This window comes from Diceros bicornis, chromosome 8, assembly GCF_020826845.1.
Source record: "Diceros bicornis minor isolate mBicDic1 chromosome 8, mDicBic1.mat.cur, whole genome shotgun sequence".
Lineage (NCBI taxonomy): Eukaryota > Metazoa > Chordata > Mammalia > Perissodactyla > Rhinocerotidae > Diceros > Diceros bicornis.
The window spans coordinates 54941437-55085615 of NC_080747.1; the positions used below are offsets into that span (position 1 = coordinate 54941437).

At 35.5% G+C, this 144179-nt stretch overlaps 1 protein-coding gene and 1 pseudogene across 6 annotated transcripts; both read right to left on the reverse strand.

Annotated features, from left to right (window-relative positions):
- Positions 1-10386: 10386 nt before the first annotated feature.
- Positions 10387-25074, reverse strand: LOC131409656 (UDP-glucuronosyltransferase 2B31-like). 6 transcript variants are annotated; one of them, XM_058547200.1, is made up of 7 exons: positions 24799-25074; positions 24351-24444; positions 22587-22735; positions 16842-16973; positions 14769-14856; positions 13959-14178; positions 10387-10666 (listed from the first exon to the last, which is right to left on the reverse strand). In XM_058547200.1, exons 1-7 carry the CDS (start codon positions 25072-25074, stop codon positions 10387-10389), a joined length of 1239 nt encoding a protein of 412 aa, XP_058403183.1. The 6 variants fall into 6 exon arrangements, with proteins under 6 accessions (XP_058403183.1, XP_058403182.1, XP_058403179.1 ...); XM_058547199.1 differs by lacking the exon at positions 24351-24444 and having other exon boundaries at positions 24603-25074; XM_058547196.1 differs by having other exon boundaries at positions 24351-25074.
- A 13316-nt stretch (positions 25075-38390) lies between these two features.
- On the reverse strand, positions 38391-101312 carry LOC131409657 (UDP-glucuronosyltransferase 2B31-like; annotated as a pseudogene).
- Between the last annotated feature and the right edge of the window lie 42867 nt (positions 101313-144179).

Here is a 144179-nt window from a genome sequence, read left to right on the forward strand (position 1 = left end):
CCTTTATTTTATTTATTTATTTTTTTTTGGTGAGGAAGATTAGCCCTGAGCTAACATCTGTTGACAATCCTCTTTTTTGCTGAGGAGGATTGGCCCTGGGCTAACATCCATGCCCATCTTCCTTTACTTTACATGTGGGAAGCCTGCCACAGCATGGCTTGATAAGGGGTGTGTAAGTCCACACCCGGAATCTGAACCTGCAAACACCGGGCTGCCGAGGTGGAGTGCATGAACTTAACCACTACGCCACCAGGCCAATCCCAATCCTCCATTTATTTTCATATTGGACTTTTTCTCTTTTTGTTTGTGATTTGTAAGATTTCTCATCATACAATGGATACCAGTCCTTTTCCTGTTATATGTTTGCAGGATAGATTTGAGGAAAATCTAGTTAAGCCTATATGCATGATTTAACAATGTTGTTTACTATTGCACTTTACTTTTTATTAATTTATTTATTATGGCACATTATTTTATTAATTTATTTTGTATTAATATTATTTATTATGGCACTTTTTTTTAAATGTGTCCATTATCAAGAGTAGTTTTATGAGAAAATCTGTGATAAATTCATCCTATAATTCCCTCAGCATTAAAGTTCTAACTTGTTTTTTAAGTAAATTCATGCCATAGACTAGAGAGAATTTGTTGTGAGACTTGATAATGGTCTCCTGACCAAGAAAGACAGATATATTTTTTTCAACCTGGACCGTTTTGGTCATATCGTGAATCCCTGATTTGTAGGATTCAAGAAGGCCTTGAGATCCTTGTGGTTTGATTTACATATTTTCAAAAATTTACAGAATTTTTTTGTACTCTTTGCATGATTATTGATTGTGGTTAGTCATAATGTGCCTAAGTTTAAAAGAAAATGGTGAGTGAATTCTTTTTTTATTATGCCAAAGGATTTAAAGTTTGCATGTTAGGTCAATAGGAGAGATAAAACATCAGGCTTCTGAGGAAAGAGAGATGAATGAAACATGCTGACCTAGTATGGTTGTATAGAATAAGAATCATTATTTCAAACCACTTTCAACAAACACATTGAGCTACTCACCATATCTGTAAGTAACCGAGGGATGCTGTGCCTTGTTTTGAAATAAATGGACATATGTATGTATACACACATTTGGAGAGACTGAAAATTCAATAAGTCCCTTTAGATAAAAGATTATATGTTGTCACAACCTACAATTGGGATCTTACAACCAGTATCAAAAGCTAAAATAAGAGTGAAAGCAACCAGGTGAATCTTTTTAAAGGGCTGTGAGGTAAAGGGAATATGCTAATGAAAAAAAACTCTTTCTTGAGTAGCTCAGTTTTATAATAAGAAGCAGGTAGCAGTTGTTATATTTCTAAATCCTTGTACATTTCACTGGGAAATGAGTTAAACTATATGAAGTAAAACATCTTGCAATGTCTTTAGGTAAGGAATGATGCTGAAGCTAGCTACACAGTAAAGCCAATCAGCATTAGTGGTCTCCCAAAAGGAAATGGAAGGGTGAATAATTTTGTACAATCCTAACTATTGAATAGTTTCTTTAGCAAAAGATAAAACTACAGAATTCCGCACCAACATGAAGTTAAAATATTCTGAGTATGTGCACAATAATACTTATATTATAAATAAAATACTTAATATTCTTGGGTCCTTGTGCAATGTTTGAAACACAATTAAGCTTGATATTTTTTTGGTATAACTTTGAATTAGAATACTGAATTTCCGGGCTGGTCTGGTGGCACAAGCAGTTAAGTCCGCGTGCTCCTCTGTGGTGACCTGTGGTTCACCGGTTCGGATCCCAGGTGCGCACCAGCACACCGCTTGTCAAGCCATGCAGCGGCGGCGTCTCATATAAAGTAGAGGAAGATGGGCATGGATGTTAGCCCAGGGCCAGTCTTCCTCCGCAAAAAAAAAAGAAGATAAAAAAAAGAGGAGGATTGGCAGATGTTCGCTCAGGGCCGATCTTCCTAACCCCAAAAAAAAAAAAAAAAATAGAATACTGAATTTCAATATATACTCATAAGGTCTTATTTAATTTTATTTTTTCCTAATTCTTTTTCTGTTTGGATGACATTTAGAACTCTTAATCAGGGAGTAAATTACTTGATAACAAATTTTGATCTGAGAAACTAAATTGTGAAGGGTTGTTTTGTCATGAGAGGAAGGGACCCTTACATCATATCTTCTTCTTCCTGAAATAAAATGGAGGAGTCTTATTTATCAGGCATTCCAGCTTCAGGCCTCAAATACAACTTTCCCTTTTTCCCTTCTTTCCGGTTTTAGCGAACTTCTGGCAACTAAACAGAGTACATTTTGTGATGACAAATATAGCACCTGCCACACAGGCCAGCAGGAACCCAATCACATCCAGAGTTGTACTGGAACCAGCTGAGGTCATGGGAGGCCAGCCGCACATGTTTGGCTCCTTTGTGGCTCATGACAAACTCGATCCAGAAGACTGCTCGATCTAGAAGCTTCATTGGCTGATCATGGTGAATTCTTGATAATTTCATAGCACTCCCTTAGTATCTAAAGGAGAAACACAAAGATACCAAAACTGAAAGTAATTTAATTTACCTATGCACATCATTTCAATGAAAGGCTTTGAAAAGTGCCACAATATGTTTTAAAATAAATGTCCTAGAATTAATAGTATATTTTTATTTGGATCTTAAAAAATGGTTTGGCTTTTTAGATTGAAATTTTCTGAATGACAAATATTTTAAAAAGTGAAGATGGAAGTTAAGTTGGAATAGTTTAATCTTTTCTAATAAGGAAAATGTTATGGTCCACTGTAAGAGCTATACGTGTGACGGTGGAAATGCACTTTTAGAATAATCTTCATGAAGTATTTAAAGAGTAATTATGTCATAATGAGTTAAATGCCTCCTCAGCAGTCCCTGTGCATTCACTCTTCTCTTCTACCCTCTGCTCTTTATTTTCCTTCCTGTAGCCAGAATCATTTTTGAAACGTACATCAATTTACGACACTCTCCTGCTCAAACATTCCATCTGGGTTCTCATCCCACTTAGAATAAATTCCATGTCTGTTCTTTTCCCTAAAGGACCGTACATGTTCATATCCCCGGCAACTTCTTCTAATACTTTTTATCAAGCACACACTGTTGTAAGCACATTTGCCTTCTAGCTGATCTTTGAAGTTGCCTAAATTGTTCCCACCTTATCACCTTTGTACTTCGTCTCCTCTGTCCTATTCCTGGAGCACTCTTCCCTCAACACTCCAAGGCTTGCTTCCACCTCCTGTCAGTGAGATAGTCACATCTCAGAGAGGCTTTTTCTGGACATGCTGTTGTAGCATTCCCTCCACTTCTTCTATTTTTTTTTGGTATTTTTTCTTTTTTTTATTATGTGATTCCTAGAATTTCTAAATAGAATATATTTTATAAAATACTCTTTTAAGTGTGACATACATAAGAAAAAATGCACATGTCATAAGTGATCAGCTCAAAATTTCAAAATAAGCTACAAAATTGTTGTCAAATGCACATACCAATGTCTCCACTACCCAGATATTGATATAGGAATCCACAAGCTACATAAAAGCATCCCATTTTCCTGGACCCTTTCACTACTCCCTTTCCCAAATTAACTACTATCTTGACTTTAAATATCATAGTTTAGTTTTTCTTGTTTACTAATTGGAATCATAGCATGTACTAGTTTGTTTTTATCTTTTCTGCAGCCATTTTTGGTAAATTACTTTCCTGTATTGTATTTTATCGTATGATGATATCACAGATCATCTCTTCAATGATTGATCAATGGACATTTGAATTGTTAATAACTTCTTGGCCATTACTACTACTGCTGTTATAAACATTCTTGTATATGTCTTTTGGTTTACATATTTATGCATTTCTCTTGCGTATGTACCTAGACATGTATTTGATGGGAGGAAATTCTATTTATGATTATGATTTATTTGTTGAGCCAATTATTTAGAAAAGTATTGCTGAATTTTCAAAATTTAGAGGTTCTTCCGTTAGCTTTTTTTGGATGATTTCTAACATAATTCTAGTCTGGCCAGAGAATATACTCCATATGATATGGAAATGTTCAATTATTGCATTTTGGTTTATGCCATAGAGTATATAGTCAATTTCATTAATAATTCTATATGCTCTTGAAAAATGTGTTTTCCTCATTGTCATATAAATAAAAGAGGTCACATTAAAAACATGTTTCTTAAATCTTTTTTTGTACCTATTCATTATTTTGTCATCTTTTTCTAGATTATTGAGAAAGTTCTTTAAAATTGTCCTATTATGACTATTGATTTGTAAATTTTGGTGTTTTCTTTTTATCTACTTTTACTTTCTTTATTTGGAGGATTTATTTGTAGATGTCACCAGTTAATAATTTGTATGGTTTTGAAAGATTAACCTATTTGTCATTATGAAGTATTTATCTTTATTTTTAGTAGTGTTTCTGGTCTACTGTGTCTGATATTAGTACAGGTACAGCATCTTTCCATGGTTACTGTTGAAATAGATCTTTGTCTTCCTTTGTACTTAGAGTCTTCTTGTAAACTTCTATGTAAGCATATATTGTAAACAACATATATAGTTAGTTTTTGAAATCTAGTCTACCTTTTTTAAACGATTTAGTCTGTTAGATTTACTAAAGTATAGACATCTTTACTTTCGCATCTACTACCTTATCCTGTATTTTCTTTTCTACTTCTGAACTTCCTTTCTTTCTTTTTCATTTCTTTCTTGCCTCTTTTAAAAGTATTTTTTAATTCAATTTTACTGCTGTTTTCTTCTTGATAATACATTTTTAAAGTATTCTTATGTGATTTCCTCCTAATGTAATAATGATGCTCTTAGTAGTCATAAACATTAGATGGATGTTCACATGTTAGGCACTATTAATTCCACATTATTTTCCTTTGGAATACGAAAATATTTAATTTTTAAATATTTATTTTACCAAAATTAAAAAATTGTCTGCTCGAAAGGGCACCAATCAGAGAGTGAGAAATCAAGTACCCAGAATGGGAGATATTAACCAAAATGGCAATATTAACCAAACCCATTAATTATTTTACTTTTGTTCCACCTTGACAGTTTAAGGGAATAATGTCGCAATTTATCAAAATATTTTTTACAGTCTTATCAACTTGGGGAGGGGCCCATATGGGGACCCTCCTTCAAAGGTAGATATGGGAGTGTCTATAATATCATTAACTTGGCAAACTTTTGGTTATGGTGGTAGCCTTTTCTTTTAGGTACCTCATTTTTAATTTTCACTAGCTTTTGAGAACCAAAACTTTCATTGAAGCTCTTTTGGAATTTTAAAGCCTTTGTTTTAAAGGCGTTTCTTAAATTGTTACCAGTATATTGAGTTCTTGCTGTGCCCCAGGATAGAAATCAAGAGAGTCGACAAATGGGAACAAAAAACTAAGAGTTTATTAGCTTGTGCACAGGAGAGACACAAAGGAGCCAGTGCAGAAAGGAAAGGGGCAGGTGACTGGCTCTTTAGGTAATAGCATTGTGGGGCTTTTATTAGGCAAAGGTTGGAGAGGAGTGCCTCGTCATGGCGTGTAAAGGTGGGATTTTTGTTGTTCTTGTGCTGTTGTTCGACACGCCACCACATGTGTTGCATGTATCATTAGCGTGCTAGGTCCCCACCCCTGAGTATGATTTTTAGTATGGTAATGGGGCTGAATGCGGCTGTCACCTTCAGACAACTCCTGGGTGCTAGGGCACATATGTAAGCCTAGAAAGTCCCAAAACTGCAGAATGTGGATCTGGGTGATCTCTATCTGATTCTGCCTGCATGAGGATTGGTTAGGGGCCTTATCTTGTAAGGCCAGGGGCCTTGCAGGTGACCCTGTCTCATTAGGCTAGTTCCTGTCTCAAAATGATCTTATCTAATTTGAATGTTCCTCATAATGGTCATTATTATTCTAGATTGTTATTCCCCTGAGGCTGGCAGCAGTTTGGTAGGAACTTAGCTACAAATGGAGTTCATTCTCCATTTCTGCCCAGCCATATCTAGCTGCAAATGGAGTGTGACCACACTTCTGTGTGACTGTATTTGGGATTCTCATCCTGATGCTTACAAAGCCAAGCTCTCACAACATAAACCAATCTTAGTAAGATTTTGCTGTCTTTGTAAATATTTCTAGCTTCTGGGGGCATAATTTTTAGGCAGGTGTGCTGGAAGGTGGTGTGCTTAACTGTTTAGAAATTCACGATCTCATTCAATTTGTTTTTTCTTAAATCTGTGCTTCTCAAGTCTAGTGTGCAGAAAGCCAAGTTTGGGGAGTTCAAAAGAGCCCCAAAATAGCCACTGTAATTTTAAATCATTCTTAGTAATTTTATTCCGTTGAGGTAGAAATTTACGAGAGAAGGGACCATAATTTTTGAGCATAAAACCAGCTGGAGTTCCCAAAGGAGGAATTTCTCAGGGATGTTTTAGAAATTAACTGTCTCATATTAAAGAAATTGTTCAACAAAGATAATAATAGAGGAACCCCTACCAAAGAGAGTCCTTTTAATTTAGTTAGAGTATTCACCAGATAAATAGGGAAACCCTTCCAGACAGCAATAGTTATGAGCTGGGAAGCTGTCTGAAATAGGGAAATGCTTCTGAATGGCAAATGCCATGAACTGGCTTTGAGACAATTATCTTCTGCTGGGCAATTGTCCCCAAATCCCAAAGCAAGGCAATGGCTTTAACCAAAAGGAAGGAAGTCGATGTCTGAGAGGACTCATTGTTGGAAGAGGCGGTGGTCCATGTAAGTGGTAAGCACAAGAGGCTCATGTAGGTACTGTTCCCAGTTTCAGGGGATGCTTGTCCCCAAAGGTGTGATCGCTTCAGTTCCTGCTTCTGACCCCATATGTCAACCTTAAAAAACAGAAACAGGGAGGCCGGACCCATGGCTTAGCAGTTAAGTGCACACGTTCTGCTACTGGTGGTCCCGGTTCGGATCCCGGTGCCCACCGATGCACCGGCTTGTGCAGCCATGCTGAGGCCGCGTCCCACATACAGCAACTAGCAGGATGTGCAACTATGACATACAACTATCTACTGGGGCTTTGGGGAGAAAAAGGGAACAAAAGAAGGAGGATTGGCAATAGATGTAAGCTCAGGGCCGGTCTTTCTCAATAAAAAGAGGAGGATTGGCAAGGATGTTAGCTCAGGGCTGATTGATCTTCATCACAAAAAAAAAAAAAAAAAAAAAAAAACAGAAATAGGTTTAAGAGATGAAGTGTTGAGACAGAAGAATTGCAATTTGAGGCGCACAGATTCAGGTAGAAACCCGAACAGCATCCCAATTACAGAATGAAAGCAAATGGTTTTTATGACAAATGGAAGTGGATAATTACATGAGTTGAAAGAGGAAGGAAAAAAAAATTCTCCTGGTTTTAAAAACCTAAGCTACTCTTGGTTATACATTCATTGATTATTGGTTCTATCTTCAGAAAGTCCACAATCATCAGTCTTTCTGATTCGAATGTTCTTTTTCCTGCTGACTTCTCAAACAGTTGCTTGTAAAACAATTGCTGTATTGGCCCAGTCCAAGCTTTAAGGAACAAGAAGAGCATAGCAGTTGCCCTGGAATGGCTGCTCTAGCTCTATTTTAAAATGGCTCCACTTATGTCAATTTTACCATTGTGGTTTCGAGTACCTTTCCTAGGTATCTAAGAATATTAGGCACCTTTACAAATGCTTGTTGACCACTTATATATCTTCCCGGGAGAAAAGTCTATTCAGAACATTTGTTGATTTAAAAAATTGGGTTGGGTTGTCTTATTATTGAATTGTAAGATATTTTTTTCATATAGCCTGTATATAAATACTCTAAGAGATATATGATTTGCAAATATATTATCGAATTGTGTGGGTTGTCTTTTCACTTTCTTGACAGTGTCGTTTATAGAACAAAAGTTTTAAATTTAATGAAGTTCAATTTCTCTATTATTAATTTGCTTGTGTTCTTGGTGTCACAGTTAAGAAACCATCGCCAAATCCAAGATCTCAAAGTTTTACCCCTATAGATTTTCCCTTAAGAGTCTTATAGTTGCAGTTTTACATTTACGATTAGTTTGTAAGTTCATACAAGGCAGTCAGCTGGAATTTTGATAGAGATCTATTGATTTGTAGTGAATTGCCATTACAACAATATTAAGTGTTTCAATCTATGAATATTGGATGTCTTTCCTTTTATTTAGAAAGTTTTAAGTGTCTTTCCAAAATGATCCGTAGTTTTGACTACAGATCAGGATTATTTTTGCACTTTTCTTGTTAAATTTATTCCTAAGTATTTTATGCTTTTGAAGGTATTGTAGCAGAATTGTTTTCTTAAATTCATTTTAGATTATTCGTTGCAATCGTGTACTGTATATTTTCTAGTGAATTCCCAAAGATTTCCTCTATATAAGACCATGTCATCAGCCAATAGAGAGAGTTTCAGGCCTTCCTTTTCATTGTGGATTTCTTTATTTTATGTCTTTGCGTAATTGTTTGGACTTGAAGCTCCAATAAAATGTTGAATAGAAGTGATGAAAATGGATCTCCTCATCTCATTCCTCATCTTAGAAAGAAAGAACTTGGTCTTTCACCATTAAGTATGATGTTGTTGTGCATTTTATGTAGACTCCTTTTATTCATTTGAGGAAGTTTCCCCCTATTCCTAGTTTACTGGATATCTTTATCAGGAAAGGTATTGGATTTTGCCCAATGATTTTTCCGTGTTTATTGAGATTGAAACTGAGTTTGAAGGAGTTAAAATTTCCTGCATTAGGATGAAACTGTGCCTGTACCCACAAAGTTAATGTGGGAAACAAAGTAACCAAAGTGTCTGAGCTTGCCTTGCAGAACAGCAGGAGGACCGCTCATAAGAGAGTAACTTGCTGGCAGCCCTCTGCCCCAGTAAGCATCATGCAGGAGTTTTAAGAAGTTAAAATGACCGATTGTAAGCTTCACATGTCATAGACTAAAGGTCCACCGCATGGAACACATAGAACGCCCCCAAGTTGCACATGCAGCCCATGAAAAAAATATGCAAGATAGTTGCTCCTGTGCAGAGGACTCGTAGAACTTAAGACCCCAAGGCCACATGCTCCCATCCCCATCTTATCCCTACAATACGCTTTGGAAAACATGCCTAGAACTGCATGTAGGCAAGCTAATCTGTAACTGGTAGAAAGAATAACCTGTTAGCAGAAAATTTATGTCCTCCGCCCAAACTTCCTTTCGTCCCAGATAAGGAAGTAACTGAGGTTTTCTCAGATTCCTCAAGAATGTTGCATTCGGCAGATCCACTGCAGAGAGGTGCCCGATGTTCTTCAGTCATCCATCACTTGACATTTCTGAGCCCCCTTCCAACCCAGTCCTGTTTGCCTTATATAAGTCACTTCCAAATCAGTTCCCACTAAAATGGGCTTTTTAGGATGATAGTCCACCATATTCCCACATGCTAGCTTATCGTTTATTAAAGTTCTTTCTCTGCCACCACCTGCTTGGCCTTCTATCGTCTGGTGAGCAGATCCAGCCCTTGCTTGGTATCAAGACGAGAATTCAGGTTTTGTTATTCATTCTCTTGGTATGGGGTATTATAATAATTGATTTTTCAGCTACTAAAGTGACTTGCCTTCCTAGGGTAAATTCCAGTTTTTCTTGGTTTATAATCCCTTGTGTATATTCCTGGATTCAGTTTGCTAGCATTTTGTGGAGGTAAAGAGAATAAGCTAGTAAAACCAAAGTCTTTCTTAAATAGCTCAATTGTATAATAGGAAGTAGGTAGCAGTTGTTATATTTCTAAATTGGTATACATTCCACTTGCGAAGGAGTTAAATTGGATGTAGGCAAAATCTTGCCATGTCTCTAGGTAAGGAGTGATGCTGAGGCTGGATGCACATAAAAGCCAAGCAGCACTAGTGGTCTCCCAAAAGGAAATGGAAGGGTGAGTCACTTTACACAATTCTAACTGTTGAACAGTTTCTTCAGCAAAAGATAAAACTACAAAATCTGCACCAACCTGCGGTTAAATTATTTCCACCAAAATTTATATTGTGACTAGATTACTTAATGTTCTTGTGTCCATGCACAATGTTTGAAACACAGATAAGTTCAATATTTTTTTTTTGGTATAACTTTTTTATTAGAATAATAAATTTCAATATACCCTTATACTTTTATTTTTATTTTATTTTTCCCCTTTTTCTCTTTGGCATTATATATTTCTAACTCATAAACAGGTATAAATCACTTGAAAACAAATTTTGATCTGAGAAGCTAATTATGAAAGATTGTTTTGTCACAAGAGGACAAAACCTCATATCTTCTTCTTGCTGGAATTAACTAGAGGAGTCTCAGCTATGAGGCATAACAGCTTCCGGCTTCCGATACAACTACTCCCTCTTTTCCTTCTTTGCTGTTTTAGCAAACATCTGGAAACACAACACACAAGATTTTGTGATGACAAATATAGCAGTTGCCACACAGGCCAGCAGGAACCCAAGCACATCCAAAGAGTGGTACTGGAACCAAGTGAGGTCATGGGAGGCTGGCCGAAGGTGTTTGGCTCCTTTGTGGCGCATGACAAACTCGATCCAGAAGACTGCTCGATCTAGAGGCTTCACTGGTTGATCATGTTGAATTCTTGATAATTTCATAGCATTCTCTTTATATCTAAAGGAGAAACGCAAAGATAGCAACATTGAAAGGAAGTTAATTTGCCTATGCATATCAATCCCATGAAAGTCTTTTGAAGTGTCATACATATGTTTCAAAATAAGTACCATAGAAGTGCAGAAGAAGTACATTTTTAATTGAGTTTTCATAAATAGTTTGGTTTTTACACTGGAATTTTCTGATGGCAAATATTTTAAAAGTGAAGATGAAGATAAGGTGAGAAAGTTAAATCTTTTCTAGCAGGGGACATGATAGGAGCCATTTGAAGGACTATCAGCCAGAGGATGAATGCAATTTTAAGATGATCTCCTTGAAGTTTTTAAAGAGGAATTCTGTCATCTTGTGTAAAATGTATCCTAACCAGTCCCTGTGCTTCTCTCCTTCTCTTCATAACTCTACTGTCTATTTTCCATACAGTAACCAGAATGATTTTTTTCAAACACATGTCGGATTATGACAGTTTGCTGCTTAAAATTTCCGTCTGGCATCTCATCCCATGCAGAATAAATTCTAAATCATCACTTTGGCCTCCGGACCTACATGCAGAGACCCCTGGCAACCTCCTCTCCAAGCATTTTGTCCCCAGCACACTCTGTTGTAGGCACATTGGCCTCGTAGCTGTTTGTTGAAGCTGCCAAATGTGGCCCCACCTCAGCACCTTTGCACTTCCCATCCCCTCTGTCCCTGTCCTGGAGCGCCATTACCTGTGACACCCCAAGGCTTCATTCTAACCCCTGATGGAGGCTTTGGCTTCAGAGTCACTTCGCAGAGAGGCATTTCCTGACCATACTAGTAGTACTCTTAGGAATTGATTCTATATTTTTATTTTTTTTTCTATTTGATTTCTAGATTTTTAAATACAATACATTTTTTAAAAACTATTTTTTATTTAAGTATAAATATATAAGAAAAATGCACATATCCTAAATGAACAGCTCAAAATCATTCAGGTAGAAAATTGTCATGAAGTGAATATACCAATGTATCTGCTACCTGCATATTGATATAGGATCCCACAAGCTACTAGAAGCTCTCCATTTCCCTGGACCTTTTAGCCACTAATCTCTTCTACAAATTAACTGCTATCATTACTTTTAACATCATAGATTAGTTTTTCTGGTTCATATATTGGAATCATATACTAATACTCATTAATTTTTCCCCTTTCTGTAGCAATTGTTGGTGAACTCCGTTGCTGTAGAGTATGCAATGTAAGAGAATACCACAGATTATCTCTTCATAATGATCAATGGGCATGTGGATTGTTATTAATATTTTGGTCTTTGATACTAATGCTAATGTAAATATTCTTCTAAATGTCTTTTTGTTTACATATTTATACATTTCTCTTGCATAATACCTAGAAGAGAATTCCTGAGAAGACAGTGCATGTATGATTATGATTTCTTTGTTGACTGAATTATTTAGAGATGTATTGCTTAATTTTCCAAATTTAGAGCGTTTTTTTAAATTTTTTTTTGATAATTTCTCACTTAATTCTTGTCTGGTCAGATAATATGCTCATTATAATTTGAAAATTTTCAAATACTAAGTCTTAGTTTTACCCCAGCAAGCATGGTCAATTTCATTCGCTATTCTAGATGCTGTTGAAAAATGTGTTTTCGTCATCATTATACATATATTATGTGTATATATATATATATATATATATACAAATCTTTCATGTACTTATTTATTTTGTCATATTTTTCTGTATTATAGAAAAAGGTCTTTAAAAACATCCTATTATGACCATAGATTTGAGTGTTTCATTTTCTCTCTTTTTCTACTTTTACTTTGTTTATTTAGAGAATTTATTAGTAGGTGTTACAAATTAATAATTTGTATTGTTGTAAAAGACTAACTTATTTATCATTATAAATTATTTATCTTTTATTTTACTAATGTTTCTGGTCTACTGTGTCTGATATTAGTACAGCTACATACATCTTTCTAGGGTTACGGTTGAAATACATATTTTCCTACATATGTATTTACAATCTTCTTATACTCTTCCATTTAAGGGTATCTTATAAATAGCATAGATAGTTTTTAAATCCATTCTGACAGTCTTTGTCTTTAAATGAGTTAGTCTGTTTAGATACTGTAAGTATTGACATCTTTATGTATATTCACACGAAATCATATACAGCAATATTCATAATAGCTAAACATGGAACAATCAAAATATCTATGAACTTATAAATGACTAAATAAAATGTGCTATGTCTTTATCACAGAATAATATTTAGCAATAGAAAAAAAGCCACAACAAGAAGAAAGTCAAAACATCATCCTGTGTGAAAGAAGCCAGTTGCCAAAGACCATATATTGTATGATTCCGTGTATAAAAAATGTCCAGAAGGGCTAATCTATAGAGACAGAAAGTTGATTAATAGTTGCTTGGCCAGGGTGGACCCAGTGGCTTAGCGGTTAAGTGCGTGTGCTCTACTACTGACAGCCTGGGCCCGGATCCCAGGCATGCGCTGACACACCGCTTGTCCAGCATGCTGAGGCGGCATCCCACATACAGCAACTAGTAGGCATACAACTATCTACTGGGGCTTTGGGGAGAAAAAAGGAAAAAAAAAAGGAGGAGGATTGGCCATAGACGTTAGCTCAGGGCCGGTCTTCCTCAGCAAAAAGAGGAGAATTGGCATGGATGTTAGATCAGGGCTGATCTTCCTCCCACACACACACAAAAAAATAGTTGCTTAGCCCGGGATGAATGGGAAGTGACTTCTAAGGCATGTTAGCTTTCTTTTGGTGGTGATAAAAATGTCCTAAATTTATATTATTTTGATCATTTCATAGCTCTGTAAATATACTACAAATATTTGAATTTATAACTTTAAAGTAAATAAATTTTATCTCATTATAAATCTGCTAAAATAATGAGAATAAAATAAATTTTTCACGTAGAAAGATTTATAGATTCAGAGATGTTAGGTACTGACTTGCAAGAATTTATATTTTTCCTAGTTCATCATTATTTTCTGCTCTGGTTCTATTATACTTTTAAAAATGTGTCCTTCTTACAATTATCTATGAAACTTTATATTATTTGAGGAGAAAATTGTTGCACCAGTTGGTTACCCATTAAATCTATGAGGTTAAAATACAGCTTTGAAAAAAAATGTCTGGGTGAAAATAAAAGTGTATTTAAGAATGGTTAAATCATGTCAGTAATTTCATAATTAGCCTCATAAAAATGGAATTAACTCATATTTGCCACTGGCAAAAGAACCTATCTGTAAATAGCATCTACTAAAAAAATTGTGATACTCACGATGGGTCATTAATGACGGTCTTCATTGCATTGGTCAAATCTGTACTTGACATTGTGTGGAAGTCCAGTCTAACAGCTGCTCCCTTGATCTTCATGCGAGCAATATTATCAGGTTGATCCGAAAACAAAGGAATGCCCACCATAGGGATCCCGTGGTAGATGGCTTCATAGACGCCATTGGCTCCACCGTGAGTTATGAAGGCTTTGGTTTTCAGATGACCTAGGATTGGGTGAATTTCAGCAACTTATTAAGTATAAGTCTTAGAATAAAATGAGAGTAAGGCAATATAAGACACTGAAAGAGGCATTGCATTCTAGATAACAGATTACTATACACATGAGACTACATTGAAATGTCTTTCAGAACTCAAAGGAATAAGCACCTAAATCTGCTCTAGATGTAAGTGAAGGCTACATAGAAGATTGATGCATGATGTGAGACTTGAAAAATAAATAAAAGATTGCCATGTGGACAATACTGAAAGACATCATGCTAGATTATAAATGAATGTGTAGGAAAAACAGGGGGAGGGCATACGTTAGAATATATTCTCTTAATGACATAGTGAAGTCACTGAATCTGCCAGTAGCGTTTCAAGGCAGCAGGAAGTTGAGGGTGGTGGTGCAGGAATCAGAGGAAGGAAAAGTTACACTTATCCTTTCCCCCAGGACTGGGAAACAAATATAAGAAAGTTAACTTTTATTTTTCAGATTTCCAATAATAAACGTTCAATAAATTTGTCTCTTCATGAAATATTATCATCCGGTTGGAGTTTCTCTCATTTCAGTGTTTGTTTTCCAGAGTCTTACCAAGAAGGTCATTCTGTGGGATCCACTTATAGAGCCGAGTATTTGGCCCTAAGGTTTCTGGCTTCTTGCCATCAAATCTCCATATCACCTGTTAAAATAAAGAAAATACCTCTTCCCTGAGTCAAACTTAAGATATAGCATGTTAGAATCTAAATAGACTAAGAGGCATCTAGTTAAACCCATTCAGTATGACAGATGAGGAAATGAGGACAAGAGATGCTAAGTAACGAGAACTACTGAAACACTGATGTAATATGAATACTCATATTTCATGTACTTATTTTATATTCAATCAAGTGTGGATGCAATCATGATGTTTCACACTTGGATTAGACAAATGGCATTTTCAGTGACCAATCCAGGTGTGTAAAATATTTTTAGGTAGTCATTATAATTCTAGTGCAAAAAAAATTGCAAATTACTAATGATATAGTAATTTATTTAGCTATTTATTATACTAGCTCTCAGCTTCCAAATTTAACATTAGCCTGCTTATTTCTCTTTGAGTGTTGGGAGAAGCAGCTTCCTTATATGAGCTTGTTCCATAGGTTATTTTATTAGAGTTTTACATCTTTTGATTTACAGAAAGGGAAATGTATGCAATCAGCTATTTGTGAGAACAAAATAATTCTAATTATAAATAATTTATAATTAATTATAAATAATTTCTGCTTGGTATGTTTAGCTTTTGGTAAATTACTAATTATTAATCATTACTTCCATGAAAAGTTTCATGTAGAAATTTTTTTACATGAATCCACAGTGTTATCACTATTGCTAGGTTTGACAATCCTTTAAATGTTGAAAAGAAGAGCCTCTGGGTATTTCATAAATAACAGCAAAGCTGTCAAAAAAAATTGAATATCATGATGATGCTAAATTTTATTCAACTGACTGTTAACCCTTTAGGGATGCACTCAAACATTGACACCATTAATTAATATGGTTTCTTATAGCCAAGCCGTTTCCAAGTCCAGTACAAAAATTAGGTACAGGTTTTGGAATTCCCAGGCAATCCTCATAAGCTAGACTCTAATTTACCAGAGTTAACATCTAATTTCAATGTGAGTCTTAAGGTAACTGTAGTTCTCAGCAAAGTAGCATAAATAATAAGCAGAAAGCTATATAAGTTAGGAGACTAAAAACTAGTCCAAAAATACCCGGAGACTCCAGGTATATTCCATATATTGGAAATAATTTACTACCATATTTTATGGAGAAGGGGCATCTGAAACTTTCCCATGCTAGCCTTGCTTCTAGTTGACTACTTTTCATATTCTCTTCTCCATCTTCAATCAGGAGGAGTTATTTTTCAGATGGATTATAAGCAGAGTCTTTGCAGGGCCACATTTTATAAAACACCTTAAGGGCTGACCCACCTCCACCCTTTCATTCATGTTTTCCTGTTTCAGACTTTAGCAGGGCCTAGACCACAAGAGCAGTTCTTTCTTTCTTTTTTGAGGGTAGGTATTTCTCTCTCTCTAAATCACAGTGGCTGGATAGGTACGTGGATGCAGCTTGGTGAGCCTTGGCCATCCTTTCTCTCTATAGCACCCTGAAAAGCACATTGAACAGACCTATTCTGAAATTGAGGGGAAGTAAAAGAGGCCTGGATTACCTGGAAAGCCTAAACTGCAGGATGCCTTTCAGACTGTTATCTTTTCTTGCTTAATATTATTGTTAAAATTTAACTCCTTTCTGAGAACATTGGTAGCATGTACAGTGCTCTCAGGAATCATGTAAGGGAAAGGAGCAAATGACAGAGCAGAATCTGATGATATCCGTATGTGCCCGCAATATCATTATAATACCAAACTTCATGCTATACCTCTTAAACATGTTTATTTCTGATCTCAATGTTAATGCCAAAGTTATTGTCAATCAAAAACACCCTCTGCACTGTTGGCAACTGCCATATAATATATACTTTGATTTTTATACCGTATCTGAGATAAATTGGACCTATCATAATACAGTGTAGTTTATGTTTCATGAACGAAATTTCTAATCAGACCCTTTTCAAAATTTGAAAGATGCATTAAATAGTGGCCACCATAAAATACTTCATCTAACCTTTTGTGGAATCTGGGCAAGGGCTGATGCAATCACATTGGCTCTTTCTTCTGTCATATTATTGACAATTGACCCCAGAGTAAACACCACAATACCGTTTTCTCCAGAGCTCTGGGCAAACTCCTCCATTTCCTGTGAAGAAATAATTTGTTCCATCACAAAAGAACAGCAGCATAGCAAATACTATTGTGGGGATTGCTACAAATAACTCAGGAGAGAAAAATCATCTATTATCAGGAATTACTAGACTAGTGCCTGTTTATTTTTAATTGTGGTAAAATATACATAACATAAAATTTATCATCTTAACCATTCCTAAGTGTACAATTCAGTAGTATATACATTCTCATTGTTCTACAACCAATCTCCAGAACTTTTCATCTTGCAAATTGAAACTATACCCATTATACAATAATTCCCTGACAACTGCCATTCTACTTTCCCTTTCTATGAATTTGACCAGTGTAGATAAGTTACTCAAGTGAATCATACAGTATTGTTTGTTTCATGAGTGGCCCACTTCACTTAGCATACCATCTTTAAGTTTTAGCCATGCTGTAGCGTGTTTTAGAATTTCCTTCCGTTTTAAGGCTGAGTAATATTTCATTGTGTGTAAATACCACATTTTTTTCAAATTAATTCATCTGGCAATTGACACTTGGATTGCTTCCACATTTGGCTCTTGTGAATAGTGCTGTTATGAAGACGAATATGCATATATGTCATCAGGATCCTAATGTCAATTGTTTTGATTAATACCCAGAAGTGGAATTGCTGGACCTTCTGGTACTTCTATTTTTAATTTTTTGAGGAACTTCCGTTCTGTTTTCCTCAGTGGCTGTTTATAATAGATCTAATCCCTCATTTCCTTTGGAATGATACAATTGATATGAGATTGATTTCCTTTATTTTGTATATTTGTGCAGACGTGCTTGTGTGTGTCTGTGTGCATGAGCAAGAAGCGAAATAGAAACAACGACTGGGTTAATGAAGAAATCAAAGAAGAAATAAAAAAATACCTGGAGACAAATGAAAATGAAAATACGACATGGCAGAATTTATGGGATACAGCAAAAGCGGTTCTAAGAGGGAAGTTTATAGCGATACAGGCCTATCTCAACTAACAAGAAAAATCTCAAATAAACAATCTAACAATGCACCTAAAGGAACTGGAAAAAGAAGAACAAACAAAGCCCAAAATCAGTAGAAGAAGGGAAATAATAAAAATCACGGTAGAAATAAATGAAATAGAGACCAAAAGAACAATAGAAAAAATTAATAAAACCAAGAGCTGTTTCTTTGAACAGATCTACAAAATTGACACGTCTTTAGCTAGACTCACCAAGAAAAAAAGAGAGAAGGCACAAATAAGTAAAATCAGAAATGAAAGAGGAGAGGTTACAACAGACACCTCAGAAATACAAAAGATTATAAGAGAATACTATGAAAAGCTATATGCCAACCAATTCGACAATCTGGAAGAAATGGATAAATTCTTAGAATCATACAACCTTTCAAAACTGGATCAAGAAGAAGTAGAGAATTTGAATAGACCAATCACCAGTAAGGAGATCGAAACAGTAATCACAAACCTCCCCAAAAATAAAAGTCCAGGACTAGACGGCTTCCCTGCTGAATTCCACCAAACATTCAAAGAAGACTTAATACCTAACCTTCTCAAACTCTTCCAAAAAATTGAGGAGGGGGGGAAGCTCCCTAACTCATTCTACGAAGCCGACATTACCCTGATACCAAAACCAGACAAGGACAACACAAAAAAAAAAGAAAATTACAGGCCATTATCACTGATGAACATCGATGGAAAAATCCTCAACAAAATACTAGCAAATCGCATACACAATACGTTAAAAAGATTATACATGATCAAGTGGGATTTATTCCAGGTATGCAGGAATGGTTTAACATTCACAAATCAATCAACGTGATACACCACACTAATAAAATGAAGAATAAAAATCACATGATCATCTCAATAGATGCAGAGAAAGCATTTGACAAGATACAACATCCATTTATGATAAAAACTCTGAATAAAATGGGTATAGAAGGAAAGTACCTCAACATAATTAAGGCCATATATGAGAAACCCACAGCTGATATCATCCTCAATGTTGAAAACTGAAAGCTATCCCTCTAAGAACAGGAACCAGACAAGGATGCCCACTGTCACCACTCCTATTTAACATAGTATTGGAAGTCCTAGCCAGAGCAATCAGGCAAGAGAAAGAAATAAAAGGGATCCAAATTGGAAAGGAAGAAGTGAAACTGTCACTATTTGCAGATGACATGATTTTATATATAGAAAACCCTACAGAATCCACCAGAAAACTTTTAGAAGTAATAAACGAATATGGTAAAGTTGCAGGATACAAAATCAACATACAAAAATCAGTTGCATTTCTGTACACTAACAACGAAGTAACAGAAATAGAAATTAAGAATACCATCCTATTTATAATTGCAACAAAAAGAATAAAATACCTAGGAATAAACTTAACCAAAGCGGTGAAAGATCTGTACACTGAAAACTATAAAACATTTCTGAAAGAAATTGACGAAGACACAAAGAAATGGAAAGATATTCCGCGCTCCTGGATTGGAAGAATTAACATAGTTAAGATGTCCATACTTCCTAAAGCCATCTATAGATTCAATGCAATCCCTATCAAGTTCCAACAACATTTTTCACAGAAATAGAACAAAGAATCCTAAAATTTATATGGAACAACAAAAGACCCCGAATAGCTAAAGGAATCCTGAGAAAAAAGAACAAAGCTGGAGGTATCACACTCCCTGATTTCAAAATACACTACAAAGGTATAGTAACCAAACAGCATGGTACTGGCACAAAAACAGAACCACAGATCAATGGAATAGAATTGAAAGCCCAGAAATAAACCCACACATTTATGGATAGCTAATCTTTGACAAAGGAGCCAAGAACATACAATGGGGAAAAGAAAGTCTCTTCAACAAATGGTGTTGGGAAAACTGGATAGCCATCTGCAAAAAAATGAAAGTAGACCCTTACCTTACACCATGCACAAAAATTAACTCCAAATGGATTAAAGACTTGAATGTAAGACCTGAAAATATGAAACTTCTAGAAGAAAACATAGGCAGTACGCTCTTCGACATCAGTCTTAGCAACATATTTTCAAGCACCATGTCTGTCCGGGCAAGAGAAACAATAGAAAAAATAAACAAATGGGACTACATCAAACTAAAAAGCTTCTGCACAGCAAAGGAAACCATCAACCAAACGAAAAGACAACCTAACAATTGGGAGAAGATATTTGCAAACCATACATCTGATAAGGGCTTCATCTCCAAAATATATGAAGAACTCATGCATCTCAACAACCAAAAAACTAACAACCCAATTAAAAAATGGGCAAAAGACCTGAACAGACATTTCTCCAAAAATATACAGATGGCCAACAGACACATGAAAAGATGTTCAAAATCACTAACTATCAGGGAAATGCAAATCAAAACAACAATGAGATATCACCTCACGCCCGTCAGAATGGCTATAATTAACAAGACAGGAAACAACATGTGTTGGAGAGGATGTGGAGAGAAGGGAACTCTCATACACTGCTGGTGGGATTGCAAACTGGTGCAGCCACTATGGAAAACAGTATGGAGATTCCTCAAAAAATCAAGGATAGAACTACCATATGATCCAGCTATTTCACTGCTGGGTATTTATCCAAAGAACTTGAAAACACCAATTTGTAAAGGTACATGCACCCCTGTGTTCATTGCAGCGTTATTCACAATAGCCAAGACTTGGAAGCAACCTAAGTGCCCGTCAAGGGACGAATGGTTAAAGAAGATGTGGTATATATACACAATGGAATACTACTCAGCCATAAGAAACGATGAAATCCAGCCATTTGTGACAACATGGATGGATATTGAGGGTATAATGCAAAGTGAAATAAGTCAGAGGGAGAAGGTCAAATACCATATGATTTCCTTCATTAAGTAGTAGATAATAACAACAATAAACAAACACATAGGGACAGAGATTGGATTGGTGGTTACCAGAGGGGAAGGGAGGAGGGAGGAGGGTGAAAGAGATAATTCGGTAATGTGTGTGGTGATGGGTTGTAATTAGTATTTTGGTGGTGATCATGATGTAATCTACGCAGATATAGAAGTAAAATGATGTACACCTGAAATTTTTACAATGTTATAAACCAATGTTACTCCAATAAACAAAAAATTAAAAAAAAAAAAGAAGCGAAATAGAGCCAGTACATAGTAGTGCAGAGGAAATACTCTTAGAAAGTATTATACCTAGACTCTGAATTTACACTGTTATTAATTACTAATGTAGATTCTTAGAAGGAGACCACAGAGCAGAATCTTGACTCACCTTTGATTCTTTATCATTGTAACTCTACTAATTCACTTGTGTTTTTTCCGTTCAAATTTTCTGGAGAATTATTTTAGTTTACTCATTAGTATTTTATTTCTCTGGTTATGAGTACTAAGAAATAGTTTGTTATGATTGGGATGACTTTACATCTTTTTTCTCTCAGCTCTATAATAATTTATAATAATTTTCCATATGTCCCAAGCTCCCTGCCAAATCACTCTTTAAATGCTGGAGAATTGTTGTCATTCCTGAGTCTGGTATTACTGTTTGCAGTTTCCATGAAATAGCCCTAAGATTCCTATCTATAATCCAGAAATATACATATATATTATTTGTTGGAGTGACCATATTTCTGGTTGTTTTACGTATGATAACTTTTGCCCTGAATCTTATTATAAAATGGATGTCCTAGCAGAATGTGCTATGTGTAACTGGCTGTGAAGAGTCGTCATCATCACCTGACTGAGTTCCCCAGGGAGCAGCTGCCCCACGCTGGGAGTGGTAGAGCAGGACTTTCTACAGCAGAGATCTGGTCACCTTCATGCCTGGAATTGTTTCAGAATTATTCTGACTTGTTGTCCCATATTCTTGCCAATTTAAAATCAATTTATTACATTCTGTACTGGAATATTTCCTTATTGCTCAGTGTAGACTCTTATCAAAGAAAAAAAAAAAAAGAAAAACAAAATAACAGAGCCAAAAGTTTCCTGGATATCTCCTTGAAACTCCCTACACATCCTTTGTGTTTTCAGGCCTTCTGTTTTAATTTCATTATTTGTTCTTTTCTCTGTGGAAAATAATGATGTAACTCTCTCAATATAAAGAGTATACTTTCTGATCCTAATCCTTGTTGTTCAATGATCCTCGCTGGATGCTCTCTAGTCTTGTGGTACTTCCTTATTATTATACTTTTCACACAGTTTTAATTGCATGCTTATGTTCCATCTTTCTAAGTAGAATGTTAGGTGTTGGGGGTGTTATATTGTGTCTACACCGCCTCTCTGTGTATCCAGCACTTATCTGTGGACTATGCTAGTCACTTTAAGAATATTCTTTAAATGAGTGACTGATAATTTCTTATGTGTTGAATAATGAGGTGTTTATTTAACTGACCCTATTCCCAAAGTCTTCCAAGTATAATGCTTTGTTCTGTAATGACAATGAAATTCAAATTCTTTTAGTGCTACTGGAATACATGAGTTTCTAATTGGCAGGTCACTTTACTCAGCTTCCCATATCACTCTCACTGTAATAAAACATTCTAAATGAAGAACACAGAATCATTTCTATTGGAAATGCAAAGTAAACAAGCCAAACAAACAGGAACAGGTCACCTTAGGCAGGGGTTTGGCAGGTTTGCAGTGATAGCCTCCAATATATTTGAAATGTGGTAACAATGGGCGAGGAAATTCAAAATCCCAATAGTTTCGAATGAGCCACATTTCAGCTTTCCTCATTAACTCAGATAATGTAGTGGGTCTTCCTGAAGGGAAAAAAGCAAAGAAACGTAGAGGAAATGAGAGTATTGTAAAGTGAAAATACCAGGTAATTTTCTGAAGGGAGCTTGGAATGACATTACCAAAGCTGTTTAAAAGTATCTGTGGTTTCATGATACAAATATGTGTGTGTATATATAATATACATTTTATATATGTTATTTATATATAAATGAGAAAGTGTAAGAGACTTGCATCTCTAACATCACATCAGTGCATTCACAATCATAAACAATTTTTAAAACTAAGCCACTAAAGAATTAAATATGCATTTGTTTACTCTGTAAAGCTGCAACAGTAATTGATGCAAATGTAAACGATTTTAACTGCTCAATAAATCAACTCTACCATATCCATGGAAACACCTCTCCCTATAGTACTCAGTCAAGTTTCTACAATTTAGCAAGCTATTCCTTTGATCCTATATTTTCCAGGTAAACTGTAAGTTTTTGGAAAGTATGGCTACTCTTGCATTTGTTTCATCTTAGGAGCATAATAATATTTGCATATTGAATAAATGATGTTGCAAAAACAGCTAGAAATTATTAATAAATATTGGAAATAGATGTGCTCACCCTTAAATTTGGCTCGTTTTATCTTTAATAGAGAGACATTGTTTTTAAAAAATGTAGACTAGTAACTTGTATGTCGACCTCTTGACAATATTTTGGGGCTTTAAAACAGATGATTTGTAAGTCCCTTGTGAAGGAAAACGTGATCATTAGAAACTCAAATTATAGTTTCATGTGTCTGAGAGAGAGCTATTATATCTTTCATTTGTGAAGGAATCTTTCAGGTCATATGGCAAAATCGTTGATTTTTTAAAAGAATCTAAACCAAACAAGGAGAAGCAATTTCCTCAAGGCTCCCTAAACTGTTGTATTGGAAATATGTAACTCATCAATCTATGTGTCTTCTTTGATCAAGATATTTAGTGAAATCCCTAATGACTTTTATTGAAAACGGAAAAAAATGATACTAAAATTGATGTGTAGGCTGAATAGGCAGAGCACAGAGGATTTTTAGGGTAGTGAAACTACGCTGTATCATATTGTAATGGTGGACATATGACAACATAACTCTGTTCAAATTCATAGAATGTACAACACCGAGAGAACCTTAATATAAAATATGGACTTTGGATGATAATGGTGTGTCAATATAGTTTCATCAATTGTAACAAATATAGTTCTCTGGTGGTGGATGTTGATAATAAGGGAAACAAGGTGAGTGGGGTCAGGGTGTATATGGAAAATCTCTACTCAATATTGTTGTGAACCTAAAACTCCTCTATGCAAGAAAGCCTATTACAAACAGACAAATAAACAAGAGTGGATATGCGGTTACTCAACGAACTCTTAGTTCTTTAGTTTTTAGTCTATGATTTCCTGGAGTGTCCTGTACTATGATGGGGCCCAGGGTTCTAACTGACCCTATAGTTTAAGCGTTTCCATAATATTTGTGAGTTTGAGAGATCATTTTGTATTTTTATCTAAACGTTTTACTTATGAAAGACAAATCCCTCTGACTTGACACAAACTCACCTTCCAAGGCGCTAGAAAAGTTAGGATTTCAAGCTACCCACTAAAAAACATGACTTACCTAGTACTTCAGTGTAAAACTGATCCCACCTCTTCTCATTAAATATTTGGAACCAAAAGTCACAATAAAGCACATATATCATATTTTTTACCCTCTCCATGAATGTCATTTGATCACTTAATTCTGACATAACAACAGGTACATAGGATGGAGGGAACGGGAGTCCTCCACTGTACTTTTCAATGTTATGGCCTGGAGTGAAGCGGAGACTGTACACTAAAGGTGTTTTCAGTATCTCAGCCAGGAGCTCACCACAGGGTCCAATGGGGTCTGAGAGAATGAGATCAAACCTTGATTCCTGTAGTTTTGTTATAAGTTTCTTGTTCAAAACTGCATCTTTACAGAGCTTTTGAATATAATCAGAATATTCCCAGAAGAGTTCTTGCACTACCGGAAAATATGTCCACACTATATGTTTTGGCGTATGATATATCCATTTGTCGATCACTTTTCGGATCAAAACCTCAAAATCATGTTTTGATAAAGACGTAGGATAAATCTCAAATTTAATAGCAGATGGTTTGTAGGGATCAACAAGAATGGAAGCTGAAGATGTCAGAACACTCACTTCATGACCTCTCTGGACAAGTTCTTCCAGGATTGTCTTCATACTGATCCAATGGCTATATTCTGTGGGCCACACCAGCACCTTTCCGCTACTTCCAGGGCTAAAGTAACAACCCAGCTGTAGCAGCAGCAGGACTGAAATCCATTTCCTAGACATCTCGGTGAATGCTCTGCTTCTTTTCAAATTGCTGATCCTTTCTACTGCTGCTTATGCTTATACTCAAGGAGAAATCATCAGGAAGTTAAAATATAACTGCCACACCTCAAAGTAAATATATTATATGACCAGTCAGAGCATTTTGTTAGCAAGTGGAATAAACAAAAAGTAGATGACCACATTTATGTACAAATGTGTTTAATGTCTGTTTCAAGATTAATAGTGCTATCATCTCGTAAGAGGTGAAGCCATTGTATGTGTAAGTCATCTGTTATTTGGAAGAGTGTCAAGAACAGTGACAAGTTAGAGGCAACTGTGTCTGCAGTCTTCATGAACTTTAAAGTGTACAATTCAATAGTTCATAGCATAGTCACAGAATTGTGCAACCACCACAACAATCAGTTTAAGAGAATTGTCATCACCTATGAAGAAACTTTACCCTTTAGACGGAACTCCCTGATCTCTGCCTCCCCAAGCCCCATCCAACCATTAATCTAGTTTCTGTCTTTAGATTTGCCTAGTGTGAGCATTTTCTGGAAATGGAATCATGCAATATATGATCTTCTGTGACTGGCTTCTTTCATTTAGCATAATGTTTTAAATGTTCATCCGTATTGTAACATGTCCGGGCCTCATTCCGTTTCGCTGGCAAATAATATTTAATAGTACGGATATACCATATTTTGTTTATTCATTCATCACTTGATTGACATTTTTTTGCATTTTTTGACTATTATGAATAATGTTGTTTATTAACATTCATGTAAAAGGTTTGAGTCGACATGTTTTTCTTTCTCTTGTATATGTACCTAGAAGTAGAATTGCTAGATCATATAGTAACTGATGTTTCACCTTTTAGGATATTTCCAAAGTGACTGAACCATTTTTTATTCCCACTAGCAACATATAGTGGTTCCAAAATCTCTATATCCTTTCCAACACTTTGTTGTTCTTTGTCTCTGTAATTATAGGTATGCTAGTAGGAGTGAAGTTATAATCTCATTATGGTTTGAGTTATCTTTCTTTGACACAAATAATGTTCAACACCTGTGCATATGCTTGTTCAACATTTATATATCTTCTTTGGAGAAATATCTATTTAGAGCCTTTCTTAATTTTTTAATCGAAGTATTCACCTTCATATTATTCAATTATAAGAGCTTTTAAAAGTATATTTTTGATATAAATCCCTTATGAGATATATGATTCCTATTCTTCAATAACGCTGGTTGTTTTCTTTCTTGATGGTGTCCTTTATAGAACAAAAGTTTTAACTATGAAGAAGTCCAGTTTCTCTCTTTTTCATTTGGTTGCTGTGATCTTGATGTTGTATCTAAGAAACCATTGCCAAATCCAATATCACAGTTTTACTTACGGTTTTCTTTAAAAGTATTATAATTCAATTGTTAAATTTAGGTTTTTTGATCCATTTTGAAGACTGTTCCCATATGGTTTGAGATCGGCAGTCCAACTTCATTCTGTTACACTTGGATAATCAGTTTCTCCAGAAGCATTTATTTAAGAATGTTCATTTCTCTGTCAAAAATCAATAGACCAGCAATGTGTGCATATATTTCTGGATTTTAATATCTATTTTACTGATTTATATGCTTATCTGCATGCCTGTATCACACTCTCTTGATTACTGTAGTTTGTAGTTGGCTTTGAAATCAGTTAGTATAATTCCTCCAATTTTGTTCTTTTTTTCAGGATTGCTTGACTGTTTTTAGCTCGCTTGAGTATCTATGTAAATTTTAGGATTAGTTTGTCAATTCATGCAAAGAATTCAGCTGGGATTATGAGGGAGATTGTGTTGAATCTGTGTATCAATTCATGGAGAATTTCCATTACAACTATATTAAGCGTTTTAATCCTAGAATATGAGATGTCTTTCCTTTTATTTAGGTCTTTTTAAATACATTTCCACAATGCTTTGTAGTTTCCACAGTATAAGTTTTGCGATTTTCCTGTTAAATTTGTTCCTGAACATTTTGTTCTTTTGGTGCTATTGTACAGCCATGCACTGCATATCAACATTTCAGCCAACAACAGACTGCATATACAATGGTGATCCCGTAAGGTTAACATCATACAGCCTTAGTATGTAGTAGCCTATACCATCCTGGTTTGTGCAAGTGTTCTCCATGATGTTTGTACAATGATGAAAATGCCCAACAACACACTTCTCAGAATGTATCCCTGTTATTAAGTGACATATGATTGTGGTGGGATTGTTTTCTTACTTTAATTTTGGATTGTTTATTGCAATTTTATATTGTGTATTTTCTAGTGAATTCCCAAATATTTTCTCTACATATAATCATTTAATATGCCAACAGAGATATTTTATGTCTTCCTTTCCAATGTGGATTTCTTTATTTTATGTTCTTGCCAAATGTCTCGGCTTGAACCTCCAAAAAAATATTGAACACAAGTTATGAGAATGGACCTCCTCATCTTGTTCCTTATCTTAGGAAAAAAAAAATTGGTTTCACCATTAAGTATGACATCAGCTGTGTGTTTTTTGTAGGTACTTTTTATCCATTTGAGGACGTTTCCCAGTATTCTTAGTTTATTGAGTATTTTTGTACCGAAGTGTATTGGATTTTGTCAAATGATTTTTCTGCATTTACTGAAATGATGATGCAGTTTTTGACCCTCATTTTATTGATAATGGTGTATTATATTAATGATTTTTTAGTTGTTAGACCAGCTTTGCATACCTGGGATAAATTCAAGTTTTTCTTGGTGTATAATCCCTTTTACATATTCCTGATTTTGATTTGCTATCATATTGCTGAGGACTTTTGTGTCTACATTCATTGGCGATAGTGGTCCGTAATTTTCTTTTCTTGTGATGTCTTTGTGTGTTTTAATATCATAGCCTTATTGAATACCTTGGCAAGTGTTGCCTCCTTTTCTATTTTTTTGGAGAATATTTTTCAAGAATTGATATCCAGTCTGGTCAAATTCATCAGTGAAGCCATCTTGCCTTGAGATTTTCTTTTCAGGATTTTTTTGATTACTGACTCCATCTCTCTCTTTTTTTTTTTTTTTGTAGTCATAATCAGATTTGCTCTTTCTGTTTTAGTTTATTTAATCATTTATCTTGTGTACATCTAACAGTACTGGAGTTTTTCTTTTTTTTCTTTGCAGTAACGTTGGTTTATAACACATAAATTTCAGGTGTACATCATTATACTTCTATTTCTACATAGATTACATCATGTTCACCACCCAAATATTAATTACAATCCATCACCACACACATGTACCTAGTCATTTTTTATTAATTGATATAGAATATCATATTAGTTCAGGTTTACATGACAGTGATTTGATATTTGTATTTATTATTAAATGATCACCATGATAAGTCTATTTAGCATCTTTTATCATACAAAGTTAATACAATGTTATTGACTATATTCCTTATACTGCTCATTATATCCCTATGACTTATTTTATAACTAGAAGTCTGTACCTCTTATTCCACTTCGCCTTTTTCACCTTCCCCAAACCCTCCTCCCTTTTGGCAGCCAACAACTTGTTTTCTGTCTCTATGAGCCTGTTTCTGGTTTTTTGTTGTTGTTGTTCATTTCTTTTGTTGTTTAGATGCCAAAAATTAGTGAAGTCATATAGTAATTGTCTTTCTTTTTCTGACTTTTTTCATTCAGAACAATACACTTTTCCATTGATGTTGTTGCAAATGGCAAGATTTTGCTCTTTTTTATGGCTGAATAATATTCGTTGTTTATATATATCACATCTTTATCCATTCATCTATTGATGGACACTTTGGTAGCTTCCATATTTTGCCTATTGTAAATAAGGTTGCAATGAACTTACAGGTACATATATATTCGAAGGCAAGTTAATGTTTTCATTTCTTTGGGATAAATACCCAGAAGTGGAATTTCTGGATCATATGTAGTTCTAATTTTAATTTTTTGAGGAGCCTTCATATAATTTTCTGTAGTGTCTGCACTAATTTACATTCCCACCAACAATAGACGAGGGTTACCTTTTCTCCACATCCTCACTCACATTTGTTATTTCTTGTCTTGTTAGTTATACCCATTCTGACAGGTGTGAAGTGATATATCATTATAGTTTTGATTTGCATTTCCCTAGTAATTAGTGACATTGAACATCTTTTCAGGTGCCTTTTGGCCATCTGTATATCTTTGGAAAAATGTGTATTCATGTCCTTGGCCTATTTTTTGATTGAGTTGTTCATTTTTTGTGGTTGAGTTGTATAACTTTATATATTTTGGAAATTAACTCTTTATTGGATATATGATTTGCAAATAATGTCTCCCAGTTGGTGGGATGTCTTTTCAATTTGTTGATGGTTTCCTTTGCTGTGCAGAAGGTTTTTAGTCTGATCTAGTCCCATTTCTTTATTTTTTCTTTTGCTGCCTTGGCCTGAGGAAACGTGGTATTTGAAAAGATACCACTAAGACCAATGTTGAAGACTGTACTGTCTATGTTTTCTTCTAGAATTTTTATGGTTTTATGTCTTACATTCAAGTTTTTAGTTATTTTAGAGTTAATTTTTTGTGTATGATGTAAGATTATGGTCTACTTTCTCTTTTTTTGCATGCGGCCATCCCATTTTCCCGACACCGTTTATTGAAGAGACTTTCTTTTCTCCATTGCATGCTCTTTGCTCTTGTTGAAGATTAGCCATCCATAGAGGTGTGGTGTTATTTCTGGATTTTCAATTCTGTGCCATTGATCTGTGTGTCTGATTATGTCCCAGTACCATACTGTTTTGCTTACTTTAGTTTCGTATGGAGTGTGATATCTCCAGCTTTTTTCCCCCCAGGATTGCTCTGTCTATTTGAGATTTTTGTTGTTCAACACGAATTTTGTGTTTCTTTGTTCTATTTCCATGAGTAATCTCATTAGGATTCTGATTGGGATTGCATTAATCTGTAGACTGCTTTTGGTATAACGGACATTTTAACTATGTTTAATCTTCCAATCCATGAGCATGGAATACCTTTCCATTTCTTTATGTCTTTGATTTCTTTCAACAACGGCTTATAATTTTCAGTGTATGTGTCTTTCACTTCCTTGGTTAAATTTATTCCTAGGTATTTTATTTTCTTTGTTGGGATTGTAAATGGAATTGTATTCTTTATTTCTTTTTATGCTAGTTCACTTTGTTAGTGTATAGAAATGCAACGGATTTTTGTACGTTGATTTTCTACTTGACACTCTCCTCTATTTGTTCCTTTTTTCTAATAGTTTTTTGGTGGATTCTTTAGGGTTTTCTATATATAGAATCATATCTTTTGCAAATAGTGACAGTTTTCCTTCTTCCTTTCCAATTTTGATAAATTTTATTTTTCTTTCTTGCCTAATTACTCAGGCTAAAAATTCCAGTACTATATTGAATAAGAGTCACAAGAGTGGGTATCCTTGTCTTGTTCTTGTTCTCAGAAGAACAGTCTTCAGTTTTTCACCATTGAGTATAACTTTCATATGGGTTTGTCTTATAAGACCTTTATTATGTTGAAGTATTTTATTTCTAGATCCATTTTATTGGGAATTTTTCTTTATCATAAACGGATATTGGATCTTGTCAAATGCTTTCTCTCCATCTATTGAGGTGATTATATGATATTTATTATTCATTTCATTAACATTGTGTACCACATTGATTGATTTGTGAATTTGAACCATCTCTGCATCCCTGGAATAAATCCCGCTTGATTGAGGTGTATGATCCTTTTAATGTATTGTCGTATTCAATTTTCTAATATTGTGTTTAAGATTTTTGCATCTATGTTCATCAGTGATACTGGTCTGTAATTTTCCTTTTTTGTGTTGTTTTAGTCTGGTTTTGGTATCATGGTAATGTTGGCCATGTAAAATGAGTTGGGAAGGGTCCCACCCTCTCCCATCCTCTTCAATTTCTTGGAAGAGTTTGAGAAGTATAGGTATTAAATCTTCTTTCAATCTTTGGTAGCATTCACCAGAGAAGCCATCTGGTCCTGGCCTTTTATTTCTTGGAAGATTTTTGTTACCATTTCAATCTCTTTACTTGTGATTGGTCTATTCAGATTCTCTATTTCTTTTTGATTCAGTTTTGGAAGGTTGTTTGATTCTAAGAATTTACCCTTTTCTTCTGGGTTATCCTGTTTGGTGTTACGTAGCTTTTCATAGTATTCTCTTGTAATCCTTTGTATTTCTTTGGTATCTGCTGTAAATTTCTCTTCTTACACTTCTGATTTTATTTGTTTGAATCTTCTCTCTCTTTTTCTTAGTGTGTCTGGCTAAGTGTTTGTCAATTCTGTTTATAATTTCAAAGAACCAGCTCTTAGTTTCATTGATCCTTTCTATAGTTATTTAGTCTCTATTTCATTTACTTCTACTCTTTTATTATTTTCTTCCTTCTACTAACTTTGGGCTTTGTTCTTCTTTTTCTAGTTCCTTTAAGTATAATGTAATATTGTTTATTCCAAAATTTTCGTGTTTATTAAGATAGTCTTGGATTGCTATAAACTTCTCTATTAGTACAGCGTTTGCTGCATCCCATAACTTTTGATATGTTGTGTTTTCATTTTCATTTGTCTCCAGGTAATTTTTGATCTCTCCTTTGATTTCTTCATTGATTCAATGGTTGTTTAGTATCATTTGTTTAGTCTCCACATATTTGTGATTTTTCCAGCTTGCTTTCTTGTAGTTAATTTCTAGTTTCATACCACTGTGGTCAGAAAAGATGCATGATATGATTCCAATCTTCTTACACTTATTGAGGCTTGTTTGATTTCCCAAAATATGGCCTATCTCCAAGAATGTTCTATGTGAACCTGAGAAAGATGTGTATTCTGCTGCTTTTTGATGGAATGTTCTGTATATATCTATTAAGTCCATGTGGTCTGATATTTCATTTAAGGCCACTGTTTCCTTGTTGACTTCCTGTCTGGATGATCTATCCATTGACGTAAGTAGGGTGTTAAAATCCCCTACTATTATTGTGTTGCTATCAATTTCTCCCTTTTTGTTTGTTAATATTTGCTTTAAATATTTCGGTACTCCTATGTGGGTTCATAAACATTTACGAATGTTACATTTCTTCTTGGATTGGCCCCTAATTATTATGTAATGTCTTTCTTTGTCCTTTATTACAGTCATTGTTTTAAAGTGTATTTTTTCTGATATGTGTATTGCCACTCCAGCTTTCTTTTCATTTTCATTTGCACAGAATATCATTTTCCATCTCTTCACTTTCCTTCTATATGTGTCTTTAGATCAAGGTGAGTTCTTAGATGCAGCATGTAGAAGGTTCTTGTTTTTCTATCCATTCTACCACCCCATGTGTTTGGATTGGATTATTTATTCCATTTACATTTAAGGTAATTTTTCATAAGTGTTTACTGATTCCCATTTATTAGTTTATTTCCACTTGTCTTTGTGGTACTCTGTCCCTTTCTTTTTGACTTGGTCTTCTCTTGTGGTTTGATGCATTTTTTGATTGTTATGTTTGTGTTTCTTTCTATTCATTTATTTATTTTTTGGGGATGGATTGTGGGTTTCTGGTTGTGATTACCATGAAGTTCCTGTATATGAACCTGTATATAAAGCAGTATATTTTCTGATGGTAATTGCTTAAGTTTGAATGCATTCTAAACTCACTACATTTTTATTCTCCCACATTTTAAGTTTTTGAGATTGTATTTTACATCTTTTTATATTGGGTATCCCTCAATTACTTTTTCTAATTATAGGTAATTTTACTAGTTTTGCTTTTTAATGTTCATAATATCATTTTAAGTTCCTGATCCATTGTCTTTACTAAATACTTGCCTTTACCATCAAGATTTTTTTCTCTCATATATTTTCTTATTTCTAGTTATGGCCTTCCTTAAAGAAGACCTTGTAACATTTATTGTAAGACTGGCTTAGTGGTAATGATCTCCTTTAGTTTTTCCTATCTGGGAACTCTTTATCTCCCCTTCAATTTTGAATAATAACATCGCTGGGTCAAGTATTCTTGGTTGTAAGTTTTTTCCTTTCACCACTTTAATTAAATACTGCCAGTCTTTTGACTGAAAAATCAACTTATACTCTAATGGTGGTTCCCTTGTATGTGAATTCTTCTTTTTCTCTTGCCGCCTTTGAGATTTTCTCTTTAACTGTTGCCATTTTAATTATCGTATGTTTTTAGTGTGGCTCTCCATGAGTTCATCTTATTTGGGACTCTCTGTGCTTCCCGGACTTTGATGTCTGTTTCCTTCCACAGGTTCAGTAAGTTTTCAGCCATTAATTCTTCAAATAAATTTTCTTTCTCTTTCTCTCTCTCTTCTCTTTTTGGGACACCTATAAGGCAAATATTAGTATGCTGGATGTTGTGTCAGAGATTCCTTAAGCTATCTCCATTTATTTGTGTGTGGGGAAGATTAGCCCTGAGATAATATCTGTGCCCATCTTCCTCTACTTTACATGGGATGCTGCTACAGCATGGCTCGACAAGCAGTGCATTGGTGCGCACCCAGGATCCAAACCTGTGAACCCCGGGCTGCTGCAGCAGGGCACGCGCACCCAACCACTTGCACCACCAGGACAGCCCCTTAAGCTATCCCCCTTCTTAAATTTTTTTTTCTTTCTGCTGTCTTCTAGGGTGATTTCCACTATTTTTTCTTTCAGATTGCTGATCCATTATTCTGTATCATCTAACCTGGTGTTGATTCCTCCTGGTGTATTTTTCATTTTAGTTATTTTACTCTTCAGCTCTGATTTCTTCTCTCTTGTGCTTTCTAACTCTTTATTGAAGTTCTCAGTGTGCTCCTTAAATATTCTCCTGAGTTTGGTGACAATATATATGACCATTGCTTTCAACTCTTTATCAGGTAAATATCTTATTTCCATCTCTTCAGGATTTTTTGCAGGGTTTTATTTTGTTCTTTTTTTGGAACATATTTCTTTGTCCCTTCATTTTGTTTGAGTTTCTAAAATTGTTTCTATATATTAAGTGCAAGAGCTACCTCTCCTAGTGTTGAAGGAGTGGCCCTGTGTTGGAGTGTCCTCTACGTAGACTCTATTTGCCTGATGGCTTTGACAAGCAGGCTGGAGCTGGCAAGGTCATAGGCCAGGGAATTCCTGAAGCATGCTGAGTCTAGGCTACCTTGACATGCCAGCTGGAGCTGAGGTGGGTACATGCTGGAAGAGTCTTGGAGCACTGCTCCTGAGCCATCTTGGCAGACTGGCTGGGGTACCATTGGGCATACATCAGGTGTTTCCTGGGGAGAGCCATGCCTGGTCTCCTCTGTGGGATGCCTGGAACTGGATAGGGCATAGTCTGGGGTGTTAGAGGCACCCTGCACCAGTGCTGCACCTGGGGATGGCTTAAGCTGGGGTGAGCATGGGCTGGGTGGTTTGCAGGGTTCATCATACTGGGGCCACCATTGGGGAACAGCTGAATCAGAGCATGTGTGTGCTGGGTGGTTCTCAGAGCTTCCCTGCCCAAGGCCAACCATGCAGAATGGCTGGAGCCAGAGTGGTTGCTGACTTAGTGAGTCCCAGGGCTTGCCTTGCTGGGGCTGCCCTTATGGGTTGGCTGCAGCTGGTGTGGACAAAGGACCCAAGGCCTTGGGGCAGCCTTAACAAGCTGGTAAGAGCATCTGGATGCTGTTCTCTCCTGTGCCCTCCAATGGAGCAGAGTGCAAAAAATTGTGCTTGTCAGCACCTCTCACCCTGGAGAGAGTTCCAGCAGCTCGCTGCCTGTATTGAAGATGTGCTGGGGCTAATATATTGGATTTTCTTCCCATGTAATCTAGGTGCTTTCTAAAACTGTTTTCTTTTTTTTTTCTTTTTTTACTGTTCCCCAGGGCAGGCAAGCCTGTGCAGCCCTTTTGTGATATCCTTCCCTGTTGCTAGTTGCCGCATCAGAGGTGGAGTTCCCAATGATATTTCTCCATCTCTCTTATCCTTCTCTGTCTATCCTCTGTTTCCTGTGCAGCAGCTATTCAATCAGACCTCATTTCTTTCAGGAGGAATTGCTCTATATGTGTGTGTGAATTCAGTGTGTCTGTGGGAGGAAATGAGTTCAGGGTTTCCCGAACTGCTATCTTAGACCACTCCTGTAGTCATATCTTAAATCACCACAAATACAATCTTTTGATGTATACCAGCCTAGGTCATTAAGCTACTACAAAATTCGTTAAATAATGACAGTAAAAACAAGAAAATCAATAAGCATTGTGGTAGATTTTTACAAATATTGAAATTCTTAATGAACATTGTAATATATTTATTTCTAAATACTTTGAACATAAAATAGGTGTCCTAAAAAGGGCTTCATTTTATTAAAAATAGATAGCACATCAGATTTCTGGACAATTCAAGTATTTTGAATGATACTTATCAATTGATAATGTAATACTAATATCTTGGAACTTGTTATCTTGAAGCAATATAATTTTTTAAGTAATCAATTTTTTAAGCTACATAATTAATACTTGAAAACATTATTGTGAAATGTCTACAATGAAGACATATAAAGAATAGCATTTAAATCCTCATCATTGCAAATTCTGTGTTCTTCCAACTGATTTCCTATGTGTATACAAATTTACACATATTTTATTTCCAAAGAAGCGTATCATGATTATTTTTTTTAACCTGAAACTTGTTTTTTATTTAGCCATGTGAGATGGAGAGCATTCGACAATAATGCTTGAATCTATTGTTCTCTGTAATTGCAATATACCATATAACTTTCATAGGAGGTGAATATGTTCATTGATGGATAGCTATTACAGTGCTTGAGGGAACATCCTGAACATAATGTGTGGATGTACAAGTATTTTTGCAGACAGTTTCCTAGATGTAGAATCACAGGGTGAAATAGTATGTTTAAATTTTATTTAAAAGCTTTATTCCACATTATAATCCCTGAAAAATAATTTTTCCTGATTCTTATGTTTGATAAATATTCTCTGGGAAAATAATTTATTGATTTAATTTATATCTCCTGAAGTATCAGAGCTTTTGCTGTCTTATATGTTATAGGCCATTTTTACTTTAGTTAATTGCCTGTTCAACCCTCCATTTATTCTCATATTGGACTATTTGTCTTTTTGTTAGTGACTTGCAAGATTTCTCATCATACAATGGATACCAATCCTTTTCCTGTTTTATGTGTTATAGGATATGTTTGAGGAAAAACTAATTAAGCCTATATGCATGATGTAACAATAGTATTTACTATGACATTTTATTTTTTAATTTATTTATTATGGCACTTTATTATTTTATTAATTAATTTTGTGTTAATATTTTTATTATGGTATTTTATTCTTTTAAATGTGTCAATTAATAGAGAGTTGTATGGGAAAAGACGATAAATTTATCCTATAATTTCCTCAGCATCAACGTTTTAACTTGTTTTTAAAATAAATTCATGCCATAGACTGAAGAATGTTTTTTATGAGACTTTCATTATGGTCTGTTGACCAATAAATACATATATATTTTCTCAACCTGGACCACGTTGACCATAAAGTGATTCCCTGATGTGTAGGATTCAGGGAAGCCTTCAGAGTCCCTGTGGTTTGAATTACATATTCTCCACAGTTTACATAATTTTTGTATTGTTTGCATTGTTACTGATTATGGTTGGTCAAATGTGCCTAGGTTTAAAAGAAAATGGTGATTGTATTTTTATTTTCTGATGCCAAAGTATTTCATGTTTCTATCTTAGGTTAAAGGGACGGATGAGAAACAGGCTTCTTTGTATTTCCTATTTTTCTTTCAATTATTTTATTGAGGTTAATTATTTTATTAATGTTTTATAAAATTATATAATTTCAGTTGTACATTATTGTTTATCAATTTCATTATAGACTGCATTGTGATCACCAACAATAGTCTAATTTTTGTCTGTCACCCTACGTGTGTGCCCCTTTACCCCTTCTACCAATGCCCCAACTTCTATCCCCTCTGGTAACCACTAATCTGTTCTCTTTATCCATGTGTTTTTTTATCTTCCACATATGAGTGAAATCATGTGGTGTTTGTCTATCTCTGTATGAGTTATTTCCCATAGTGTCATACCCTCAAGGTCCATCCATCTTGCTGCAAATGAGATCATTTTGTCATTTTTATGACTGAGTAATATCCCATTGTATATATATACTACATCTTCTTTATCCATTCAGCAGTTTATGAGCCCTTGGTTTGCTTCCATGTCTTGGCTATTGTGAATAATGCTTCAATGAACAGAGGGGTGCATAAATATCTTTGCATTGCTGATTTCAAGTTCTTGGATAAATACCCCGTAGGCTTCTGAGGAAAGAGAGAAGGAATGAGACATGCTGATCTAGTATGGTTATATAGAATAAGAATCATTATTTCAAACTGCCTTCAACAAACACATTGGATTCCTCCCCATATCTGTAAGTAGCTAAGTGACGCTGGGCCTTGTTTTGAAATAAGTGGATATATGTAGGTACAGACGTTTAGAGAGAATAAAAACTCAATAATTCCTATAAAGTACAGGTTTTATATTATCTAATCTATAATTGGGACCTTACGTCCATTATCAAAGGCTAAAGGGAGAATGAAAGCAAACAGGTGAATCTCTTTAAAGGGTCTGAGGTAAAGAGAATACACTAGTGAAATCAAAGTCTTTCTTAAATAGCTCAATTTTATAATAGGAAGCATGTAGTAGTTGTTATATGTCTAAATTCACATACATTCTACTGAGAAATGAGTTAGACTGGATGAAGGCAAAAATTTTTCCCTGTCTTTAGGTAAGGAGTGATGCTGAGGCTGGATGCACAGTAGAAGCCAGACAGCAGTAGTGGTCTCCCAAAAGGAAATGGAACAGTGAATCATTTTACACAATTCTAACTACTGAATAGTTTTTTTAGAAAATGATAAAACTACAAAATTCTGCACCAACACGAAGTTAAATTATTCTGATTATTTACACAATAATACTCATATTGTCAGTAGACTACTTAACGTTCTTGTGTCCATGCACAATGTTTGAAACACAGTGAAGATAAATATTTTTTGATATTAACTTTGAGTTAGAATAATAAATTTCAATAAATACTCATAAAGAATTATTTTTCATTTTATTTTTTCCCAAGTTTTTTTCTCTTTGTATGATATATTTCTAACTCTTAAACAGGGAGTAAATTCCCTGATAACAAATTTTAGCATCTGAGATGCTAAATTGTGAAAGGTTGTTTTGTCACAAGAGGAAGGGACCCTTTCATCATATATTCTTCTTTCTGGAATAGACTAGAGGAATCTTATCTAGGAGGCTTTCCAGCTTCAGCCCTCAGATGCAACTACTCTCTTTTTTCCTTCCTTCATGTTTTAGCAAACTTCCAGCAACATAACAGACAACATTTTGTGATGAAAAATATAGCAATTGCTACAGAGGCCAACAGAAATACAAGCAGATCCAAAGAGTGGTACTGGAACCAGGTGAGTTCATGGGAGGCCGACCACAGGTGTTTGGCTCCTTTGTGGTGCATGACCAACTCCAGAAGACTGCTCGATCTAGAGGCTTCATCGGCTGATCATAGGGAATTCTTGATAATTTCATATCATTCTATTTGTAGCCAAAGGAGAAACACAAAGATACCATCACTGAAAGTACATTAATTTACCTAAGCATATCATTCCCATGAAAGGCTTTTGAAAGTGTCATACATATGTTTTAAAATAAACATCATAGAATTGCAGAAGTAATAGTGTATTTTTATTTGGGTCTTCATAAATGATTTGGTTTTTAAATTGAAATTTTCTGAAGGACAAATATTTTTTAAAATGAAGGTCAAACTTAGTTGGGATAGTTTAATCTTTCTAGCAAAGGAAATGATATGGGCCATTGTAAGAGTTATAAGTGAGATGGGGGAAATGCACTTTTAGAATGAGTCTCATGAAGTATTTAAAGACGAATTGTTTCATTGTTGGTGAAATGCCTCCTCACCAGACCCTGTGCATTCACTCTTCTCTTCTACCCTCTGCTATTTATTTTCCTTCCTGTAGCCAGAATCATTTTTGAAACAGACATCAGATTATGACACTCTTCTGCTCAAAATTTGCATCTTGCTTCTCATCCCATTTAGAATAAATTCCAAGTCTGTTCTTTGACCTGAAGGACCCTACATGGTGATATCTCTGGCAACTTCTTCTATTACTTTGTACCATGCATACTCTGTTGTAGGCACGTTGACCTTATAGCTCATTCTGGAAGTTGCCTAAATTGTTCTCCCCTCATCACCTTTGTATTTGAGTCCCCTCTGTCCCTTTCCTGGAACACTCTTCCCTCAACACCCCAAGACTTGCCTCCTCCTCCTGATAGCAGAGATAGTCGCATATCAGAGAGGGTTTTCCTGGCCATGCTATTATAGCAACCCTAAGCATTTCTTTGATTTTTTTGGTGTATTTTTTTCTTTTTTTACTATTCGATTCCTAGAATTTATAAGAAGGATATGTTCTGTAAAACATTTCTTTTAAGTAAGTATGAGATACATAAGAAAAATGCGCATGTCCTAAGCGATCAGCTCAAAATGTCAAAAATAGCTAGAAAATTGTTGTGAAATGAATATACCAATGTCCCCACTATCCAAATATTGATATAGAGTTCTACAAGCTACATAGAAGCACCCCATTTTCCTGGACCCTTTCACTACTCTCTTTCCCGAATTAACTACTATCTTAACTTTAAATACCATAGTTTTGTTTTTCTTGTTTACTAATTGGAATCATAGTATGTACTCATTTTTTTTGTCTATTATCTAGAAGTTTTTGGTTAGTTACTTTACTATATTGTATTTCATTGTATGATAATACCACAAATTTTCTCTTCATTTATTGATTGATAAATATTTGGATTATTAATAATTTATTGGCCATCACTACTAATGCTGTTATAATTGTTCTTGTATTTGCCTTTTGTTGTATGCGTTTCTGCATTTCTGTTGCATATATATACCTATTAGTGGATTTGATGAGAAGAAGGTGCATGTCTGATTATGATTTATTTATTGACTCTGAATTATTTAGAAATGTGTTGTTTAATTTTCAAAATTTAGAGATTTTTTTAGTTATCTTTTGTTGATTTCTAACTTAATTCTAGTCTGGCCAGTTAATATGCTCCATACGACATTTTGAAAATTTTCTAGTACGGCACTTTTGTTTATGACATAGCATACATGCTCAATTCTATTAACAATTCTATATGCTCTTGAAAAATGTGTTTTCCTCATTGTCATATAAATAAAGTAGATTACATTTTAAAAATATGTTCCTGAAATCACTTTGTTCCTATTCATTATTTTGTCATCTTTTTCTATATTTTTGAGAAAGATCTTTAAAAATGTCCTATTGTGATTATATACTTGTATATTTTGGTTTTTATATTTGTCTACTTTTACTTTGTTTATTTGGAGGATTTAATTGTAGATGTTAACAATTACTAATTTGTATTCTTTTGAAAGATTAACCTATTTGTTGTTATGAAGCATTTATTTTTAGTGGCACTTCTCGTCTAATGTGTCTGATATTAGTATTGGTACAGCATCTTTCCATGGTTACAGTTTAAATCGTAACCTTTTTCTTCCTTTGTACTTACAATCTTCTTGTACACTTCTGTGTAAGCATGTCTTGTAAACAGTACATACATAGTTTTATTTATGTTTAAATGATTTAGTCTGTTTAGCTTTATCTACAGTATGGACATCTTTGCATTTGCATCTACTACCTTTTCCTGTATTTTCTTTTCTATTTGTCAACCTGCTTTGTTTCCTTTTCTTTTCTTCCTTGTCTCCTTTAAAAGTATTTTTTAATTCAATTATGCTACTGTTTTCTTCTTGATAATACACTTTTAAAGTATTCTTAGGTGATAGCCTCCTAATATAATAATAATGCTGTTAGTAGTAATAAATGCTGAATTGATGTTCACGTCCCAGGCACTTACAAATTCCACATTATTTTCCTTTGGAATATGAAAAATTTAATTATTAATGATTTATTTTTATCAAAATTAAAAAGTTTTCTACTTGAATGGACAAAAGCCAGAGAATGAAAAATCAACCATCCAGAATGAGAGAAAATATATTCAAGTCAAATATCTAAGATACCTGTATCCATAGTATATAAAGAATTCTTACAATCCAATAATAAGAAGACAAATAACCCCATTAAAAAATAGAAGTGAAAAGGATTGAAATAGATAAAGGATTGAAATAGATATTTCTCTAAGTAAGATAGATGATTGGAGAACAAGCGTAAGAAAAGATACTCAACATCTTTGGCTATGATGGAAATACTAATCAAGTCCACAACGAGAGACCACTTAACACCCACTAGGATCACTATAATCAAAACGGCTGATGATAACAAGTGTTTGCAATGATATGGAAACTGGGAACCCTCATATACTGCTGATGGGAGTGTAATATGGTCCAGTCTCTTTGTACAACAGTTTGGCAGTTCATCATAAAGTTACCATATGACCCAGAATCCACTTGTAGATAGCTTCCCAAAACAAATTAAAGCATATGTTCACACAAAAACATAATAGCAATATTAATAATAGCTAAATATGGAAACAACTAAAATATCCATCAACTCATAAATGGATAAATAATATATGCTATCTTCGTATCATAGAATATTATTCAGCAATACAAAGCTACAATAGGGATGAAATTCAAAAACATTATGCTATACAAAAGAAGCCAGTTGCAAATGACCACATATTATATGATTTCATTTATGTGAAATGTCCAGAAGAACTAACCTCTAGAGTTCATAAATTTGATTAGATATTCCTCGGGAAGTGGGGAATGAAAAGTGACTTTGAGGGCATGTCAGATTTCTTTTTACAGTAATGAATCTGTCTGAAATTTATATCTTGTTGATGATTTCATAGATCTTTAAACATACTACGTATATTTGAGTTTTATACTTTAAACAAGTCAATTTTCTAGCATGTAAATTATACTTAGTTATAAAATATATTAAAATAATGGCAAAAATCAATTTTGAGCAGAAGATATTTGTAGTTTAGAAGTATTAGGCACTGAATCAATATATTTTATAATGTTTCTTCTAGTTCATCACTCCTTCCTTTTATGGGTTCTATCATATTTTTAAAAATGTGTCCTTTTTACAAATACCTATAGAACTGTACCTTTTAGACGTAAAAATTGTTGCACTAATTGGTTACCCATTAAATGAAGAGGGTTAAAATGTACTTTGATATAAATGTGTGGTTAAAAATAAAAGTAGATTTAAGAATGGTTAATTCTTGCTAGTAATTTCAAAATTAGCTTCTTAAAAATGTGATGAAACTCATACTCACTGTTCATAAGAGTACATATCTATATAAACTTTCTATTGAAAAAATTATGATACTCACAAAGGGTCATTAATGACCGTCTTCAATACATTGAAGAAACTATTACTTGACCTGTGGAAGTCCAAGCTAACAGCTGCTCCCTTGGTCTTCATGTGAACAATGTTGTCAGGTTGATCCACAAACAAAGGAATTCCCACCACAGAGATCCCATGGTAGATGGCCTCATACATGCTGTTGGTCCTACCGTGAGTTATAAAGGCTTTGGCTTTTGGATGATCTAGGATTGAGTGAATTTCAGCAAATTATTAATTATAAGTCTTAGAATAAGCTGACAGTAGGTCAATATAAGGCACCGCAAGCGACGGTGTATTTAGATAACAGATTAATACACACTTGAAACTGATTTAAAATGTCTTTCAGATCTCAAAGGAAGAAGCAGCTCAGTCAGCTGGAGAGGCAAGTGAAAGCTACAGAGAAGATTGTTGTGTTTCTTTTGACTTGAAAAATGAATACAAGTTTCCAGGTGGACAAATTGAAAGAAATGATTCTGGATTAAAAAAAAGAGTATGTGCAAACAAAAAAATATGGGGTGAGCATGAGAGAATATCTTCTGTTAAAGAAGTAGAGAAGTAGCTGAGTCTAATAAGTAGTGTGTCGAGGCAGCAAGAAGCATGATGGTGATGGTGCAGGAATCAGTGGAAGGAAAGGCTCCACGTTACATGAAATGTATTATTACTTCATGAAAATGATTGTGGATTCTTCTCCTATAGAAAATGGAGAATCACTGGTAATAAAAGCAGAGCTGTTACTTATCAGTGGCACATAGTATACGCTCACAGTCGGGGAAAGGAACTGTGTAAAAGGAGAATTACGTGACAACGTGACAATCCAGAAAGGTATTGAAAAATGCTCTGTGAGAGTTAAGTATGTGAAATAAAGATACTTTGACTCTGGCTATAAGGCATGTGACTGTGTATAATAAACTCCAAGTGTTATATCTTACCCTTTTCCTCTAAGACTAGGAAATAAATATAAGAAAGTTAAGTTTTATTTTTGTTATTTTCAATAATAAATGTTCAATAAATTTCTTTCCTGGTGAACTATTATCACTCTGGTTGACTTCACCTCTCATTTCAGTACTTGTTTTCCAAAGTTACCATGAAGGTCATTCTGGAGGATCTACTCATAAAGCCGAATATTTGGCCCTAAAGTATCTGGTTTCTTGCCATCAAATCCCCATATAAACTGTTAGGAAATACCTTATTCCAAGAGTTGAACTTCATAATTATAGCATGTTAGAATCTAAATAGATTGAGACATCTAGTTAAACCTTCTCCATATGACAGATGAGGAAATGAAGTAAAGAGATGTTAGATAACGAGAACCAATGAAACACTGATGTAATAGGAATACTCATATTTCATGTACTTATTTTTATATTGAATCAGGTATGAATGCAATTATGTTCTTTGACACTTAGGAGTAAGACTGTAAGCTACTCAATGACCAATTTAAGAATACAAAAATCTTTAAGTAGTCATTTTAATTCTAATGTAAAAAACAGTAAGAAATTACTGATTATCTGTACGTTTATGTTGTTTTAGCTATGTATTATTCTAGCTCTCATCTTCCAGATTTAATATTAACCCATATATTTCTTTTCCAGTGAAATGGGAAGCAGTTTAGATACATCCTCGTGTTTCCTAAGTTATTTTACTACATTTACATCTTTTGAGTTAAGAATCAATGCAATCAGCTATTTGTGCAAATTAAATAATTCTGATCTTTAACAATTTGTTAATAATAATAAATAATTTCTGTTTAACAAGTATGCTTAGCTTCTTTTTTTTTTTTTTTTTTGTGAGGAACATCAGCCCTGTGCTAACGTCTGCCAATCCTCCTCCTTTTTTGCTGAGGAAGACTGGCCCTGGGCTAACATCTGTGCCCATCTTCCTCCACTTTATATGGGACGCCGCCACAGCATGGCTTGCCAAGCGGTGCGTCGGTGCGAGGCCGGGATCCAAACCGGCAAACCCCAGGCTGCCGCAGCAGAGCATGTGCACTTAATCGCTTGCTCCACTCGGCCGGCCCCTGCTTAGCTTCTTTTAAATTACTAATTATCAATCTCTCCTTCCAAGAAAAACTTCAAGTGGCAACTTTTTACAGGAATCCAGTATTATCACTATTGCTTAGTTTGAAAATTCTTTAAAAGTAGAAAAGAAGAGCCCATTGGCACTTCATAAATAGTAGTATAGCCATCTGAAAAGACTGAATATCATGATGATGCTAAATTTTATTTATCAGACTGTTAACACTTCAATGATGTGATACAATGCATTGACAGCATTGATTAATATGGTTTCTTATAGCCAAGCCATTTTCAAGTGTAGTACCAAAATTAAGTACAGATTTTGGAATTCCCAAGCAATCCTCATAAGCAAGAATTTAATTTACAAGTGGTTAACATCTATTTGCTATGTGAATGTTAAAGTAACTTCAGATTCTCAGCAAACTAGTATAGGTGATAAGGAGAAAGCTATATCAGTTAGGAAAGTAGAAAGTAGTTCAGAAATATCCAGAAATTCCAAGTACGTTTTATGTATTAGAAATAATTTACTGCCATATTTTGTGGGAAAGGGGCATCTGAAAAATTTTTATTCCAGGCTTGCTTCTGGTTGAATCCTTTTTATATTTCCTTCTCCTTCTTCAATCCAGAGGAGTTATAATCTGATAGATTAGAGCAGAGTGGTTGTAAGGACACATTTTATAAAGCACAGCGTCATCTTAAGGGCTGGACCCACCTCCATCTTTTGTTTTATGTTTTCCTGCTTCAGACCTTGGAAGGGCCCCATTCACAAGTGCAGTTTTTTCTCCTTTTTCATGCCTATTTTTTTTTCTCTAAATCATCGTGGCTGGATTGGTACTTGGATGCAATTTGGTGAGCCCTGGCCATCCTTTTTCCAAATAGCACCCTGAAGAGCACATTGACTAGGCCTATTCCAAAATTGAGGGGAAGTAAAAGAGGCCTGGATTACCTAGCAAGCCTAAACCACAAGATGCCTTTGAGACTTTTATCAACTCTTGCTGAATGTTAATATTAAAATTTAACTGGAGAGTGACATCAGCCTCATGGCGGAGTGAGCTTTCCCGTGAACTCTTCCCCCGACATGATACAACAAAAGGAACAGTCACATACCAACAACGGAATCCCAGACAGTGAAAAGCTAGAGCGGAAAGATCCACACTGCCTCACATCTGAGAGCAGAAAGTGCTGGGCCCCCGGAGGAAGTGTGGAGAGGTAAGGAGACCTCCTCTCCCTCCCCATCAGATCAGCGATCTTGGTCCGCTCGGCTCCCAGAGAGGGGGGAGGGGCGGCCCTCAACGGGGAATCCATAGCTCTTCCGACTCTCTCAGCCAGTGGGAAACTCCCGCACAGAGAACTCAGAAGAGCCACAGGGCTACCATCAACATCTGAGCACCCCAGAGAGCGGATAAAGAGTGGCAAACGAGAAGCCTCCCACGTCAGGGACCCAGAGGGCAAAAGAGAGAGCTCCCCCCTCCCCGTAAACCGGACCCTGCAGGTCAACCGACCAGACCAGACCTAGCGATCTGCGGCAGACCAACCAAGAGATCCCCGACAGAACAGACCAAGTGATGCGCGGCAGACCTGATCAAAGGACCGGACCCGTGGATTGCAGTGGGAAAAAAAAAAAATAAAAAAACAAAACTGTGGATCGCTGCAGAAAAACGGGGGCAGAGCGTAGGGGGCTTAGACTACACAGCCCTTTACCATCAGACAGCGGCGGCAGGTGGAAATTGCAACCAGAGATTTCCAGGATGAGGAAAAACAAAACCAACACAGGAACCACAATGTAAAAATATATGAAATCACCAGACCAGAAACAAAATGACAAGCACCCAGAAATCAACCCCGAAGACACAGAAATCCATAATCTAAATGACAGAAATTTCAAATTAGCTATCATAAAAACACTCAGCGAAATACGAGACAACACAGACAAACAATTCAATGAGATTAGGAGTTTCGTCACAAAAGAGATTGAAATCATAAAGAAAAACCAATCAGTGCCGATGGAGATGAAGAACACAATGGAGGAGATAAAGGAGAATCTGGAATCTTTAAAGAACAGAGCTGACAATATGGAGGAAAGAATTAGCACTTTAGAGGATAGGAATACAGATATACTCCAGATGGAAGAGGAGAGAGAACTAAGACTAAAAAGAAATGAAGAAAGACTCCAAGAAATATCTGACTCTATTACAAAATGTAACATAAGAATTATAGGTATTCCTGAGGGAGAAGAGAGGGAAAGAGGAACAGAGAGCCTATTCAAGGAAATAATAGCTGAGAATTTCCCAAATCTGGGGAAGGAGCAGGAAATACCAGTAAGTGAAGCCAACAGGACACCTAAATATATTAACAGACAGAGGCCTCCACCACGACACCTAGTGGTAAGGCTAGCCAGGGTCAATGACAAAGAAACAATATTAAGGGCAGCTAGACAAAAACAAAAAATAATGTACAAAGGAACTCCCATCAGGCTCTCAGTGGATTTCTCAACAGAAACTTTATAGGCTAGAAGAGACTGGAACGATATATTCAAAATACTGAAAGACAAAAACTTTCAGCCAAGAATACTCTATCCAGCAAAAATATCCTTCAAATATGATGGAGAAATAGTAACTCTCCCAGATAAACAAAAGCTAAGGGAGTTCATGGCCACGAGACCCCCACTACAAGAAATACTCAAGAAGGCCCTCAGGCCTGAAAAAAAGAAGAGAAAGGGAACACAAAGCTTGGAGCAAGGAGAAAAGTAGGTAGGCAAACTGAGAAAAATAGTAGATCTTTACCGGAATAGGTTAGCAACCATTTAAATACTAAATTCAAAGATTAAAGGAAGAAACTCACCAAAAATAAATTTAACCTCATCACTGTAAACACACAGCCACAACACAAGATAGAATAAGGTATAAAAAGAACATCTTAGAAGGGGAAGAGGGAAGTGATTGAATTGACTTAGTATAAGGAAATAGGAGGCCATCAGATAATGGACTATCTCATACACAATATTTTTTGCCCAAACCTCAAGGTAACCACTAAACAAATAATCAAAACAAAACCACATATGATAAACAAAGAGAAAACTAGAAGAGTCATAAGACAGAACAACCAAACTGAATTGGCAGTCCGAAACAAATGGGACAAGAAACAAAGGAAATGCAAAATAACCAGAAAATAAGTGACAAAACAGCAACATTAAGCCCTCATATATCAATAATTACCCTAAATGTAAATAGATTGAACTCTCCAAAAAGATACAGAGTGGCAGGATGGATTAAAAAGCAAGACCCAACAATATGCTGCCTCCAGGAAACACATCTCAGCTCTAAAGACAAGCACAGGCTCAGAGTGAAAGGATGGAAGAAAATACTCCGAGCTAATGGCAAACAAAAAAAAGCAGGTGTTGCCATACTCATATCAGACAAAGTAGACTTCAAGATAAAACACATTAAGAAAGACAAAGAAGGGAAATATATAATGATAAAAGGGACACTCCATCAAGAAGACATATCACTTATAAATATATATGCACCCAACATAGGAGCACCAATGCACATAAAGCAACTATTAACAAACCTAAAAGGAGACATCAACAACAGCACAATAATAGTAGGGGATCTTAACACCCCACTTACAACAATGGATAGATCATCCAGACAAAAAGTCAATGAAGAAATAGTAGACTTAAATGAAAAACTGGACGAGATGGACCTAGTAGACATATACAGAGCACTCCATCCAAAAACAGCTGACTACACATTCTTCTCAAGTGCGCATGGAACATTCTCTAGGATAGACCATATGTTGGGAAACAAAGCAAGCCTCAATAAATTTAAGAAGATTGAAATCATAACAAGCATCTTTTCAGACCATAAGGCTATGAAACTGGAAATGAACCAGGAAAAAAAAACTGGGAAAGTGACAAAAATGTGGAGATTAAACAACATGCTACTGAACAAACAATGGATCATTGATGAAATTAAAGGAGAAATCAAAAACTATCTGGAAACAAACGAAAATGATAACATGCCATATCAAACCATATGGGATGCAGCAAAAGCAGTCCTGAGAGGGAAACTCATAGCAATACAAGCCCACCTTAACAAACAAGAAAAAGCCCTAATAGGCAACCTTAAATTACACCTAACAGAACTAGAAAAAGAAGAACAAACAAAGCCCAAAGCCAGCAGAAGGAGAGAAATAATAAAAATCAGAGCAGAAATAAATGATATTGAGACCGAAAAAACAGTAGAAAGGATTAATGAAACAAAGAGTTGGTTCTTCGAGAAGATAAACAAAATCGACAAACCCTTAGCCAGGCTTACTAAGAAAAAAAGAGAAAAGGCTCAAGTAAATAAAATTAGAAATGAAAGAGGAGAAATTACAATGGATACCATGGAAATACAGAGGATTATAAGAGAATACTATGAGAAATTATATGCCAACAAATTGGACAATCTAGAAGAAATGGATAAATTCTTAGACTTATACAACCTCCCAAAATTGAACCAAGAAGAAATGGAGAATCTGAATAGACCAATAACAAGTAAAGAGATTGAAATAGTAATCAAAAACCTCCCAAAAAATAAAAGTCCAGGACCAGATGGCTTCTCCAGTGAATTTTACCAAACATTCAAAGAAGATTTAATACCCATCCTCCTCAAACTATTCCAAAAAATGGAGGAAGATGGAACAATTCCTAAATCATTCTACAAGGCCAACATCACCCTGATACCAAAACCAGACAAAGACAATACAAAGAAAGAAAATTACAGGCCAATATCGCTGATGAACATTGATGCAAAAATCCTCAACAAAATATTGGCAAACCGAATACAACAATACATTAAAAAGATCATACACCATGATCAAGTGGGATTTATACCAGGGACACAGGGATGGTTCAACATCTGCAAATCAATCAACATGATACATCACATCAACAAAACAAAGAATAAAAACCACATGATCATCTCAATAGACGCAGAAAAGGCATTTGACAAGATACAACATCCATTTATGATAAAAACTTTCAATAAAATGGGAATAGAAGGAAAGTACCTCAACATAATAAAGGCCATATATGACAAACCCACAGCCAACATCATACTCAATGGGGAAAGACTGAAAGCCATTCCTCTGAGAAGAGGAACGAGGCAGGGCTGCCCACTCTCACCAGTCCTGTTCAACATAGTACTGGAGGTTTTGACCAGAGCAATTAGGCAAGAAAAAAGAATAAAAGGCATCGAAATAGGTAACGAAGAAGTGAAACTCTCACTATTTGCAGATGACATGCTTGTATATATAGAAAACCCTAAAGAATCTGTTGGAAAACTATTAGAAACAATCAACAACTACAGCAAAGTTGCAGGGTACAAAATCAATCTACAAAAATCAGTTGCATTTCTCTATGCTAACAATGAACTAACAGAAAGAGAGCTCAAAAAGATAATACCATTTACAACTGCATCAAAAAGAATAAAATACCTAGGAATAAATCTTACCAAGGAGGTGAAGGACCTATACAATGAGAACTACAAGACATTATTGAAAGAAATCCATGATGACATAAAGAAATGGAAAGATATCCCATGCACATGGATTGGAAGAATAATCATAGTTAAAATGTCTATATTACCTAAAGCAATCTACAGATTCAATGTAATCCCAATCAGAATCCCAATGACATTCTTCACAGAAATAGAAAAAAGAATACTAAAATTTATAGGGGGCAACAAAAGACCCCGAATAACTAAAGAAATCCTAAGAAAATAACAAAGCAGGAGGCATTGCAATCCCTGACTTCAAAACATACTACAAAGCAATAGTAATCAAAACAGCATGGTACTGGTACAAAAACAGACACACAGATCAATGGAACAGAATTGAAAGCCCAGAAATAAAACCATACATATATGGACAGCTAATTTTTGACAAAGGCGCTAAGAACATGCAATGGAGAAAGGAAAGTCTCTTCAATAAATGGTGCTGGGAAAACTGAACAGCCACATGCAAAAGAATGAAAGTGGACCATGTGCTATCGCCATTCCCAAAAATTAACTCAAAATGGATCAAAGACCTGAAGGTGAGACCTGAAACTATAAAACTCATAGAAGAAAATATAGGCAACACACTATTTGACTTTAGTTTTAAAGGAATCTTTTCGGATGACATTATACCCAGACTAGGGAAACTAAAGAAAAAATAAACAAGTGGGACTTTATCAGATTAAAGAGCTTTTATAAGACAAATGAAACCAGAATCAAGATGAACAGACAACCAACCAGCTGGGAGAGAATATTTGCAAAACATACATCTGACAAGGGGTTGATCTCCATAATATATAAAGAACTCACACAACTGAAGAACAAAAAAACAAACAACCCGATCAAAAAATGGGCAGAGGAAATGAACAGACACTTCTCCAAGGAAGATATACAGATGGCCAATAGGCACATGAAAAGATACTCAACATCATTAATCCTCAGGGAAATGCAAATCAAAACAACACTAAGATACCACCTCACACCCGTTAGAATGGCTATAATCTCCAAGACAAAAAACAACAAATGTTGGCGAGGATGTGGAGAAACAGGAACTCTCATACACAGCTGGTGGGAATGCAAATTGGTGCAGCCTCTATGGAAAACGGTATGGAGATTCCTCAAAGAATTAAAAATAGAGATACCCTATGATCCAGCCATCCCACTACTGGGAATCTATCCAACGAACCTGAAATCAACAATCCAAAGAGGCTTATGCAGCCCTATGTTCATTGCAGCATTATTCACCATAGCCAAGAAGTGGAATCAACCTAAGTGTCCCTCGACTGACTATTGGATTAAGAAAATGTGGTATATATATACAATGGAATACTACTCAGCCATAAAAAAAGACAAAATCATCCTATTTGCAACAACATGGATGGGCCTGGAGCATATTATGTTAAGTGAAATAAGCCAGAAAGAGAAAGACAAACACTGTATGATCTCACTCATATGTGGAATATAAACCAACACATGGACAGGGAAAACTGGACTGTTGTTACCAGGGGCAGTGGGGGTGGGGGTGGGCACAAGGGGTGAAGGGAGTCATATATATGGTGATGGACAAAGAAAAATGTACAACCCAAAATTCCACAATGTTAGAAATCATTAAAACATCAATAAAAAAAAAAGTTAAAAAAAAAATTTTAACTGCTTTCTGAGTACATCTGTGGTGTGTGTAGTGCCCTCTGGAATCATGCAAGGAAAAGGGGGAAATGACAGTGTAGAATTTAGTGATATCTGTACCTGCCTGCAATATCACTATAATACCAGTAATTCACACTACACCTCTTAAATATTTCTTTCAGATCACAAATTTAATGCCAAAGTTATTGTCAGTCAAAGACACTTTTGTGCTACTTTAGCACCTACCATACATATCTGGGTTTTTAAATTAGTATTTGAGATAAGTGGGATCTGTCGTGATACAGTGAAGTTAACGTTTCATGAAGGAAATTTCTGTAGTCATAGTCTATTCCAATTTTAACAGACTCATTAAATAGTTGCCCACTATAAGGTACTTTATCTTCCCTTTTGTGAAATCTGGCCAAGGGCTGATGCGATTATATTGGCCCTTTCTTCTGTCAAGTTTCTGACCACTGACCCCAGAGTAAACACCACAATGCCATTTTCTCCAGTGCTCTGGGCAAACTCTTCCATTTCCTGTGGAGATAGAATTTGCTCCATCACGAAAGACCAACAGCATAGCAAACACTATGTAAAGGATTAACTACAAACAACTAAAGAGATAATTTTGTGTTATCAGGAATTATTAGAGTAGTGCCCATTTTTTTAATTGTGGTCAAATCCACATAGCATTAACTTACCACCTTAACAAATCCTACGTGTAGAGTTGGTAGTGTTAAGTATTCACTTTGTCCTGTAACCAGTCTCCAGAAAATTTTCATCTTGGAAAACTAGGACCATTTCCATTATACAAGAAATCCCTGTTTCCCTCTTAACCAGTCCTGCCAACCATCATTCTACTTTCTGTTTCTATGAATTTGACTAGCTTAGGTACCTCATATAACTAGAATCATACAGCATTTGGCTTTTCATGAGTGGCCCAATTCACTTAGCATAACACCTTTAAGGTTCAGCTATATTGTAGCTTGTGTTGGAATTTCCTTCAGTTTTAAGGCTAGTATTCCTGGGGTATAAATACCACATTTTGTTTATTGATTCATTTGTCAATGGACACTTGGGTTGCTTCCACCTTTGGGCTCATGTGAATAGTGTTGGTATGAAGACGGGTGTGCAAATATGTCATCTGGATTCTAATATCAATTCTTTTGGATATATACTTAAAAGTGTAATTGCTGGAGCAAATGGTAATTCAATTTTAGTTTTGTGAGGAACCTCCATTTCTTTTATATTTGTAGCAGTTTATATCAGACCTAATCCCTCATTTCCTTTGCCAGTATATGATTGATATGAGTTTACTTTCCTTTTTTATATATATTTGTGCAAATATATGTGTGTGTCTCTGTGTGTGTTTGTGTGAATAAAGAAGAAATGAGACAGAACCAGTACACAGTTTTGACCAGGCAATGCTCTTAGACGATGTTATATCCATACTCTTTATTTATAATATTATGAATTATAGGCATACCTCGGAAGTATTGTAGGATCAGTTTCACTCCACTGCAATAAAGTGAATATTGCAATAAAGGGAGTCATGCAATTTTTTAGTTTCCTAGAGCATAGAAAAGTTATGTTTACACTCTAGGCTATTAAGTGTGCAATAGCATCATGTCTAAAAAACAATGTGCATTCCTTAATTAAAAAATTCTTTATTGCTAATAAATGCTAACAATCCTGTGACCCTCAGCAAGTCATAATATTTTTGCTGGTGGTGGGCCTTGCCTCACTGTTGATGGCTGCTGATCAAGGTGGTGGTTGATATAGGTTGGGGTGGCTGTGGGAATTTCTTAAAATAAGACAACAGTGAAATTTGCTGCATCGATTGAGTCTTCCTTTCATGAATGATTTCTCTGTAGCATGGGATGCTGTTTGAAAGCCTTTTCCCCACAGTAGAACTTCTTTCAAAATTGGCATCATTCCTCTCAAACTCTGCCGCTGCTTTATCAACTAAGTTTACGTTATACTCTAAACCCTTTGCTGTCATTTCAACGTACTTCACAGCATTTCCTCAAGAGTAGATTCCATCTCAAGAACCCACTCACTTTGGTCATCCATAAGAAGCAACTCCTTATCCATTAAAGTTTTTTCATGAGATTGCAGCAACTCAGCCACATTTTCAGGCTCCACTTCAAATTCTAGTTCTCGTGCTATTTCCACCACATCTGCAGTTACTTTCTCCACTGAAGTCCTGAACCCCTCAGAGTCAGCCATGAAGGTTGGAATCAACTTCTTCCAAGCTCTTGTTAACGTTTATATTTTGAGCTCTTCCCATGAATCACAAATGTTCTTAATGGCATCTAGAATGATGAATCTTTTCCAGAAGGTTTTCAAGTTACTTTGCCCAGATCCATCATTGGAATCACTATCTACGGCAGCTATAGCCTTATGAAATCTATTTCTTGAATAATAAGACTTGAAAGTCTAAATAACTCCTTAATCCATGGGCTACAGAATGGATGTTGTGTTAGCAGGCATGAAAACAACATTAACCTTGTGGTACATGTCCATTAGAAGTTTTGGGTGATCAGGTGCATTGCCAGTGAGCAGTAATGTTTTGAAAGGAACCTTTCTTCTGAGCAGTAGGTCTCAACAGTGGGCTTAAAATATTCAGTAAACCGTGTTGTAAACAGACGTGCTGTTAAGCAGGCTTTGTTGTTCCTTTTATATAACACAGGCAGGGTAACTTTAGCATAATTCATAAGGGCTCTAGGATTTTCAAAACGGTAAATGAGCATTGGCATCAACTCAATGACCCCAGATGCATTATGCTCTAACAGGAAAGTCAGCCTGTCCTTTGAAGCTTTGAAGCCAAGCATTGACTTCTCCTCTCTACTTATGATAGTCCTAGATGGCATCTTTTTCCAATATAAGGCTGTTTCATCTATATTGAAAATCTGCTCTTTAGTGCAGCCACCTTCATGACCATCTTAGCTAGACCTTCTGGATAATTTGCTGGAGCTTCTACATCAGCACTTGCTCCTTCACCTTGCACTTTTATGTTATGGAGATGGCTTCTTTCTTTAAACTCTAGGAACCAACCTCTGCTGGCTTCAAACTTTTCTTCTGCAGCCTCCTCACCTCTCTCAGCCTTCAGAGAACTGATGAGAGTCAGGGCCTTGCTCTGGATTAGGTTTTGGAATGTTGTGGCTCTTTGGTTTCCTATCCAGACCACTAAACCTTTCTCCATATCAGCTTTAAGTCTGTTATACGTTCTTTCTTTTCTTTTTCTAGGTAAGATTCACCCTGAAATAACATCTGTTGCCAATCTTTTCTTTTTGCTTGAGGAATATTTGTCCTGAGCTAACATCTGTGCCAATCTTCCTCTCTTTTGTTTGTGGGCCATGGCCACAGCATGGCTGTCAATGAGTGGTGTGTGTCCATGCCTGGGAGCTGAACCCAGGCCGCCAAAGCAGAATGTGCCGAACTTAACCACCAGGCTATGGGTCCCGCCCCTTGTTACACTTTCATATCATTCATGTGTTCACTGGAGTAGCATTTTCTTTTTGAGGAAGATAAGCCTTGAGCTAACATCTGTTGCCAATCCTCCTCATTTTTTGCTGATGAAGACTGTCCCTGTGGTAACGTCCGTGCTCGTCTTCCTCTACTTTCTATGGGACTCCATCACAGCATGGCTTTGATAAGCAGTGCTCAGCTCTGCAACTGTGATCCCAAACTATGAAATGTACTCCGCCGAAATGGAGCGCATGCACTTAAAGACTATGCCACTGGGCGAGCCCGTGGAGTAACATTTTTAATTTCATTCAAGAACTTTTCCTTTGAATTTACAACTTGTACAGTGGTGAATGACAACTGGCCATTGGTGGTGGACGTTATGCAGTCTATACAGAGTCAAAATATAATGACGTACACCGGAAATTTCTCTATTATAAAGCAACGTTACCTCAATTTTAAAAAATGCAATGTCTGTGATGCACAATGAAGGGATTGAAATAAAACGAGGTAGGCCTACACTAATATATATTCTTGGAAGGAGGCTACACAGCAGAATCTTAAGCCTCCTTTGATCCTTTATTTTTCTAGTTCTACTAAAACATTTGCATTTATTCCAGGCAGATTTTTACAGAAATATTTTAGTTTAGTCATTAGTATTATGTGTCTCTGCCTATGAGCACTAAGAAAAAGTTTGTTATGATTAGGATGACTTTATTTCTTTTCTCTAATTTCTATAATAATTTATACATCATATTAACTCTTGTTAGAATTCCCCAAGCTCTCTCTCTAAATCACTCTTTAAAGGCTGAAGGTTAAGTGTCACTGTCATTTATGATTCTATTAATACTATTTGGAATTTCCATGAAATGGCCCTAAAGTCTTTATTTTTAATCCAGAAATATACCTGTCTAGTTACTTATTTGAGTGACCATATTTCTGGCTTATTTATGTTTGACACCTTTTGCCCTGAAATCATAGCATAAAATTTATGTCCCAGTAGAATCTGCTATGTGTAACTGGCTGTGAGGGGCCCTCATCATCACCTCATAGAGTCCCCCAGGGAGCAGCTGCCCCACAGTGGGAAAGGTACAGCAGAGCTTTCTGCAGCAGAGGTCTGGTCACCCTCTTGAGGAGCTCAGGTCAAACTGTATAAAGTTTCTGGTGAATCTGTGTTTGCATAGAATTGTAACAGAATTATTCTGACTTATAGTCCCAGATCTTTGCCAATTTAAAAATATATATCTATTACTTTCTATACTAGAATAATTCCTCCTTGCTCAATGTATCCTCTCACAAAGAAAAAAGGAAAAAAATGTAGAGGAGGCAAAAATTTTCTGGATATCTCACAAAAATTGCATGTCCAATTTTTTTTTTTTGGTCGTCCTATTTTAAAGTCATTTGTTTATCCTAAATTCATTCATTTGTTCTTTTCTGTCTACAAAATATTGACTTACTCTCAACATAAAAGGTATAACTTCTCTTCCTAATCATTGTTGTAAAGGTTCTTTTCAAGCTGTTTTTTACAGAATAAACAAAAGAGGAATACATTTCCAAATTTGACCTTGAAGACTCTACCTTTTCCAGAGAATTGTTCATAAAGATAATTCTATCCTGATGACATTAGTTTCTTATGAAGGTCACTGTACTTCCCCATAAAGAACATTATGCATCTTGATAATCTGTAGGAGTTCAGTAACCTGTAGGAACATTTATAGTTACCTGTGTGAATGTTTTGTCTCATTAGATCTCTGCCAATAGCCTTCTTCAACCATGCTGTGGAGGATGGTTCCCTATAGTACCGTAGTAATACAACCTCACTTTATAGCTTTATCACTGAGTTGGACTGGTCATCTCCATTCTGTGACATCCTTATAAAAATAACACACGCTCATTGAAAGAATATTTGGAAAAGTATGCAAAGGAATCAAAAAAGAATTAAGATTCAACTCTACTCTCCATGCAAGTACATCATTGGTGTGAATTTTTATGCATTTTTCACATCTTGATTATTCTTCTGTGTATAGTTTCATACGAGTATATTGTGAAGTCAAAGGCTACAAGCATTTTTGAGTATCTTGTTGCAATTTGTCAAGTGTCTTATTTCTTCAAAGGAAAGTATAGAAACTATCTCCCATCCTAATAATTAGCAGAAAGCAAGTAGTTTGGGGAACAATTTACTTTCTATAATAAAGAATAAGGACCAGTTTCATAATCATTGACTTGGATTCAAGTCTTGTTTCTGAAACTTAATAACAACAGCTGCCATTACTAATTATTATGATTTTACTGCTATTCATCCTTCTCCTTGTCCTCTTTTTCCTCCTCCTCTTTTTTCGCCCCTACTGACATTGCCACTCTCCCTTAATGTGAAGGAGGACATCTTTCAAGAATGGGTTTAGACTGAATAGAACTTTCACTTATCTTACCTCAAGGTTTACCACTGTGAAACTTTTCATATGAGCCTAAATAATTTTTAATCAAAAGAGATATTGTGTTAACCCTTGAATAAGGTCTAAGTTTTATGGTGTTGCCAATCAAATGGTAGACAAAAAAGGATCTCTTAATAGATCGTTGAATAGTTCATTATTGGATCTTTGCTTTCTGTTTATGTCTTGAAGTTATGATATCAATTTAAAATGTATAGACTCTTTGTTTCTCTCATAAGGAGTATCATCTTATATACTAACAGAATTATTTTGTCATTTTAAAGTACGGGGAGTTTTTTCAGACCCATGTGGTATAAATTATTTGATCTTTATTAATTACGCAGAATTTATGGTCCTTTATATATATACAGTGTACATTTTCTCTCTGATCTTTTAGACAGGCATCTACGATGTCGAGAACCACGTTCCCCGAGGAATCTTGACTGAGATTTCATGTAGGCTTGGTGTGTGGCAGAACACATTTGCTCTAATAAGCAAACTCCTCTTATGCTTTAGCTATCAAACCCTGGATCTCAAATGAGGAATTGTTTAAATGCTGTAGTGAAGGCAAGTGAACGTTGGGTTTGGCTGCCAATATTGTTGGGGCACATATTCATATTGTTGAGGAATGGTCTTCCTTTAATGCTGAAATACTGGTGAAGAGATTCTACCCTCACAAAAAATTGTAGCATTTCCATTTGCTTGTCTGATTGCCAAATTATGCATTTACTTTTAAGTACTATACAGGATAACTTTGCTTGAAAATACAATCTTGATCTATTGGAAGCTAGTTTTTATTAAATGAGAAATAACATCAAAATAAGCTGAAACATAGTAGTTATGAATACATAATAGTAACAATGATAACATAATAATAGTAACATAACAACAGTAACATAATAGTAACAAAAATAACACTGACGACAATACTCAACGTTACTTCTTTATCACTGACTACGTGCCAGAAACATTTTAAGCATTTTGTCTGCATTAAGCAGTGTTTTCCATTGAAGAGGAGGTTATTATTATAAATATAATTTCTGCTTAGTAAGTACATTCAACTTCTTTAGGTTACTAATTATTAGGCACTACATCCAGGAATATTATTTCTGTTTCTATGTTTGGAAATTCATTAAACGCAGAAAAGAAGAGCCTGTTGGCCCTTCATAAATAATAATATAGCTGTTAAATGTTATTCAACTGACTTCATAAATAATAATATAGCTGTTAAGTGTTATTAACACTTTAATGATGCACTGCAAAGTATTGACAGTATTGATTAATATGGGACCTAAGAATTTTTCCATGCCCTTGAGCAAAATAGATTCTGATTTTGGAAATCCCCAGCAATCCTCATAAACTAGATTATAATATACAAGTGTTTAATCTCTACTTGCCATGTGAATGTTAAAGTAACTTCATTTTCAGCAAAAATTAGCATAGATGATAAGCAGGAACTACATAAGTTAGGAAACTACAAAGTAGGTCACAAATACCCAGAGATTCCAGGTATCTTCTATATATTAGAAATAATTTACTACCATATTTTATGGAGAAAGGGCATCTGAAACTTTCCCCTGCTAGGCTTGTTTCTAGTTGACTCCTTTTTATATTCCCTTCTCCTGTCTCAATCACGTGCAGACATTGTTCTAATGGGTTAGAGGCAGAGTACTTTGGGGGCCACATTTTATAAAGCAGGGGATCACTTTAAGGGGTGGACCCATATCCCCACTGTCTCATTTATCTTCTTCTTTCAATTTCATAGGGCTCAGTCCACCAGGGCACCCTAGTTTTTTTTTCTCTAAATCATTGTGGCTCGCATGGGTACCTGGATGGAGCTTGGAGAGCCTTGACCAACTGTTCTCTGAATAGCTTCCAGAAAAGCACACTGAATAGGCCTATTCCAAAATTTAGGGGAAGTAAAAGAGTCTGGGATTACCTGACAAGCCTCAATTTGCACGACGCCTTTCAGACTGTTATCAATTCCTGCTTAACATTACTGTTAAAATTTAACTCCTTTCTGATAACATCTGTAGCATGTACATTGCCCTCTGGAATCCTGCAAAGAATAGGAGCAAGCAACAGGCAGAATTTGGTGATTTTGGTATCTACCCACCATACCATTATAATACCAAAATGTACATTGCAACTCTGAAATATGTTTCATTCTGATCACAATGTTAATGCCAAAGTTATTATCCATCCAAAGTACAGTCTGTATTACTTTAGCACCTGCCATATATATTTTGGCTTTTAAACTGATATCTGAGATAAATTTGAGCTATCATAATTGGTTACCTTTCATGAAGGACATTTCTGTATCACACCATGTGCAAAGTTTAACAGACTCATTAAGTAGTTGTCCACTATACAGTACTTTATCTTACATTTTGTAGAATCTGGGCAGGGACTGATGCAATCACATTAGTCCTTTCTCCTGTCGTGTTACTGACCACTGACCCCAGAATGAACACCACAGTATCAGTTTCTCCAGAACTCTTGGCAAACTCTTCTATTTCCTGTGAAGAGAAATTTAGCTACATGGATAAAGAGCATTAGCATGGCAAACACTACTGAAAAGATTGCTATAAATAAAGAGAGAGATCAAATACTATCAGGAATTATTAGAGTAGTGATTTTTTTGATTGTACTAAAGTACCCATAACATAAAATTTAACACCTTAAACATTCTTTTTTATTTATTTATTTTTTAATAAGTCTTTTATATTTTAATGTTAAAACTTCAGGACAGTTTCAGGAGTGGTGGTAAGAACACAAATAATGCTAGAATCAGTTGCACACAGGCTTCAAGATCTTGGTGATATAGTACCATCATTATTTACAAAAAGCATTTAATTGAATTAAATAATATGACAGCAGCAAAGAGGTATTAAATGGAATGTGTTTTGCTTCCTTTTAGGGATGTCTTTGTCTTAACTGGGGATACAGGATGGTGAATCTCACTATGGTTCAGTCTACAGAATGAACACACACACAAAAATCCAGTGGATTTTTTTGAGGAACCAATATTAATGAAATGATAAATCAAATGAGTTCTTTATTATTAAGTGTACAATTTAGTGGTATGTATATTCACATTGTTGTGCAATCTCCAAACTTTCTCATCTTGCAAAACTGGAACTATACTCATTATAAAATAATTCCTCAGTCCCTGGCAATCATTATTCTACTTTCCATTTCTATGAATTTGACCAGTCTGGATACTTGTCATATAAGTGGAATCATACAAAATTTGTCTCTTTGTGAGTGGCCCATTTCACTTAGCATAATGCCCTTAAGGTTTAGCCACGTTGTAGCATGTATCAGAATTTCCTTCAATGTTAAGACTGAGTAGTATTACATTGTGTGGAAATACCACATTTTGTTTATTGATTCATCCATCGATGGACATTTAGATTGCTTCCACTTTTTGTCTCTCATGAATAATGCTGCTATGAATGTGGGTTTGCAAATATCTCATTGAGATCCTAATTTTAATTCTTTCAGATATATACCAAGAATTGGAAAGTCTGTTCCATATGGTAAACTATTTTTAAATTTTTGAGAAATCTCCATTCTGTTTTCAGTAGTGGCTTTTTAAAAATAGACGTACTCCTTCAGGTCCTTTAAAATTCATGTAATATGAGATTGATTTCCTTTATTATGTATTTTTCCAAATGTGTATATGTGTGTTTGTGTTGTGTGTGTATAAGCGAGAAATGAAATAGAACTAGTACATGGTAGTGAGGAAGATATATTATTGGACAATATTAGACAAGACTCTTCATTTATAATGTTATCAATTACCAATATAGACTTTGAAATGAGGCCACATAGCAGCTCTTAACTCACCTTTAAGTCTTTATCATTATAGTTCTACTAAAGCACTTGTGTTTATTACTGACAGGATTTTTGAGAATTATTTTAGTTTAGTCATTAGTATTTTGTTTCCCTGTTTATGAGCTCTAAGAATTATGATATGGGGGAGCCGGCCCCATGGTTTAGCAGTAAAGTGTGCGCTCTCCGCTACTGGCGGCCAGGGTTCGGATCCCAGGCGCGCACCGACACACCGCTTGTCTGGCCATGCTGAGGCCACGTCCCACATACAGCAACTAGAAGGATGTGCAACTATGACATACAACTATCTACTGGGGTTTTGGGGAGAAAAAGGGAAAAAAAAAAGGAGGAGGACTGGCAATAGATGTTAGCTTAGGGCCGGTCTTCCTCAGCAAAGACAGGAGGATTGGCATGGATGTTAGCTCAGGGTTGATCTTCCTCAAAAAAAAACAAACAAAAAAAAAGAATTATGATATGGGACTTAGTATCTCTTTTTTTCAGTTCTATAATCTGTGCCTTAAACTTTGTCAGAATTTCCCAAACATTCCCCCAAAATCTTAATGACTGGAGGTTAAGAAGTCCTGATATTCAGGAGTCTGATATCCCGGTTTGGAATTTCCATGAATGGTCCTAAGATGCCTATTTATAATCCAGAATTACATATGTGTAGTTACATATTTGAGTGACCGTATTTCTGGGCTTGTTTACATATAACATCATTTACCCTGAAACCATGTTGTAAAATTGGTGTTCCTTTAGAATGTGCTGTGTATAACTAGCTGTGAGGGACCCTCATTATCACCTTACTGAGTCTCCCAAGGTGTGCATCATTCATAGTGGGAGAGGTCCACAAGGTCTGTCTCCAGTAAACATCAGATTAGCTTCTTGAGTAGCTCACCTCCAACTATCTAAGTCTCCTGTTCAAGTCAGGTTTGCCTGGAACTGTTGAAGCCAAATTTTAATCTGTGGGTCATGATCCTTGTCAATTTTTATAATTTTGTTACTTTCTATAGTGGAGTAATTCCTCATTGTTCAACGTACTCTCGCGAAAAAAGTGAAATGTAGAGGAGCCATAAATTTTCTGGATATCTTGTTAAAACTGCTTACTCATAGTTTGTGTTCATTCCTTTTTATTTTAAGTTCATTTATTCTTTTCTCTTTTGAAAATAATGACCAAGCCTTTCTGGAATAAAAATATACTTTCCAATTCCAATAATTGCCAATAATTGTCATAAAGATTCTTTTGAAGCTGTTTTGTTACAGAAAAAAGAAAAGAGGATAAAAATTTCCAAACTTTGTCCATGCAGACTATATAATGTCTAGGGAGATCTTCAAAATTATGATTTTACCCTGATGACATTAATTTCAATATGAAGGTCACTGTACTTTCCTATGAATCACATGGTGCATCCAGGTTATCTGGGGATTCCAGTGACCTGCAGCAACACTTAAACTTATCTGTGTTCAATGTTTTGTCTCACTAGCTCACTGCCATTAGCTTTCTTCATTCATAAGTTGAAGATGCTTCCATATGGTACTATACTAATACAACCTCTCTTTGCAGATTAATCACTGATGTGGACTGGTGGTTCTCATTCTGTGACACCTTTATAAAAATAATATATGCTAATTGTAAGCACATTTTGAAAACTATGAAAATGACTTAAAAGGAAATATGTTACCCATATTCTCCATCCAGCACTATCCTCAGCGTAAAATGAGAAGGTTTTCATTCTAGTGTTTATTCTGTTCATATAACTAAATATCCATATATGACATACACTTAGAAAATAGTAATCCTAATATATATTTCTTTTTCATCCTATTAGAAAATTTTCATATATTTATTATATGTACAAATTATTTAACAATTCCTTAATTTTGGATATTTAGTATATATCCAACATTTACTTTTATGAATAACTACCATAAATATTGCTTTTCACATCTTGTTTATTTTTCTGTATATAGTTTTATATGAATATACAAACTGTGCCTGACTTACAATGACTGAACTTACAATTTTTTGACTTTAAATGGTACAAAAGCAATATACATTCAGTAGACATGTACTTCGAATTTTAAACTTTGATCTTTTCTTGGGATAGTGATATGTGATACAATAATCTCTTGTGATGCTGGACAGTGGCAGTGAGCTGCTGCTCCCAGTAAGCTACATGACTACAACGGTAAACAACTGATACACTTACAACCATTCCATACCCGTATACCATTCTGTTTTTCACTTTCAGTACATTATTCAATAAATTACATGAGATATTCAACACTTTATTAAAATAGGCTTTGTATTAGATGATTTTGCCTAACTGTAGCATAATGTTAGTGTTTTGAGCACATTTAAGCTAGGCTAGGCTAAGCCATAGTGTTCGATAGGTCAGGTGTATTAAATGTATTTTGACTTACAGTATTTTCAACTTAGAATGGATTTATCAGGATGTAACCCCATCATAAGTCAAAGAAGATCTGTACTATGAAGTCAAAGGCTCTAATTAGCTATAAGAATCATGATGCAATTTGCCAAAGGTCTTTTTTCTTAAAAAGAAAGTACAGATATTTTGTGAGAATCTAATAATTAATGGAAAGCAAGTAGTTTGAGGGAAAATTTCCTATATATAATAAAGAATAAAGACAGGTTTCACAATCATTGACTTCTATCCATCTTGTTTTGCAAATTAATAACAATAGTTACTATTATTAATTATTATGATTACAGTGCTATCCATCTTTCTCCTTGTTCTCCTTCTCCTCCTCTTTTCTCCAACTCCTACTGACATTTCATTTTCCCTTTATGTGAGGAGTGAAATCACTAAAAACTAGGATTAGATTGACTCCAGTTCAAGATGGTGACATAAGAGCCTCCTAAACTCACCTCCTCCCATGAACACACCAAATCTACAGCTACACACAGAGAACTCCCCTTGAGAGAATTCCAGAAACTAGCAGAGTGACTCCTGCACGTTGAGTGAATGAAAAAATACCCACATCCTTCACTTCAAAACCGATAGGAAAGGCAGAGAAAAAATGTCATATACCTTATTCTTGGCATAGTGACAGACAATTGAGAGGGAACTCTCAACTCCTAGACAGCCAAGGATTTGGAACCAAATCAAGTGCTCCATCTTTTAAGATTCTCACTTGAGAGACCAGCCCCCCAAACATGTATCTCTGAAAGCCAATGGGGCTTGAATCCTTGAGACCCACAGAACCTTAAGATACAAAGAAACAACTTTTCAAAGGGCTCATGAGGACTATCTGTTGCTATCCACCTAGGGCTTAGCTCAGAGGGAGCAGACAGAAATGGCCATCACCCAGTCTTTCCCTGAATGAGGTCTATTCGCATACTGTAAAAGCTGCTGTCTAAGGGTCAAGTTTCTTTCTTTCTTTTTTTTTACTTAAGTAACATTTGTTTATAACATTACATAAATTTCAGGTGTACATCATTATATTTCAATTTCTGTGTAGATTACATAATATTCACCACCCAAAGACTAATTAACATCCATCACTCTCTAGGGGCTGACTCTGATCCTTCCTGGAGTCCATGGGAGCCAGCAGAGACCATCAACACCTTCTCACTTAAGCCCACCTCTAATCACAAATATATCCCTGGAAGGAGCTTGTACACATACCTGGCAGCCCACTTTTGTGGCTACTGTCCAAGGGATAAGTATCTAGATTGACTGGCTTTGATAGCCAATGAGTCTTGTATTCATGAGTCCCATAGGACTGTATCAAGCAAAGAAACAGCTATTATTGGTGCAGGAGCACCCCTCTCAAGACTACAATAGTGCCGATGGAGCAGGCAAAAAACCCATCTCCCAGTATGTCTGTGGAAAAGCCCTACAACCTACTTTCCTAAGTGTTGCCTGAGGGTCAAACGTCTAATCAGCCTACATCTAGGTGCTAACTGCAATCATCCCCTTTGAAATAATGACAGATCTTGGCACACCCTCAGTTACTGGGAGCCACTAAGTACAAAGAAGTTGGCTTGGACAATCACAAAGGTTTGATACACAACCAAGAGCTCTGGCTAGGATTATTGATAAAGTTCATCTCCCACATGAGACCACTCTGTCAAGACTGGGAGAGGTGGCTGTTTTATGTAATGTGTTGGAACTGACACAGAGAGTCAAGGAAAATGAAGAAACAAAGAAATATGATCTGAACAAAAGGGCAATGCAAAACTCCAGAAACATACCATAATGAAGTGGAGATAAGTGACTTACCTAATAAAGAGTTCATAATAACAGCGGTCATAAAGATGCTAACCGAGGTCAGAAAAACAAGTTATGAACAATGTGAGAGTTTCACAGGGTCAGAAAATATGAGAGTGTTTCCAACAGAAACCACAGAGCTGAAGAAAATAGGTACGTTGAAATTTTCAATAGAAGGATTCAAAATCAGACTAGATCAAGCAGACAAGGATGAGTGAACTCAAAACAGGGCAGTGAAACTTGTCCAGTCAGAGAAACAAAAGAAAAAAATGATAAAGAGTGAAAACAGCTTAAGGGACATATAGAATATCATCACTTGCAACAACATATGCATTGTAGGGTTCCTAGAAGGAGAAGAGAGACAAAAGGGGCATAAAGATTATTCAAAGAAAGAATGACTGAAAACTTTGCTAATCTGAGAAAAGAAACAGTTATCCATTTTCAGGCAGTGCAGAGTTCCAAAAAGGAGGACTCCAAAGAGACCCACACCAAGACACTTTACAATTAAACTGCCAAAAGTTGAAGACAAGGAGAGGATCTGAAAAGCAGCAAGAGAAAAAAAAAAAAAAAAAAAAAAAAAGCTTGTTACATACAAAGGAATAACCATAAGAATATCAGCATGTTTTTAGCAGCTACTTTGCAGGACAAAAAGGAGTAGCATGATATATTCAAAGAACTGAAAGAAAAAATTGCCAATCCAGAATATTCAGTGCAGCAAAGTTGTCCTTCATCATTGAAAGAGAGATAAAGAGATTTCCAGAGAAGCAAAAGCTGAAGGAGTTCATCACCGTTAGCACTAGCCTCATAAGAAATGTTACAGAAGCTCTTCAAGCTAATATGAAAGAATGCTAAGTAATAACTGGAAAACATCTGAAAGTAAAAATCTCACTGGTAAAGGTAAATATATAGTTAAATTAGGACTACCTAAAGTAATGGTGCTGGATAAATCACTTATAACTTTATTATGAAAGTTAAAAGACAAAAGTATTGAAAATAACAATAATTGCAATAAATCATTATTGGATACAAGGGTAAAGGAATGTAAATTGTGGCAAGGAAAACATAAAATGTGTGTGGAGGAGAGTGAAAATGTGGAGCTTTCATATGCCTTCAGAGTTAAGTTATAGGTTTAAAATAGACTATTTCAATATACAAAAATCAGTTGCATATTTATACACCCACAATGAACTATCAGAAAAAATAAGTGAGACTATCTCAAACTAAAAGCTTCTGTACAGCAAGGGAAACCATCAAAAAAAATTTGAAGGCAAGTTATGGAATGGGAAACGATATTTGGAAATCATTTATCTGAAAATGGGTTAACATCCAAAATATATAAAGTACTCACACGACTCAGTTGCAAAAAAAACCCAAGAAATCTGATTTAAAAAATGAGCTGAAGATCTAAATAGACATTTTCCAAAGAAGACATAAAAGTGGCCAAGAGGTACATGAAAAGGGGCTCAATATCACTAATCATCAGGGAAATGAAAATAAAAACCACAATGAGACATCACCTCACAAATGTTAGAATGCCTGTCATCAAAAAGAGAAGAGATAAGTTTGGTGAGCGTGTTGAGAAAAAGGAACATGTGCACTCTTGGTAGGAATGTAAATTGATAGAGCCACTATGGAAAAGAGTATGGAGTTTCCTCAAAAAGTTAAAAGTATAAGGACTATATGACCCATAAATCCAAGGTTTGGGTATACATCCAGAGGAAATGCAAACAGGATGTTGAAGAGACATCTGTACAATTGTGTCACTTAATGATGGTGATATGTTCTGATAAATGCATCATTTAAGCAACTTCGTCACTGTGAGAACATCATAGAGTGAATTGACACAAACCTAGATAATATAGCCTACTACACAACTAAGCTGTATGATATAGTGTATTGCTTCTAGGCTACAAACCTGTACAGCATGTTACTGTACTGAATACGGTAGTCAATTGTAACACAATGAAAGTATTTGTGTATGTAAACATACCTAAACATGGAAAAGGTAGAGTAAAAATGTGGTGTAAAAGACAAGAAAATGATACACAACTGTATAGGGAACTTAACATGAATGGAGCCTGCAGGACTGGAAGTTGCTCTGGGTGAGTCAGTGAGCGAGTGATGAGTGAGTGTGAAGGCCTAGGACATTACTGTACACTACTTTAGACTTAATAAAAATGGTATAGTTAGGTTACACTGAATTTATAAAAATCTATTTTTCTTTCTTCAATAGTAAATTAACCTTAGCTAACTGTAAGTTTTTTACTTCATAAACTTTTTTATTTTTTAAACTTTTTGACTCTTTTGTAATAACTCTTAGCTTAAAATAGAAGCACGTTGTAGAGCTGTGCAAAAATATTTTCTTTCTTTATGTCTTTATCAGCTTTTATCTGTTATTATTATTATTATTTTTTACTTTCTAAATGTTTTTGTTAAAAACTAAGACATAAACACTTATGTTAGCCTAGGCCTACACAGGGTCAGGATCATCAGTATCACTGTCTTCCACCTCCACATTTCTCCCACTGGAAGTTCTTCAGGGGCAATAATGCATATGGTGCTGTCATCTCCTCTGATAACAATGTCTTCTTCTGGGAAGCTCCTGATGGACCTGCCTGAGGCTCTTCTTGAGGACGTGTCACTCTTTTCAGAAATATGTCCATGGTAGTCCTCTTCTTTTTTTCATCATAGATTTGCTTGTAAGCAGGTAATGCACTATAAACGTTCCTCTCTATCACTGAAAATCTTTCAGTGTTGGGATCCATGTTTTCAAACATTTTAAGGAGCTTGTTGAGGTCTGCAAAGGTTTCTGCTAAACCCTGCACTGTGAATTCTCTTGGGGGTTCTTCCTTTTCTTCTCCTGCGCTTTTCTTTTCTCTTGTCTCTTCTTCAGCTATGCCTTCCTGTTTCAATTCAAACAACTCCTCATTAGTGAATTCCTAAGGAAAGACCCCTAGGAATTCCTCAATGCCATCTTCATTCACATCCAGGCTAAAGTTGTTTGCCATTTCAACCACATCTTTGTTGATTTTTGTAACCTCTTCATTCTTGGCAATTCCTTTGAAGTCATGGGTGAACTTTTTGAGTGTCTTCTTCCAGATGCCATTCATATGCTCCTTGATGACATCACCCCAAGCCAAAGCAAGGTTCTTCATGCAGTCATGATGTTGTAATCCTTCCGGTATTGCATCAGTCCTTCTCAGTGTCTTCCTCACTTAGAGCAATAGCCTGGGAAAAGATCCTTCTCAGGTAGTAGAACTTAAAAGCTGCTATAACTTCTTGATCCGCTTGTTGGATCAAAGAGGTGGTGTTTGGTGGGAGAAACACGACTTTGATATTGGGATGAAGATCACCAATAAAAGGAAGATGTCTAGGAGTATTATCAACAATAAGCAATAGCTTGAGAGGTATGTTATTCTGTGAAGAGTACTTCTCCATTGTTCTGGTATAGCAATTCAGGTGGGCAACTTGGAAGAGGAGCTGCAACATTCATGACTTGTTATTGCTCCTGTAGTACACTGGTAGTGTGTGCTTATTGATATGCTTGAAGTTCCTGGTGTCCTTACTATGCTGGATCACAAAGTGTTTCAATTTGTAGCCTACAGTGTTTGTTGCCCTGAAGCAAGACAGTTATTCTGAACTTAAAAGCCTTGAAAACTGGCATTGACTTGGCCTCCTCACAGATCAATATCCTTTCATGTTACTGTTTCCAGAAAAGAAAGTTTTCATCCATAATTAATATTTGCTCTTCCAAGTAATTTTTCTCCACAATTAACTCATCTAGAGTTTCCAAAAATTCTTTAGCTGTCTTCACATTAGCCTACACAAACTCACCACTCAATTTCATATTATGTAATGAATAACAATTCTTAAATCATTTAAACCACCCAGAGCTAACAGTAAATTCCACTCTGTAGTTTGGTCCAGCATTTCCTTTCAATATTGCAAACAAATTCTTTTGTTTTGGCTGTGATCATCATGTTACTGAGTGGAATATGCTTCTGTGTCTGGTCTTCAATCCAGGTCATTAAAAGTTTATCCATGTCTAATATAAGCCCTTCTCAAATTTTTGTTAGTCTTGTTGCCTTCAATGAAGCAAATCCTTTAACAGCTTCCATCACTTTGTTCTTGTTCTTCAAGATAGTAGCTATGGTGGAATGGGACATGCCTGACAGGCAAGGAATAACCATCACTTATCTTCCAACTTTGTAGTCTTTAATCACTTTAAACATCATTTCCACATCAATCACTTGACATGGCTTCTTTCTGGCAAGATTAACATCACATTTGAATGCTTAAGGGCCATAATGAACAAAACAACATGAGATTATACCAAACACAAGAGAAAACAATGCACTCAAGAGACGTGGTAAACATAAGACATATGAGCCGCTGTTGGTGTAACATGGCATACTGTTTTACAGTAATATTTTTTACAAGTAGAAAGAGTACACTCTAAAATAATGATAAAAAAGTATAGTATAGTAAATACATGAACCAGTAACAGTCATTTATTATCGTTATGAAGTATTATGTACTATACATTATTGTATGTGCTATACATTTATACCACCACAGACACGTGAGTAATGTAGTAAAACAAACAGTTGTACTAAACTGTTATTATGGCTATGACATCACTAGGTGACAGGAATTTTTTGTTCCATTAAAATGTTATGGGATCACCACTGTGTATGTAGTCCATCATTGACCAAAACATTGTTATGTGGTGCATGACTGTACTCTCATGTTCATTGCAGCATTATTTACCATAGCCCAGCTATGGAAGTAACCTAAGTGTCCATCAAGGGATAAATGAATCAAGAAAGTGCAATACATATATATGAAAATTATTCAGCCATGAGAAGGAAAGAAATTGTTCCATTTGGGACAATACCGATGGACCTTGAGGGTATTATGTTAAACAAACCAGAGAGAGGAAGACAAATATTGTATACTATCACTTATATGTTAAATCTAAAAAAAATCTAAAAAAAAAAAAGGTAAACATATATAAAGAGAGTGAAAAGTAGTTGCCAGTGTCTGAGGGGTGGAAGAAATAGGGAGAGGTTGGTATAAGATTATAAAATCTCATCCATAAGATGAATAAGATCTGAGGATCTAAGGTAGAACTTGATGACTATAGTTAACAGCACTACATTGTATAACTGAAATTTGCTAGGACTATAAGTCGCACACACCCAAAAAAAGGTAAACATGTGGAGTGATGGATGTGTTAATTAACTACATGAGGGAAAGCTCTTCATGATGTATATGTATATCACATCACCACGATATACGCTTTAAATCTCTTACAATTTTATATGTCAGTTATACATCAATAAAGCTGAAAAAAAAAAAGATGGTTAGATTGAATAGACCTTTTACTAATTTTACCTCAGGCTTAAGACCTTGTGAAAGTTACCATACATAGGTAAATATTTTGCAATCAATAGTGATATTGAGTTAACCCTTGAATAAATTCTGTTTTATCTTGCTGCCAATCAAGTGGTAGACAAACAGGATGTCTTAATTGATCATTACACAATTCAATAAAGGATGCTTATTCTTCAATTATGTCTTAAAGACATGATATCAATTTAAAACATGTTCGATTATTGCTTTCTGTCATAAGGAATATCATCCTATACACTAAGAGAATTCTTTTGCAATTTTATATGATGGGCAATTTTAAGATACAAGTGGTAGAAATTATTTGGCCTTTTTTAAATATGCATACTTTATGGTCCTTACATACGCAGTGTTTATTTTCTCAGTGCTCATTTTAGCAGTCAGCTGTGATGTCAAAAACCATGTTACCCAAGGGATTTTTACCGAGGTTTTGTATAGGCTTGGTGTATGGCAAAACTCACCTGCTCTAATAGGCTAAGCAATCTCTTTTATGCTCTAAGATGTCAAACCTTGGGATCTCAAATGAGGAATTGTTTAAATGTTGGAGTGACAGCAAATAAATGTTGGGTTTGGCTGCAAATATTGTTGGGGCACATATTCATATTGTTAAGGAATGGTCTTTCCTTTAAGCTAGAATACCAGAGAAGATCCTCAAAGCAAATAAAAGAAAATAAACAGGAATAGATTACTTTAGGCAGTGGTTTGGCACGTTTGCAGTGGAGTCCTCCAACAAATGCATAATGCAGTAAGAATGGGCAAAGAAATGGAAAATCCCAATAGATTCGAATAAGCCACATTTCAGCTTTCCCCTTTGTCTCACGAAATGTAGTGGGTCTTCTTGAAGGGAAAAAAGTAAAGAAAAGGTAGAGGAAATGAGAGTGTTGTAATGTGAATATATGAGGTAATGTCTGAAAGGAACTTGGAATAATGTAGCCAAAAATTTTTAAAAGTGTGTGTGGTTTGATAACACACGTATATATAATTTACGTATATTATACATATGTTGATTGTATTTATGTATGTGTGTGTGTAAAAGACAAAGCGTAAGAGAATTTTATCTCTAATGTCACATTAGTACATTGTCAATACTAAACAATTATTAAACCTAAGGCACTAAAGAACTAAACATGCATTTGTTTACTCTGTAATGCTGCAAGAGTAACAGATGCAAAAGGAAACAATTATTTGAGCTCCCAATCAATTAACCAATGGATACACCTTTCCTTAGTGTATTCGGTCTAGTGTCTACAACTTAGCAAGTTATTCCTTTCATCCTAGATTTTCCAAGAAAACTGCGTGATTTTTGAGAGGATGGCTCATTTCCTTATACCTGCATCTGCATTGGCTTCATGTTAGGAGGTAAACAATATTTGTATAATTAATAATATTTGCAAATAATAGCTAAAAATTTTTCATAAAGCATGGAAAGTCCTCTGTACGAATGACAGACCACAGGATATAAACTGAACTTGCAATATAAGCCTTTTCATAATATTTGAGAGGTTTGAGATCAGTTTTTAATTTCATTTCATCAATTCACTTGTAAAAGACACATTCCTCTGAGTTTATATTTATGCAACCTCACCTTCCAAGGCAGTAAGAATGTTAAGACTTCATGCTACCTCTAAAAATATGACTTGCCTAGTACTTCAATATAGAATGGATCCCGTTTCTTCTCATTTGATATTTGGAGCTAAAGGTCAAAATAAAGCACATATATCATACTTTTTACCTCTACATGACTGTCATTTGATTAGTTAATTCTTGTGTTTGAGTAGTATATTTGAAATAAATAATACTGGCACAGAGATTGTAAAAATAAAGTTACATCAATTCAGTCTTTCTATGTGACCACTTGGAGTTTTGTACTTAAATTTTTTTGACTTTTGAGACATTTGAAAACTGCTAGAAACAATCTTGAAGAAAAAAACGCGAGTAGTATTTCCATTTGCAGAATTTAGTATATGATGTTATTTTTATGACTTTCTGCCAAGTACATCTTCATGTTTACATCTTTTCCTGACTCCATGTGTGTAGATATATATATGCTGCTGCATATATACATATATATATATACACTGCTGCATAATAAATATATATTGTTGTTTTTATTGAAGTAAAATTGACATGCAATATTCTATTAGTTTCAGATGTATATCATAGTGATTGAATATTTATGTACATAATGAAATGATCACCACAATAAGTCTAGTTACTGTCGGTCAGCATACAAAAAGCATAAAAAAATTAAAATATTATTGCCTATATTTCCTATGCCGTACATTACATCCCCATGACTTATTTATTTGATAACTGGAAGCTTATACCTATTAAACCCATTCAGCTGTTTCACTCACCCCTCAGCTCCTCCTTACTCTGTTAAGACCTAGTTTGTTTCCTGTTTTTATGAGTCTGTTTCTGTTTTGTTTGTTCATTTGTTTTGTTTTTTAGGTTCCACATATAAATGAAATCATACAATATTTATCTTTCTCTGTCTGACATTTCACTTAGCATTACACTCTTTAGGTCCATCCATGTTGTTGTAAATGGAAATATTACCTTCCTTTTTATGGCTGAGTAATAGTCCATTGTGTATATATATACATATATATGTGATATATATGTATGTATACATCACATCTTCTTCTTTCTTTTTTTTTTTTTTTTGAGGAATATCGGCCCTGAGCTAACATCTGCCAATCCCCCTCTTTTTACTGAGGAATACTGGCCCTGGGCTAACATCCATGCCCATCTTCCTCCACTTTATATGGGACGTCGCCACAGCACTGCTTGACAAGCAGTGCGTCAGTGCGCACCGGTGGTCTGAACTGGTGAAGCACGGGCTGCTGCAGTGGAATGCACGCACTTAACCGCTTGCGCCACTGGGCCAGCCCCTATACCACATCTTCCTTAACCATTCATTTATTTATGGGCACTTAGATTGCTTCCATATCTTGACTATTGTAATAGTGCTGCAGTGAACATAGGGTGCAAATATCTTTTTGAACTAGTGGTTTTATTTCCTTCAGATAAATACCCAGAAGTGGAATTGCTGGATCTTATGGTAGTTCTGTTTTCAATTTTTGAAGAACCTCCATGCTATTTCTATAGTGGCTGCCCCAATTTATATTCCCAACAGCAGTGCATGAGTGTTCTCGTTTCTCCACGTCCTCACAATGTTATTTGTTATTGTTTGTATTTTTTATAATAGTCCTTCTGACAGGTCTGACGTGGTATTGTATTGTGGTTTTGATTTGCATTTCCCTGATGATTAGCGATGATAAGCAACAAAGAACCACCTCTCAGTTTCATTGATTTTTTTAATGTTTTTTAGTATATTACATTTATTTCCACTCTGATCTTTATTATTTCCTTCCTTCTAATAACTTTGAGATTTATGTCTTCTTTTCCTAGTTCCTTTAGGTGTAAGTTTAAATTGTTTCTTTGAGATTTCTCTTGTCTCTTGTGGTAGGCCTGTATCACTATGAACTTTCCTCTTAGAACTGTTTTTGCTGCATCCCATAGATTTTGGAAAGTTATGTTTGCATTTTCATTTGTTTCAAGGTATTTTTTTTTTTTACCATTTTCATTTCTTCATTAACTCATTGGTTGTTTAATAGCATGTTGTTTAGTCTTCTTGTGTTTGTGTTTTTTCCACTTTCCTTCTCATAATTGATTTCTTGTTTCACATAGTTGTGGTTGGAAAAGATGCCTGATATAATTTCAATCCTCTTAAATCTATTGAGTTTTGCTTTTGGCCTAATATGTGATCTATCCTGGAGAATTCCATGTGCTCTTGAAAAGAATGTTTATTTTGCAGTAATTGGTTGGAATGTTCTGTATATATCACTTAAGTTCATCTGGTCTAAAGTGTCATTTAAGGCCAATTTTCCATATTGATTTTCTGTCTGGATGATTTATCCATTGACGTAAGTGTGTTGTTAAAGTCTCCTACTACTACTGTAGTACTATTAATTTCTCACTTTATCTCTTTTTTTTTGGCAGGGATTCTGCTTTGTGTGTGAGTGTGTCTGTGTGTGTGTGTGTGTGGAAGATTGGTCCTGAGCTAACATCCATGCTAATCCTCCTCTTTTTGCTGAGGGAAACCAGTTCTGAGCTAACATCTATTGCCAATCCTCCTCCTTTGTTTTCCCAAAAGCCCCAGTAGATAGTTGTATGTCATAGCTGCACATCCTTCTAGTTGCTGTATGTAGGATGTGGCCTCAGCATGGCCCGAGAAATGGTGCATCGGTGTGAGCCCGGGATCCAAACCCGGGCCGCCAGTAGTGGAGCGCGCACTTAACCACTAAGCCATGGGGCCGGCCCTCCCTTTATGTCTTTTAATGTTTTCTATAAATATTTAGTTGTTTTTATATTGGATGCATAAATACTTACAAATACTATATAATCTCTTTGGATTAAACCCTTCATCACTATGTAATGCACTTTTTTGTCTTTTGTTACATTCTTTGTCTTAAAGTTAATTTGTCTGATATGAGCATTGCTACCCCAGCTTTCTTTTCATTTCCACTCACATAACATATCTTATTCCACCTCTTTACTTTCAGTCTGTGTGTGTCTTTAGATCTGAAGGGAGTCTCTTGTAGACAATGTATAGATGTGTCTTGTTTTTTTTTTAAATCCATTTAGCAACCCTATGTCTTTTGATTTGAGCATTTAGTCCTTTTATATTTAAAGAAATAATTGATAGGTGTTTTCTGATTGCTATTTTGTTAGTTGACTTCTGATTATTTTGGTAATTCTTCTATGATATTTTCTTCTCTTGATCTCTTCCATTGTGTTTGAATGGTTTTCTTTAGAGCTGCTTTGTCTTTATTTTTTGTGTATCCGTTCTAGGGTTTTGATATGTGACTACCATAAGGTTCATATATAAATACATTTATAATGTGTATATATATATTTATATACAGCAGTCTATTTTAAGGTGACATTTGCCTAAGTTTGAACACATTCTAAAATCGCTACATATTTACTTCCCCCTTCCATGTTTTCTGTTTTTGATGTCGTATTTTACATCCCTTTATTTTGTGTATTATTTAACTACTTATTTCAATTATAGTTGATTTTACTGATTTTGCCTTTTAACCTTCATGCTAGCTTTTTAAGTCACTGATCCATTACATTTACTAAATGCCTATATCAGTGAGATTTTTTTTCTTTCATAAATCTTCTTATTTCTAGTTATGGCCTAATATCTTTGTCTTGACATGAGTACAGCCATGTTTGGCCGCTCCATTGACCTACAGCCACCAGCACAAAAAGAAATACAAAGCTGCTTTCTGCGTGGTGGGAACTGGCCTTTTCCTGGGAACTGGCCTTTCTCCCGCGGAGAGAGTTGCAAGTTGTAACATTTCAAGGCTCTTGGAGCGTCGTAGCCCGGAATGGACTGGCCATCTGTGCCGGGCTGAGACGATAACCAAAGAGAACAATGCACATACACAACTACTGGGCTGGGACGTTAGCCAGGGGGCTCAGTGCACGTACGCCGCTGATAACCATTTTGTGCATGGGAACACTAAATGCTTGCTCTGCAAACTCTGTAAATGCTTACTCTGAAAATTACTGATGGTATAAAAACTGCTGGAAACTGAGCCCTGGAGAGAGTTCCACCTGTGGAAGGGACACCTTGCCCAGGACGTGTGATCCTTGCCCAGCCGCGTTGATTGAGAGGGCTCTCCCGGCAGTGGGGCGTGGATGTTGTGAGTAACTGATTTGATGTGAAGTAATTGATTTGATATGAAGTAATTGATTTGATGTGTTCTCTTTTCGGTCAACCTGGTGTTTCTCTTTCTGGTTGATTTGTGTCATTTCTCTTCAGCCGATGTGGGTGTTTTCCCTTTCCAGTCGGGCTGATGTTTTTTTTTCCCTCTTAATATTTGACCTATTTGGATCTGTTTGCAGACTGTCGCCTTTACTATCCTCTGTATAATAAAATATACCTTCGGTCCATTTGTTTGGAGTGGAAAGTGTCTTTTATGTCTCCGATCGAATCCCTGAACCTCTCTTAACAATCTTCCACTTAAAAAAGACCCTCTAAGGTCTTGTAAGGTGATTTTAGTAATGATGAACTCCTTTAATTTTTGCTTCTCTGAGAAAACTCTTTTTCTATCCTTCAATTCTGAATGATCACCTTGCTGGGTAGAGTAATCTTGGTTGTAACTTTTTTTCTTTCAACAATTTAAATATATCCTGCCACTCCCTTCTGCCCTGTTAACTTTCTGTTGAAAACTCTGCTGACAGTCTTATGGGGATTCCCTTGCATATGACTTCTTGTTTTTCTCTTGCTGCTTTTAAGATTATCTCTTTATCTTTCTATTTTGCCATTTTAATTATAATATGTCTTGGTGTGGATCTCTTTGAGTTTATCTTGTTTGGGAGTCTGCACTTCCTGGACCTGGATGTCTATTTTCTTCCTCAGGTTAGGGAAGTTTTTAGCCATTATTTCTTCAAATAATTTTTTTTGACCCTGTCTCTCTCTCTTCTCCTACTGGGATACCTATAGTGCAAATATTAGTTGTCCCAGAGATTCCTTAAACTATTCTCAGTTTTTAAAATTTGGTTTTCTTTTTGATGTTCTGATTGGGTGATTTCCATTATATATCTTCCAGATCACTGATCTGTTCTTCTGTATTGTCTAATCTGTTATTGACTTGCTCTAGTGTATTTTTCCTTTCACTTATTGTATTCTTCAGCATTAATTGGTTTTTTCTTATATTTTCTAACTCTTTTTTGAAGATTTCAGTGTGCTCTCCATTCTTCAGTTCAATGAGCATCTTTATATTACTTTGAAGATTTTATTGGGTAAATTACTTATTTTTGTTTCATTAGTATTTTCTTCTAGAATTTTACCTTGTTTTCTCATTTGGAACATATTTGTTTGTCTTCTCATTTTACTTGACTTTCTTGTCTGTTTCTATGAATTAGGCAAAACAGCTACCTCTCAGTCTTGAAGAAGTGGACTTTTGTAGAAATGTCCCTTGTGTAGAGTGTGTGTGTTGGGCTGACTTAGTAGGATGGTGGAGCTAGAGTGTGCATGGGCCAAGGGGTCCCAAACTTTACTGTACTGGGTCCACCTTGGAGGTATGGCTGGAGCTTGTGTGGGCCAGGGACATGCTGGGATAGCCTTGGTAAGAAGGTCAGAAGGTCTGGACCATGCTCCCACCTGCACTACTAGGTGGTGGGGTATGCAAAAAATGGTGCTTGCCAGTGTCTCCAACCAGGGAGAGAGTTCCCAGAGTTCCCTGCCCATTTGGCACATGCTCTAGGGTTAGTATATGGATTTCCTTCCTGTATATTCTAGGTACACTTTAAACTACTGTTTTTTGATGTGCCCCATAGCAAACAACAATCCTTCATATGAGCCTTTCAGTGATATCCCTTCTTGCTGCAGGTTTCCACATTGGGGGTGGGTTTTGCATCAATACCGCGTCTGTGCCTCTCCTACTCATCTCTATGTGTTCTCTCTATTGTTTGTTTTGCAGAATGTGTTCAATCAGCCCTCAGTTCTTCTTCAGGAAGAATTGCTCAATATGTAGATGTAGATTTGATGTGTCCATGGGAGAGGGTCAGATCAGGGTCTGCCTACACCACCATCTCAGACTCTCTGACTTATATATATTACTTTATGAAAAATGTCTTTTCAAAATTAAAAGGAAAGGGACATCAGCATCATGGCAGAGTGAGCTTTTCCATAAAGTCTCCCTGGATAAGACACAACAAAAATGACATTCATATACCAAGAAAGGACATTCACATAACACAAAAAAAGGACATCTGAGAGGCCGATGCAGCGGCACATCTGAGAGTGGACTAGTTGGAGACCCCGGAGGAACTGGGGAGAGATAAGGAGAAATCCTCCCCTCCCCAATCAATTGGTGACTCTGGGCCATGCAGCTCCCAGAGAGGGGGGAGTGGAGGCCCTCTGCAGGAAAACTGTCACTCTCCAAGTTCTATCACAGACTGTGAGAAACTCCCTTATAGAGGACTCTGAACTCTAGTCGGGGTGCCATGAACATGTGAGCTCCCCAGGAGAGCAGATAGTGGAGGAAGAACAAGATTCCCCCTGGAATCAGGCAGGCAAAAGATAGAACCCCTCCCACCCACCTACCCAGCACTTCATCTCAGCCAGTCGGCCAGAGCACTTGGTCAGCCAGAGTGCTCGCAGATTGCAGTGGGCTCAGAATACACAGACCTTGACCGCCACACAGTGACAGCAGGTGGAAACTGCAACCAGATCTTGGTAAGATGAGGATAACAAGTCAACTTCAGCAGGCACAATGCAAAAATATATTAAATCTCCTGTCCAGAAGGAAAATGACAAGCACCCGGAAATCGACCCTGAAGGCACAGAAATTTATAACCTAAATGATAGAGAATTCAAAATAGCCATCATCAAAAAGCTCAACGAGTTACAAGAAAACACTAATAAACAATACAAGATCAGGAATTACTTCACAAAGGAGATTTAAACCCTAAAGAAAAACCAATCAGTATTGTTGGAGATGAAAAACACAATGGAGGAGATAAAGGAAAATCGAGAATCTTTAAAGAACAGAGCTAATAATATGGAGGAAAGAATTAGCACTATTGGGGATAAGAATACAGATATGCTCCAGATGGAGAAAGAAAGAGAAGAAAGACTAAAAAGAAATGAAGAAATTCTCCAAGATATATCCTATTCAATTAGGAAAAGTAACATAAGGATTATAGGAATTCCTGAGGGAGAAGAGAGAGAAAAAGGAACAGAGAGCTTATTCAAGGAAATAATAGCTGAGAACCTCCTAAATATGGGCAAGGAGTTGAAAACACCAGTAAAGGAAGCCAATAGATTACCTAAATAGATCAACCGGTAAAGGGCCTCTCCAAGGCATTTAGTAGTAAAGCTGGCAAAAGTCAATGGCAAAGAAACAATATTAAGGACAGCTACACAAAAACAGAAAATAATATACAAAAGAATTCCCATCAGGCTCTCAGCAGATTACTCAACAGAAACTTTACTGACTAGGAGACACTGGAATGATATGTTCACAATTTTGAAAGACAAAACCTTTCAGCTAGGAATAATCTATCCAGTGAAAATATCCTTCAAATATGATGAAGAAATAATAACTCTCCCAGATAAACAAAACCTAAGCGAGTTCATGGCCATGAGAACCCCACTACAGTAAATGCTCAGGAAGGCCCTCATGCCTGAAAAATAAAAAAAGAGAAAGAGGATACAAAGCTTTGAGCAAGGAGAAAAATTGGTAGACAAAATCAGAAAAATAGTAGCTCTCTATCAGAATAGATTAGTAAACACTTAAATACCAAAATCAAAGACTAAACGAAGGAAAACACCAAAAATAAATATAACCTCATCACTTTAAACACGCACTCAGTACACAAGATAGAATAAGTTGTGACAATAATAATTTAGAGGGAACAGGAAATTGATTGAATCAATTTAATCTAAGGAAATAAGAGGTTATCAGATAATGGACTATCTCATCCATGAGATTTATACAAACCTCAAGGTAATACTAAATAAATATTCAGAACAGAATCACACATGACAAATAAAGAGAAAACTAAAAGAGTCACCATACAGAACTACCAAACTGAATTGGTGGTCCGAAACACATGAGAGGAGAAACAGTGGAAATGCAAAAGAACCAGAAAATAAGCGACAAAATAGCAATATTAAGCCCTCATATATCAGTAATCACTCTAAATGTAAATGGATTTAATTCTCCAATCAAAAGACACAGAGTGGCAGAATGGATAAAAAAGCAAGACCCAACAATATGCTTCCTCCAGAAACCACATCTCAGCTCTAAAGACAAACACCAGCTCAGAGTGAAAGGAGGGAAGACAATACTCTAAGCTAATGACAAACAAAAGAAAGCAGGTGTTGCCATACTTGTATCAGACAAAGTAGACTTTAAGATAAAACAAGTAATGAGAGACAGGGAGAGGCAATATATAATGATAAAAGGGACACTCCATCAAGAAGATATATCAATTATAAATATATACACACCCAGCATAGGAGCACCAACGTACATAAAGCAACCATTAACAAACATAAAGGAATGTTAACAACAACACAATAATAATAGAGGATCTTAATACCCCAATTAAATCAATGGATAGATCATCAAGACAAAAAGTCAACAAGGAAATAGTGGACTTAAACAAAAACTGGATGAGATGGACTTAATAGACATATGCAGAGCACTTAATCCAAAAACAGCTGAATACACACTCTTCTCAAGCACACGTGGAACATTCTCAAGGATAGATCATATGTTGAGAAACAAGGCAAATCTCTATAATTTTAAGAAGATTGAAATCATAACAAATATCTTTTCTAACCATAATGCTATGAAACTAGAAATCAACCACAAGAAAATAACTGGGAAAGTTACAAAGATGTGGAGATTAAACAACACGCTACTGAATAACCAATGGATTATCAATGAAGTTAAAGGAGAAATAAAAAAAAAAATCTGGAGACAAATGAAAATGAAAACACACCATACCAACTCATATGGGATGCAACAAAAGCGGTCCTGAGAGGGAAACTCATAGCAATACAGGCCCACCTTAACAGACAAGAAAAATCCCAAATAAGCAACCTTAAACCATGCCTAACAGAACTAGAAAAAGAAGAACAGGGCCCAAAGTCAGCAGAAGGAGAGAAATGATAAAAATTAGAGCAGAAATTAATGAAATTGAAACACAGTAGAAAAGATCAATGAAACAAAGAGTTGGTTCTTTGAGAAGATGATAAACAAAGTTGACAAACACTTAGCCAAACTCACTATGAAAAAAAGAGAAAAGGTGCAAATAAATAAATAAAATTAGAAATGAAAGAGGAGAAAGTACAACAGATACCACAGAAATACAAAGGATTATAAGAGAACACTATAAAAACTACGTGCCAACAAATTAGACAATCTAGAAGAAATAGATAAATTCTTAGACTCATATAACCTCCTAAAACTGAACCAAGAAGAAATAGAGAAGTTGAATAGACCAATCACAAGTAAGGAAATTGAAACAATAATCAAAAACCTCCCAGAAAATAAAAGTCCAGGACCAGATGGCTTCTCTGGAGAATTTTACCAAACGTTCAAAGAAGATTTAATACTTATCCTTCTCAAACTATTCCAAAAAATAGAGGAAGTTGGAACACTTCCTAACACATTCCACAAGGCAACATCACCCTGATACCACAGCCAGAAGATCATACACCATGGACAATTGGGATATATACTGAAAATAAACCATTTTAGAAGAATTTAAAACGTTTGATGAGATCTCATGCTGAAAGAAAGCTATAACTGCAGATTAGTAGTGTTATAACATTCACGGTTTCCTACATCAACTTTGTTCCCAATGCTTCCTCTTAACCCTTATACCATTTCAGTGATTCTTCTCATCCTACTGATCGGCTTTTTCAAAATTTCTCCACTATTCTGAACCTTTGAAAAACTTTTCCCTTAAAGCCACCTAAAAAAACTGAATGTGACAGTAACGCTGAGTTATCAATTACTGTTCAAAGGATTGAGTAAACAGTACTCATCATCGTGTTCATGTCAAGGCTCATTTCTGCCCTCCTGGTCTTCATATGAGAACATCTCTAGAAATAGTATCGAGTAAAAACAATAGTATACTCACGAAGGATCATTAATGACTAGTTTCAATGCATTGAGCAAATCTGTACTTGACATTGTGTGGAAGTCCAATCTAACAGTTGCTCCCTTGGTCTTCATGTGAGTGATATTATCAGGTTGATCCTCAAACAAAGGAATGCCCAGCATAGGGATCCCATGGTAGATCGCCCCATAGAAGCCATTGGTTCCACCATGAGTTATAAAGGCTTTGGTTTTTGGATGACCTAAGAAAGAGTGAATGTCATTAAACTTATTAATTATAAGTTTGAGAAATGGGCATTATAAGGCCCTGAAATAGGCAATGTTTTTTAGATAACAGATTATTATACGCTTGCACCTGCATTTAAATTGCTTTCAGAACTCAGAGCAATAAATACCTAAGTCTGATGGAGAGGTAAGTGAAGACTACATGAAAGAAGTGGTATGTCACTTGAACTTCAAAAATGAATACAAGGTTAGGAGGGGAACAAACTGAAAGAACATTCTGGATAAAAGAAATAACATACAAAAAATGGTGCGGGGGGATGTTGGAAACGTATTCTCTTAAAGAAGTTGTGAAGTTGTTGAGTCTGATGTGAAGGGTGACAAGACAACAAAGAAGGTGATGGTGGTGACACTGCAACCAGAAGAAATAAAAGCTACATTTTATCATGAAATGTGTTATCACTTTGTGAAAAACATTGTGATTTTTTCCCTTTAGAAAATGGAGATTTTCTGGTAATAAAAGAGGAGCTGTAATTTTTCAGTAGCATTTCAAATATCCCTACAAGTAGGAGAAAAGATAGGTGTAAGGAGAGAATTCACAGACAGAGCAACAGTCCAGGAAGTTATTGAAAAATTCGCTGTAAGAAGTAATTACATCTAATAAAGATATTTTAATTCTGGTCATAAGGGATGTGACTGTATATAATAAAATACGAACTATTATATTTTATGTTTTTTTTCCCCTAGGACTGGAAATATAGAGAACTTAAGATTTATGTTTGAGTATTTGAATAACATATGCTCAATAAATTTGTTTCCTGTTCAACTGTTGTCACTCTGCTCATCTGTTACTCATGTTTTCAATATTTGTTCTCCTGAGTCTTAACAAGAAGGTCGTTCTGGGGGATCCACTTACAGAGCTGAGTATTGGATCCTAAGGTATCTGGTTTCTCACCATCAAATCTCCATAGAACCTCTTAGGGTAAAGAAAATACCTTATTCCATGAGTCAAATTTCAAAGTTACAGCATGTTAGAATTCTAAAGAGAGGAACCAACATGCCTTCCACAGGGTGGATGAGGAAATGAGGACAAGGGATGCTAGGTAAATAGAGCCACTAAAACACTGTTGCAATAGGAATACTCCTATTACATGCACTTATATTCATGTTCAATCAGGTATGAAATGCAATCATGGCATTTCACACATTCTAACACAGAGGAATCAGGGTGACATAGGTTATGAATACAAATTCAAATATTTAGAAAATTGTTAGGCAGTCACAATTCTAGTCCAAAAAACAGTGGGAAATCACTAATAATCTACATATTTATTTTGCTTTATTTCATATACTGACTCTAATTTTCTAAATTTAATATTAACCTGTTTATTTCCTTTGACTGTTATAGAAGGGAGTTTACTTACATTCACTTGGTCCTTAAGTTATTATATTAGACATTTACTTTTTCTTTACAAAAAGGCTAATCTGTGCAATCAGACACTAGCGAAACAGCAATATTTCTGCTTATTAATAATTTATTAATAATTAATTAATTCTGCTTAGAAAGTGAGTATACCACTTTTATATTACAAATTAAGTACTATCTCCAAGAAACATTTGAACTTGTAAATTTTGACACCGAATCAGACTATTATTACTATTACTATGTTTGGAAATTCTTTAAATTTAGAGAAGAGCCTGTGGATAATTTATGAATGACAATATTGCAGTTGAAAAAATTCCAAAAGTATGACGCTAAAATTTATTCAACTAGCCCTTAACACTTCAACAAATGAAACACAAAGCACTGACAGCATTAATTAACATGGTTTATATGCCCAGTACCAAAATAAGATAACAATTCAAAGAAATGGTCATAAACTGAATTATATTTTACAAGTGGTTAAATTCTATTTGCTATGTGAATGTAAGTAACTTTAAGTTCTCAGCAAAAATTATCATAGATTATTAGAAGAATACTATATCAGATAGAAAATTAAGAAGTAGTTCACAAAATATACAAAGAACCCAGGTATATTTTATACATTAGAAAAAAGTTACTACTATATTTTATGGAGAAGGAGGGATCTGAACGTTTTCCCCCCCGGCTTCCTTCTGTTTGACTCTTTATATTCCCTTCTCCTTCCTCAGTCAGGATGAGCAGTTAATCTAACAGGTTAGAGGCAGAGTTCCTTAGGAGCCAGATTATATAATGCACAGAGTTCAACTTAAGAGCAGAATCCATCTCCTCCCTTTCTCTTTTATCTTTCTGCTTCAGACTTCAGGAGGGCCTAATCAACCAGGGGAAGAAGTCTATTTTTCTCTTTTTCTAAATCTTCATTCCCGGTTTGGGTACCTGGAGGCAGCTTGGTTAGCTTTGGTCATCATTATTCTGAATAGCACCCTGAAAAGCACACTGAATAGACCTATTCCAAAATTGAGGGGAAGTAAAAGATGTCAGGATTACATGGCAAGTGTAAACTGCATGATGCATTCAGACTTTCATATTATGTTAATATTGCTAGACGTTATTGTGCTAGTACAGTGGCTGTTAAAATTTAACTCCTTTCTGATAACATCTGTACTGTGTACACAGTGCCCTCAGGAATCCTGCAAGGAAAAGGAGCAGATGAGAAGGCAGCATTTGGTGATTTTTGTACTGCCCACAAAACCATTTTAATACGAAAACTTCACACTACACCTCTTAAATATGTTTCATTTTGATTACATTGTTAATGTCAAAGTTATTGTGAGTCAAAGACACCTTCTGTACTACTTTAGTACCCGCCAAGGATAGTTTGCTTTGTAAACTCATATCTGAGATAAATTGTAGGCGTCATAATAGTTTTACCTTTCTTGCAGGAAATGTTTGTAATCAGACACTTTATAGAGTTTAAAAGACTCGCTAAGGAGTTGTCCACTATAAGGTACTTTATCTACCTTTGTGGAATTTGAGCAAGAGCTTAAGCAATCACACTGACTCTTTCTTCTGCCGTATTACTGACCATTGACCCCAGAGTAAGCACCACAATACCATTTTCTCCAGAGCTCTGGGTAAACTTTCATTTCCTGTGAAGAAAGAATTTGCTCCATCACAAAAGACAACAGCATAGCAACACTATGGAAAGGATTGCTACAAACAACTAAAGAGAGAAAATCAAATATCACAATTAGGAATTATTAAAGTAGTAGTTGTTTTATTTTTAATTGTAGTACAAAATAACAAAATTTACAACCTCAGCCTTTCCTAAGTGTACAGTACAGAAGTGTTAAGTATATTCACATTGTACAACCAATCTCCAGAACTCTTTCATCTTGTAAAATGGTAAGTCTACGTCCATTAAAAAAATCTCCATTTCCCCTTTCCCTGGGCCCTGGCAATCATCATTCTACTTTTTGTTTCTACGAATTTAGCTAGTTAGATAACTTATATATGTTGAATTGTACAATATTTGTTTTTCTGTGACTGACATTTCACTTAGCATAAGGTTCATTCATGGTATGATATGTGTCATAATTTCCTTCCTCTTAAAGGCTAATATTCCATTGTTTGTATACCACATATTTTTGTTTATTGCTTTATCGGTTGATGGCCACTTGAATTGCTTCAACTTCTTGGCTCTTGTAGATAGTGCTACTATGAACATGGGTGTGCAAATATCTTGTTTGGATCCTGATTTCAATTCTTTTGGACATATACCCAGAAGTGGAATGGATGAATCATATAGTAATTTCATTTTTTATTTTTTAAGGAAAATCCATATGTAAAGATACTCTGCTTACAGATTGATCACTGATGTGTACTGGTCATTCTCCTTCTCTGATATACTTATGAAAATAACATAAGCTTTTTGCAAGAAAATTTGCAAAAGTATGAAAAATTATAAAAAAATAAATAAGATTTACTCATACTTTCTAATCAGGGATATCCTTGGTTAAAAATTTGTATGCTCTTTTTTAGTTGAAATACCTTTGACCATAATATTGTGTAATTTAAAATGTACAGCATATTGATTTGATGCATTTGGTATTATAATATGATTGCCATTGTAGTGATAGCACCTCTATCACATTACACAACTATCATTTCTTTTTTTTGTTGGAATAATTAATATCAAGTCGCTTATGAAGTTTGATGATTATAACACAGTATTGCTGTTTTATATAGTCACTGTACTGTGCATAAGCTCTCTAGGGCCTATTGCTATTAGTTGCAAGTTTGTACCCTCAAGCGATGTCTCTCATATTCTCCCACTACTCAGCCCCTGGTAACCACCATGTTACTTTCTGTTTTTACAAGTTTGACTTTTTTAGATTCCACATATAAGTGATATTATACAGTATTTGTCTTTCTCTGTCTTTTCAAAAAGATAAACAGAACTGACAAAATTTCAGCTAGACTAAGAAAAAAGAAGACTCAAATAAGTAAAATTAGAAATGAAAGAGGAGACATTCAACTGATAATACATAAATAAATAGAATCATAAGAGACTACTATGAACAATTATATGCCAACAAATTAGATAATCTAGAAGAAATGGATAAATTCCTAGAAACACACAATCTACCAAGACTGAATCATGAAGAAATAGAAAATCTGAACAGACCATTAATGAATAAAGAGATTGAATTGGTAATCAAAAACCTTCCAACAAAGAAAACCTCAGAAACAGACAGCTTTGCTGGTGAATTCTACCAAAGATTAAAGAAGAATTAATGCCAATCCTTCTTGAATTCTTTCAAAAGATTGAAGAGGAGGAATACTTCCAAACTCATTCAATGAGGCCAGCATTACACTGATGCCAATGCCAGATAAGGACACATAAGAAACGAAAACTATAGACCAATATCCCTGATGAAGATAGATGCAAAATTCTCAATAAGATATTAGCAAAACAAATTCAAGAACACGTTAAGAGGACTATACACCATGACCAAGTGGGATTTATCCTTCAACGCAAGGATTGTTCAACATATACAAATCCATAAATGTAACACATCACATCAGTAGAATCAAAGATAAAAATAACAGGGCCCTATTAATAGCTTTAAAACAGCATTTGACAAAATACAACATCCTTTCTTGGTATAGAAATATATTCTTAATATATGGGGTATAGAAGGAACACACCTCAAGAAAATAAAGGTCATATATGACGAATCCACAGCTAACATTATACTGAAAAGTGAAAAATTGAAAGCTTTTTCTCCAAGACAAAGATGGCCGCTCCCACCACTCTGAGTTAATACAGTAGTTGGAGTCCTAGCTGGAGCAACTAGGCAAGACAAAGAAAAAAAAGGCATCCAAATCAGAAAGGAAGAAGTAAAATTTTAATTATCTGAAGATGATATAATTTTGTATATAGAAAATCCCAAAGACTAACTCAAAATCTTTTGGAACTAATCAACAAATTTGCTAAAGCTGCAGGATATAAAGTCAATATACATAAATCAGTTGCCTTTCCATACATTTGTAATCAATTATCTGAAATAGAAATAAAATTATCCAATTCACAATAACATCAAAAACAATAAAATACCTAGGAATAAATTTAACCAAAGAAGTGAAAGATCTTTACAATGAAAACTACAAGAATTTACTGAAAGAAATAGAAGACACAAATGGAAAGACATCCTATGTTCATGGGTTGGAAGAATTAATATTGTTGAAATGTTTATACTACCCAAAGCTATCTATAGATTCAATGCAATCCTTATCAAAATCCCAATGGCATTCTTCACAAAAATAGAACAAAGAGTATTTAAATTTGTATGGAACCACAAATGACTACAAAAAGCCTAAGCTACCTTTAGGAAAAATACAAAGAGGCATCACCCTTCTTGATTTCAAACTATATTACAAAGCTATAGTAATTAAAACAGTATGGTACTGGCATAAAAATAGACACATAGACCAATGGAACAGAATACAGAGTCTAGAATTAAACCCCTACATGTACAGTCAACTAATATTCGACAAGAAAGCCAAGAACACTCAATGGGGAAAGGACAGTCCCTTCAAAAAATGATGTTGGGAAATCTAGATAAATATACACAGAAAAATAAAGTTGAACCTCTATCTTACACCACTCAAAAATTTAATTTGAAATGGACCAAAGACTTAAATATAAGGCCTGTTACCATGCACTCTTAAAAGAAAACACAGGGAAGATGCTCCTAGACATTGATTTGGCAATGTTTTTTTTTTTTTTTTTTTTTTGATATGACAGCAAAACCACAAGCAATAGAAGCAAAATTCAGCAAGTGGGGCTACATCAAACTTAAAAGCTTCTGCAGAGCAAAAGTAACAATCAACAAATGAAAAGGCAACCTACAGAATGCGAGAAAATTTTTGCCAACCTTATATCAGATAAGGGGTTAATATCCAAAATATACAAAGAACTCATACAAAAAAACCAAAATCTGTTTAAAAAGTGGGAAGAGGAACTAAACAATTCTTTTTCCAAAGAAGACGTCCAAATGGCCAACAGGTACATGGAAAGAGGCTCAACATCACTAATCACCAGGGAAATACAAATCAAAATCACAAGAGATCACTTCACACCTGTTAGAATAGGTATCATCAAGAAGGCAAGAGACAAGTGCCAGCAAGGATGTGGAGAAAAAGGAACTCTTGTACACTGTACATGGGAATGTAAATTGGCTCACCTATTAAGGAAAATAATATGGAAGTTCTCAAAAAATTAAAAATGGATCTACAATATGATCCAGCAATTCAACTTCTGGGTCGAAAGGAAATGAAAACAGGTTATCAAAGAGATATATGCACTCTCATGTTTATTGCAATATTATTCACAAAACCAAGAGAAACATCCTAAGTGCCCAACAACAGATGAATGGATAAAGAAAATGTGGCATATATATATATATATTATTCAGGCATAGGAAACAAAGAAATCCTGCCCTTTGCGATAACATGCATGGACCTTGAGGATAGTATGCTAAAATATGTACGTTTTCATTCTGATCTTGATTCCATTCATATAACTAAATCTACATTGTGACATATATTTTGAAAATTGTAATCCTAATTTATAATCTTTATTCATTCTACAAGAAAATGTGAATTTATTATATTTATTGTGCCCCTCTGTATCCAACTCAACCTCGTATTGTAGCTGATTTAGTGTAATTAAGCGTTCTTCAATAAAACTATTGTAATGGTGTGATATGCACATTTATAAGTTATTTAATAATTGCTTAATTTTAGATATTTAGATTACTTCCAATGTCTACTGTTATGAATAACTTCCTTAAATATTTTTTGCACATCTTGATTATTTTTCTTTGTATAGTTTCATATGTGTATATTATGAAGCTAAAAGCTATAAGCATTTTTTAAAACTCTTGATGTACTTTGCCAAACGTCTTAATTCTTAAAAAAATACAGAAACTTTTGGAGAATTTAATAATTAATGGAAAAATAAGTCATTTGGACTAACAATTTTTATATAACAAAACATCTCAATCATTGGATTCAAATCTTGTTTTTGCAATTTAATAACAACAGCTACTATTACTAATTATGATGATTATATTCTATTCATCCTTCTCCCTGTCCTTCTCCTCCTCCTCTCACTCCTTCTCCTACTGACAATCACTTTCCCATAATGTGAATGGGGAAGCTTCTCAAGAATAGGGTTAGAGAGCATAGAACTTTCACTAATCTTATCTCAGCCTTTAGACCCCATGAAATTTACCATAGATAGCCTAAACAATTTGAAATCAAGAGATATTGTGTCTTACGATTGAGTAAGATACCAGTTTTATGTTGTCACCAATAGGGGAGTAGACAAAAAGGATCTCTTAAAAGATTATAAGATAGATCACCAATGATTGCTTGTTTCCTTCCTATTTATGTCTTTAAGGTATCATATCAGTTTAAAACATTAGATACTTGCTTTCCTTCATACAAAATATCATCCTATAAATCGAACAAAATTCTTTATAATTTAAAGCTATATGTAGTTTTCAGATTCAAGTGGTAGAAATTATTTTGTCTTTATTATATGTGCAGTATTTATGGTTTTTATTATATACGCAGTGTACATTTTCTCTGTGCTCTCTCTGTCATGCAGCTAGGATGCTAAGACCTGTGTTCCCAGAGTGGGGTTTACTGAGGTTTTGTATAGGTTTGATGCAGGCAGAAAACATCTGTTCTATAGACTGTCATCTTTTTTGTGCTCTAAGATGTAAAACTCTGGAATCTCAAACGAGGAATGGTTTACATGCTGGAATGAAAGCAAGTAAAGGATGGATTTGGCTGTAAAAATGGTTGGGGCGTTCATTTATACTGTTCAGGGATGTCTTCCTTCTAGTAGAGCACAGGTGAAGAGCCTCAACTCTTACAAAAAGTTTTAGCATTTCAGCTTGCTCATCTGTTTGCCAAAATGGATACATTTGCTTTTAAACAGCTCCATAGGGTATCTGCTCTCTAAGACCTCGCTAGAGAGGGTAATATGGATGTGTTGGTAAACCAGTTCCTACTAAATGAGGAATTAGATCCAGGTGGCTGGCATACATTGGGTTATTAATAGTATATAATAGTAACAAAGTGGCACCAATCACAATGGTTAATATTTCTTCCGGATCACTCAGGATGTGCCAGAGACATTCCGGAGGTTTATATGTACTATTTGTTCCTCCACTACAACAGTATGAGGTTGGTATTCTCATTATAAGAGTAAGTGTGGTCATCTCTCTATGAACACTGTGGTCTGCTTTTCTATTATTGTTGCCTATATCTCACAACAATCTGCTAAATGACCCCCTTTCTATTATTGCTCTTTTGCAATCTAACCCAGTGACTACATCCCGAGGGATATTTTTTAAAAAGGAAATGTGATTCTATCTCTCCCTTTCTTAAACCTTGTCATTACTCCCTACCACCCTTACTAGATATCTCAAACTCCTTGTAATTATCTGTCTCCAACACACCTCTCCAGCATCATCAGCCTCTTTACTCAGCCTCTTCCTGCTAGACTAAACTTGGAGTTCTTGGGAACTGCCACTACTACTCTATCTGCTTGTCTTTTGTGTCTTCCTCTACCCCCTGCTCCCATCCCTTCTACCTATTCTTGCATGTCCTTCAAATCTCACCTTAATTATCAATGACTCAGAGATCCTTTCTATGTTTCTCACTGGAAGTTTCATTAGCATTGCGGTCTTTCCTTATAATAACACTTTTCACCCAATTTTTATTTCTTGCTTTTCTCCTGTCTTTCCAGATAGCGTGTCAGATGGGTGGGAGCAAAAACTGTGTCTACACTGTTTCTCTGTATATCAGCATTTACCCCTGGAGTAGGCTAGTCACTCTATAATTACCATTTAATGAATGTCGGATATTTCCTTATGTGTTGAATAATGAATGCCTTAATTTAACTGACACTATTTACAGTCTCCCAGATATCCCTCTTTATTCTGTAATGATAACGAAAATCAGATATTGGTGTTGGTATGGAAATGTATGAGTTTCTAATTGGCAGGTCACTTTATCCAGCTTCCCATATCCCTCTCTCTGCAATCAAATATTCTAAATAAAGAATGCACAATCATTCCTATTGAAAATAAAAACTAAACAAAGCACAACACACAGAAATGGATTACATGAGGCAGAGGTTTGGCAGGTTTGCAGGGGATTCCTCCAAAAAATTCAAAGTGTGGTAAGAGCGAGCGAGGAAACTCAAAATCCCAACAGGTTTGAATGAGCTGCATTTCAGCTTTCCTCCTTAACTCAGATAATGTAGTGGGTCTTCCTGAAGGGAAAAACAATAAACAAACAGAAATGTTAGATGAAATGACATATTGTCATGTGAATATACCAGGTAATTTTCTGAAAGGAGCTGGAAATGATGTAGCCAGAGATGTTTGAATGTGTCTGTTCTTTCAGAAGACAAGTATACATGCATGTTTGTGTATAATATATATATATAATTTAAATGTATAGTACACTTGCATATTTATATAGGTCTATGTATAGATCTATACATGTGAAAGGTGAAGTGAGAGAAATGTGACAGAAGCCTTACATCTCTAATGTGACACCTGTATATTTACAATTACAAACAATTATTAAATATAAGCCATATAGAAATAAGCAAGCATTTGTTTTGTCTCTTAGCTATAAAAATAAAAGACGAAAATGTAAAAAACTTTTTCAACTGCAAAATTGCCCCACCATACCCATGAGAACACATTTCCTTAGAGCTCAGTGTTATTACCCCCATTTAGCAACCAAGTCCTTTGATCTTAGGTTGTCTAAGGCAAGGGTGAGGTTTTTGAGAGTATGGTTCAATTTCTTGTACCTATTGCTGCATTTGGTTCATACTAGGAGTTTAATAACATTTGTTTATTAAATTAAAATATTAGCAAATAGCTAAAATTTTTTCATAAATAATGGAACTAGAGATTTGTGCTCATCTTTAATTTTAGCTCATTTTTTTAAATGGAGAGACATAGTTTAAAAAAGATATAGACTAAAAACTTGCATGTCTACTCTTCAACAAAATTTGAGACCTTTAAAACAAGATTTGTAAGTACTTAGTGAAGGAATGTGGAATCATTGGAAATCTCGAATTATAGGTTTCTGAGTCTTTGAGCCACTACTATCTCTCAATTGTGAAGGAATACTTCTAGCAATATTACAAAATAATTTAATTTTTAAATAAGGAAATGGAGCTACACAAATGGAAACAATTTCCTAAATGCTACATAGATACTCTTGCTAGACATATATGTGTAACTTCTCAATCTATGTGACTTCGTTTCATCAAGACACTTTATGAGGTTAGTTAGTAGTGATTTTTTTTTTTGCGTGTGTGAGGAAGATCAGCCCTGACCCAACATCAGATGCCAATCCTACTCTCTTTTTTTTTTTTTTTTTCGCTGAGAAAGGTTGGCCCTGAGCTAACATCCGCACCCATCTTCCTCTACTTTATACGAGATGCCACCACAGCATGGGTGACAAGCAGGGGGTCGGTGGGCGCCTGGGATCTGAACCTGCAAACCACAGGCTGGCGAAGCAGAGCATGAGCGCTTAACTGCTTGCACCACCGGGCGGGCCCCGAGTAGTGATGTTTTTAAGCTAAAAAAAGTTTAGTAAGATGAATATATAATTGGTTAGAGGAGTCCTAAGTACTTCATTTTGTGGTTCATGACCTCCTGGAGAGTTGTATACTAGTAAAGGGAGGCAAGGTTCTAACTGATCCTGTAATATAGGGCTCTCTCTAATATTTATTAGATTGACAGATCATTTTATATTTTCATTGCATCATCTCACTATAAGAGACAAATACCTCTGATTTTATACAAACTCACTTTCCAAGGAACTAGGAAAGTCAGGACTCAAAGCTATCAGCCAAAAACATGACTTACCTAGTACTTCACTGTAAAACTGCTCTGACTTCTTCTCATTAAGTGTTTGGAACCAAAAGACAAAGTAAAGCACATATGTCATATTTTGTACCCTCTCCATGAATGTAATTTTGTCACTTAATTGTGAAATAACAACAGGTACATAGGATGGAGGAAACGGAAGTCCTCCACCGTGCTTTTAAACTGTATATCCAGGAGAGAAGCAGAGACTGTTCACTAAAGGTGTCTTCAGGAGCTCAGCCAGCAGCTCACCGCAGGGTCCCATGGGGTCTGAGAGAATGAGATCAAACCTTGATTCTTGTAGTTTTATTATCAGTTTCTTATTCAAAATGACATATTTACAGAACTTTTCAAGAATATTCCCAAAATATTATTATTATTTTTTTTTTTTTGTGAGGAGATCAGCCCTGAGCTAACATCCGCCAATCCTCCTCCTTTTTTGCTGAGGAAGACGGCCCTGGGCTAACATCGGTGCCTATCTTCCTCCACTTTATATGGGACGCCGCCACAGCATGGCTTACCAAGCAGTGCGTCGGTGCGCGCCCGGGATCCGAACCAGCGAACCTCGGGCCTCCGCAGCGGAGCGCGCGCACTTAACCGCTTGCGCCACCGGGCCGGCCCCCCAAAATATTTTTTTATTGGAAATACGTCCAAAATATATCTTTGGGCACATATGTCCACTTTCTGATCCATTGTTTGAAAAAAGATAAGTCTTGTTTTCTTATCCATTCAGCAACCCTATGTCTTTTGATTGGAACATTCAGTCAATTTACATTTAAAGTAATTATTGATAGAGAAGTAATTATTGCCATTTCATTACTTGTTTTCTGGATATTTTTGTAGTTCTCTGTTCCTTTCTTCTTTTGCTCTTTTCTTTTGTTATTTGATGACGTTCTTTAGTGTTATGTTTAGTTCCTTTCTCTTTATTTTTTGTGTATTTATAACAGGTTTTTGGTTTGTGGTAACCATGAGGATCCTATATAACACCCTGTATGTATATGGCAGCCTATATTAAGTTGATAGTCTCTTAAGTTTGAACACATTCTAAAAGCCTTACATTTTTACATTCCATATTTTATGTTATGACATCATATGTTATGTCCTTGAATTTTGTGTTTCTCTCAACCTCTTATTATAGACATAAATGACTTTAGTATTTTTGTCTCATGATCTTCATACTAGCTTTGTAATTGGTTGATAAACTACCTTTACTGTATACTTGCTTTTACCAGTAATATTTTTTCTATGATAATTCTGTCATTTCTATATATGGGCTTTTCTTTTCCACTTGAAGTCCTTTTAACATGTTTTGTAAGGCCAGTTTAATGGTGATGAACTCCTTTAACTTTTACTTGTCTGGGAAATTCTTTTTCTCTTTTTCCATTCTGAATGAAAACTTTGCCAGTTATAGTATTCTTGGTTATACGTTTTTTCCTTTCACTATTTTGAATATATCATGCCACTACCTTCTAGCCTGTAAGGTTTCTGTTGTAAAGTCAGCTGATTGTCTCATGGGAGTTCCCTGGTACATGACTTATTTCTTTTCTCTTGTAGCTTTTGAGATTCTCTTTTTATCTTTAATTTTTGCAATTTTAATTATAATGTGTCTTGGTCTGGACCTCTGTAAGTTCATCTTGTTTAGCACTCTTTGTATTTCCTGCATCCGGATGTCTGTTTCCTTCCCCACGTTACAGAATTTTTCAGGCATTATTTCTTCAAATAAGTTCTCTGCCTTATTGTCTCTCTCTTCTCCTTCTGGGACACCTGTAATGTAAAAGTTAGTATGCTTAACTCACTAGACCACCAGGGCTGGCTATTAACTGCTTATCTGATATATAATTTGCAAATATTTTCTCCCATTCTGTAGGTTACCTTTTCATTTTGTTGACTGTTTCCTTTGCTGTGCAGAAACTTTTTAGTGTGTTGTAGTATCATTTTTGTTTATTTTTGCTTTTGTTTCCTTTGCTTTTGATGTCCTATCCAAAGCATCATTGCCAAGATAAATTTCAAAGAGTTTACTCCGCATGTTTTTTTCCATATGATTTATGGTTTCAACTCTTACATTCAATTCTTTAACCCATTTTGAGTTGACTTTTGTGTACGGTGTAATATAGAGGTCCAATTTCCTTGATTTGCTTTTCATTTTTCCCAACACAAATTATTGAAGAAACTTTCCTTTACCCATTGTATTTTCTTGGCTCCTTTGTTTTAATTTAATTGGCTATTTATGCATAGGTTTATTTGTGGGCTCTCGATTCTGGTCTATTTATGTATGTGTCTACATTTATGCCAAGGTGATACTGTTTTGATTAATATAACTTTGTAACATAGTTTGAAATCAAGAAGTGTTATGCCTCCAGCTTTGTACTTCTTTCTCAAGAGTGCTTTCGTTATTTGTTGTCTTCTTGTGATTCCCTACAAATTCTAGGATTGTTATTTCTATTTCTGTGAAAATGCTATTAGAATTGTGGCAGGGATTACATTGAGTCTGTAAATAGCTTTGGGTAGGATGAACATTTTCATCATGTTAATTCTTTTAATCCATAAGCCTGAAATATCTTTCCATGTATTTGTGTTTTCTTCAACTTCTTTTGTCACTGTCTTATCGTTTTCAGTGTACAAATCTTTCACCTCCTTAGTTAATGTATTCTTGAGTCTTTTAATTTTTTTGATGCAATTGTAAACGGAATTGCTTTCTTAATTTCTCTTTATGGTAGTCAATGCTAGTGTAGAGAAATGTAACTGATTTTTGTGTACTGATTTTGTTTCCTACAATTTTATTCAATTCCTTTATTACTTCTAACAGTTTTTTGATAGAGTCTGTCCGGTTTTCTATATGTAGTATTATGTCATCTGCAAATAGAGACAGTTTTACTTCTTCCTCTTCAATTTGGACGATTTTGTTTATTTAATTTACCTATTGCTCTGGGAAATACTTGCTGTACTATGTTGAATAAAAATGGCAAGGTTGGCCATCCTTGACTTGTCCTGATCTTAGAGAAAAAGATTTCAGCTTTCCACCATTGATTATGATGTTAGCTGCAGGGTTGTCATATATGGCCTTTATCCTGTTTACGTGTGTCCCATCTATACCCGATTTGTTGAGAGATTTTATCATCTATGGATGTTGATTTTTGTAAAATTGTTTTTCTGCACTTCTTGAGATGACTATATGATTTTTATCCTTAATTTTCTTAACATGAGATATTGCATTGATTGACTTGCAGGTGTTGAATGGAATAAATCCCTCTTGATGATAATGTGTGATTCTTTTTAATTGTTGTTGCCTTCAGTTTGCTAATATTTTGTTGAGGATTTTTGCATCTATGTTTGTCAGGAATATTGGCCTGTAATTTTTTTTTCTTGTGATATTCTTGTCTGGTTTTGGTATCAGGTTAATGCTGGCCTCATAAAATGAGTTAAGAAGTGTTCTATCATCTTCTATGTTTTGGAAGAGTTGAGAAACATTGCTATTAATTCCTCTTTAAATGTTTGGTCGAATTCACCAGTGAAGCCATCTGGTCCCGACTTTTGTTTGTTAGGAGGTTTGATTATTGATTCAATCTCCTCACTGGTAATTGCTCAGTTCAAATTTTCTCTTTCTTCATGATTCAGTCAAGGTAGGTTGTATCTTTCCAGGAATTTTTCTATTTCATCTAGCTCATCCAAATTGTTGGCCTGTAACTTTTCACAGTAGCCTCTATGATCAGTTGTATTTGTACAGTATCAGTTGTAATGTCTCCTCTTTCATTTCTAATTTTATTTATTTTAGTCCTCTCTATTTTTTCTTGGTTAGTCTAGTTAAAGTTTGTGTATTTTGTTTATCTTTTCAAAAAAAAACTCAGTTTCATTGATCTTTTGTATTGTCTTTTTAGTCTCCATTTCATTTATTTCTGCTCTAATTTTTGTTATTTCCTTCTTTGAACTATCTTGGATGTAGTTTGTTCTTCTTTTTCTAGCTCCTTGAGGTGAAAAGTTAGGTCTTTTTTTTTATTTGAGAGCTTTCTTTTTTCTTAATGTTACTGTTTTTCTCTATGAACTTCCTCTTACAACTGCTTTTGCTGCACCTCATAAGTTTTCTTATGATGTATATCCATTTTCATTTGTCTTAAGATTTTTTTTGTTTTCTTTTGATTTATTTTGATCCATTGGTTGTTTAGTAGTATGTTGTTTAATCTCCACATTTTTGTGAATTATCCAGTTTTCTTTTTTGAAGTGATTTCTAGTTTCTTACCTGTGTGATGAAAAACCTCCAGTCTTCTTCCTGTGTTTCTCTTTTACTCTCATACTACTAACCCACTCACAACACTTCCTACAATTCTGGTCACCAAATATATGAGGTTTTTTTTACCACACCAAGTGATTCTCTGTGACACCAGCTGGGTATCCTACAATTTAACTCAATTCTGACACTATCTACTGTGATAGAATCAGATTACACAGTTTAAGGACTCTGTCCCTCAAGACTGCCCCTCACCCACTTCAGATGTCAACCTCAAGTAGTAGGTCCCCTAGTTACTCATATCTTCTGTCTGACTTGGCTACAAATCAGAGGTTTCCACGATCTCCTCCCCCTTGGATTTTATTATTTTCTAGAACAGGTCACAGAATTCAAAGCAACATTTATGTTCACCAGTTTATTAAAGGATATGAACAGCCAGATGTAGAGATACATAAGAGGAGGTCTGGGGGGTTTCCTGAGTGCAGCAGGTTCTATCTCAGTGGAGTTGGGGTGCATCACCCTCCCAGTCCATGAACATATTTACCAAGCTCACCGAACCCTGTACTTTTGCGATATTTATGGATGCTTCGTCAAGTAGGCACAATCAATATTAACTCCAAGTATAATACAACTTTAAGTATAATACTTCATTCTGTAATGACAATGAAAATCAGATACTTGCAATAGTTTAGAAATACATGAGCTTCTATTTGGCAGGTCACTTTACCCAGCTTCCAATCTCTCTCTCATGGTGAGTCAAACATTCTAAAGAAAGAGTGAGAATCACTTCTACTGAAAATGCAAAATAAACAAAGCAAAAAAAGCAGGTGTAGGTTATGTGAGGCAGGGGTTTGGCAGGTTTGCAGTGGAGTTCTCCAAGACATTCAAAATATGGTAAGAATGGGCGAGAAATTCAAAATCACGATAGGTTCGAGTGAACCACGTTTCAGCTTTCCCCATTAACTCAGGTAATGCAGTGGTTCTTCTTGGAGGGAAAGAAAGCAAACAAAAGGTAGAGGAAATTAGAATATTGAAATGTGAATATACCAGGTGATTTCCTGGAAGGAGCTTGGAATGGCAAAGCCAAAGTTGTTTAAAAGTGTCTATGGTTTAAAATTACAAATATATATGTGTGTGTGTGTGTATACATGTATATATTATACACACACATGTGTTTTATATATATGTTGTTCATGTATATATAAAACATAAAGTGTAAGAGACTTTCATCTCTAACATCACATCAGTACATTTGCAATCATAAGAAATTATTAAACCTAAGCCACTATAGAATTAAACATACATTTGTTTACTCTATAAGTTGCAAAACTAACAGATGCAAATATAAACAAAGATTTCAACTTTTCAATCAGTTAAACATGTTTCCCTAGAGTACTCAGTCTAGTTTCTACAATTTAGCAAGTTATACCCTTGATCCTAGATTTTCCAAGAAACTGTGAGGTTTTTGCATGTAGTGTTATTCCCATATGTGGTTCATGTTAGAAACTAAAAAATATTTGCTTATTAAATAAAAATATTTTCAAATAACAGCTGGAAATTTTTCCTAAACTATGATAATAGAGGTGGTTACTCTCAATTTTGGCTCATTTTGTCTTTAATGAAGAGACAATTTTCAAAAAATATAGTTTAATAACTTATATGTCCACCATTTGACAAATTTAGGTCTTCGTACAGATGATTTATATGTACTTGGGGAAGGAATGTGAAATCTCCAATTATAGGTTCCAGAATCTGGGCTAGAACAGCTATAACTCTCTGTCGTGAAGGAATCCTTCAAGTAATATGACAAAAAGCTTTAATAGTAAATGAAACCAAACTATACAAGAGGAAACAGTTTCTCAATGACCATATAATTTAAGCATTTCCATAATATTTATCAGATTGAGAGATCATTTTATAATTTGATTTCATGATTTCACTTTCAAAAAACATATTTCTCTGACTTTGTATTTGTACAATGCACCATCCAAGACACTAAGGGAGTTAGGACTTCAAGCTGCAAACTAAAAGCATGACTTACCTAGTACTTCACTATAAAACTGATCACACTTCTTCTCATTAAGCGTTTGGAACCGAAAGTCAAATTAAATCACCTATGTAATATTTTGTACCCCTCCAGGAATGTCATTTGATCACTTAATTCTGACATAACAACAAGTACGAAGGACGGTGGAAATGGAAGTCCTCCACTATACTTGTCAATTGTGTAGCCAGGAGAGGAGCGGAGACTGTACACTAAAGGTATTTTCAGTAACTCAGCCAGCAGCTCACCACAGGGTCCAACGGCATCTGCAAGAATGACATCAAACCTTGACTCTGGTTGTTGTGTTATAAGTTTCTTGTTCAAAACTACATCTTTATAGAGCTTTTCAATACAATGAGGCAATTCCAAAAAGAGTTCTTACATTAGTGAAACATATGTCCAAAATGTATCTTTTGGCAGATCGAATGTCCATGTGTCAATCACTTTTCTGAAAAAAATCCTCAAAAATCATGTTTTGATAAGATGTAGGATAAATCTCAAATTTAATAGCAGATGGTTTGTTGATTTCAACAAGAATGGAAGCTAATATGTGAGAAAACTCACTTCATGACCTCTCTGGACAAATTCATCTGGGATTGTCTTCAGATTGATCCAATGGCTATATTCTGTGGCCACACCAGTACATTTCCACCACTCCCGGGGCTGTAGTAACAACTTAGCTGTAGCAACAGGAGAACAGAAATCCATTTCATAGACATCATGGTGAAACACAATGCTCCTTTTCAAATTACTGATTCCTTCTACCATTGCTCATGCTTCTATCCAGGGAGCAAGCAACCAAGAAGTTAAAATATTTAACTCCTCCATCTCAAAGTAAATACATTATACGAACAGTCAGAGCATTTTTTTGGCAAGTAGAAAAAACAAAAAGTAGATGAACCCATTTTTATACAAATGTGTTTAATGTCTGCACATGCTATCATCCAGCTAAGAGTCAATGATCTTGTATGTGCAGGCAAGTGTGTTATGTAATATATGATAGATGAGTGTGAGAACTATAGGTAGTGAGAAGTGACTGTGTCTGTAGTCTCTATGAAGAAACAGAATAAAGCTGTTACACAACTGACTCAGAATTTCCTGGATGATGGTTTAATAGGTTTTATTTTCCTATAAAACTTTGTTCCACAAGTAATTTGCACACCATGAAAGTGATGAATTTAAAGTGTACAATTCAGTAGTTCAGGATATGTTCACAGAACCTTGCTACAACCATGATGATCATATGAAGAGCATTTTCTTCTCCTGAAAGAAACCTATACCCTTTAGATGGAACACCCTAGTCTCTGACTCCCCAAGCCCTACTCAATCATTAATCTAGTTTCTGTCTCTATAGATTGATCCTTTCTGAGCATTTCCTATAATCGTCACATAATATTTTAAAGATTTATCTGTATTGTAGCACGTATTAGAGCTTCATTCTCTTTTATTAACAGATAATATTTGATAATATGGATATACCACATTTTGTTTATTTGTACATCACTTGATAGACATTTGTGCTTTTTTTCCTAACTTTTTGGCTTTTATGAATAATGCTCATTAACATTCACGTGCAAGTTGTGAATGAACATGCTTTCCTTTCTCTTGGGTGTATACCTGGAAGTGGAACTGCTGCATCATATGGTAACTCTATGCTTAACCATTGAGAAATTTACAGACTCTTTTCCAAAGTGACTGCACCATTTTTCATTCCCATCAGCAATCTATGTTGGTTTCAATTTCTCCATATACTTGCCAACATCCATTGTTATTTGTCTCTTTCATTACATCCAAGCTAGCGGAGATGAAGTCATATCTCATTGCGGCTTTGTCTTACCTTTCCCTATGGTTTAAAGATGTTAAGCATTTTCACATATGTTTGTTGACCACTTGTATATCTTCCTTGGAAAAATGTCTACGCAGAACCTTTGTCACATTTTTATTGGATTATTTGTCTTCCTCTTGTTGAATTGTAAGAGGGTATATATATATATATATATATATATATATATATATATAAATCCCTTATAAGTAGTGTATAGAAACACAATGGTTTTTGTATATTGATTTGTATCTTGCAAAATTACTGTGTTTATTTATTAGTTCTCATATTTCCTCTGTGGGGTCTTAAGGTTTTCTACATATAAGACCAGGTCATCTGTAAACAAAGATCATTTTATTTTATCCTTTCTGATTTGGATACATTTTAATTTTTTTGTTGCTTAATGGTCTGCCTAGAACTTTAGTAAAATATTGAATAGAAGTGGTATGAATGAGTATCTTTGCACTCTTCTTGATTTGAGAGAAAATGCTTTCAGTTTTTCATCTTTGAGTATGATGTTAGCTGTAGGCTTCTTATATACAATCTTTCTTATGCTCAGATCATGTTCTTCTATTCATAGTTTGTTGACAGTTTTTATCATGAAATGGTGTTGAATTTTGTCATATGCTTTGTCTGCATGTATTGAGATGATCATGAGTTTTATATTCTCCTCTTTTTTTTTTAAATTGACGTAGAATATTATATTAGCTTTTGGTGTACAATACAGTGATTTGAGATGATGACTTTTTTCTTCTCCATTCTGTTATTGTGGTATATCACATTAATTGATGTTTATAGATCAAAACATCTTTGTATCACAGAGATATATCCAACTTGGTCATAGTGTATGATCTTTTCAATGTGCTATTGAACTTTGTTTGCTAGTGCCTTGTTGAGAAGTTTTATGTCTTTGTTCATCTGGGCTATTGGTCTGTAGTGTTCTTGTATGTCTTTTTCTGACTTTGGTATCAAGGTAATTATAGCCTCACAAAATGAATTTAGTAGTGTTCATTCCTCTTCAATTTTTTGGAAAAGATTATGAAGGATTTCCATTGACTCTTCTCTAACTGGTTGGTAGAAAACGAATGTGAAGCCATCTGGTCTTGTGTTTCACATTTTTGGAAGGTTTTTGATTACAGACTCAATCACCTTACAAGTTATGAGTTGCTCAGATTTTCTGTTTCTTCATGGTTCAGTCTTGGTAGGTTTTATGTTTCTAGGAAGGTATCAATTTCTTCTGGATTATTCAATTTGCTGGCATATAATTGTTCATAGTTTTCTTTATGAATCTTTCCTTTTCCTGGCATCAATCATGATATCTCCTCTTGTTTCTGCCCTTATTTTTGATCTTCCCAATTTTTTAGTTAGTCTATCTTATGGTATGTCAATTTTGTCCATCTTTTAAAAGAAACAACTTTCAATTGCAATGATTTTTTTCTGTTGTTATTCTATTTTATTTATTTATGTTCTAATCTCTATTATTTCTTTTCTTCTGGTAACTTTGGGCTTTGATCATCTTTTTTGAGTTCTTTGAGGTGTAAAGTTAGTGGTTTTTTGAAATTTTTCTTCTTTTTATTGTATTGTTTTTCATTATAAACCTCCCTCCTCTTAATTCCCATTTTGCTGCATCTAATAATTTTGGTCTGTTGTGTTTTCATTTTCATTTTTCTCTGCACATGTTCTAATCTTCTTTTTAATTTCTTCTTTGACCCATTGGTTGTATAAGGCTGTGTTGGAATTGGTTAATATCCACAGATTCGTGAATTTTCTGGTTTTCCTTCTGGTCTTGATTTCTAGTTTCATTCCATTGTGGTCAGAAAAGATTCCTGGTATAAATTCACTCTTGTTAAATGTGTTACGACATGTTTTACAAAACACATTTGATCTATGTTGGGGAATCTTCTGTGTGTGCTTACGAAGAATATATGTCCTGCTGCTGATGGATGCTGTGTTCTGTGCATGTCTGTTAGGTCTATTTGGACTATAGTGTTGTTCAAGTTTTTTGTTTCCTTATTGGTTTTCTGTCTGAATATTCTGTCCATTAATGACAGTGGGGTATTGAAGTCTCCTATTATTATTGTATTGCTGTCTATGTCTCCTTTCAGGCTAACAATGTTTGCTTTATATATTTAGCTGCTCTGATATTATATGCACATATAATTATAATTGTTATATCTTCCTCATGAATGACCCTTATATCACCAAATAATGCCCTTCTTTGTCTCTTGTGATGATTTTGTCTTAAAGTCTCCTTTGTCTGATAGGAGTATAGCTATCTCTGCTTTCCTTTTGCTACTATTTGCATCGAATATTATTTTCCATTCCCCCAGTTATAGCCTATGTGTATCTTTAAATCTAAAATAAATCTCTTACAGACATTATGTAGTTGGCTCTTGCTTTCTTATCCATTCATCTATGCTACATCTTTTCATTGGGAAGTTCAACCCATTTACATTTCAAGCAATTATTGATAGGAAGGTTTTACAATTGCTATTTTTAAAATGGTTTTCTGCCTCACTTATAGTACTTTTGTCCCTATTTTCCCCTCTCCCTCTATTCTTTCATGTTTCATTGATTTTTTTTGCATTGGTAAGATTGTTGTTTAATTTCCACATATTGCTGGCTTTCAAGTTTTCTTCTTGTAGCTGATTTCTACTTTATATTATTATGGTTGGAAAAGATATTTGACATGATTTTAATCTTCATAAAATTATTAAGATTTGTTTTGTGGCCTAACATATGATGTATCCTGGAGAATATTCCATGTGCACTTGCGAGAATACGTATTCTGCTGCTATTGAATGGAATGTTCTGTAAAAGACTAAGTCTATCTGGTCTAATATGTAGTTTAAATTCTATGTTTCCATATTGATTTTCTGTCTGGATGATCTATCCATTGATGAAAGTAGGGTATTGAAGTCCCCTATTGTTATTGTATTGCTTCCATTTATCTCTCAAGTCTGTTAATATTTGCTGTGTTTATTGAGGTGCTCCTATGTTGGGTGCATAAGTACCTACAAATGTTATATCCTATTGTTGGATTGACCTCTTTCTAACTGCATATGACCTTCTTTGACTCTTATTATAGTCACTGGCTTAAAGTCTATTTTGTCTGACATAAATATAGCCACCTCTGTTTTCTTTTGGCTTCCATTTGCACAGGATATCTTTTCCATCTCTTTGCTCTCAGTCTGTGTGTGTTCTTAAAGCTAAATATTGTCAAAAGAGTGAAATGATACATAATCCCAAAATAAGGTTTATTTTCAATTTTATATACTGAGGTGGCATTTTATTTCTATAACTATTAATGAGTACAGGACTAAATTAAGCAAAAATGTACATCTGGTCCAGAGAATGTAAACCATATATCCCAAATCCAAATCCATATGTCTTTGCATTTTATTCTGAGTGTTATTCAGTTAATATTTGCTTAATATATTTAGTTGCTTCTATATTATATGTATATATGTCTACAATTGTTATTTCTTCCTGGTGAACTGACTCCTTTATTATTATATAATGATCTTTTTTGTCCTTTGTTACTGTTTTTGTCTTAACATCTATTCTGTCTGAGTATAGCTATCCCCCTATCTTTTGTTTTTCATTTATATTTCATTTATGAAATATCTTTTTCTATCCCTTCACTTTGAATCTCTGCATGTCCTTAAAACTGAAGTGAGTCTCTTGTAGGCAGCATATAGTTGGGTCTTGTGTTTTTATCTTTTCAGTCACTCTATGTCTTTTGTTTGAAGAATTAGTACATTTACACTTAAAGTAATTTTGGATAGGAATGGACTTACTATTGTCAATTTGTTAATTGCTTCTTGGATGTTTTCTGATTCATTTGTTCTTTTCTTCTTCTGTTTGTCTCTTCCTTTGTGTTTTAATAATTCCTTGAATAGTATGCTTAGGTTCCTTTCTCCTTATCTTTTGTGTATCTATTATAGTTTTTTTGCTCTGTGGTTACCATGAAGTTACCTAAGACATTTTATACTTAGAACTATCTATTTTAAGCTGATAACAACTTAAGTTCAAACGCATAGTAAAGCTCTGCAGTTTTACTCTCCCCTCCATAATATATTTTTGATGTCACAATGTACATCTTCTTACCTTGTGTATCCATTAACAAATTTTTGTAGTTATGATGTTTTTATTACTTTTGTCTTTAATTTTCATATTAGATTTATAAGTGATTACCTACCACCATTACATTAGAGTATTATGAATTTAACTCTATACTTACCTTTACCAGTGAGATTTATACTTTTATATTCTTTTCTGTTACTAATTGGCATCCTTTTGTTTCAGCTAGAAAACCATCCTTTAGTATTTCCTGTGAGGATTGTCTGGCATCGATGAACTCCTTCAGCGTTCCTTGTCTGGAAAGCTCCATATCATTCCTTCAGTTCTGAAGGACAGCCCTGCCAGGGAGTGCGTTCTTTGTTGGCAGTCTTTTTTTCCAGTACTTTGTATATTTAGTGCAATTCCTTCTGGCTTGCAACATTTCTGCTGTGAAATCTGCTTATAGTCTAATGGGATTGCTTTGTATATAACAAGTTGTTTTTGTCTGATGCTTTTAAGATGCTCTCATTGTCTTTAACTTTTGACTGCTTAATTATAACGTGTCTTTTTGGTGTGGGTCTTATTGGCTTCATCTTACTTGGATCTCACTGGGATTCCTGGATGTAGATGTCTTTATCTTTCTCTAGGTTAGGATGATTTCAGCCATTATGTCTTGGAATAGCTTTCCGCTTCTTTCTCTCTGTCTGCTCCTCTGGGAACCCTGTAATTTAAATATTGGTTTGTTTGATGTTGTCCCATAAAAGCCTTCAGCTATCTTCACTCTCTTTTATTGTTTTTTATTTTTGCTATTCTGATTGAATGCCTTTGAGTTCATTGATTCTGACTTTGATTGATCTAGTCTTATTTTGAATGCCTCAACTGAATTTTTTTAATTATTACATTTTCATCTCTGTTTGGTCCTTTCTTATATTTTCTATCTCTTTGTTGAAATTCTCATTTTGATCATGCATGGTTCTCCTGACCTTGGTTAGCATATGTATGAACATTATTTGAACTCATTAAGGTTCAAATTATCTCCAATCCATTAAGCTCAGTTCTAAGGTTATTATTCTGTTCTTTATTTGGAAAATATTCCTCTGCCTTTTATTTTCATTGACTCTGTGTTGGTTTCTATGCATTAGTTAAAATCACCACCTCTCCCAGTCTTGAATGTCTTATGTAGGACATGAACCTTATTGTTTAGCCTGGCTTGAGCTCTTGGTTATTTTTGCGATTTTCTTTTTCCCTAGTGACTCCCAGTAGTTGAGGGTGTGCCAAGACATCTGACTATCTCAAAAGGAAGAGTCTCAGCACTACATGCAGGCTGACTGGATGTCAGACCCTCAGGCAGCAGCTTTTAAAGTGTGTAAATAGGCCTCCTTCATGGACAGAGTGGGAGATGGATGTTTTTGCTTGCTACCTCTGAGCTGAGCCCTGGGGAGCTAGCTCCTTAAGAATTGTGTTATTGTTTGCTACAGACCTGTGGGAACTCTGATTTCAGGTTCTGCTCACCACCATGGCCAAAGAATCAATGGGTGCATCTTCTAGGTGGTAGCTACAAAAGCCAGGGCTACAGAATTGTGTAGAAATTCCTTCCAGGGAGACACCAGTGACATTGAGCAGGCAGGATGGAGAACATGGATATGGAACCCCCTGAACTCCCTTGTCTCCTGGAGGGTTATAGTCAGGCCCTGATGTATGCGAAAGTACATGCCTGACCCTCAGACAGCAGCTTTTGAAAAATGCAAATAATCCTCATTCATGGAAAGAATTAGAGATGGATGTTTCTGTCTTCTCCCTCTGCACTGACTTAGGAGATAGCTACAATAAGTTATTGTGAGCCCATTAAGAACTGTTTCTTTGTTTACTATAGGCTTGTGGGCCTCACAGACAAAATCCTCCTTGTTATTCAGAGCTCTGTGGTTTGGGGTCCATTCCCTTAGGTGGTAGTTGTAAAAGTTATTGTACTAGATGTTGGGTTCAAACCCTTTGCCTCTTAGGAGGTAGCTGGGAATTGTGAGTTCCCTCCCATTTGTATGGTGCCATGCCTTGCAGGAAGTTTATGACCAGAGTGTGTCTTAGCCTTTCCTACCATTTTGATGTGGGTATATTTTTGATTGCCTGATGTGTAGAAGTCACTCAGCTAGTTCTTGGATTTCTTTCAGAGGGCTTTACTCCACGTCTAGGTGTAGATTTAATGTGTCTGTGGGAGATGGTGAGTTCAGGAGCCTCTTATGTCACCAACTTGGACTAGAATCTAAAGAATATACTCTTAATCTACCAATACGTGACAGGAAAGCCACAAGGTAAATTATAAAATACTTTGAGAAAAATGTAAAGGAAAACTCTACATACCAAAACTATGGGATCCAGCTGAACAGTGTTGAGAGAAAGTTTATACCTGCAATGGCCTGCATTAACAAAGAATAAAAATGCCAAATAATAACCTAAATTGCACCTTAATGAACTAGAAAAAGAATAACAAACTAACCCAAAGCTAGCAGACAGAAGTAAATAATAATGATTAGAATGGAGTTTAATGAAATGGAGAATAGAAAACAATAGAGACAGTCAACAAAACCAAAAGTTGATTGTTTGAAAAGATCAACAAATATGACAAATCTTTAGTTAGGCTATCAAAGAAAAAAAGGAGATGTCAGAGAGAAGATGGTGGTGTTGGAAGATCCTGAGCTCACCTCCTCCCACAGACACGGCAAACCTACACTACACCTGGGCTATTTCCCTCTGAAAGGGACCTGGAAACTGTTTGAAGTGAAGCTTCACAACAGGAGACAGCACTGAGAAGGGTAGGAGAGGCAGAGATATGCTCCTGTTAAGGAACAAAAACACACCTTAGCTGTGGCCTTTTATGGTCATGAGGGATCTCAAAGTATGAAACATTTCCCTGAAGAGCAAGGGATTTGAGCTCCACATCAGCACCCCAACCCTTAGATCCTGCACAAGGAGACAAGTCCTACAAACACCTGGCTCTGAAAACCAGTGGGGAATACATCCAGGAAAGCTATAGAACAGTAAGGAGAGGAAAATTTACTCTTAAGGGCTCACACACAGATTAACTCAACCCAGATGCCAACGGAAAAACACCAGATGAACAGTGCATAGACCATAGCTGAGGAAGACCTGCTTAGTAATCTTGGAGCACCAACTGGAGAGGTGGTACACAGCAGGGGCTCTCCCCAGGGACTGAGACACTGGTGGCAGCCATTTTTGTGGTCTCATTCTACTGTGGTAAGGCAGGCCCTGAGGGTGCCATTGTGTGGTCCTCCCTCTAGTGTGCTAGCGCTGAAAGCCTCACCCGCTCCTCCACCCTGGCTGGACCTTGCAATTGGCTGGACAATAACTCTGCCCAATTGCATGCCCACAAGAGTCATGGCGGGGCCTTGCAGCCAGCCAGGCCAGGGGCCTACCTGGCCCATCAGTGCACCAGCAGCACTTGTGGCCCTGTCACAACAGGAGGGCTCATGCAGCTCACACAGTGGACAATTCTGTAGTACCTGGCTCTGGTGGCCAGTGGGGATTGCACTGGATGGCCCCACAGGACATCTCCTACAGAAGGCCACTCATTCAAAACTGGGAGATGTATCTGATCTATCTAATACGTAGAAATGAACACAGAGAATTGGGCAAAATGAAGAGACAGAGGGATATGTTTCAAATGAAAGAATAAAAGAAGAACCTCAGAAAAAGGACTAAATGAAACTGATATAAGCAATCTACCTGATAAAGAGTTCAAAGCACTGGTCACATAGATGCTTACCAAACTCAGGAGAGCAAGGGATGAGATCAATGAGAACTTCAACAAACACATAGAAAATATAAGAAAGTACCAATCAAATCACATGCACCCCTGTGTTCATTGCTGCGTTATTCACAATAGCCAAGACTTGGAAGCAACCTAAGTGCCCATCAAGGGACGAATGGATAAAGAAGCTGTGGTATATATACACAATGGAATACTACTCAGCCATAAGAAACGATGGAATCCAGCCATTTGTGACAACATGGATGGACATTGAGGGTATAATGCAAAGTGAAATAAGTCAGAGGGAGAAGGTCAAATACCGTATGATTTCCTTCATTAAGTAGTATATAATAACAACAATAAACAAACACATAGGGACAGAGATTGGATTGGTGGTTACCAGAGGGGAAGGGGGGAGGGAGGAGGGTGAAAGGAATAATTCGGTACGTGTGTGGTGATGGGTTGTAATTAGTATTTTGGTGGTGAACATGATGTAATCTATGCAGAAATAGAAAAGTACAATGATGTACACCTGAAACTTTTACAATGTTATAAACCAATGTTACTGCAATAAACAAAAAATTAAAAAAAAAAAAAAAAGAAAGTACCAATCAGAGCTGAAGAATATAATGACTGAAATGAAAAATACACTAGAGGAGTTAATGGAGACTAAATGATACAGAAGAATGGATCTGTGATCTGGAAGTCAGGGTGGTGGTAATCACCCAATCAGAACAGTAAAAAGGAAAAGGAATTTTAAAAAATGAGGAAAGTTTGGGCCGGCCCCGTGGCATAGCGGTTAAGTGCGCGCCCTCCGCTACTGGCAGCCCCGGTTCGGTTCCTGGGCGTGCACCGACGCACTGCTTCTCCGGCCATGTTGTGTCCGCGTCCTGCATACAGCAACTAGAATGACGTGCAGCTATGACATACAATTGTCTACTGTGGCCTTGGGTGAAAAAAAAAAAAAGGAGGAGGATTGGCAATGGATGTTAGCTCAGAGCCAGTCTTCCTCAGCAAAAAGAGGAGGATTAGCATGATTGTTAGCTCAGGGCTGGTCTTCCTCACAAAAAAAAGAAACAAATAAAAATAAAAAAATAAAAAATGAGGAAAGTTTAAGTGACCTTTCAAACATCAAGTGTGCTAACATTCTCATTATAGGGGTCACAGGATGAGGAGAGAGAAAGAAATGGGCAGAAAACTTACTAGAATAAATAATAGCTGGAAACTTCCCTAACCTGAAGAAGGACATAGACATCCAGGTCCAGAAAGCACAGAGAGTCCCAAATAAGATGAACCTAAAGAGGTCTACACAAAGACACATTATAGTTAATCTGTCAAGAACTAAAGATAAAGAGAGAATCTTAAAAGAAGCAAGAAAAAAGCAACTAGTTATGTACAAAGGAACCCCCAAAAGACCATCAGCCGATTTTTCAGCAGAAACCTTACAGGCTAGAAGGAAGTAGCAAGGTATAGTTAAAGTGTTGAAAAGAAAAAACTAATAACCATGAGTACTATACTTAGAAAGGTGATCATGCAGAATAGAAGGAGAAATAAAGAGATTCCCAGACAAGCAAAAGCTAAAGGATATCATCACAACAAAACCAGCCTTATAAGCAACGGAAAAGGGATTTTTTTAAGTGGAAAAGAAAAGGCCATCACTAGAAATAAGAAAATTATGAAAGAAAAAAAACACACCGGTAAAGGCAAACATAGTAAAAGCAGTGGATCAACAACTTATAAAGCTGGCATGAAGGTTAAAAGACAAAAGTAGTAAAATCAGATATGTCTATAATAGGTAGTTAAGGGATACACAGAAAACATGATGTGAACTATAACAACAAAAATAGAAAATTTGGGGATGGTAAAATTGTATAGTGTTTTAACAGTGCGTTCAAAATTAAGCCCATAATTAAACAGACTACTGCATACCTAGGTTGATCTATATGAACCTCATGGTATCCACAAACCAGAAAGGTATAATAGAAACACAAAAAACAAAGAGAAAGGAATTCAAACATGACTCTAAAGAAAGTCATCAAATCACAAGGGAAGAGAGCAAGAGGAGAAAGGAACAGAGAGGAATTGCAAAAGAACGAGAAAACAGTTAACAAAATGGCAATAAGTACATGCCTGTCAATAATTAATTTAAATGCTCCAATCAAAGTTATAAGGTAGCTGAGTGGATAAAAAAACAAGACTCATCTATATCTGAATACAAGGGACTCGCTTGATGCCTAAAGACACATGCAGACTGAAAGTGTAGGAAATGAAAAAGATATTCCATGCAAATGGAAACAAAAAGAAAGCTGGAGTAGCAATATTTATATCAGAAAAAATGGATTTTAAGACAAAGACTGTAACAAGAGACAAAGAAGGGCACTGCATAACAATAAAGGGATCAATCCAATAAGAGGATATAACACTTGTAATTACATATGTACCCAACTCAGGAGCACCTAAATACGTAAAGCAAATATTAATAGACGTAAAGGTAGAATTTGATATCAATACAGCAGTATTGTAGTATTGTAGAAGACTTTAACACCCCACTTGCATCAATGGAGAGACCATCCAGATAGAAAATCAATAAGGAAACATTGGCCTTAAATGACACATAAGAGGTCATGGATGTGATAGATATATATAGAACATTCCATCCATAAACCGTAGAATACACATTCTTTTCAACTGCACATGAAACATTCTCCAGGATAAGTTACATGTTGGTTCACAAAACAAGTCTCAATCAATTTAAGAAGACTGAAATGATATTAAGTATCTTTTCTGACTACAATGGTATGAAACTAAAAATCAATTACAAGAAGAAAAGTGGAACAAAAACACCAAAAACCTGGAGATTAAACAACATGCTGCTAAACAACCAATGGATAAATGAGGAAATCAAAAAATTCCTTGAGGCAAGTGAAGGGAAGTTCATGGCGACACAGGCCTACCTCAAGAAATAGGAAAAATCTCAAATAAAAAATCTGGCCCTACACCTAAAGGAATTAGGAAAGAAGAACAAACAAAACGCAAAGTGAGTAGAAAGAAGGAAACAGTAAGATCAGAGAAACAATAAATGAAGCAAGATGTTAAAATCTTGCCTTTTAAAATTCAATGACAATTGTTTTTAAGGGGAATGGGAGTCTGGGAAGCTGCATTTTAGAAATGCTGATGTAACGATCTTTAATACCTTCTTGGAGGGAAGCTCCAGCTTTCCCTGCCATCTCTTCAATGAGAGGAAACAAGAAGAATGTGGTTCTGATCCCTGGATGTCAGTGCTTCTGAGAGTTTAGAAAAGGAACTGGGGTGTCAGACTTCCAACCTACAAACTGTGCCTTAGGAGAAGGGGAGTCTGGGGAAGGGAGTGCATCACTAGGGGAGGGCCTTAGCTGTAGCCCTAAGCTTCCTCCTTGACACTCTTCACATCAGTGAGAAAGAGAGGGAGATACTGACAAGGCATGCTTATCTACAGGGTATATGGAAGCTTATAATTTGGCCCACCCCTTCTTGGGCTCCCCAGATGGTTATAGTGCAGTCAGTGGGAGAGATTTAGCTAAGGGTAGCCTTATCCTTGGTACTGAGGGAAAAAAAAAGGCTCTAAAAGTGATGATATCACCCCTGTTAAAATAATCACCGTTTTGGGAAATATGCAAAGTGAACACTAGCAGCAGCCCTGGCTTCTGTACTAGCTGAGGAGAATGTGTCAGGTCAGTCAAGAAAGATATTTATATGATTTCTCCTCCTGCAAATCTTAGAAAACTATGCTCCTGTCCGTTAAAATGTCCCTAAGCTACATGTTTTTCCAGAACAGCACATTCCTGTGAAAAATGGAGCACCAGACATTTTTATATTAAAAAATAAAATACAAAAACAATAAATGAAACAGAGACTAAAAAAAAAAAAAATAGAAAAAGTCAATGAAACTAAGAGCTGATTCTCTTAAAAGATAAACAAAATTGACAAACTTTAGGTTAGATTCACACACACAAAAAAAGAGAGGGGGCCAACCTGGTGGCGTGGCAATGAAGTGTGCATGCTCCACTTCACAGCTCGGGGTTTGCAGGTTTGGATCCGGGCGTGTACTGATGCACAGCTTGTCAAGTCATGATGCGGCGACGTCCCATATAAAGTAGAGGAAGATGGGCACGGATGTTAGCCCAACGCCAATCTCCCTCAGCAAAAGGAGGAAGATTGGCATTGGATGTTAGCACAGGGCTAATCTTCCTCACACACAAAAAAAATAGAGGTCCAAAATGAATGAAATCAGAAAAGAAAGAGAAGAAGTTGCAACTGATACTAATGAAATGCTAAGAATCATAAGACACTACTAGAAATAATTATACTCCAACAAGTTCACAACTTAGAAGAAATGGATAAATTTCTAGAAACATACAATCTTCCAACACTTCATCAGGAAAAAACAGAAAATCTGAATAGATCATGTATCAATGAAACAGAGTAGAGGGCCCAGAAACAAACCCATGCTTATACGGTCAGTTAATCTGTGATGAAGAAGGGAAGAATATACAATGAGAAAAGATAGTTTCCTCAATAAATGGTGTTGGGAAAACAGGACAGCAACATGCAAAAGAATAAAACTGGACCACTATCTTACACCATATACAAAAATATATTCAAAAAGGCTTAACAATTTAAATGTAAGAACTGAAACCAAAAACTCATGGAAGAAAACATAGACAGTCAGCTCTCTGACACTGGTGTTAGTAATATTTTTTTGCATCTGTCTCCTCAGGGAAGGCCAACAAAAACAAAAACAAGCAGATAAGACTACATCAAACTAAAAAGCTTTTGCACAGTAAAGAAACTATGAGCAAAACAAAAAGACAACCTACTGAATGGGAGAAGATATTTTTAATCATGTAGTCAAGAAAGAGTTAATATGCCAAATATATAAGGAACTCATACAACTCAATAACAAATAAACAATCTGATTAAAAAATGCACAGAAGTCCTGATGAGACATTTTTCCAAAGAGACAGACCACCAACAGACACGTGAAAAGATGGTCAACATCACTGATCACCAGGGAAATGCAAATCAAATACAAGGAAATATCACACCCATCAAAAAGAAAAGAAACAGCAAGTGTTGGCGAGGATGCCGAGAAAAGGGAACCCTCCTGCACCATTGGTGGGAATGTAAATTAGTGCAACCACTATGGAAAACAGTATGCAGGTTGTTCAAAAATTAGATATAGATATACCATATGATCCAGCAATTCCGCTTCTGGGTATTTATCTAAAGATAACAAAACCACTAATTTGAAAAGATATGTGCACCCTATATTCATTGTAGCATTAACTATAATAGTCAAGATATGGAAACAACCTAAATGTTCACTGATAGATGAATGGATAAAGAAGATGTGGCATATTTATGTACAACGAAATATGACTCAGACGTAAAAATGAAGGAAATCTTGCCATTCTGGAAAGCGTGAATGGACATAGAGGGTATTATGCTAAGTGACATAAGCAAGAGAAAGACAAATAACACGTGATTTCACTTATATGTGAAATCTAAAATCAAAACAAATGTAGAAAGAAAACAAGACAGAAACTGGCTCAGACATACAGAAAACAAACTGGAAAATAGCCAGAAGGAAGGAGGGAGGAGGATGAGAGAAATAGGTGAAGAGAATTAAGAGGTACAAACTTCCAGTTGTAAAATAAACAAGTCGCGGAGATGTAACGTACAGCATAGGGAATATATTCAATGATATTGTAATAACTTCGTATGGTGATAGATGGTAACTAGAAATTTCATGGTGATTATTTCATAATGTATATAAATGTTGAATCAGTACATTGTACACTTGAAACAAATATAATATTGTACGTCAACTACACTTCAATAAAATATAAAAAAGTAAGATAAAAGAACTTCACTTGCAAAAAAAGACAGAAAATACAAATAACTAAAATTAATAATGAAAATGGGGACATTACCAACCCTACATAAAATTTAAGAGAATATTTTTAACAATTTTATGCTAACAAATCAGATAACCTAGGTGAAATGGAAAAATTTCTAAAAGAAAACACTTAAACTGATCGAGAAACAGTAGATACTTTCAACATACCTTCAACAAGTAAGAGATTGAATCAATCATCAGAAACCACCCAACAAAGAAAAGGTCAGGACCAGATGATTTCAGTGGTAAATTGTACCACATATTCAAAGAAGAATAACACCAATCCCTCTAAAACTCTTCCAAAAATATGAAAAGAGAGTGTTCTCTAACACGTCCCAACTAATTTTATGAGGCCATCATTGTCCTGCAAACCAAATCCAGAAAGACATCACAAGATAATCTACAGATTAATATGCCTTATGAATATAGATGTAAAAATTCTCAAAAAGCACCAGACAACTGAATCCAGTAGCATATAAAAAAATTATACATTTTCAAGTGAGATTTGTCCCAGAAATGCAAGGGTGGTTCTACATGCAGCAATCAGTTAATGTAAACCACATAATAGAATGAAAAGAAAAAAGCACATCATCATCTCAATAGACACATAAAAACATTTAAGAAAATCCAACAACTTCACTGTGAAAACAGTCAACAGACTAATATTAGACACAATATCCTAACATGCTAAATGGCATCTATAAAAGCCCACAGGTAACATCATACTTCATGATAAAAGACTGAAAACATTATCCATAAGATCCAGAACAAGACAAAGATGCATGCTGTCATCACTTCTACTTTACTGGAAGTTCTAGCCAGAGCAAAAGGAGAGGAGATAAAATTCATGTCATCCAAATTGGAAAGGAAGAAGTAAAACTATCTCTGTTCACAGGTGGTGTGGTTTTATACACAGAAAATTCTAAAGAATCCACAAAAAATCCATTAGACCTAATAAACAAATTCAAAAAAGTTTCAGGATACAATATCAACACACAAGTCAGTTGTATTTCTCTACACTAGCAATGAAAATTCTGAAAAGAAAATAATCCATTTGCTGTAGCATCTAAAAGAGTAAAATATTTAGGAATGAATTTAACCATGGAGGTGAAAGTCTTGGATAGTAAAACTACAAAATATTACTGAAAGCTATTAAAGAAGACAAGTAAATGGAAAGACATCCCATATTCACAGGATGGAAGATTTAATATTGTAAAGACAGCAATAACCCCTGAAGCAGTCTGCACACTCAATGCTACCCTATCAAGATTTCAACGCCCTTTCTTCTTAGTGAAAAAAAATCGATCCTTCTGTTCATATGGAATTGCAAAGAGGCCCTGAATTGCCACAGCAATCTTGAAAAAGAACCAAGTTGTTGTACTCACAATTCCTGATTTCAAAGTGTACTACAACTTCACAGTAATCAAGACTATGTGGTCCTGGCAGGGGATAGACATACAGATAAGTAAAATAGATATGAAAATTCAGAAATATATCTTCATCTTATGGTGATCTGATTTTTGAAAAGGATGCCAAAGCAATTCAATGGAGATAGAACTTCCTTTAAAACAAATGGTGCGAGAAAATTGGCTATCCATATGCTAAATAAGGAAGTTGGATTCTTATCTCACCTCACATACAAGATTAACTCAATATAGATCAAAACCTAAATGTAGGGGACAGAACTATAAAACTCTTAGTAGAAAACGCGGAAGTAAATCTTCTTGACTTTGGATTTGACAGTGGTTTCCTTAACACGACACAAAAGCAGAAGCAACCAAATTAGAAATAGATAATTTGGCCTCATTAAAAGTAAAACCTTTGGTACATCAAAGAACACCATCAAGAAAGTGAAGATAGCCCACAGAATTGGAAAATATATTTGCAAGTCATGTAGCTGATAAGGGACTTGTATCGGGAAAATATAAGGAACTCTTACAACTCAACAACAAAAAGATGAAACAACACAATTAAAAAGATGGGCATAGGTTCCTAACAGACATTTGTCCAAGGAAGACATACAAGTTGCCAACATGCAAATGAAAGGATGCTTGACATCGTTAGACATCAGGGACATGGAAGTCAAAACCACAATGAGATATCACTTTGTAAACACTAGGGTGGCTACAATAAATACAATAGAAGAAAACCAGTTTTGAGAAGGATGTGGAAAAATTGGAACCTCATGAATTTGGGCTGAGAATATAAAATGGCACAATTATTGTGGAAGATAGTCTGACAGTTCCTCAAATGGTTAAACATACAATTACCATAATGGAGCAATTCCACTTCTAGACATGTACATACCACAAAGAATTGAAAACAGGTGTTCAAACCAAAGATTGACATGAAAGTTCATAGCAGCACCATTCACTCTAGGTTACTTGTGGAAACATCTCAAATGTCCAGTAACAGATGAATGGAAGAACAGAATATGGCATGTCTATACCATGTAATAGAATAGAATAGAATTCACCATCAAAAGGAATAGTGAAATGAAGTAATGGTACATGCCACAACATAGATTGATATTAAAAACATGCTAAACAAAAGAAGACAGACACAAAAGGCCACAGTTTGTATCATTCCAGTTATTTTAAATGTACAGACTAGGAAGTCCAGGGATACAGAAAGCACATTAGTGGTTGCCAGAGACTATGGAAAAGGAGATATGGAAAGAGATGTTTTAAATTGTCACCTTTTAGGGTGATGAAAATGTTCTGGATCCAATTTTGGAGATAATGGCGCAACATTGTGATTGTATTAAATGCCCCTGAATAGCACCTTTAAAATGGCTAAAGTAGTGAATTTTATATTCTGTGGATATACCTCATTTGAAAAAAAAAAAAAAAAAAACATCAACAACAGATGTCTGGCCAGAGTTCAACTAGAAGCCCTACTTTGTCAGTCATTGGGTTGTACCATACATTTGATTTTTACATAGTCAAAATAAGAATTGCTGTTATTTTTTCATTTACATTTGAAATATGTTACATTTTAAACATATATTAGACAATTTATATAGAACCTAGGATCATTGTGGAAATATTTCTATTCATTAAATAGTGATAGTTAATGAAAATTGAATTTTGCTATATACAGCAAGTATACAGGACAAATGTTTTTAGCACTTGACCATGCTTTGCATTAATTCTTTCAACAAGCGCTAGACGAAGATACTACCGTTACTATGACCTCTATTTTACTGGCAAAGTAAGGCATAAGGAGGTTAAATAACTTGCCCAACCCTACATAACTCTAGTCGTTTTTCAGGGACTTTAATCCGGGCTATTTGGGTCCAGAGAGCAAGCTGTTAACCAGCACGCTGCTCTGACTTCTCTTTCTGGGTTACAGTTGTCTACAAAATGTAAAATTTATTGTTTCTCATTTATGCAGCTATATCTTAATTGTAATATTATTACAAATTTGTAACTAAAAATTTGTCATTCACTGCATAACAGTCCTCAAATGTAGGGGCTTAGAATAGTACTCACTTTATTATCTTTCATAATTTGGGTGTCGGCTGGGATCAGCTAGTGGGTTCTTGCACAGAGTTTCTCAGGTGGTTACAGTCATGTGGTGGTGAGGGCCATAATCATCTGAAAATCATTCCCTCACACATCTGGCGATTGGTTTGAGAAGACTCTAACTGCTGGGGGCCTGAAACAGCTGAGACATCTTAGGCCTGTCTATGTATCTCTCCACCACATGATCTCCTTTTCTTGAGTACTTCGAGTATGTCACAAGGCTCCAAAGTGAGTGGATAAAGAAAGAGAGAGAGGGAAGTAAAGAGGGTCAGAGAGAAAGAGAGAGAGAGAAAGTTAAAGTATACTGCCTTTTCTAACATAGACTGGAAATTAAACTGCATCAATTCCAGGGCATTCTTTTACTGAGACAGCTACAAGGCCTGCCATAGTTCAAGAGGTGGAGACATGATGGGAAGACTGTCGAAGTATTTGTAGTCATGTCTTTTATTTTTGGTATAATTTCATTTGTTTTCCATTAACGAGGAATAATTTATATACAATATCCTCTTAGTGTCAGATGTACATCATAGTGATTTGATATTTACATACAGTATGAAATGATCAACACAATAAATCTAGTTATCCATCACCATACAAAGTTATTACAATATTATTAAAGATGTATTATATTATGTATATATTAAATATATATGTACATATATTATATATATTATGTATATATGTCTATGATATATGTACATATATTAAAATAATAATACAGGATTATTATTTTTGTGTGTGTGTGAGGAAGATCGGCCCTGAGCTAACATCTGCCAATCCTCTTTTTGCTGAGGAAGACTGGCCCTGGGCTAACATCCATGCCCATATTCCTGCACTTTATGTGGGACGCCACCACAGCATGGCTTGCCAAGCACTGCATCGGCGCATGCCCGGGATCCGATCTGGCAAACCACGGGCCGCCTCCGTGGAGTGATCACACTTAACAGCTTGCGCCGCCTGGACAGCCCCAATAATACAGTATTATTAACAGCATAGGAAACTATGCTGTACATTACATTCCCATACTTGTTTGTTTTGTAATTGAAAGTTTGTACCTCTTAATCATATCCCTATTTCATTCACCCTCCAATCCCTCTCCCCTCTGGTATTCACTAGTTTGTTTCACGTATCAACGAGTATTTTTCTATTTAATTTTGTTTGTTTGTTTTCTTTTTTAGATTCTACATATAAGTGAAATCATATGGTATTTGTCTTTCTCTTTCTGACTTATTTCACTTAGCATAATTCCCTCTAGGTCCATCCATATTTTTGCAAGTGTCTCAGTAATATTCCCTTGTATATATATATACACCATATCTTTATCCATTCATCTATTGATGGACACTTAGGTTGCTTCCATATCTTGGCTATTGTAAACAATGCTACTAATTTATCTCTCTGAATTAGTGTTTTTGTTTTCTTCATATAAATACCGAGAAGTGGAACTGCTGGATTGTATGACAGTTCTATTTTTAATTTTTTAAGGAACCTCCAAACTGTCTTGCATATTGGCTGCCCAATGTACATTCCCACCAACAGTGTACAAGGGTTTCCTTTTCTTTATAGTCTCAGCAACACTTGTTATTTTTTGTCTCTTTGCTAATACCCACTCTGACAGGTGTAAGGTGGTATATTACTGTGCTTTTGATTTGCATTTCCCTGACGATTAGTAATGTTGAGCATCTTTCCATGTGCCTATTGGGCATCTGTATGTCTTCCCTGCCTAAATGTCTATTCAAGTCCTCTGCCCATTTTTTAATCAAGTAGTATTTTTTTGCTATTAACTTGTGTAAGTTCTTTATATAATTTGGGCATTAACCTCTTATTGGATATAGAATTTGTAAATATCTTCTCCCATTCAGTGGGTTGTTTTTTAGTTTTGTTGATGATTTCCTTTTCTGTAAAAAAGCTTTTTCTATTGATGTAATCTCATTTGTTTATTTTTGCTTTCGTTGCCCTTGCTTGAGGAGACTGGTCTAAAAATATTGCTAAATCCAATGTCAAAGAACTGACTGCCTATGTTTTCTTCTAGGAGTTTTCTGATTTCAGGTCTAAATTCAAGTCTCTAATCCATTTTGAGTTTATTTTTGTGTATGGTGTAAGATAGCAATCCAGTTTCATTCTTTTGCTGTAGTTGTCCAGTTTTCCCAACACCATTTATTGGAGAGACAATCTTTTCCCCATTGTATATTCTTGTCACCTCTGTCATAGATTAATTAGCCGTGTAAGCATGGGTTTATTCCTGCATTCGCTATGCTATTCCGTTCACCTGTGTGTCTCTTTTCATGTAACTACCGTAATGTTTGCATTAGAGTAGCTTTGTAGTTTAGTTTGAAATCAGGAAGCATGATACCTCCAGCTTTCTTCTTCTTTCTCGTGATTGCTTTGGCTACTCTGGGTCTTTTGTGGTTTCATACAAATTTTTCAGATTTTTATTGTAGTTCTGTGAAAATGCCATTGGTAGTATGATGGGAAGTGCATTGAATCTGTAGATTGCTTTGGGTAGTATGGACATTTTAACAATTTTAATTGTTCCAACCCGTGGTATATCTTTCCATGTATTTGTGTTGTCTTCAAATTCTGTCATCAATGTCTTCTAGTTTTGGGGGTACAGGTCTTTCACCTCCTTGGTAAATTTTATTCATAGATGGTTTATTCTTTCTGATGCAATTGTAAATGGCATCCTTTTCTTAATTTTTATTTCTGATAGCTTGTTATCAGTGTATAGAAATGCAACCAATTTCTGTATATTAATTTTATACCCGCACATTAGCTGAATTCGATTTTTATTTTTCACAGTGTTTTGGTGGAGACTATAGAGTTTTCCGTATATATTATCATGCCATCTAAAAATAATTACAGTTTTACTTCTTCGTCTCCTATTTGGACGCATTTTATTTCTTTTTCTTGTCTAATTGCTGTGGCTAGGACTTCCAATACTATCTTGAAGAAAAGTGGTGAGAGTGTGCATCCCTATCTTGTTCCTGATCTTAGAAGAAAAGCTTTTAGATTTCACCATTGGGTGTGATGTTAGCTGTGGGTTTGTCATATACAGCCTTTATTATGTTGAAGTATGTTCCCTCTATACTTACCTTGTTGAGAGTTCTTATCATAATTAGACATTCAATTTTGTCAAATGCTTTTTATGCATCTACTGAGATGATCATATGATTTTATCCTTCATTTTGTTAATGTACTGTACCACATTGATTGATTGGCAGACGTTGAAGCATCCTTGCATCCCTCGAATAAATCACACTTGATCATGGTGTTTAATTCTTTTAATATATTGTTGAATTTGGTTTGCTAACATTTTGTTAAGGATTTTTGCATCTATGTTCATCAGGGCTGTTGGCTTGTGATTTTCTTTTCTCATGGTGTCTTTGTGATTTTAGCTTCAGGGTAATTCTTGCCTCATAAAATGAGTTTGGAAGCATTCCTTCCTCTTCATATTTTGGAAATAAATTGAGAAGGGTAGGCATTAATTTTTCTTTAAATGTTTTTTAGAATTCCCTGTGAAACCATTTTTTTGCTGATCTTTTGTTTTTTGTTTTTTTTTTTGAAGACTTGAATTATGATTCAATTTCATTATTCGTAATCAGTCTATTCAGATTTTGTGTTTCTTTGAGATTCAGTCTTGCAGCTTGTGTTTATCTAGGAATTTATCTGTATCTTTGGTGATTCAGTTTGTTGGAGTATAATTGTTCATTGTAGTCTCTTATGATCTTTTGTATCTCTACGGTGTTGGTTGTAATTCCCCTCTTTCATCTGGTTTTCTTTGTCTGATCCCTCACTTTTTTTTTCTTGTTAAGTCTTGCTAAAGATTTATTTATTTTGTTTATCATTTCAAAGAATCAGCTTTTAGTTTCATTGAACTTTTCTAATATTTTTAGTTTTTATTTCATTTATTTCTGCTCTGATCTTCATTATTTTCTTCCATCTACGGACTTTGTGCTTTGTTTCATCTTTTTCTGCTTCCATTAGGTGTAAATTTATATTGTTTATTTGAGCTTTTTCTTGTTCTTTAGGTAGTCTTGTTTCACTAATGACTTCTCTCTTAGACTTGCTTTTGTAGTGTCCTATAGATTTTGGAAAGTTATGTTTCCATTTTCATTTGTCTCAAGGTATTTTTTGATTTCCTCTTTGATTTCTTCATTGACTCATTGGTTGTTTAGTGGCATGTCTTTTAGTCTCCAAGTGTTTGTGTTTTTTCCAGTTTTCTTCTTAAAGTGATTTCTAGTTTCACACTGGTGTGATCAGAAAAAATTCTTGATATGATTTCAATCTTCTTAAATTTATTGAGACTTGTTTGTGGCCTTATATGTGATTGATCCTGGAATATGTTCCATGGGCACTTGGAAAGAGTGTGTATTCTGCAGTATATGGATGGAATATTCTGTATATATCTATTAAGTCTGTCTGGAATAGTGTTTCACTGAAGGCCAATGTTTCCTTATTGATTTTTCACTGTCTCAATTACCTATCCACCGATATAACTGCGGTATTACAGTTTCTACTATTATTATAAATTTCACCCTTTATGTCTGTTAATCTTTGCTTTATATATTAGGTAGTCTTACATGGGTGCATACATATTCACAAATTTTAAATTTCTTCTTGAATGGATGCCCAATTATTATGTAATGTCTCTCTCTTCTTTTGTTACAGTCTTTGTGTTAAAGTGCATTTTTTCTGATATGAGTACTGCTACTCCAGCTGTCTTTTCATTTCCATTTGCATGGAACATTTTTTTCCATCCCTTCACATTCAGGCTGTGTGTGTCTTTAGATAGAAGTCAGTTCTTAGAGGCAGTAGATAGATGGTTCTTATTTTCTTTCCATTCAGCCACCCCATGTCTTTGGATTGGAGCATTTAGTCCATTTACATTTAAAGTAATTATTGATAGATTTGTACATGTTTCCGTTTTGTCTTTGTAGTTCTTCTCTGTTCCTTTCTTCTTGGCTTGGTCACTTCCCTTGTGGTTTGATGCATTCTGTTATTGTTATGTTTCAGTTTCATTCTATTTTTTTTGTTTTTTGGATGTATTATGGGTTTCCAGTTTGTGGTTACCATGAGGTTTATCTATATCAACCTGTATATAAGCAGTCTATTTTTAGGGGGGAATTGCTTAAGTTTGAACTCATTCTAAAAGCACTATATTTTTATTCCACTTCATATTTTAAGTTTCTGAGATCACATTTTGCATTTTTTTATTTTGTGTATCCCTCAACTACTTATTCTAGTCATAGTTAATTTTACTACTTTTGTATTTTAATGTTCATAATAGCTTTATAAGTGGCTGATCCATTGCCTTTACTAAATATTCCTCTTTATCACTGAGATTTTTTCTTACATATATTTTTATATTACTGTTTGTGGCCTTCCTTAAAGAAGACCCTTTAACATTTATTGTAAGGCTGGTTTAGTGGTGATGATCTCCTTTAGTTTTTGCTCATCTCGAAAACTCTTTCTCGCTCATTCAATCTGAATGATACCCTTGCTGGACAGAGTACTCTTGGTTGTAAGTGTTTTCCTTTCAGCACTTAGAATAAACCCTGCCATATCTTTGTGGTCTGAAAAGTTTCTGCTGAAAAATCAGCTTATACTCTTATGGGATTTCCCTTGTAGGTGACTTCTTGTTTTTGTCTTGTTGCCTTTAACATTCTCTTTTTAACTTTTGCCATTTTAATTATAATATGTCTTAGGATGGATCTCCACGAATTCATCTTACTTGGGACTCTCTGTGTTTCCTGGACCTAGATATCTGTTTCCTTCTCCCGGGTTCAGTAAGTTTTCAGCCAGTAATTCTTCAAATAAGTTTTCTGTCATTTTGTCTCTCTCTTCTCCTTCTGGGCAGCTATAATGCAAACGCTAGTATGCTTGATGTTGTCTCAGATGTCCCTTAAGCTACCCTCATTTTTTAAAAATCTTTTTTCTTTTCTCTGTCTGCTTGGGTCAGTTCCACTATTTTGTCTTTCAGATTGCTGATCCATTCTTTTGTACCATCTTATTTGCTATTGATTCCCTCTATTGTATTTTTCATTTCATTTATTGTATTCCTCAGGTCTGATTGGTTCTTTCTTATATTTTCTAACTCTTTGTTGAAGTTCTCACAGTGCTGGCTCAATTCTTCTGCTGAGTTTGGTTACCATTTTATGACCATTCCTTTGAACAATTTATCAGGTAAATCACTTATCTCCATTTCTTCAGGGTTTTCTTTCCTGGGTTTTATCTTGTTCTTTTTTTGGAACAGATCTCTTCATCTCTTCATTTGTTTGACTTTCTATGATTGTTTCTATATATTACATGAAATGCCTACCTCTCCTAGTCTTGAAGGATTGGCCCTGTGGTGGAGTGTCCCATATTTTGACTGCATGTGCCAGATGGCTTTGGTAGGCAGGCTGGAGCTGGCTTGGTCACGTCCTGGGGAATTCCTGAAGCATGCTGAGTCTAGCTAGCTTGGCACGCTAGCTGATGCTGGTGTGGGTGCATGCTGAAAGAGACTTGGGACACTGCACCTGGGCCATCTTGGCAGGATAGCTGCAATATGATTGTGTGCAGGCCAGGTGTTTCCTGGGGCAAGCCATGCCATGCCACTTTTGGGGACTGCTTGGAACTAGATGGGGCCTGGGCTGGGGTGTTAGAGACACCATGAACTAGGGCTGCTCCTGGGGATGGCTGGAGCCAGAGTATACGTTGTCCAAGGGGATCCAAGTGTTCATCATGCTTGGCCCACCTCTGGGGAGTGGCTGAATCAAAAGCAGGTGTGGGCCAAGTGGTCCTCAGAGTTTGCCTGGCTGAGGCCCACATTGACAGATGACTGGAGCTAGAGTGAGTGCTGACTTAATGAGTCCCAGGGCTTGCCTTGCTGGGGCTACCCTTAGTGGTTGGCTGAAGCTGGTGTGCCCCAGGGGCCCATGGCTCACTGGGACATTCTTAACAAACTGACTAGAGCATCTGGATCCTGCTCTCTCCTGTGCTATCTGGTGGAGGGGAATGCAAAAAATTGTGCTTGCAAGCACCTCCCATCACGGAGAGAGTTCCATCAGCTCCCTGCCTGTTTTGAAGATGCTCTGGGGCTCGTAAATTGGATTTCTTTCCTGTGTAGTCTTGGTTCTCTCTAAAACACTCTTTTCTTGCTGTTCCCCAAGGCAGGAAAGCCTGTGCAGCCCTTCTGTGATATCTGTCCTTGCTGCCAGTCACCATATCAGAGGTGGGATTCTGCTTGATAATATGTCTCTATCTCTCCTCTCCTCCTCTGTGTCTTTCCTCTGCTTGCTGTACAGCGGCTATTCAGTCAGACCTCCGTTATTCCTCAGTAGGATTTGCTCTATATGCACGTGTAGATTCAGTGTGTCTGTGAGAGGAGGTGAATTCAAGATCTTCCTATGCTTCCGTCTTAGACCACCTCTGTAGTCATGTCTTAAATTACCACAAATATAACCATTTGAAGTAAGCCAGTAGATGTCAGTAAGCTACTATAAAATTCGTTAAATATTGACAATAAAAATAGTAAAAATCATTAAGAATTGTATTAGATTTTTACAATTGTTGAAATTTTTAATAAACGTGGTAATATATTTATTTGTAGATATTTTAAACAGAAAATAAGTGTCCTATATAGGGCTCCATGTCAATAAAAATGGATCGTACACTAGATTTCTGGTCAATTCAAGTATTCTGAATGACACTAATGAATTGATAACATAACATCAAAATCTTGGAGCTTGTTATCTTGAATCAATATGTTTATTTAATTAATCAATTTTTTAAGCCACATAATTAATACTTGAAATCACTATTGTGAAAGGTCAGCAACGAAGACTTATATAAACATTTAAATTCTCATCATTGGAAATTCTGTGTTCTTCCAAAAGATTTCCTTTGTATACATACAAATTTACAAATATTACCATTAGTTCCAAAGACGAGCATAATGCTTATTTTTTTAAACTGGAACTTGTTTTTTTATTTAGCCATGTGACTAGAGCATTCAACCATAATGCTTGTAATCTATCTGTTCTCTGTAATTTCTGTATACTATATATTTTCATAGGTGACAAGTATGTTCATTGATGGATAGTTATTTAAGTACTTGTGGGAACTTCCTTTGCATAATGTGTGGATGGACAATATTTCTGCAGATGGTTTCCTAGATGTAGAGTCACAGGGTTAAACGGTATGTTTAAATTTGATTTGAAGGTGTTATTCCACATTATATTCCCTAAAAAATAATTTTCTCAGATTCTTATGTTTGATAAATCTTCTCTTGGAAAATAGTTTATTGTTGTAATTTATATTTCCTGAATTATCAGTGCTTTTGCTGTCTGTTGTATATTATAGGCCATTTTTATTTCTGTGAATTGTCTGTTCAATCCTCCATTTAATTTATTTATTTATCTTTTTGCTGAGGAAGATTGGCCCTGGCCTAACATCCATGTCCATCGTCCCCTACCTTATACTACCTTATATGTGAGACATCTGCCAGTGTGGTTTAATAAGCGATGTGTAAGCCCGTGCCCGGGATCCTAACTTGCAAACCCCGGGCACACCAGCAGAGTGCACGAACTTAACCGCTACACTGCCAGGTCAGCCCCAATCCTCCATTTATTTTCATGTTCGAATGTTGTCTTTTTGTCTGTGATTTGTTAAGATTTCTCATTGTACAATGGATACAATTCTTTTCTTGTTATATATGTGCAGGATAGATTTGAGGAAAAACTAGTTAAGACTACATGCATGATTTAATATTATTTACTATTGCACTTTACTTTTTATTAATTTATTTATTATGGCAAATTATTATTTTATTAATTTATTTTGTATTAATATTGTTTATTATGGCAATTTATTTTTTTAAATGTGTCAATTATCTAGAGTAGTCGTATGGGAAAGTCTGTGATAAATTCATCCTATAATTCCCTCAGCATTAAAGCTTTAACTTGTTTTTTTAAAATGAATTCATGCCATAGACTGGAGGAAGTTTGTTGTGAGACTTTGATAATGGCCTCTTGACCAACAAAGATATGTTTTTCTCAACTTGGACCATTTTTATCATAAAGTGAATCCCTGATTTGTTGTATTCAGGAAGGCCTTGAGATCCTTGTGGTTTGATTTACATATTTTCAAAAATTTACTTAATTTTTGTATTCTTTGCATTCTTGTTGATTATGGTTAGTCATAGTGTGGCAATGTTTAAAAGAACCTCTGATAACCTCTTATCAGACGTATGATTTGTTAATATCTTCTCCCATTCAGTGGGTTGTCTTTTTGTTTTGTTGATGGTTTCCTTTTCTGTACAAAAGCTTTTTAGATGGATGTAATCTCATTTGTTTATTTTTGCTTTTATTGTTCTTGCCTGAGGAGAGTGGTCTAAAAAATATTGCTAAAGCCAATGTCAAAGTGCTGACTGCCTATGTTTTCTTCTAGGAGATTTATGGTTTCAAGTCTAAATTAAAGTCTATAATCCATTTTGAGTTTATATTTCTGTATTGTGTAAGATAGTGGTCCAGTTTCATTCTTTTGATGTAGTTGTCCACTTTTCCCAACACCATTTATTGAACAGACTATATTTTCCCCCTTGTATATTCTTGTCTCCTCTGTCATAGATTAATTAGCCATAATGTGTGGATTTATTTCTGCATTCTCTATTCTATTCCATTAATTTATGTGTCTCTTTTCATGCCAGTACCATAATGTTTGCATTACAGTAGCTTTATAGTTTAGTTTGAAATCAGGAAGCATGATACCTCCAGCTTTGTTCTTTCTCAAGCTTGTTTTGGTTATTCACAGTCTTTTGTGGTTTCGTACAAATTTTTTGGATTTTTGTTATAGTGCTGTGAAAAACGTCATTGGTATTATGATGAGAAGCGCATTGAATCTGTAGATTGCTTTGTGTAGTATGGACATTTTAACAATGTTACTTCTTCCAACCCGTGGCTTGTCTTTCCATGTCTTTGTGTCATCTTCAAATTCTTTCATCAATATCTTGCAGTTTAGGGGGTACAGGTCTTTCACTTCCTTGGTAAAATTTATTCCTAGGTACTTTATTCTTTCTCATTAATTGTAGATGTGATTCTTTTCTTGATTTCTGTTTCTGATAGTTTGTTATCAGTGCATAGAATTGCAACTAATTTCTGTATATTAGTTTTGTAGCAGCAACCTTACCAACTTCAATTTTTAGTTCTCACAATTTTTTGGTGGAGACTTTAGAGTTTTCCATATATATTATTGTGCCATTTAAAATAATGACAGTTTTACTTCTTCCTTTCCTATTTGGATGCCTTTTATTTCTTTTCCTTGTCTAATTGCTATGGCTAGGACTTCCAATACTATTTCAAATAAAAGTGGTGGGAGTGGGCATCCCTATCTTGATCCTGATTTTAGAAGAAGAGCTTTTAGCTTTTCACCATTGGGTGTGGTGTTAGCTGTGGGTTTGTCATATATAGCCTTTATTATGCTGAAGCATGTTCCCTCTACAATCACCTTGTTGAGAGTTCTTATCATAATTAGATATTCAATTTTGTCAAATGCTTTTTATGCATCTATTGAGATGATCATATGATTTTATCTTTCATTTTGTTAAAGTAGTGTACCACATTGATTGATTTGCAGATGTTGAACCATCTTTGCATCCCTTGAATAAATCTCACTTGATCATGGTGTTTAATTCTTTTAACACATTGTTGAATTCAGTTTGCTAACGTTTTGTTAAGGATTTTTGCATCTGTGTTCACCAAGGATGTTGGCCTGTGATTTTCTTTTCTCATGGTGTCTTTGTGATTTTGTCATCAGAGTAATTCTGGCCTCATAAAATGAGTTTGGAAGCATTCCTTTCTCTTCATTTTTTGGAAATAAATTGAGAAGGGTAGGTATTAACTCTTCTTTAAATGTTTCATAGAATTCACCTGTGAAACCATTTTGTCCTGGTCTTAGGTTGTTTCTGGAGTCTTTACAAAACAATTTCATTAGTTGTATTCAATCTGTTAGGATTTTGTATGTCTTTGCGATTCAGTCTTGCAGCTTTTGTATATTTAGGAATTTATCCATAACTCCTAGGTGGTCCAGTTTGTTGGAATAATTGTTCATAGCCGTCTCTTCAGATCTTTTCTATCTCTGTGGCGTCAGTTGTATCTTCCCCTCTTTCATTTCTGCTTTGCCTTGTTTGAGACCTCTCTCTTTTGTTCTTGATGAGTCTGGCTAAAGATTTTGTGATTTTGTTTATTTTTCAGAGATTCAGCTTTTAGTTTCATTGATCTTTTCTATTTTTTGTTTGTTTGTTTTTATTTCATTTATTTCTTCTCTCGTCTTTATTATTTGCTTCCTTCTACTGACTTTGGGCTTGTTTGTTATTCTCTTTGTACTTCTTTTAGGCATAAAGTTATATTGTTTAGTTGAACTTTTTCTTGTTCCTTGGAGTAGGCTTGTAACACTATGAACTTCCCTCTTAGACCTGCTTTTGCAGTGTCCTACAGATTTTGGAAAGTTGTGTTTCCATTTCCATGTGTCGCGAGGTATTTCTTGATTTCCTCTTTGTTTTCTTCATTGACTCATTGGTTGTTTAGTGGCATGTTTTTTAGTATCCAAGCGTCTGTGATTTTTCCAGTTTTCTTCTTAAAGTGATTTCTGGTATCACACTGTTGTGGTCAGAATAGGTGCTTGATATGATTTCAAACTTCTAAAATTTTTTGTGACTTGTTTTGGGGTCTAATATGTGATCCATCCTGGAGTATGTTCCATGTGCCTTTGGAAAGAATGTGTATTCTGCAGTATATCAATGGAATATTCTGTATATATCTATTAAATCCCTGTGAACTAGTGTTTCACTGAAGGCCAATGATTCTTTATTGAATTTTCTCTGTCTGGATTACCTATCCATTGATATAACTGGGGTATTAAAGTTTCTACTATTATTGTATTATTGTAAATTTCATCCTTTATGTCTGTTAATCTTTGCTTTATATATTAGGTAGTCTTACATGGGTGCATAAATATTTACAAAATTTAAATTTCTTCTTGAATGGACCCCCCATTGCTATGTAATGTCTGTCATTTCTTTTGTTACAGTCTTTGTGTTAATGTATATTTTTTCTGATATTACTACTGCTACTCCAGCTGTCTTTTCCTTTCCACTTGCATGGAACACTCTTTTCAATCCTTTCGCTTTCGGGCTGTCTGTGTCGTTAGATCTGACGTGAGGTCTTAGAGACAGTATATAGATGTTTCTTATTTTCTTTCCATTCAGCCACCCCATGTCTTTGGATTGGAGCATTTAGTCCATTTACATTTAAAGTAATTAAGGATAGATTGGTACATGTTTCTATTTTGTCTTTGTAGTTCTTCTCTGTTCCTTTCTTCTCAGCTTGGTCACTTCCCTTGTGGTTTGATGCATTCTTTTATTGTTATGTTTGGGTTTATTTCTAATTTTATTTTTGGATGTATTATAGGTTTCCAGTTTGTGGTTACCGCGAGATTTACCTATAAGCAGTCTATTTTCAGGTGGTAATTTCTTAAGTTTGAACTCATTCTAAAAGCACTACATTTTTCTTCCCCCCAATATTTTAAGTTTTTGACATCATATTTTACATCTTTTTATTTTATATATCCTTAACTACTTATTCTAGTCATAGTTAATTTTACTACGTTTTTATTTTAATGTTCATAATAGCTTTATAAGTGGCTGATCCACTGCTTTTACTAAATATTTACCTTTACCATCGAGAGTTTTTCTTCCATATATTTTCTTATTTGTACTTGTGGCCTTCCTTAAAAAAGACCCTTTAACATTTATTGTAAGGCTGGTTTAGTGATGACGATCTCCTTTAGTTTTTGCTCATCTCAAAAACCCTTTATCTTCCCTTCAATTCTGAATGATAACCTTATTGTGTATAGTATTCTTGGTTGTAAGTTTTTTCCTTTCAGCACTTAGAATAAACCCTACCATATCTTTGTGGTCTGAAAAGTTTCTGCTGAAAAATCAGCTTATACTCTTATGGGATTTACCTTGTATGTGACTTCTTGTTTTTCTCTTCTTGCCTTTAACATTATCTTTTTAACTTTTGCCATTTTAATTATGATATATGTTAGTGTGGATCTCCATGTGTTCATCATACTTGGGAGTCTATGTGTTTCCTGGACCTAGATATCTGTTTCCTTCCCCCAGGTTCAGTAATTTTTTAGCCAATAATTCTTCAAATAAGTTTTCTATCTTTTTCTCTCTCTGTTATCCTTCTGGGCACCTATAATGCAAATGCTAGTGTGCTTGATGTTGTCCCAGATGTCCCTTAAGTGATCCTTATTTTTTAAAATTCTTTTTGCTGTCTGCTTGGGTGATTTCCACTTTTTGTCCTTCAGATTGCTGATCCGTGCTTCTGTACTATCTAATTTGCTATTGGTTCCCTCTATTGTATTTTTCATTTCAGTTATTGCATTCTTCAGCTCTGATTGGGTCTTTCTTATATTTTCTAACTCTGTGTTAAAGTTCTCACTGTGCTTCTCAATTCTTCTCCTGAGTTTGGTATCTATTTTATGACCATTCCTTTGAACAATTTATCAGGTAAATTACTTATCTCCATTTCTTCAGGGTTTTGTTTCCTGGGTTTTATCTTGTTCTTTTTTGGAACATATTTCTTTGTCTCTTCATTTGTTTGACTGTCTATGATTGTTTCTATATGTTACATGAAATGGCTACCTCTCCTCGTCTTGAAGGAGTTGCCCCAAGTTGGAATGTCCCCTATGTAGCCTGTGTGTGTCAGATGGCTTTGGTAGGCAGGCTGGAGCTGTCTGGGTCCCATCCTGGGGAATTCCTGAAGCATGCTGAGTCTAGGCTACCTTGGCCTGCTAGCTGATGCTGGTGTGGGTGCAGGCTGAAAGTCTTTGGGCACTGAACCTGGGCCATCTAGGTAGGATGGCTCATGTGTGATTGGGTGTAGGCCAGGTGTTGCCTGGGGTGAGCAATGCTGTGCTACCATTGGCGAATGCCTGGAACTGGATGGGGCATAGGCTGGGGCGTTAGAGGCACCCTGCACCAGGGCTGCACCTGGGGATGACTAGAGGCAGAGTGGGCATTGGCCAAGTGGTTCCCAGGGTTCACCATGCTGGGGCCACCTCTGGGGAACGGCTCATTCAAAACAGATGTGGGCTGGGTGGTTCTCAGCTTGCCTGGCTGAAGCCCACGTTGGGGGCTGGCTGATGCCAGAATGGGCACTGAATTAGTGAGTCCCAGGGCTTGCCTTGCTGGGGCTGCACTTAGGGCTTGGCTGAAGCTGGTGTGGACCAGGACCCCATGGCTCACTGGGGCTGTCTTAACCAGCTGGCTAGAGCATCTGGATCCCCCTCTCACCTGTTCTATCTGGTGGAGGGGAATGCACAGACTGGCGTTTGCTGGCACCTCCCAACCCAGAGAGAGTTCTATCAGCTCCCTGACTGTTTTGAAGATGCTCTGGGCCTAGTAAATTGGATTTCTTTCCCATGTAGTCTTGGTGCTCTAATACACTGTTTTCTTGCTTTTTCCCAGGACAGGCAAGGCTGTGCAGACTTCTGTGATATCCGTCCTTAATGCCAGTTGCCACATCAGGTGGAGTTTCCCTCGATACTATATCTCCATCTATCCCCTCCTTCTCTTTGAATTTCCTCCGTTTGCTCTGTTGGAGCTATTCAATCAGACCTCAGTTCTTCTTCAGGAGGATTTGCTATATATGAAGGTGTAGGTTCAGTGTGTCTGTGGGAGGAGATGAGTTCAGGATATTTCTATGCTGCCATTCTAGACCACTCGTATAGTCATGTCTTAGTTTACCACAACAATAACCACTTGAAGTAAGCCAGCACAGGTCAGTAAGCTAATATAAAATTCATTCAATATTGACAATAAAAATAGTAAAATCATTAAGAATTGTGTTAGACTTTTACAACTATTGCAATTTTTAATAAACATTGTAATATACTTATTTGTAGAAATTTTAAGCATAAAATCGGTGTCCTAAACAGAGCTCCACGTCAATAAAAATGGATAGTACACCACATTTCTGGTCAATTCAAGTATTCTGAATGACACTAATGAATTGATAACATAACATCAAAGCCTTGGAACTTGTTATCTTGAATCATTGTATTTATTTAATTAATCACTTTTTTAAACCACATAATTAATACTTGAAAACACTATTGTGAAAGGTCAACAATGAAGAGATATATAAACATTTAAATTCTCATCATTGGAAACTCTATATTTTTCCAAATGATTTCCTTTGTATATATACAAGTTTACAAATATTACAATTACTTCCAAAGAGGAGCAAAATGTTTATTTCTTTAAAACTGGAGCTTGTTTTTTATTTAGCCATCTGACTTGGAGACCATTCAACAATAATCCTTGTAATCTATCTGTTCTCTGTAATTGCTGTATACTGTATAATTTTCATGGGAGACGAGTATGTTCATTAATGGAAAGCTATTTAAGTACTTGAGGGAACTTCCTCTACGTAATTTGTGGGAACTTCCTGTACATAATTGTGGATGAACAATATTTCTGCAGATGGTTTCCTAGATGTAGAGTCACAGGGTTAAATGACATGTTTAAATTTTATTTGAAAGCGTTATTCCCACATTATACTCCCTGAAAAATAATATTCTCAAATTCTTATGTTTGATTAATCTTCTCTGGGAAAATAGTTTATTGGTTTAATTTATATTTCCTGAAGTATCGGTGCTTTTGCTATTTGTTATATATTATAGGCCATTTTTACTTTGATGAATTACATGTTTAATTGTCCCTTTATTTTATTTATTTATTTTTTTTGGTGAGGAAGATTAGCCCTGAGCTAACATCTGTTGACAATCCTCTTTTTTGCTGTGGAGGATTGGCCCTGGGCTAACGTCCATGCCCATCTTCCTTTACTTTACATGTGGGAAGCCTGCCACAGCATGGCTTGATAAGGGGTGTGTAAGTCCACACCCGGAATCTGAACCTGCAAACACTGGGATGCCGAAGTGGAGTGCATGAACTTAACCACTACACCACCAGGCCAATCCCAATCCTCCATTTATTTTCATATTGGACTTTTTCTCTTTTTGTTTGTGATTTGTAAGATTTCTCATCATACAATGGATACCAGTCCTTTTCCTGTTATATGTTTGCAGGATAGATTTGAGGAAAATCTAGTTAAGCCTATATGCATGATTTAACAATGTTGTTTACTATTGCAATTTACTTTTTATTAATTTATTTATTATGGCACATTATTTTATTAATTTATTTTGTATTAATATTATTTATTATGGCAATTTTTTTTAAATGTGTCAATTATCAAAAGTAATTTTATGGGAAAATCTGTGATAAATTCATCCTATAATTCCCACAGTATTAAAGTTCTAACTTGTTTTTTAAGTAAATTCATGCCATAGACTAGAGAGAATTTGTTGTGAGACTTGATAATGGTCTCCTGACCAAGAAAGACAGATATATTTTTTTCAACATGGACCGTTTTGGTCATATCGTGAATCCCTGATTTGTAGGATTCAAGAAGGCCTTGAGATCCTTGTGGTTTGATTTATCTATTTTCAAAATTTACAGAATTTTTGTACTCTTTGCATGATTATTGATTGTGGTTAGTCATAATGCCCCTAAGTTTAAAAGAAAATGGTGAGTGAATTCTTTTTTTATTATGCCAAAGGATTTAAAGTTTGCATGTTAGGTCAATAGGAGAGATAAAACATCAGGCTTCTGAGGAAAGAGAGATGAATGAAACATGCTGACCTAGTATGGTTATATAGAATAAGAATCATTATTTCAAACCACTTTCAACAAACACATTGAGCTACTCACCATATCTGTAAGTAACCGAGGGATGCTGTGCCTTGTTTTGAAATAAATGGACATATGTATGTATACACAAATTTGGAGAGACTGAAAATTCAATAAGTCCCTTTAGATAAAAGATTATATGTTGTCACAACCAACAATTGGGATCTTACAACCAGTATCAAAAGCTAAAATAAGAGTGAAAGCAACCAGGTGAATCTTTTTAAAGGGCTGTGAGGTAAAGGGAATATGCTAGTGAAAAAAAACTGTTTCTTGAGTAGCTCAGTTTCATAATAAGAAGCAGGTAGCAGTTGTTATATTTCTAAATCCTTGTACATTTCACTGGGAAATGAGTTAAACTGGATGAAGTAAAACATCTTGCAATGTCTTTAGGTAAGGAATGATGCTGAAGCTAGCTACACAGTAAAAGCCAATCAGCATTAGTGGTCTCCCAAAAGGAAATGGAAGGGTGAATAATTTTGTACAATCCTAACTATTGAATAGTTTCTTTAGCAAAAGCTAAAACTACAGAATTCCACACCAACATGAAGTTAAAATATTCTGAGTATGTGCACAATAATACTTATATTATAAATAAAATACATAATATTCTTGGGTCCTTGTGCAATGTTTGAAACACAATTAAGCTTAATATTTTTTTGGTATAACTTTGAATTAGAATACTGAATTTCCGGGCTGGTCTGGTGGCACAAGCAGTTAAGTCCGCGTGCTCCTCTGTGGTGGCCTGTGGTTCACCGGTTCGGATCCCAGGCGCGCACCAGCACACCGCTTGTCAAGCCATGCAGCCGCGGCGTCTCATATAAAGTAGAGGAAGATGGGCATGGATGTTAGCCCAGGGCCAGTCTTCCTCAGCAAAAAAAAAGAAGATAAAAAAAAGAGGAGGATTGGCAGATGTTGGCTCAGGGCCGATCTTCCTAACCCCCCCAAAAAAAGAAAAATAGAATACTGAATTTCAATATATACTCATAAGGTCTTATTTTATTTTATTTTTTCCTAATTCTTTTTCTGTTTGGATGACATTTAGAACTCTTAAGCAGGGAGTAAATTACTTGATAACAAATTTTGATCTGAGAAACTAAATTGTGAAGGGTTGTTTTGTCATGAGAGGAAGGGACCCTTACATCATATCTTCTTCTTCCTGGAATAAAATGGAGGAGTCTTATTTATCAGGCATTCCAGCTTCAGGCCTCAAATACAACTTTCCCTTTTTCCCTTCATTCCGGTTTTAGCGAACTTCTGGCAACTAAACAGAGTACATTTTGTGATGACAAATATAGCACCTGCCACACAGGCCAGCAGGAACCCAATCACATCCAGAGTTGTACTGGAACCAGCTGAGGTCATGGGAGGCCAGCCGCACATGTTTGGCTCCTTTGTGGCTCATGACAAACTCGATCCAGAAGACTGTTCGATCTAGAAGCTTCATTGGCTGATCATGGTGAATTCTTGATAATTTCATAGCACTCCCTTAGTATCTAAAGGAGAAACACAAAGATACCAAAACTGAAAGTAATTTAATTTGCCTATGCATATCATTTCAATGAAAGGCTTTGAAAAGTGTCATAATATGTTTTAAAATAATTGTCCTAGAATTGCAGAAGTAATAGTATATTTTTATTTGGATCTTAAAAAATGGTTTAGCTTTTTAGATTAGAATTTTCTGAATGACAAATATTTTAAAAAGTGAAGATGGAAGTTAAGTTGGAATAGTTTAATCTTTTCTAATAAGGAAAATGTTATGGTCCACTGTAAGAGCTATACGTGTGACGGTGGAAATGCACTTTTAGAATAATCTTCATGAAGTATTTAAAGAGTAATTATGTCATAATGAGTTAAATGCCTCCTCAGCAGTCCCTGTGCATTCACTCTTCTCTTCTACCCTCTGCTCTTTATTTTCCTTCCTGTAGCCAGAATCATTTTTGAAACATACATCAATTTACGACACTCTCCTGCTCAAACATTCCATCTGGGTTCTCATCCCACTTAGAATAAATTCCATGTCTGTTCTTTTCCCTAAAGGACCGTACATGTTCATATCCCCGGCAACTTCTTCTAATACTTTTTATCAAGCACACACTGTTGTAAGCACATTTGCCTTCTAGCTGATCTTTGAAGTTGCCTAAATTGTTCCCACCTTATCACCTTTGTACTTCGTCTCCTCTGTCCTATTCCTGGAGCACTCTTCCCTCAACACTCCAAGGCTTGCTTCCACCTCCTGTCAGTGAGATAGTCACATCTCAGAGAGGCTTTTTCTGGACATGCTGTTGTAGCATTCCCTCCACTTCTTCTATTTTTTTTGGTATTTTTTCTTTTTTTTATTATGTGATTCCTAGAATTTCTAAATAGAATATATTTTATAAAATACTCTTTTAAGTGTGACATACATAAGAAAAAATGCACATGTCATAAGTGATCAGCTCAAAATTTCAAAATAAGCTACAAAATTGTTGTCAAATGCACATACCAATGTCTCCACTACCCAGATATTGATATAGGAATCCACAAGCTACATAAAAGCATCCCATTTTCCTGGACCCTTTCACTACTCCCTTTCCCAAATTAACTACTATCTTGACTTTAAATATCATAGTTTAGTTTTTCTTGTTTACTAATTGGAATCATAGCATGTACTAGTTTGTTTTTATCTTTTCTGCAGCCATTTTTGGTAAATTACTTTCCTGTATTGTATTTTATCGTATGATGATATCACAGATCATCTCTTCAATGATTGATCAATGGACATTTGAATTGTTAATAACTTCTTGGCCATTACTACTACTGCTGTTATAAACATTCTTGTATATGTCTTTTGGTTTACATATTTATGCATTTCTCTTGCGTATGTACCTAGACATGTATTTGATGGGAGGAAATTCTATTTATGATTATGATTTATTTGTTGAGCCAATTATTTAGAAAAGTATTGCTGAATTTTCAAAATTTAGAGGTTCTTCCGTTAGCTTTTTTTGGATGATTTCTAACATAATTCTAGTCTGGCCAGAGAATATACTCCATATGATATGGAAATGTTCAATTATTGCATTTTGGTTTATGCCACAGAGTATATAGTCAATTTCATTAATAATTCTATATGCTCTTGAAAAATGTGTTTTCCTCATTGTCATATAAATAAAAGAGGTCACATTAAAAACATGTTTCTTAAATCTTTTCTGTACCTATTCATTATATTGTCATCTTTTTCTAGATTATTGAGAAAGTTCTTTAAAAATGTCCTATTATGACTATTGATTTGTAAATTTTGGTGTTTGCTTTTTATCCACTTTTACTTTGTTTATTTGGAGGATTTATTTGTAGATGTCACCAATTAAAAATTTGTATGGTTTTGAACGATTAACCTATTTGTCATTATGAAGTATTTATTTTTAGTCGTGTTTCTGGTCTACTGTGTCTGATATTAGTACAGGTACAGCATCTTTCCATGGTTACTGTTGAAATAGACCTTTGTCTTCCTTTGTACTTAGAGTCTTCTTGTAAACTTCTGTGTAAGCATGTATTGTAAACAACATATATAGTTAGTTTTTGAAATCTAGTCTGCCTTTTTTTTTAAACGATTTAGTCTGTTAGATTTACTCAAAGTATAGACATCTTTACGTTCGCATCTACTACCTTATCCTGTATTTTCTATTCTACTTCTGAACTTGCTTTCTTTCTTTTTCATTTCTTTCTTGCCTCTTTTAAAAGTATTTTTTATTCAGTTTTACTGCTGTTTTCTTCTTGATACTACATTTTTAAAGTATTCTTAGGTGATATCCTCCTGATGTAATAATAATGCTCTTAGTAGTCATAAACATTAGATGGATGTTCACGTGTTAGACACTATTAATTCCACATTATTTTCCTTTGGAATATGAAAATATTTAATTTTTAAATATTTATTTTACCAAAAATAAAAAGTTTTCTGCTCGAAAGGGCACCAATCAGAGAGTGAGAAATCAAGTACCCAGAATGGGAGATATTAACCAAAATGGCAATATTAACCAAACCCATTAATTATTTTACTTTTGTTCCACCTTGACAGTTTAAGGGAATAATGTTACAATTTATCAAAGTATTTTTTAGAGTCTTATCAACTTGGGGAGGGGCCCATATGGGGACCCTCCTTCAAAGGTAGATATGGGAGTGTCTGTAATATCATTAACTTGGCAAACTTTTGTTTACGGTGGTAGCCTTCTCTTTTAGGTACCTCATTTTTAATTTTCACTAGCTTTTAAGAACCAAAATTTTCATTGAAGCTCTTTTGGAATTTTAAAGCCTTTGTTTTAAAGGCGTTTCTTAAATTGTTACCAGTACATTGAGTTCTTGCTGTGCCCCAGGATAGAAATCAAGAGAGACGACAAATGGGAACAAAAAACTAAGAGTTTATTAGCTTGTGCACAGGAGAGACACAAAGGAGCCAGTGCAGAAAGGAAAGGAGCGGGTGACTGGCTCATTAGGTAATGGCATTGTGGGCCTTTTATTAGGCAAAGGTTGGGGAGGAGTGCCTCGTCATGGCGTGTAAAGGTGGGATTTTTGTTGTTCTTGTGCTGTTGTTGGACACGCCACCACATGTGTTGCATGTATCATTAGCGTGCTAGGTCCCCACCCCTGAGTGTGATTTTTAGTATGGTAATGGGGCTGAATGCGGCTGTCACCTTCAGACAACTCCTGGGTGCTAGGGCACATATGTAAGCCTGGAAAGTCCCAAAACTGCAGAATGTGGATCTGGGTGATCTCTATCTGACTCTCCCTGCATGAGGATTGGTTAGGGGCCTTATCTTGTAAGGCCAGGGGACTTGCAGGTGACCCTGTCTCATTAGGCTGGTTCCTGTCTCAAAATGATCTTATCTAATTTGAATGTTCCTCATAATGGTCATTATTATTCTAGATTGTTATTCCCCTGAGGCTGGCAACAGTTTGGTAGGAACTTAGCTACAAATGGAGTTCATTCTCCATTTCTGCCCAGCCATATCTAGCTGCAAATGGAGTGTGACCACACTTCTGTGTGACTGTATTTGGGATTCTCATCCTGATGCTTACAAAGCCAAGCTCTCACAACATAAACCAATCTTAGTAAGATTTTGCTGTCTTTGTAAATATTTCTAGCTTCTGGGGGCATAATTCTTAGGCGGGTATGCTGGAAGGTGGTGTGCTTAACTGTTTAGAAATTCACGATCTCATTCAATTTGTTTTTTCTTAAATCTGTGCTTCTCAAGTCTAGTGTGCAGAAAGCCAAGTTTGGGGAGTTCAAAAGAGCCCCAAAATAGCCACTGTAATTTTAAATCATTTTTAGTAATTTTATTCCGTTGAGGTAGAAATTTACGAGAGAAGGGACCATAATTTTTGAGCATAAAACCAGCTGGAGTTCCCAAAGGAGGAATTTCTCAGGGTGTTTTTAGAAATTAACTGTCCCATATTAAAGAAATTGTTCAACAAAGATAATAATAGAGGAACCCCTACCAAAGAGAGTCCTTTAAATTTAGTTAGAGTACTCACCAGATAAATAGGGAAACCCTTCCAGACAGCAATAGTTATGAGCTGGGAAGCTGTCTGAAATAGGGAAATGCTTCTGAATGGCAAATGCCATGAACTGGCTTTGAGACAATTATCTTCTGCTGGGCAATTGTCCCCAAATCCCAAAGCAAGGCAATGGCTTTAACCAAAAGGAAGGAAGTCGAAGTCTGAGAGGACTCATTGTTGGAAGAGGCAGTGGTCCACGTAAGTGGTGAGCACAAGAGGCTCATGTAGATACTGTTTCCAGTTTCAGGGGATGCTTGTCCCCAAAGGTGTGATCGTTTCAGGTCCTGCTTCTGATCCCATAGGTCAACCTTAAAAAACAGAAACAGGGGGGCGGGCCCATGGCTTAGCATTTAAGTGCGCATGTTCTGCTACTGGTGGCCCAGGTTCGGATCCCAGCGCCCACTGATGCACCGGCTTGTGCAGCCATGCTGAGGCCGCGTCCCACATACAGCAACTAGCAGGATGTGCAACTATGACATACAACTATCTACTGGGGCTTTGGGGAGAAAAAGGGAACAAAAGAAGGAGGATTGGCAGTAGATGTAAGCTCAGGGCCGGTATTCCTCAGTAAAAAGGGGAGGATTGGCATGGATGTTAGCTCAGGGCTGATTGATCTTCATCACAAAAAAAAAAAAAAAAAACAGAAATAGGTTTAAGAGATGAAGTGTTGAGACAGAAGAATTGCAATTTGAGGCGCACAGATTCAGGTAGAAACCCGAACAGCGTCCCAATTACAGAATGAAAGCAAATGGTTTTTATGAGAAATAGAAGTGGATAATTACATGAGTTGAAAGAGGAAGGAAAAAAAAATTCTCCTGGTTTTAAAAAACTAAGCTACTCTTGGTTATACATTCATTGATTATTGGTTCTATCATCAGAAAGTCCACAATCATCAGTCTTTCTGATTTGAATGTTCTTTTTCCCGCTGACTTCTCAAACAGTTGCTTGTAAAACAATTGCTGTATTGGCCCAGTCCAAGCTTTAAGGAACAAGAAGAGCATAGCAGTTGCCCTGGAATGGCTGCTCCAACTCTATTTTAAAATGGCTCCACTTACGTCAATTTTACCATTGTGGTTTTCAGTACCTTTCCTAGGTATCTAAGAATAACAAGCACCTTTACAAATGCTTGTTGACCACTTATATATCTTCCTGGGACAAGAGTCTATTCAGAACATTTGTTGATTTAAAAAATTGGGTTGGGTTGTCTTATTATTGAATTATAAGATATTTTTTTCATATAGCCTGTATATAAATACCTTAAGAGAGATGTGATTTGCAAATATATTATCGAATTGTATGGGTTGTCTTTTCACTTTCTTGACAGTGTCATTTATAGAACAAAAGTTTTAAATTTAATGAAGTTCAATTTCTCTATTATTAATTTGCTTGTGTTCTTGGTGTCACATCTAAGAAACCATCGCCAAATCCAAGATCTCAAAGTTTTAACCCTATAGATTTTCCCTTAAGAGTCTTATAGTTGCAGCTTTACATTTATGATTAGTTTGTAAGTTCATGCAAGGCAGTCAGCTGGAATTTTGATAGAGATCTATTGATTTGCAGTGAATTGCCATTACAACAATATTAAGTGTTTCAATCAATGAATATTGGATGTCTTTCCTTTTATTTAGAAAGTTTTAAGTGTCTTTCCAAAATGATCCGTAGTTTTGACTACAGATCAGGATAAGTTTTGCACTTTTCTTGTTAAATTTATTCCTAAGTATTTTATGCTTTTGAAGGTATTGTAGTAGAATTGTTTTCTTAACTTCATTTTAGATTATTCATTGCAATCGTGTACTGTATATTTTCTAGTGAATTCCCAAAGATTTCCTCTATATAAGACCATGTCATCAGCCAATAGAGAGAGTTTCAGGCCTTCCTTTCCAGTGTGGATTTCATTATTTTACGTTCTTGCCTAATTGGTTTGGCTTGAACCTCCAATAAAATGTTGAATAGAAGTGATGAGAATGGACCTCCTCATCTCATTCCTTATTTTAGAAAGAAAGCATTTAGTCTTTCACCATTAAGTATGATGTTGTTGTGCATTTTATGTTTACTCCTTTTATCCATTTGAGGAAGTTTCCCCCTATTCCTAGTTTACTGGATATCTTTATCAGGAAAGGTATTGGATTTTCCCAATG

Coding starts and splice junctions, on each gene's coding strand:
- LOC131409656 (XM_058547196.1), bottom strand. CDS start 25,074: ATGTCTAGGAAATGGATTTCAGTCCTGCTGCTGCTACAGCTGGGTTGT. Junction 14,857..16,841: donor TTGCCCAGATTCCACAAAAG/GTTAGATGAAGT, acceptor TTATTTTAACAG/GTGATATGGAGATTTGATGG. Junction 10,667..13,958: donor ACCGTCATTAATGACCCATC/GTGAGTATCACA, acceptor TTTCTCCTTTAG/ATATAAAGAGAATGCTATGA.